Raw genomic sequence first — 144179 nt, 5'->3', positions numbered from 1 at the left:
GAGCAACGGCCTCTACCAGAAGTAATGAATATTAATGAACAGTAATTATTCTTATGAAACACAAACACATATGATTCGCTTTTTAAACAGTCGCTAATGCTCTTTATAACTCTAAATGAAGAAATTTGGAGGAATCCCAACATGCGTGAGGTAAGTTTTACTTGCAGAACTGAGCGAAGATCTACTGTACTCTAGGTACCCCATAAGTGCTGGGTTAATAACATGACCCTTCCTGGCGCTAACTCTGAGAAAGAAACGCCTTCCTGGCGTTTTTCGTTGTGAACTTTTGAAACTTGCTCCTGCTGTTTAACACGAAACTGAAAGGGAGAAGCCCGGGTTGTGCTCATTTACCAAGCAGCTAGCTAGCGCTTGCCAAGCCAACCGTTCCTTAACAGTTTTGAATGGAGTGCTTCCTCGAATGCTTAAACTACTTGGCGATCTCTCCACAAGAAACTTGGTAAATGAACACACACCCAATGTTCTTGAGATCCGTCCATAGATCGACTGTAATCTATATATCCCAAAGAGGAATGACCCCTCCTGCCACTCCCGGAGTCTGCGGGTGTACTATAGTAACTTAAATGCAGGAAGCCACTAGGCCTGTAAATGCTTGTACTATTATTACCACCCTATGGCTATTTGTCCGTGCTCTATTCTTTTTAATAGCTGAAAGTCAGGTAAGAAAGCAGCACCTACCCCATTTTAAAGTCTTCTGGTATGATTCGGCCGGGGTTCGTTCCGCAGACCTCCCAGACTGAAAGCGGACGCTCAGGCCATGACACCACCCAGTTTGGTTTTGACAGCAAAACCTATGAAGTTTTGTTAATATGTTTGCAATTGTGTTGCTTTTAAGCTTTTTGAATTAACCAAGTATGTTCTAACCATATTTGACGAACCTCCAACTTTACCTTTTGTACAGCTTCCATTTTGTCCAAGAAGCTTTCGGAAAGACTATCAGCATTGGTTCTGGATGTGAAATATGGAAAAGCTGCATTTTGCAAGACATTAAAAATTGCTCAAGAACTTACAGAGATGTTGGTAAGAACCTGATGCACTGCTTGGTCAATCCAGTTAATCAGACTCTAGGGAGACCTCACATCTCACCCGTACTGTTTCAGGTGAGGACCGGGGCCGATTTGGGACTTAAAATTGTTGCTGTGCTCAGTCAAATGGATCATCCCATTGGCCTTCGTATTGGAAATGCATTGGAGGTCATGGAGACAGTGGAATGTTTACATGGAAAGGGTCCAGAAGATCTCAATGAGCTTGTTGTTACCTTAGGTAAGGAGTATATCAGAGCGGGTTAGAAAACTTACACATTCCGCTCCCTTCGATTTCCCCGTAATGCATCGTATTTTAAAAATATAAAAACTTGTTAATTTTTATCCCAAATTGTAACCTGATTTTGTCCTTCTCACCTGATAGTTAATGAGATTTTGCTACTCAACTGAATCCTACCCTTTACTCCCAGATGTGGTGAACTCTCAGGACCTGAACATCACAGTTCCTACCACATAATATTAGTAGTCTCATGGTCTTCTCCTGTCCCTCGTCTGTTGTCACAACTCTACCTCCCTGCAATCCTATTATGGGTCAAACACTCATAGATTACCCAATTCCCGATGCTAAGTTTGAGATGACTCTTAATTTCCAAGTAATTATTTTCCTTTTATGTCTATGGGATTATGTGAAGCCAACACTCCATCTCTGCTTATTACAGCTTTAGATTTAAGATTTGTACCTTATAAGTCTTTAGCAATTTGCTCATTGACACTCAAAACACAGAAGTAAAATGAAGGCCTCATACTATGAAACGTCTCGGTAACATACTGATGGAATATACCTTGAAAAGCATGACAATAACTATTTCATGTAGCGGCTCCAATAATGGCTGCTACTGTACTGGCTTTAACATAACAGTGACATATTGTGCTGTGTTGGTAACATCATTCATCAATTTTAGGTGGGCTTCTCCTGCACAATGTCGGCAAGGCTGGCTCGGCCAAAGAAGGCAGCGAAATTATACAGAAGAGCTTGAAGGATGGTTCGGCACTTGCACGCTTCCAGGCGATGTTAGTGGCCCAGGGTGTTGAGCTTGATGTGGCCCATCGTCTTTGCCAAGATAAAGACTTTTCTGGTACCCTGGGACAGGCCCCTGCCCACACAGACATTCGGGCTGATGCTGGAGGTAGGTGTAATGAAACAAAATTGCACTTCCGGTGGTGGTTTGTTCGCTCATATCTGTGGTGTCACTGACTTCCTTCTTCTTCCTCATTGCGTGTGACATCACTGTCTTCCTTCTTCTTCTTCTTCTTCTTCATTATTATGCAGCACTAGGCTGTGAGGTAGCATCATTGGATGAGAGCATGGCTGTGCCGCTCATGCAATGCCCTCTGCTGGTCAAGGCAGGAACTTCGTGAAGAACACGTGGGATCTTTAACGTCCACCAACTAATGCTGGCAGACGAGACGTCCAGCTTAACGTCTATTCAAGGGACGGGACACACATTGATGAATCACCTGGCCTATGAAACCCCAGGATGGCAGTTTGTATCTGTGTCGGGATTCAAACTGAGGCTAGGCAGATTAGAAGCGGGTGTGTGTACCAAGTTAACCATAATTGGTGCTTATTTAATAAAAACATGAAGTTGCTCCCTCGTTAAATGTAACTTGATTCCTTTGATTTCAAATCAAAACTGGACTATTTTCTGCTGGAAGAACAGTCTCTGCAGCACTTCACAAATCTAGGCTTTATGGGAGAGTGGCCAGACAGAAACCACTCCTGAGAAAAAGGCACATGACAGCATGACTGGAGTTTGCAAATAGGCACGTGAAAGACTGAGAGCATGAGGCAAAAGATGCAGTGGTTTGATGAGATGAAAATTGAACTCTTGCCTGAATGCAAAGTGCTTCGTCTGGCAGAAACCGAGCACAGCTCATCATCCATCTAACACCATCCCTACCATGAATCATGGTGGTGGCAGCATCATGCTATGGGGATGCTTTTCAGTGGCAGGGACTGGGAAACTTGTAAGGATAGAGGGAACAATGAATGGAGCCAAATACAGGCAAATCCTTAGGGAGAACCTGCTTCAGAGTGCAAGGGACCTTAGACTGCGGGGGAAGATTTTCATTCCAACAGGATAATGACCCCAAATATACAGCCAAAGCAACACTGGAATGGCTTCAGAACAAGAACGTGAAAGTCTTTGAGTGGCCCAGCCAAAGCCCTGAGTTGAATCCCATTGAGAATCTGTGGAAAGACTTTAAGATTGCTGTTCACGAATGCTCCCCATCCAAATTTACAGAGGTTGAGCAAATCTGCAAGGAAGAATGGGAGAAACTCCCCAAATCCAGATGTGCAAAGCTGAATACTTATGTAAATGAGATGTTTCTGTATTATCATTTTTAGTTATTTTGTAGAAATTAAAGAAATTCCACTTTGACATGATTGGGTATAATGTGTAGATAAGTGCCAAACAAATCTTGATTTAATCCATTTTAAATTCAGGCTGTAACACAACAAAATGTGAAAAGGTTATGGTGTGTGAATACTTTCTGAAGGCACTGTATCTGGCCGGTATGCCGTGCATATTGTCATGAGCACTGTGCAAATGCATGCTTGGTAGGCTTGGTGCAAGACATCGATGCTATGGCCCTCGCTCAACTCCTGCTCGAAATGGGGGCAGGGAGAACAGCTACTGGAGGTGTGATTGATCACAAAGTCGGGGTTCAAATTCTCGTCCCAGTCGGACAGCCTGTAAACAAGGGTATGTACATCATTGTTGCCTCTACAACACCTTCTTTAAATACTACTTTTTAAAAAGCTCTTTCTTGGTGATAAAATGTTTTTCCTTTACTTGTTTACAACAGCATTAAAATAATTTTGAAGCTTGGCGCGTTCAAAAGGTTATACGAACAACATTAATTGCCATAGGTCTCAGACACAACAAAGTATTGTCACGTCTGAGGTTCTGTTAAGACAGTATACCTCAGCACTGGTTTTTCATCCCGAGAGATACCCAAACGTTTTTAAAATTGCACTGCATTCAATAAATTCTACAACTTCACCGTTCCCAAGGATCATTCAATGAGGCCGAAATTTACGGCAAACATACACAAAAAGAAGAGGGCTCGAACACATTTTCTTACCTTTTAAATTATTTATTTATAAGAAAAGTACAGGGGGGAAGGTACACAAGACGCTATAAACAAAAACAGAATGAACCAGGTGAATCAATAGGACACAACGAGGTAAATGGGAATATTCAAACTTATGAACAATGATTGGAAATAAAGCAATACCTCTCCCACTATAGGCGCCACAGATCACACTTATACAACAAGGTTAGAATGCAGGTGAGGACTTCCCTTTTCTCTATGATGTGCAGGGGGGACACAGAGTTCAATGCAACCCGCTTCGGAGGCCATGTGCTAGATGAGAGCCAGTGACGAGTAGCTCCCAAGATGCCGAAAGCCAAACAGCGCGCGATGAAGATCAGTCACAAGAAAGGGCAGTGACGATCAGCCTCCACCAGTTCTCATGGGCCCCCTTTGTCCTTTTTAAACGGAGCCCTCCTTGTTTGCCCTACTCCCTCTTTCTCCTCTTCCAAAAACACAGGGTGATCCCAGCTCAGGTTGATTCCTTTGAGATAAAGCCATAATCAATGTATACTACTCCTCCGTGAACCACTTGTTTGTGCTCCTTTCACACGAAACTTTGTGATCTCTCCAAAGACGCGCACACACACACACACACACACACACACACACACACACACACACACACACACACACACACACACACACACACACACGAGGCCCCTTCTTCCTCCTCCTCTGCAGATCTCACTCGAGTTCCCTCCTTCCTCCTACAAGCAAGGCCTCTCTCTCGTTCCTCTTCCTCCGAGGCAGAGTTCTAATCTGACCATCCTGCAGCGACAATAAAAATAAATGCACATTGATACTTTTGGTGGAATATTGTTCCTCAATCATAAAATGACGTTTGTAGGCAGACAGATTATTTTTTTTGTATACAAGATCGAGGCTCATGTAAGAGCTAACATTAATTTAAAAAAACAAACGGACACATAAAACATATAATAAAGGGAGCAGGAGACAAGATGGGGAGAGAGAGGGAAGCACACAAGTAAAACATTTGAGAGCAGGGACATCGGGAGATCTGTGGGAGGGAGAGGGCTTGGGAAGGGGGTGAGAGGGTGGGAGAGGTATAAAACACGTGGACACTGCTAGGACTTCCAGGAAAGAAGTTGGTATTTTAAAAAAAAGGATCTGGGGTGAATTAACGGGGGTAGAAAAGATCAAGGTTTTGGATGAGGGAAGATGAGAGATGGTGGTGAACAGCTGTTTTAAAGACCTGGAGGGAGGAGTGGGATTGAGGAGAGTGAGGGAGTTTTTTCCAGAGGTGGGAGAAAAGAGGAATGAAAGAGTGAAGGTGAGCAGAGAGTCTTGATTTTGGCAGTTTCACCAGAAGAGGGTTGCAAGCAAATCTTGTGTGACCTGTAGGAATATTTGCAGGACAGAGCACAGGCAGAGCTGGGGGAGCAAGGCCGGTGAGGAGTCGGTAGAAGACAGAAAGACCACAAACCTGCCTGCAGTGGGTGAGTGAAAGGCCCTCACAATCGGCTTCATCGCGGGAATTCCAATGATTCTGAAAGCTTTGGTTTCAACAGCATGAAGCCGAGCTAAGTATGAGGCAGGAGCACCAGCCCAGAGGGGAGAGCAGTATTCCATTGAGCTGTGGATGAAAGCTTTGTATGTGATGTGGAGCTCAGGTGTGCCAAGGAAGGACTTCGCACGACGGAGGATGCCCAGTCAGCAACTGGCTTTGGAGGCCAGCTTGGAAATGTGGTTTTCCCAGGAAGGATCATGGCAGATAGTGAGACCAAAAGCTTGAGTGACAGAACTTCTTGGAGAGGATTGTTGAGAAAGTAGATTGGAGGGTTGTCCAGTCGGTCTTTTCTGAGAGACAAAGTGAGAGTGTGAGATTAGTCAGGATTGAAAGACATGTTCCACTTGTTTGACCAGTCTGTGATTTTGTCCAGGTCTGCAGAGAGTGAGGAGGCTGCAGACTGCCGATCTGAGGGATGAGGTATGGAGCGGCAGAGAGTGGAGTCATCAGCAAAGAGATAGACCAAAGATGGACGGACATGAACCAATTGTTTAATGCAGCTTTTCACTTGCACTGATCTGTATTGAACACGGTGAGGAGATTGAAGTGGTTAAGTCCAAGATTTAGAGTATTACAAGTCAGCTCGGAAGTTTCCAGCCATAGCACAAAGCTCAGGCACAGCTAAAGCAATGGGACACAAAGCCATATATCTTCACCATTGGTCAGAAGTTCTGTAACTAGCCTCAAAATGGGTGGGCTGAATTTCCATGACATGGCAATATTCAGCAGGATATCACCGGTATGCAGAAATGTTCTATGTTACGGATCATTGTTTGTGACCAAAGTTAAGTCAAGGTGCTTGTAACATCAGAGTAAACTGGCTCAGACAGAGAGGTCCCCTGTTGGAAAGTAATATGAATAATCCATTTTCAAGTCAAGATTCCAATAATTACACCAGCGGGACCTTTGCAAGAGCGAGCAAAGAGCATAACTCTGTGGAAAATTGATGAAACGCCACAAAACTTGAACTTGTTCTATATCTTAACATAATAAAGCCATGTACGAAGTTTCATTTGAATATGTTAAAGGGTATGGGAAAATAGTCCGAAAAAACACAGGTGGGACGGATGGATGGATGGATGGACGGACAGACCGACAGACAGACGGACGGAGAGTAATCCTATAGTCCCCTCTGGTGAATCCGGTAGAGGACTAATAAATGAGAGCAGCAAAACAAAGTGAGAGCTATTGGTCAGGGCTGCCATCTTAGTTTATAGACTTGATTGACATTGAGTTTCCAAATACCAGCTGTTTCTGAATATTCATTTGCAGTAAACATCCGAGTGTGACATTATAAACATTGTATGCAGAAATATAAACCTTCCTAGAACACCAAATGGGATTATCTCTGTTGAACACAGTATGAAGATTGAACTTAAGTCCAAGATTCAGTAGGATATCAACGGTATGCAGACATTACATGTCCTACATGTCCTATGTCCTATGTCATTAGTCATTACATGTCCTATACTAGGTATGCAGATCCATGTTGGTAACCAAAGTTAAGCTAGCATTGAGCTGGTACTGGAGCGAATGGCCTCATGCCTCTAATTTAGATCAACAACTGTAAAAGTGAACAACCAAAGGAATGTTTTCAATAACCAATTTTTTATCATTTGTTTGAATATACATTGTTGGTGAACAACTTTTTTTAAATCATGAATACAATAAAGGTTTGCACTTTTTGCCTCAACAGGGCAGCCATGGATTCGTGTTTTTCACAACCACTCTCAGCTCACAGATGAACAGATGTCAGCTGCTCATGCTTCTGTGACTATTGCGTCATCAAAGGTCCAAACTTCCAAACGCATCACTCACATTATTCGTCCAGAAGACCTGAACCTCATTGAAGCTGAGAAACACTTGACCGCCTCAATGCAATAACATGCGCAACACTCTACTTTTGCTTCTCGGTACTTCAATATAGCAATTTATTTGGAGATAATCAATCAAAAGGTAATTTCAATTCTATACTACACAATGAAGGTTTTGCTCAACCTTTTTTTTCACATTAAAAAAAAAAAAAAAAAAACCTTTAAAAAAAAAAACCTTTTCCTTTTTCATGCCTCCGCCCCCAAAGGTGGCCGGAGGCATTATGTTTTCGGATTGTCTGACCGTACCTACGTACGTACGTCCGTCTGTCCGTACGGGCTAAACCTCGTTTTTCTCAGCAACCACATGGCTGATTGAGACAAAACTTTCAGGGTAGGAGTGACACCTATGCAGAATGTTTTTTATGATAATTGTGACGTTATAGGTCACATTGTATGGCAGCCACCTTGGATTAAACGCAAATAATAAAAAAAATGATTTATCCGAAACCACTGAATGGAAAAATTTGAAACTTGGCACATTGTCAAGTACTCCCAATGGGGGAACAAAAGCATGAAATGATGACATCATAGGTGAAGTGGTATTCTCGCTAAAAATGTTTTAATCGAATTCCTTATCCTAAAAATCTGAAATTGCATGCACAATCTATGACCCATTTGTATTCAAATATTAAATTTATGACATCATATGTCACATGCTTTGGCAGCCATATTGGATGTAACCTAAAACCTTAAAAAAACTTCTCCCAAACCACCAAATTGATTGACTCGAAACTTTACATGTGTCACTGACGCGGCATGGTGATTTGGTCACAGTGATGGCGATAGCTCGCATACTCTTCGCGAAGGACACCGTGGGATATTTTACATCCACCAAGCAATTAAATTAGGAATCGATTTTTTTCCTTTTTTCCTTGTGAATTACCAAGGAATTGTTTTTCGGATTAATTGATTAAAATTAAAATACTTTAGTGCAAATCTTCCAAGCTGAAAACTTCTAAATGATGATGAAAAATGTATTTTTTTTTTTAATGGCACATATACATTTTCCTCTCAATTGTGTATCTGAAAGATCATTAAAACTGTTCCATAAAACTTATCTTGCCATCATAATTTTATTTTGCCTCTTGATTTTTTTTAAAGCGATAAACGATTGATAGTCACATCATCACACCACATCTTTTGCATGAGATTAACAGTGTGAAGGGCACAAATCCAAGACTTGAAGACCAGTACCATTCAAGTTTATAATTTCCTGGACATTGGCTCAGAACTTCACGTATGTTGTTAAAAATCAGAATGGGACTGATGCTCTAAGACTCCAGATCATGAGATTTGTAGCTCAAAGGAGTGACTTGGTAGATTATAGTATATTAATACGTATTATGAAAAGTTTATTTATATGAGGTGCATTTCCAAAGGAAGAGTCTGTTAAAGTCTTGGCTGAGCCATTTGTCACAGAGTCAATGTTCAAGTCTTAGGTCGGTTATCGTGAGTCAATGTTCAAGTCTTAGGTAGGTTATCGTGAGTCAATGTTCAAGTCTTAGGTAGGTTATCGTGAGTCAATGTTCAAGTCTTAGGTAGGTTATCATTAGTCAATGTTCAGACCGCTAAACATGACCCATTGCAAAGGAACTGCTTCGGCAGATCCAATGCTCTCTAAGACTTGGACAGAGTATGGTACGTGGGATCCAAAATGTGTATGTTGTAGCGCCACCTGGTGGAAGCCTGCATTACAAATCATAAAAGTGGGGGAATTAACGGACGGGTTCTTGGCTCGTAGTTTGAATTACAATTTTAAAGAACATCAAGAAACGTCAGTTGTTTAAATGAAAGAGGTCGATTCCTCATTTCCAACTTTATTTTCTGTAACTTTTCTTAACAGTGCAACTGTTCGTTTCTTGAATCGGTTGCATTTCATATTCATAAAGGATTTGTCGAGTCAATTATGTCCGATGCCACGAGTTTCTTCAGTTAATTGTTCTTATTTCCTCTCTGGAGTCAATTGTATTAAATTGTTGTTGCAGGTTTTCCACCTGTTGCATTTCTCTTTGATCATGTAAATTGTGCACATTTCAAGTTATCTTTTATTGCATCATTTTTGAAGTGATTTCATTTTATCCTTGGTGAATTGTTCATATATTTACCTCCGCCACGGAAGGTGGTTGGAGGTTATGTATACCTCTGACCACATTCGTTTTCACCCCTGTCTGTTTGTTACTTGCAAAAATTGAAGATTTTTCAAGTATATTGGTTGGTCTTGTGTGTTATTCTGTCTGTTTGTCTGTCTGTCTGTCTGTCTGTCAATCACCTACAGGTCACAATTTTAAACCAATCTTCACGAAACTTCACCAAATGGTAGAGTTGGTCATATGCAAGAAGCCTATTGACTTTGAGGCCAAAGGTCACCAACTTTGTCAAATTTCTAAAATCCTTAATTTTCATCCTATTGACTTGAAATTTGAAGAGGATTTGCATATCTGGTCACTGAATTCAACCCCCAATTATATTTTAGGTCAACATAGGCCAAAAGGTCAAAATGTGCCAAAGGTCAACAACTTGAGGTGGAATTTCAAAAATCCTCAATTTTCATTGATTGACTTGAAATTTGAAGAGGATGTGCATATCACTGCACTGAATTCAGCCACCAATTCTTTTTGAGGTCAACATAAGCTAAAAGGTCAACAACTTATTTTAGAGATTTCACAAGTATTTTGCTATGCACGACATATTTCTTGTTTGTTTGTTTGTTTGTCTGTGATAAGGATATCTCAAAAAGGTGTGGACAGATTCAGACGGAATTTGATAAGTAGGTTAGGCTTTTATATGTGTGACGAGAATGAATTGACTCGATTTTTGGTGAGGATCTGGATATGAGAATTTTTTTAAACGATTCTTCACCATTAAGAGATACTGCAAGAACCACCTTTAGAGGACATTTTTCCCAGCAGAGTAGGGGTTGGCCTTTTTCGGGCACCGTGGTCCCCTTTCTGAAGCAATATTTTACAGCCGGATGCCCTTCCTGCCGCCAACCCTGTTAGTCGCCTTTTGCGACACATTGGGAATTACCAGTGAACTGGTACTCAATTTGCCGACCTTGGAAGGATGACAGGCTGAGTTCATCCCCCTGGTGTTAATTCAGCGATCGCCTGGGATTCGAACCCACGATCCTAGGATCCCAAGCCGGCACCCTATCCGCTAAGCCAACACTAGGCAAAAATAATATTATATAACAATATCTCAAAAAGTTATGGACAGATTCAGACGAACTTTGGTGGACAGGTTGGGTGTGTGATGAGGACAAATTGACTCGATTTTGGTAAGATCAGGATACGATAATTTTTTTAAGTGATTCTTTGCCATTGACATCAGATAGGGCCAAAAACGATATATATATATATATATATATATATATATATATATATATATATATATATATACTGAAACGCAAAAGAAACTTACCACCTTTGAAACCTTTAAATATCAACAATAACACTGCGTGTAGTAAATGTGTGAACTTATTTGCGGACAATAGTGTCCTCACTGTCAGACAAAACGGTCACAGATGGTCACTTGAACCTTCAATGGTCACTTCATAGCAAAGCTGTTGAACAGCCGTTTTGACTGTCAGTGATTAGCCAAGGGGTACGGGATGATTTTAATGAGCTGCACGTGATGTCTTGATATTGGCTTTAAAAAGGCCAGTGCAAAATGGGCATTTTGACCGAAACATTTGACCATTTTGACCAACTTCAAAAAGACCGAAAACGCAAAAGAAACTTACCACCTTTGAAACCTTTAAATATCAACAATAACACTGCGTGTAGTAAATGTGTGAACTTATTTTTGGACAATAGTGTCCTCACTGTCAGACAAAACGGTCACGGATGGTCACTTGAACCTTCAATGGTCACTTCATAGCACAGCTGTTGAACAGCCGTTTTGACTGTCAGTGATTAGCCAAGGGGTATGGGATGATTTTAATGAGCTGCACGTGATGTCTTGATATTGGCTTTAAAAAGGCCAGTGCAAAATGGGCATTTTGACCGAAAAATTTGACCATTTTGACCATTTTGACCAACTTCAAAAAGACCGAAAACGCAAAAGAAACTTACCACTTGTTTGAAATGTAATAAAATTGTAACAGTTCAAAATAAAACAAACCAACAATTGCTAATTGAAACATTGGCATTTTATTGATGACACGTCAAGTTTTTGACCAAGATACACCATCTCATCAGTTTGTTCTACAGTACAGAACAGCACAGGGTGCAATGTCAGTCCCCTTTCAATAGCGTGTGTGTCCACCATTGTTTTGGATACAAGCAGTGCATCATCGGCGTATACTGCCTACCAGTTTTAGGATGGATTGCTGCTGGATTCTGTCCCACTCAGTCCTCAATGTCTGAAGCAGCTCTGCCCGTGTCCTGGCCCTGCCAACTACGCGTCTCCCAAGCTCATCCCACTGGTGCTCTATGGGATTCAGGTCAGGGGAGAGCGCAGGCCACTGCATGGTGTTGATGTTCTCACCTTGGAGAAATGCAGTGGTAAAGCGAGCAGCATGGGGACGAGCGTTGTCATGCTGAAAGGTTCTCAGTTCTGGGTGGTCTAGCAGGAATGGCAGCAGATGATGTCGCAAGATGTTATCCACATACCGCTGGGCGTTAAGATTCCCATCCACAACCACCAGTGGCGTCCTGTACCGGCCTGATATGGCGGCCCACACCATCACACTTGGGCCACCCCACCTGTTGGCTTGACGCACGCAACAATCGGCATATCGCTCGCCAGTTCTTCTCCAGACACGCTCACGCCCATCAGGACTGTCCACACAGAACCTTGACTCATCGCTGAAAGCGACCTCGTTCCACTGCGCCAAGGTCCACCGCTGATGCTGCTGGCACCATCTCTGTCGGTTGCGGCGATGGGCAGCCGTCATCACGGGGCCTCTGTATGGTATTCTGGCAGTCAGGCCATAGTCATGCAGTCGTCTTCATGCAGTATCATTGGAGATCCGTGGGTTTGCACGCCCCGGAGTTTCTGCCGCAGTGCGGGATGCTGGACGGAATCGATCCCGCAGGTGACTTCGGACCATCTGCCTGTCCTGCCTTGCAGTGGTGACTCTTGGCCTCCCTGATCGAGGTCTGTCATCTGCAGAGTTGTGGAGGGTGTCTCTGTCCACCAGGGCCGATATCGTCTGGTGTGAACAGCCAAGGCGACGTGCCACCTCACGGTAGCTCAGTCCGCCTTGCAGCATGCCCAGGGCACGCTGCCGTTGATCCCTTGACAATCGTGGCATGTTGATTGAAATGCCCATTTTGCACTGGCCTTTTTAAAGCCAATATCAAGACATCGCGTGCAGCTCATTAAAATCATCCCGTACCCCTTGGCTAATCACTGACAGTCAAAACGGCTGTTCAACAGCTGTGCTATGAAGTGACCATTGAAGGTTCAAGTGACCATCCGTGACCGTTTTGTCTGACAGTAAGGACACTATTGTCCACAAATAAATTCACACATTTACTAGACGCAGTGTTATTGTTGATATTTAAAGGTTTCAAAGGTGGTAAGTTTCTTTTGCGTTTTCGGTCTTTTTGAAGTTGGTCAAAATGGTCAAATTTTTCGTTCAAAATGCCCATTTTGCACTGGCCTTTTTAAAGCCAATGTCAAGACATCACGTGCAGCTCATTAAAATTATCCCGTACCCCTTGGCTAATCACTGACAGTCAAAACGGCTGTTCAACAGCTGTGCTTTGAAGTGACCATTGAAGGTTCAAGTGACCATCCGTGACCGTTTTGTCTGACAGTGAGGACACTATTGTCCACAAATAAGTTCACACATTTACTACACGCAGTGTTATTGTTGATATTTAAAGGTTTCAAAGGTGGTAAGTTTCTTTTGCGTTTCAGTATATATATATATATATATATATATATATATATATATATATATATATATATATATATATATATATATATATATATATATATATATATATATATTGTTGTGGTCTTGAGAACCCACATTTGTAAATATGACATTATTTAAAAGGTTAAAGGTTGCACCCCATAGTTAGGCCACAAGCAACACGTCGGTCACCATCGGACTTCAGTTATTTCATTAATATGTGTATAGTTAAGGCCATGTTTCCAATAGTTGAATCTGCGTTGTGTCAATCAAATAAGGAGTAGGTCCCCATTCGTCCATTTTGAAAGCCTCCCTCTCCAAGCGACGCCATTACGCGCCCTCCAGTCTGCCCCATGGCCCTCCCAAATTGTTACGCACCTCGGCCAGTGCAGCAGCCTTAGCTGTTCGCCACCTCGCTGGGCTTCTGCCCAAACACCGCCATAAACCACGAGGTGAGGCCCGAGAAAGGGGGCGGAGCGCCAGGAAGAAGGTGTGGCCACGTCAACCCACCATCAGGGCGTGGCCGGTAAGCGATAACCAGCCAACCAGGGCTGAAGTGACATCGCCGACAGGCGTGGCTTTGGGGCTCGCGGAGCGATCGCTTGGTTGAGTTATAAAAGCGAGCGCAAAGCCCTTTCACAGGACTTGCCAGCGAGGACTTACAGCGGCAGCGTGTATTAAGTGATCTGGTTGGAAACGCACTTTGCAACAGGACTGCGCGTAGAGGACTGTCGTGATTGCAAGAGAACTGGTTGGGAGAGCGCTCATAAGGGAGGACTGTGAGGACTGTAAGGAAGCGCGCTTATTAAGAGGACATTGGAGAGGGGGCGTTTGGCATGAATAGTATGCATATTACGTACGCAGGACACCAGCCTTCCCCCCGCTATTTAAATTGTCCATTCGCGTTCCACTATACGCGAAGCTGCCTGTCGGGTTTTGTCCGTTGGACCGGAGCCTGGATCGGAGCCTGGACCGGAGCTGGGCTGGAGCCTGGACGCGTTGGTGACCATCAACCATCTACAATCCCCATGTGAGTGTCTGAGACGGGCCCGTTTGTCCTGGGGTATTAAGAATAAGACTGGTTAAGGCTGCCCTGTGTGCTTCTTCTTCCTCTTCCTATCCTGCACATTTCTTTCGTTTCCTCTTCTCCTTCTTGTACATTGTTAATAAATTGCCCTGTTCTTTCTTGGTTTCCTCTTATCCGATCGCATCCGTCTTTTCCCTCATTGGGTAAACGTGGCATGATCGGAACCACCATAATCGGGTTTAGTCCTTGCTAACGGTCCGAATCGCGGCTCGCTTCGCTCGGCGTGTCCACTAACGCCGTGGTTCTGGCAGGAGTTATTTCCCTGCTTCACGGTCGGTGTTAGTAATTAGCTATTCAGACTAAGTCGACCGATAACCCTACCTAATACCGACCGGAAGGGGCGTATAACTTCCAGGACTCGGCGTCGGCCAGATAAAAGGACAGGGGGATTAACCGCACCCCCCCCCCCCTTGATCAGGGGAGAGCTGACGTCCGAGATCCGTAAGAATTGGTGTCAGGAGTGCGATTTGGACCTGAACCGGGGACTAAATTTTTTTAGACAATTTTGGACACCAATTGTGCTAATGGCCGCAACAATTGGTGTCCGGGAGTGGGATTTGGACCCAAACCAAAAATGTTTATCTTTTGAAAAAATTTGGTCAAAATTACGAGCGGCCGAAATTTTATTTAACACCTACATTTTGAATCATGCCATGGATAGCCAAGGCGATCGGATGCCGGTGGGGGTAAATGAGGAGGTAGAAGAGGAGTTAGAGGCAACACAGGACCCCCGGGAAGAAGTGGAACAATTGGGAGAGATGGAGGAGGAAAGGAATGAAGGTGAGGCAGTGGGGGTTGCAGGCACACAAAATGGCAGCGCCTCGCACATGGCGACGAGGGCCCCGCCCGCTGCGCAGATGGGAGGGATGAATATGCAGGACCTCATTGCGCAGCTGCAGGCAGCCATACAAATGGGGTTTGGAAACCAAATTGAGGGATGGAAAAATGATATGGGCAACCAAATTGGGGGATTAGATAGAAAAATTGGGGGATTGAGTAAGGAGATGGGAGAAATGAGAGCCAATAGTGAGCAAGTGGGAAACCAAATTGGGGGATTGAGAGACGGGTTGAGTAATTTGGGAAATAGAATGGGAAGTCAAATTGGGGGGATTCGGAAGCAAATTAGGGGGCCAGTTGGAGGACGTGGGTGGCCAGGCCCGAGAAATAAACGAGGGGTTGGCGAGGGAGAAAGCCAGGTATGAGATAAAACAGATGGGGAAGGACAGAGACCGCAGATCGAGTGGAAAGGTTGCGGGGGTACGCGACGAGGTAGCGCGGCTTGAGGAACGTGGGAAAAGCGAGTTGGAGCAAAGCGCAGTCAAGTTGTCCGGAATAGAAATCGCGACTCGGGGGATAGAGAAGCCGACGACCGCTGAATTACAGAATTTTATTTTATTAGCACCAGCGGCCATCGAGCTTAACAAGGAAAAATAAATTAAAGAAAAAGAAATAGTGGAAATTGGGATTAAGAAGACGGCAGAGTTAGTACATGAATGGAAGGAAAAGATGGAATATGTGCAAAGTCCGTGTTCACATCATGATGCCGTACTTTCTAATCCCAATAAAGATTTGCAGGTGCGTGTGGAGAAGAGGATCCCGAAGGTAAGCCGGGCTGTATATGGCGCGAAAAGGTTTGGCGCGAAAGGATTTTTCGCGCGCTTGGGATCCAGACGTCACCGGGCGCTTGGGGAAGGTCCGTGGAGAGGTGTATGAAAGGGAATGGCACGCGTGTGCGGACGCCGCCGGAGCACGAGTGTATTACAGAGTGTGAGGAAGGATGCACAACAGAGTGTGAAAGTGAGGGTGAATGCACAATGGAGTGTATGTGTGAGAGTGAGTGTGATACAGAGAGTGAGATGGATGGAGAGAGTGTGCGAGGATGCACAGTGCACACCTAAGTTGGCTGAGGAGCGTGTGCGGGGATGCACACTGGAGCGCATGATTGGGTGTGCAGCAGGAGATGGCACACCCATGGGTAGGTGTGCACTGAGTGGGTGGATGCAAGAGTGCAAACCCGGGGTGGTTACGGAGTACGTACCGGAGGAGAGTGCGCAAGAAGGTGCGCGAGAGGAGTGCGTAATGGAGTGTGTGGAAGGAATGAGTGCACATGAGTGGTGTGCACCTGAGTGTGGAGCGAAAGAGAATGCACGAGCAAGTGCAATGACGGAGTGTATGGGATGTACGAGAGGTGCTGGAGCGCCGCGTTGTGTGAGTAAAGAAAGGGTCGCGAGGTGTGGATGTGAGAATGCGATCCGAGCATCGATGCTGACCGGGGCAGTGGTTAGGCTGACGTATAACCGACGCGAGCTCTCCGGGCGTGGTGTTCTTTGTGTGCTGCGGGAGCCGGCGTGGATCGTTGCCGCAGCGCTCCTGCAAGGAGCGCCATGCACGATTCGGGCCGAGCTCTGCCCTGTTTGGTCGGTGCCGCATCGTAACGGCGACCGGCACGATTCCGGGGGAGGTCGGCCAGGTTGGACCTTCGCCCCCTGGCGGGGGCAGTGTTCCGACCGGGCGAGGTTGGGTCATCGGGCCGGAGACCGAAGGGCTCTGCACCGAGATGGACCTTGGAACCTCGGCCCGAGTATGCCTCCTCCCCAGAATCGAAAATGCCGGACGGACCCAACCTACAGGAGACTGACCATCATATGCATTGCTCGGCTTTTCGAAGTCGAGCTGCGAAAATGTATTTCCGCACCGAGAGGCTTGAGTATAGTGGACAACTGATAGTAATGGCGATAGTGATGTCGAGGGATGGTAGCTCTACCATCCCTCACATCCCTTTGGGGCAAAGGAGCTATAGATTTATGGGGTTTGGTGGTGCGAACTAGCCAGGGAGGGCTTGGATAATCTTAGGATCTAGAGATGACCATAGGTGACCGAGATTTAAGTAGTGACATTGTACATTTAGTGGGGACGTAGAGTAGAGTCGTTGGATGATAACGACGGGGGATGTGCGTAGTATAAGGGATGACAGGGAAAGCACCAGTATTAGGGGAAATAGTTAGATTAAATGATGCTGTGTGTATGAGCTTGAAGTTTAGGATGAAATGAGGAAATGAATGAGAGTCTTGCTGGTGAGCATGTTGAAATGAGGAATGGAGCGTGGGAAAATCTGAGCGAATGAGGCAATGGTTTGGAGAAGTGATGTATTGTAGGGGGCATTGTGGATGAGTGCAATGGTGTTGAGTGAATGACTTGCATAGGATGCAAGTGGAGATTTGGGGTGTATGGAAACATGTGTGTGGAATAAATGGTGTGGAGTGAGTAGTGTGGAATACGTGGCGTGGAGTGTATGGTGCGAAGGAGTGAATGGGGGAAGGATGGACCCCTTCACGAATACCCGGGGAGGGTAGTTTAAAAGAGTAGGTAGAGGGAGTAGGTAAATTGGTTGGATATTGACATCTGTGGTGCAGGTAGTTGCAAGGTAGTGTTTTGTTGGGTGCATAAATGTATGGAATGGCTGGGCGTGTGAGCCTGTTGGTAAGTGTGGTTATTATTGAGCACTCCGCCACTGGTAGTCTGTCGGCCAGGTGAGGCCTCAGGTAGGCTCTGTGAGCCAGTTAGAGTCCAGTTCAGTAGTATTCAGCAGGGCCCGAGGATCCGAAGGAGAGGACCCGGGTAGCTCAATGCCATGGAGGGCAGTAGCAGGGTGAGAGAGCCAGGAGGGCCTTCCCCAAGGTAGGTTAGGGTGAGGAGCTAGGCAAGCTCGGGTGGCGACGTTCAGTGGCGGAGGTGCGCAGGTAAGTAGGACCTGCTAGGAGAGCCACACAACCCAGCCCCGAAATTGTGCGAGGGCACAGATGGAAAAATGGGGGGAGTGAGACCCAAAATTGGTGAGTACCACAGGGATGGTCAATGTGAATTGGTTTTTAGAACCGCATAGCGTAATGATGGCCAATGGATTTGCAGGGCAAGACCCCGGGTAGTTTAACGAGTTAATATCATTTAGAAGTATAGCTAGGATGAAAATCTCTTCGCACCATCCACATCCACTCACCGAGGTGATAGAACTCCACACCAGTTTTTGCAAATGTTTGGAATGTAAGACGCATCTTGACGTGGGTGAGACATTGTGGGTATTCCATCTCTTCCTCCTTCGGAGGGATTGATGACGAATTTGGTTTAGGGGAAATATGGGAGACAAGACGATAGAGACGAATTGGTAAAGGTGTAGATTGTGTAAATACGGGGTAGGGGCAAGGGTAGAGTAGGTGACATGGGGGGTGACGAACGCTAGGGATGAGCTTTCTCAGCTCGCTCTCCCATGCCCTTCATGTCGCATTGTCTTGTTTTGATGTGTACCCTTGCGTCCTTTCCCCCCGCTAACCTCTGCTTTGTCTTTCCTCCCCACTCATGGACCATGGTCTTTTGTCTGAGGGGAGTGTGCAGGTGCCCTGAATTGTGCGCCGCACTCTTGCTGCCTGCATGCCTGCCTGCACCGGTACACCCTATGGACCACACGTTCTGTGGCCTGGCACTTATGGACCACACGTTCTGTGGCCTGGCACTTATAGACCACACGTTCTGTGGCCTGGCATCTCTGCTGGGACAGACCTTTGCTGCCAGCAGTATCTGGCTTGCGGACCACTGTGTTTTAAAGTGGCGTCAATGCCCAGCAGTCGGACCACCTGAGTTGGCCCTGCTGGCCATAAATAAAAAGCGGACGCGGTGTGTGCCCTTTTTATTAATTAGAAAACATCAAGCAAGAAGATCAAGCCAAGATACATCGGCCCAGCAGAGAAGCAGATGACATCATTCATAACTTTGAAATGGTTGTTTTGTGCATTTTTGATGCTTTTTGGTGCATTTTTTTTATTATGGTGCATTGTGTTGGGACATATGGGTATGGTGTATCGGTGCAGTGCATTGCAGTGGCATTTCCTCTTTTCAAATTCTCTCTGCTTTTTCCCACAAAAGACAGGTCCTGGGTTGTAGTGTAAATAATAGTAGTCTTGTAAATAATGCTCCCCACCGGCTCTATAATAATAATAATAATAATAATAAAGGAGTCTTATATAGTCCCATCAAGCAGAGTAAACTACCCTCCTGGTGCTTTACATTATCATGCAAACGCACACACACCGCACACACACACAAACATACACACACACAGACACACCTTCACTCTTGCCCTATTCCTCTCCCCCCCCATTCAAAACCCACAGATGTGTACTCCTCCTCCCCTCCCTCCCCCGCACATGTACACAGACATACTCTCGATCTCTGTCCCACCTCAAACCAAAGGGAAAACAGGACTTAGACTTTGAAAGACTTGTGAAACAGATCGGTTTTGAGGGAGGTTTTAAAGGCAGGAAGAGAGTCAACATGTCGAACAGAGGAAGGCAAGTCATTCCAGAGCAGAGGTGCAGCAAACGAAAAGGATTTCTCGCCAAACAACTTGGTGCTGGTGCGCGGCGGCTCTAAGGTCATAGAGTCGTCGCTTGAACGAAGCCATCGCCGAGGTTCATAGAGAGTGAGCAAATCAGAGAGATAGTGAGGTCCCGTTCCACACAATGATTTATAACATAGTGTGCAAATTTTGTATTGCACACGAGCAGAGACAGGCAGCCAATGTAAATATTCAAGAAGCGGAGTAACATGGTCAGACTTCTTCGCCTTACAGACAAGACGAGCGGCAGAGTTTTGAACCTTTTGTAACTTATCCAAGAGAAACTGAGGGCAGCCAGCATACAAAGAATTACAATAGTCTAGCCTTGAGAGGACAAGGGCACAGACCAGAGTTAGAGCAGCTTGAGGAGTAAGAAAGTGGCGAATGGATGAGATCTTTCGCAGCTGAAAGTATGCTGATTTCCAAGTTTGAAGTACTTGCTTGGAAAATGTCATGCTACAGTCGAAAACCACACCAAGGTTCTTGGCCGACGAAACAAAGTTTACATCGGTTTCACCAACATGAATAGTGGTAGGAAGTGAACATTGTAGAGGACATCTGTGCGATCTTACAATCATAGACTCTGTTTTAGCATCGTTCAGCTGAAGTTTGTTTTGGGTCATCCACGCCTTCACGTCGGCAATACAGCCTTCTAACACTTCAACAGTGGGCACGATTTGTTGAATCGTGTTTCCTTTGTACAGCTGATTGTCATCCGCAAAGGCGTGGTGATCAACTGAATGTCTGGCAACAAGATCAAATAGAGGCTGAGTGTACAAAAGAAAGAGGATAGGTCCCAGGACTGAGCCCTGGGGAACGCCAAAGGAAAGCGGAGAAGGGGCTGATTTCTGGCCATTGACAACAACTGTTTGCACTCTATCAGTAAGATAGGACATCAGCCAAGAAAGTGGATTACCAGTTATACCAAATGTGATTTCAAGATGACGAATTAAGACACTATGGTCAATCGTGTCAAAGGCGGCAGACAAGTCCAAAAGAGCAAGAACGGAAACCTTACCACAGTCAAGAGAGGTCAGAAGATCATTGGTTATTCTTAGGAGAGCGTCCTCGGTGCTATGGCCTGGTCGATATGTAGTTTGAGTGTGTAGTTTGAGTAGTTTGAGTTTGAGAACTATGTGTAGTTTGAGAACCATTCTGTAATTCGGTTAATTGTCGGCGTGAGTCAGTTAGGTAGGATGCAACGCAGCAGGGGGGACATATCTTGTGTTAAAACTGTCGCACTCAGGGTAGTAGGTTAAACGTAGAGGGTAACCACACCTAAGTGTCACACTAATTAAAAGATAGTCCTATTGTTTCGGGTCGGGAAGAGCCTAGGAAAAGGGGGGGGTGCAGTGTTGCGGTTTTGAGAACCCACATTTGTAAATATGACATTATTAAAAGGTTAAAGGTTGCACCCCATAGTTAGGCCACAAGCATCACGTAGGTCACCATATGACTTCAGTTATTTCATTAATATGTGTATAGGTAAGGCCATGTTTCCAATAGTTGAATGTGCGTTGTGTCAATCAAATAAGGAGTAGGTCCCCATTCGTCCATTTTGAAAGCCTCCCTCTCCAAGCGACGCCATTACGCGCCCTCCAGTCTGCCCCATGGCCCTCCCAAATTGTTACGCGCCTCGGCCAGCAGCAGCAGCCTTAGCTGCTCGCAATCTCACTGGGCTTCCGCCCAACTGCCGCCATAAGCCACGAGGTGAGGCCCGAGAAAGGGGGCGGAGCGCCAGGAAGAAGGTGTGGCCACGTCAACCCACCATCAGGGCGTGGCCGGTAAGCTAAAACCAGCCAACCAGGGCTGAAGTGACATCGCCGACAGGCGTGGCTTTGGGGCTCGCAGAGCGATCGCTTGATTGAGTTATAAAAGCGAGCGCAAAGCCCTTTCACAGGACTTGCCAGCGAGGACTTACAGCGGCAGCGTGTATTAAGAGATCTGGTTGCAAACGCCCTTTGCAACAGGACTGCGCGTAGAGGACTGTCGTGATTGCAAGAGAACTGGTTGGGAGAGCGCTCATAAGGGAGGACTGTGAGGACTGCAAGGAAGCGCGCTGATTAAGAGGACATTGGAGAGGGGGCGTTTGGCGCGAATAGTACGCATATTACGTATGCAGGACACCAGCCTTCCCCCCGCTATATAAATTGTCCGTTCACGTTCCACTATACGCGAAACTGCCTGCCGGGTTTCGTCCGTTGGACCGGAGCCTGGATCGGAGCCTGGACCGGAGCCGGGCTGGAGCCTGGACGCGTTGGTGACCATCAACCATCTACAATCCCCGTGTGAGTGTCTGAGACGGGCCCGTTTGTCCTGGGGTATTAAGAATAAGACTGTTGAAGGCTGCCCTGTGTGCTTCTTCCTCCTCTTCCTATCCTGTACATTTCTTTCGTTTCCTCTTCTCCTTCTTGTACATTGTTAATAAATTGCCCTGTTCTTTCTTGGTTTCCTCTTATCCGATCGCAGCCGTCTTTTCCCTCATTGGGTAAACGTGGCACGATCGGAATCGCCATAATCGGGTTTAGCCCTTGCTAACGGCCCGAATCGCGGCTCGCTTCGCTCGGCGTGTCCACTAACGCCGTGGTTCGGGTGGGAGTTATTTCCCTGCTTCACGGTCGGTATTAGTAATTTGGTATTCGGACTAAGTCGACCAATAACCCTACCTAATACCGACCGGAAGGAGCGTATAACTTCCAGGACTCGGCGTCGGCCAGATAAAAGGACAAGGGGATTAACCCCCCCCCCCCCCCTTGATAAGGGGAGAGCCGACGTCGGAGATCTGCCACAATATACATACAGACTTGGCATTTAATATGGAATATTTTTTTTGTGGGGGTGAACTTACTTTTCAAGATGTCTTAGAACCAAAAGTTCATTGGAATTATGTTGAAATTATTCTAGATTTTGTTAATGTGACCTTTAAAAGAAACAAAAACCACATTTGACATTTCGAAACAAATAAATTGATCCTTGAAAGTGATGTAAACTGATATCAAACTCAATTCATGGACAGTGCTGTGTTAAACTTCTGTACGTTTTCCAGAAGTATCTCTTTATTTTGCACAATAGCCAAATTTTTTTTTAACAAAAACAAAAGTTAAATTACGACTGGGATTACGGACAGTAAAATTACAGTTCAGTACTTCGTGTAACCCCCACGAGCATTCAGGAGAGCACGTACACGTTGAGGCATGCAGTTCACGAGATTTGCCAAGGTTTGGACAGGAATCGCTTGCCATGCAGTGACAATAGCCTGCTGCAATTCACGCACAGAGGTCGGCTGCTGGTCCAAGTGGTCGATTTGACACGCTAATTCTGCCCACAAGTTCTCTATCGGATTCATATCCGGGGACATGGCAGGCCACTCCATATGCCCGACCCCACTGTCAGCAAGAAAGTGTTGGATCATGCGAGCATGATGAGGCCGTGCATTGTCATCTTGGAAGACAAAGTTTTCTCGAATGGCTGCACGAGCAAATGGAAGCAATGTTTCTTCCAGAATGGCCCTGTACTTGAACTGGTTCAGGTTTCCATTCAGAACAACCAGGTCAGTTTTGCCCCCTGCATGAAAAGCAGCCCAAACGGTCACCCCACCACCTCCAGCTTGGACTCTTGGCACTATACAATCTTTGTTGTAGGCTTCATGCACTTGTCTGCGCACTGGGACGCGGCCATCTTGACGATAGACCAGAAATCTAGACTCGTCACTGAAGATCACGTGATTCCAGTGTCCTGGCTGCCATTTATGGTGCTCTCTGGCCCACTGCAATCGGCGCTGGGGGTGTTGTCTGGTCAGGCGTGGCTTTCTCAGGGTACGCCTGGCATGATAGCCTGCTTTAACCAGTCGTTGGTTGACTAGCCTTCTGGATACAGGCACATTTGTCAGTTGCTGCCACTCAGCGCTAAGCCAATTAGCTGACTTGGTACGGCCATTGCGGACTAACCAGTGCAGCTGGCGATCATCCCTCCTTGTGGTTCTGCGGGGACGTCCTGGCCTCGGTATTGGAGTAGGGACACCCCTCTGAGCATTTCGTTTCAGGATCTTTGACACCTGACCTTGAGTGATGCCATACTGCCGAGCAATAGCACGCTGTTTCATGCCGTAATTTCGTAAAGCCACCACTCCATGACAAACAGCATTGTCGAGTTGACGGACCATCTCCAGAGGAAGCGGCAATAACTTTTGGAGACATGCAGCAGTTGTTTTCCACGAATACAGAACGCAACAACCCTTGTATACCCGACTGTGATGCCAATCATCAAATGCACCTGTCCATACATTTTGCCACGCCACCTGTGATATAATCCTGTTGTTGACTTTTTTTTTTTTTTTTTTTTTTTTTGTATACAAGGTCGAGGCTCGTGAAAGAGCGAACATTAATCACACAGAAAGACAAACCGACACATAAAACATATAACATAGGGAGCGGTAGACAAGATGGGGAGAGAGGGGGAAGGACACAAACACAACATTTGAGAGCAGGGACCGAGAGACATGGAGACATCGACGTCAAACAACGTCAAACACAATCCTGACTTCTTGCTGCGACAGACAATCAGTGACATGGTTCTTTTAACAAACAAATCACCAAAGTGTAAAAGAAACTCACCAGATTGATATACTGAGCTAAGAAAGTAAACCCAAGGCAAGAAAAAAAAAATATTCCATATTAAATGCCAAGTCTGTATATCGATATATCGCGATATCTAAAAAAGTTGTGGACGGATTATGACAAATGTTGGTGAGTTGGGATGGTGACAAAAAAAGCTGATTAGATTTTGTTTCAGGTCCGGATACAAATCTGGCCTATCTGTGAGATACAAAATGTAAATTAATCAGCCTGGTGGAGGTATGTTCTCTACAGAGTGCCGCCCTATTTTTAAGTGATTCTTCATCATTGAGAGATCGGGCCAAAAACGATATAAAGCATGATATCTCAAGCAGTTATGGCCGGATTCGGCCAAAGTTTCATGGATGAGTTGAGTTGGTGACCGATTAGATTTAGGTTAAGGTACGGATGCAGATTTGGCCTCTGACTCATGGCTTTGATATTTGACTCATGTCTTTGATACCCAGTGGTTGACTTTGCTCCATACATACTTGCTTGCCATGGATCTGCAACATGCGGTCAACATGCGGAAATGTGCTTTGCTCATACTGTCTGGGAACAGGGGGTTAACACATAATCCTGATGCTAGGCCCTGTCCTCACCAACGCTGAAGCCACCACCATGCTTGTTATACATTTCGGAACCACTCAGAGCATCCTCATTTGACGGTTCTAATTCCGAGAATGGGGTCAGCGGCCTGGTGAGTCAATACTCCAATACGTGTCTAAATTTAGAGAATTAGCATTTCCTTGTAAATTTGGTACACTTCACGATGAGATTATTAGATATCAATTGATTGAGAAGGCATCTCATATGCAAGTGGGAGAGAGTGAGAGAGACAATGGCCCGCATCTGGGCATATGGACGCTGTCATCTGTACCTGTATGGCCGGGCCTTTAAGCTCAGAATAAATCACCAGAACTAATGGATTTGATGTCCTCTTCAGGTACAGGATACAAGCCACTCTGCTTGTATAGATGGTCAGACCGACCGGCTCCCACAGACAGCCTATATCACCTCCATTGCAGACAGTTACCTGGCCATCTCACCCATGTGAACACATGCAACTGGACATTTGTAAAGAAATTAATGGTCTTCCTCACTATAAATGCAATTTTGTGGTCGCATATGATTTATACTCCAAGCGGTCTGAGGTTGTTCATGTGGGATCAGTCACCTTCCGGACCATCATCCACATACTGAACACTGATAGCTCATTGGGGGGAGTGTTGGAGGTGGAGGTACCACAGGCCATTACCACGGAAAATGCCCCACAATTCATTTCAGCTGAATTCACCACTTATCTCAGCGTCAATGGGATTAGGTATATCTGCAAGGCAGAATACCATCCACAGGCCAATGGAGGGTGCAAATATACAACCAACCCCTCAATAATGGCATTCAAGCACATCCAGATCAAGGCTGGATGTTCCAAACAGCCCTAATGCAGACCCTCATGCTCGACAGGGCAACACAGCACACTATCATAAATAGGGGCCTCACCAGCAACATTAATGACAGGATGTGAGCTACTACTGCCAATGTACAGGTTTTGACGCACAGGAACTTGCTCTTCATCACTAGCTGCCCGCATTTCCGTACAACTGAGCCAGCAGGGCAGGAAGCAATGGTTCAACAAAGCGTACAGATCAATGCCACTGACAAAACAGGTCCAGGACTGAGTCCGAGTTAAGCATCCTCATCAAAAAACAAGATGCAATCTTTTTGGTCCTGACTCCTACTTCACGTTAGCCGACGGCTTGGATCAGTGACCTTTCAGCATCAGGACAGGTCTTGGACTCTTGGTAGTACGCCGCAGACCTTGGAATGTGGTGGCCCCTTCAACCTGGCTTTGGAATACATCTACCCAGTTGGGAATCTGTGTATATACGACCAATGCAGGCATAATGGCTGATGGAGAAGGAGAGCTTCATGATGATTGATATTAGAGGAAGTGGGATGGTGACGTGTGGAGAGATGCCATCTTGTTAGTCAGAGAGGCACCAACAGGCGTGAGTGTTACATGCTGCATTTCCAGTGTACTTGTGCCTTGTAATTACCTCTACCTGTAATACACTCTACCCTCCAGGTCTTTAAAACAGCTGTTCACCACCATCTCTTATCCTCCCCCATCCAAAACCTTGATCTTTTCTACCCCCGCTAATTTCGGTCCCCATGTGTTTTATACCTCTCCCCCCCCCCCCCCCCCTCCCCTTCCCACGCCTCCTGCCCCCAAGCCCTCTCCCTCCCACACTTCTCCCTGCTCTCAAATGTTGTGGTTGTGTGCTTCCCCTTCTCTCCCCATCTTGGCTTCCGCTCCCTCTTTTGTATATTTTGTTTGTCTGGTTGATTTGTTTGTGAAATAAATGTTAGCTCTTTCACGAGCCTCGATTCAGTATACAAAAAAAAAAAAAAAAAAAAAAGCCACGAAACACATAATTCAAAATTCAGAAGACTGCACAATGACGGAAGAGCTGCTTGACATTGTGCCGTTAAAAGATAGGACCCGCGGCATCGACCTGAAAGAGACACTCACGACTGTTGTTGAGAAGGCAAATTTGCAATTAACAAAACTAACAGCAATAGCCACAGATGGTGCACCAGCTATGTTGGGATCTGGAAATGGCCTTGTTGGGCTGTGTAAAGCTGACAACGGTTTCCCTGATTTTTGGACATTTCATTGCATCATCCATCAAGAGAACCTAGTGTCGAAGAAGCTGAACTTGGACCATGTCATGAAACCTGTGCTAGAAATTGTGAATTTTATTCGCACTCATGCTCTCAAGCACAGACAGTTCAAAAACCTCACAGCTGAACTGGACGGAGACCTTCCCAATGATCTGCTTGTCCACTGCACTGTGAGATGGCTTTCAAGAGGTAACATGCCTTCCCGTTTTTTTGAACTTTTGGACCCAGTGAAGCTGTTTCTGGTGGAGAAACATAAGGACTATCCTGAGCTACATGACCCACAGTGGATGTCAGATTTGGGGTTTCTGGTCGACATGCTGCATCATCTGAACAAACTGAATCTAGATCTGCAAGGGAAGTTAAAAATGCTGCCTGACCTGGTGCAAAGTGTTTTCAGATTTGTGAGCAAACTCAAGCTCTTCCAGACCCATCTTCAAAAGGGAGAGCTCACACATTTTCCCTCCTTGTTGAAGGCAAATGGAGAAGCAGCTGAGGTCACAAAAAGGAGCATTGCACGCTATGCAACACTGGTTGAAAATCTGCAGCAGAGTTTTGAGGACAGATTCTGCAACCTAAAAAAACAACGGCCACAGATCACATTCCTCATCAACCCTTTCACTGCTGAATCGGATTGTTTAAAAGCCCCCTTAGTGGCAGATGAAGCAGCATCCCAGTTGGAGATGATTGAACTTTCTGAGGGAGGACAGACTTAAATGTGTCTTGAGAGAAGGAACCACAGGCACAGAGTTTTGGAAAATGGTGCCCACAGACAGATACCCCAGTGTCAAACAGGCTGCACTCAAGCTAATGTCAATGTTTGGATCAACCTACGTCTGTGAATCAGTTTTTTCTGCACTGAAACAAGTGAAGTCAAGACATCGCTCTGTTCAAACGGGCACACATGTGAAAGAGTTGCTCCGAGTGACCACAACTGAGTACAAGCCAAACCTGAAAATGACTGTGGAAAACAAAGACTGCCAGGTGTCCCACTGAGGTAATAAACGACCTATGAAAACTGTTAAGCTATGTATTATGATAATTATTACATAACCATAATACATATAATTATTAATTATGTCATTAGGCCTATAAGTTGCTGTTGTAGTGTGAGCATGCAGGTGTTGTGCGGCTCTTTGCAATGGTGGGAGTTTTTTTTTTGGCTCTTTATGCAGGACTGGTTAGCCACCCCTGGGCTAGTTTATTATATATTTAAAGTTTATATTTCATTGAATTTATTACAATTTATTATTATTATTTATTACGAGTCCCATACCCCCAGATTTTGGTCCCCATATCCCCAAAGGGTATGGATACCCCAGGATAAGAACCCCAACTCTAAGGTGTTGACACAGGCATTGACGTCGACACAGGTGTATCGATCTAAGGCACTGGTTCTTAACCTTTTTAAAGGCGCCAAACCCTAACGAAACCCACTGAACACTCGCGGAACCCCTCAAATTTTACCAAAAAATTAAGAAGAATTGCATCTTAATGCGTTTTCTGTTCTTCTTTTTGGGAGGTGATCTGGGAAATGCGTGGTTTTGTTTTAAGAAGGGCCACCCTCAAATCATTTGCGCATACAAGTCTGCTCCTTTTCTTTGTTTTAATGTCCTCCAGTTTCGAAAATGCATGCTCGCAGAGATATGTTGTCATGAACGGCGTGAGGATCTCAAGGGCAATTTTAGCGATGTGAGGATACCCTTCCATTTGGCGGCACCAAAACATTGAGAGCATTGTTGTGCCGAAGAGTTGTTGTTGAGTCTGGCTCTGCTGAAGTTCAATGAGGTCGTCGAGGTATTGGTCGTTGACATCTGCCGTTGCAACGTCGAAAGTAAACGGCTGCCACACCCATGCTGGGTATTGCTCTTGGTCAGGGAAGTAGCTGTCGAATGACTTTCCCAGCTCATCCAAGTGCGTGGCAATCGCTTGCTTCAGCTCCCCCAGTACAGCAGTGCCTCCAACTTCAGACTCATCTTCGATCCCGCTCACGCACTCGTCCAGCAGCGAAAAGTTCGTGAAGTTGTCGTTCTCTGTTCGCCGCCTCCACAACGGTAACTTTTTTCGGAAAGCGCTCAGCTTTTCTTCAGATTCGATGACATTCACTCCACCGCCCTGCATCTGGCAATTGAGATGATTGAGGGTGTCGAAGATGTCAGCCACGTACGCCAAAGTGAGGATGAACTCTGACTCTTGGAAGTGCATAGCATGGCAATGCTGGTGTTCTCACAAAAACAGGGCTAATTCTACACGCAAGGCAAAAACACGGCTCACTACCTTCCCTCATGATAACCATCGAACGTTAGAGTGGTAGAGAAGGACTTCAAATTCAGAGCCGATTTCATTGCACAGCTCTTTGAAGATGCGATGATTCAGAGCACGGCTTCGCACGTAATTCACAGTTTCAACGACGATTTTCAGAACATTGGCCAGTTTTGGAGGCAGGGTTTTTTATGCCAGCGCGTGTCTGTGCAGGACACAGTGCGTGACGATGATGTGTGGTGCATCGGCCTTCACCAGCGCTCCAAAACCAGAGTTGCATCCCACCATGGCTGGAGCTCAGTCCGAGCAAACTGCAGACACCATGTTCCACGAGAGGCCATTGCTTCAGAAGAAGTCGTCCACAAGCTTCTTCATGTCAGCTGCCTTCATCGTTGTTGTGAGAGGCTTGCAGAACAGAAAGTCTTCCTTGATCTCGTCTCCTTTGACATAACGCACAAATAAGATGAGCTGGCTCAAATTCGAAACGTCGGTGGTCTCGTCTAGTTGAAGCCTGAATTTCGTTGGACTCGCGTCTAAATCTGCAACTACCTGGTCGAGGATGTCGTCGCTCATGTCGTCGATTCTGCATCTGATGGTGTCATTTAAGAGTGGAACGAGAGACGACTTGTTTTCAGCAGCTTTTCCCAGCATGATGTTGGCCATCTTCAACGCGGCCGGTTTGATGAGTGTCTCGCCAACGGTGTGGGGTTTGCCCTGCTTTGCGATCAGGTACGCAACTTCATACGACGCGGTGAGGATCGGTTTGTCAATTGGAACGAAGCCGAGAGTGGGCAAGGTAGCACTTGCGTCGAATCGGACTCTCTTCAATTTGAATTCATCCAGTGTTGCGTCTTTGTACTGCCCCTCGCCGTGCAGTTTTTTGAAGTGTTCCCGTAGTTTTGCTGGTGCTAGGCTGGAGTTGCTCAACTTGACATTGCAAAGCATGCATTGAGGACGCTGACTTCCGTCCCGTTCCGTCAAGCACGTGAACCCGTACCGCACGTAATCCTCCGACCACTTCCTTTTTTTGCTCGACATACTGCAAAAAAAAAAAAAAAGTAACAAACTGATCTTAATTGAGTTTGGGCAAATAATTATATGAAAAAAATTAAAAAAGGAACATGCTTAAATATAATCAGTACCCCTCTGAAAACTGAGAAATTTTAATGGAGAAAACATAACTTATAGTTACGATGACGGGATTTATTATCTACTCAACTCTATGTCACCTCAAATCCCATTATAATATTACATAGAAAACTGTGAATTGTTAGTTTTGAATTACGACCAAAGGAGTTATATCACCTCCACCTAATTTTCTGAGTAATTCAATCATATTTTATAATCACCATCCACTTTTGACTTTAAAATAACTCTGAACCCGCTCTGCATATCCACAAACATTTCCAACTTACTTTTCAATTAATCAGTAACTCCAAAGTAAGGTGCGACCAATGATGCACGGCACACAGCAAGCTAATCGAGTTGCTCATTGCTCATTGATCGAGAGCAAGTTGCTCATTGATTCAACTTATTACAGTCAGTGTGAAACAACTTATCTTAAACACAGACCAGAGAAACCATGAATGGGATCAGAATACAATTACAAATAACATTTCCATTCGTTCGTAACATACATAGCAAAATAATAATAATCTATCTATAATTCCAGTAATCTCTGTGTGTCTGTGTGTCTGTGTGTCTGTGTGTCTGTGTGTCTGTGACCGCTGTTTCTCGACAACCACGGGTCCGATATACTTTTAACTTGCCAGGTATATTGCTGGGGACCCGAGGATGTGCCTTTTCAAGGTTTCATATTAATCGGACAATTACTTACCGAGCTATGTCCAAAAAACGATTCAACCAATCAGAGAGCAGCGAGCTATCACGTGTGCCGAACGTGGCGATCAGACTCTGCCTCGGACGGCACATTTGACAGCGTATTCATTTATTTCACGTTGGAAAACTATGTTGCCGTTAAACTATGTTTTAAAACGAATTCAAACTGCGATTAAATTAAAACGATTCATCGTAACTGCGATTTGCGAACTTCCGGACAGTGAAGACTGTCCGGCAGCACGCTTTCCGGCAGCCAATCACAGAACGCTTTGTTGCGTAGGCGTGGCCGATGTGAGACGAGCGGAGCTGAGCGCGTTACGAGCTGACCGCCATTACGGTACGTAATTCGATTTCTTATGCGCATTATTTCTCCCAATTCAGTCAGAGCGAAGGGCGGAAGCGAAGAGCGTTGTTTTTTTTGTTTACGGGCGTACGGGCGGGGTAGAGCGTACGGGTAGCGTTTTTTTTTTTTTTTGGCAAGGAACGGGCACCCACGTACGGGCAATGCCCTAGTATTAATAATAAGCGTAATTACACATACAGTCATGTGAAAAAGTAAGTACACCCTTGGCTCTAATAGGTGGTATTGCCCCCTTTGGCAGAAACAACCTCAAGTAGGCATTTCTTATAACTGTCTACCAGTTTCTGACATCGACTGGGAGAAATTTTTGCCCACTCCTCCATGCAGAATTCTTTCAGCTGTGCAATGTTTGAGGGGTTTCTTGCATGCACAGCTCGTTTCAAATCCCCCCACAACATCTCGATGGGGTTTAGATCCGGGCTTTGATTTGGCCATTCCAGAACCCTCCATTTCTTTCTTTTCAGCCATTCCTTGGTGGATTTACTGGTATGTTTAGGGTCATTGTCATGTTGCAAGGTCCACCTTCGGTTGAGCTTCAACTCTCCGACAGATGGCCTCACATTATCCTCAAGCACCCTCTGGTACAATGAAGAATTCATAGTGGATTCTATGATGGTGAGCTGCCCAGGCCCTGATGCAGCAAAGCTGCCCCAAACCATAATATTTCCACCACCATGCTTTACAGTTGGTATCAGGTTCTTGTGGTCAAATGCTGTCTTTAGTTTTCACCAAACATGTCTTCTGGTACTGTGGCCAAATAACTCTACCTCTGACTCATCTGTCCAGAGCACATTGTTCCAGAAGTGCTGGTCTTTGCCTTGGTGTTCATTGGCAAACTTTAGTCTTGCCCTTATGTTCTTTCTGGACAGCAAAGGTTTCCTCCTAGCACACCTCCCATGTAGATCAAATTAGTGCAGCCTCTTTCTAATGGTAGACTCATGCACTTTGACATCAACAGTGGCAAGAGCTACCTGTAGGTCCCGTGATGACATTCTGGGGTTCTTAGAGACTTCTTTCAGCATCTTGCGGTCTGCTCTCGGGCTGAACTTGCTGGGGCAGCCTGGCCTGTACAAGTTGGCAGTTGTTTGGAATCTTCTCCACTTGTAGATGATCTTCCGGACAGTTGAAAGATTGATTTCAAATTGTTTGGAGATCTTTTTAAATCCCTTCCCAGACTCGTAGGCATCTATAACCTTCTTTCTGAAGGCCTCAGAGAGCTCTTTTGATCTAAGCATGTTGACGCCGCACACTTCAACAACAAAGAGCAAACCAAACTAAATGTCTGAGGTTTAAATATGACAGGTTCCTCCAAGATCCTCTCTAACGATGTTCTAATCATTTGCACCTGAGCTGGTGCACATGATTCTAATTTTAGGTATTTGAAGTAGTGATAAATGTAGGGGTTTACTTACTTTTTCCACATGCGAAATTTGCATTTTTTTTTTTTTTTTGGTATACAGAGTCGAGGCTCGTGAAAGAGCTAACATTTATCAAAGAAACAAATCAAACAAACAAGCAAACAAAGTATATAAAAAGGGGAGTGGTCGACAAGATGGGGAGAGAAGGGGAGGAAGCACACAAACACAACATTTGAGAGCAGGGACATCGGGAGATGTGTGGGAGGGAGAGGGCCTGGGGGGAGGCAGGATGGGTATAAAACGCAAGGACACCAAGGACTTCTAGGAAAGAAGACAAAAGTCACCTCAAAAAAGTGGGTTTGGGGTGAAATTAGTGGGGGTAGAAAAGATCAAGGTTTTGGATTGGGGAAGATAAGAGATGGTGGTGAACAGCCGTTTTAAAGACCTGGAGGGAGGAGTGGGATTGAAGAGAGTGAGGGAGTTTGTTCCATAGGTGGGAGAAAAGAGGAATGAAGGAGTGAAGGTGAGCAGAGAGTCTTGATTTTGGCAGTTTAACCATAAGAGGGTTGCAGGCAGATATTATGCGACCTGTAGGAATATTTGGGGGACAGAGCCCAGAGAGAGCTGGGGGAGCAAGGCCGGAGAGGAGTCGGTTATGTTTATTTAAATGTTTAAATTTAAATGTATGTTTTATTTATGTTTATTTAAATTATACAATGGACTACAAAATGTAAATGTTTCATGATATTTGTTATATTATATTGAAGGAGCTGGGGCTCCCACGTCGATCGGAAGAATGGACGCGACAAAAAGCTGGAATTCATCCGAGTTGCTTTAATCAAACCAAACACTCAGGCACTCTGAAAAGCCCGTTTATCGGGCAGCAATATATATACATATTATCCCGGAGCGTTTGCCCAGGAAAGGCGAGAGGGGGCGTGGCCCAGCGTCCTGGCTGCGGCCTGGCAAGTTGAGGGCGAGCCTGCCCGGGCATGCCCGGGCATGCCCGGGCGTCCCGACCGAGGCTTGGCAAGTTGAGCGCGGGCCTGCCCGGGCGTCCTGGACGAGCCCGGCATGGTGATCGCTCTGCGTCCTTGATAGGTGCAAGGCGATTGTGAAAACCCAGCGGTAGCCGCTACAATATCACCTTTATCTATCAATATTGTTGAAACTAGGGCATGCCCGTACTATATATATCTCTAAAAGTATATCCCCCCCCCCCTCTATTTACATGCAATGGTTTGGTCCAAAGCGAACGGCTTGCGAGTACGACATGAAATGGTTTGGTCCAAAGCGAACGGCTTGCGAGTACGGTGACAATCCCCCCCCCCTCTATTTACATGAAATGGTTTGGTCCAAAGCGAACGGCTTGCGAGTACGGTGACAATCCCCCCCCTCTATTTACATGAAATGGTTTGGTCCAAAGCTAACGGCTTGCGGAGTTTGGTGAAGAAATCGCCATCGCGTGCACAAATGCGCAGGAAAGCGAATGAATCGCAAATTAGTTTTAAAATACCCGCTATAAGTACCCGTACATGTAGTAGTGCATATAAGTACCCGTACGTGGGTGCCCGTTCCTTGCCAAAAAAAAAAAAAAAACGCTACCCGTACGCTCTACCCCGCCCGAACGCCCGTAAACAAAAAAAACAACGCTCTTCGCTTCCGCCCTTCGCTCTGACTGAATTGGGAGAAATAATGCGCATAAGAAATCGAATTACGTACCGTAATGGCGGTCAGCTCGTAACGCGCTCAGCTCCGCTCGTCTCACATCGGCCACGCCTACGCAACAAAGCGTTCTGTGATTGGCTGCCGGAAGTGAAGTCGTCACTGTCCGGAAGTTCGCAAATCGCAGTTACGATGAATCGTTTTAATTTAATCGCAGTTTGAATTCGTTTTAAAACATAGTTTAACGGCAACATAGTTTTCCAACGTGAAATAAATGAATACGCTGTCAAATGTGCCGTCCGAGGCAGAGTCTGATCGCCACGTTCGGCACACGTGATAGCTCGCTGCTCTCTGATTGGTTGAAGCGTTTTTTGGACATAGCTCGGTAAGTACTTGTCCGATTAATTTAAAACCTTGAAAAGGCACATCCTCGGGTCCCCAGCAATATACCTGGCAAGTTTAAAGTATATCGGACCCGTGGTTGTCGAGAAACAGCGGTCACAGACACACAGACACACAGACACACAGACACACAGACACACAGAGATTACTGGAATTATAGATAGATGAAGATCAAATAGCTGCATGTTGAAATATGTTGAAAAAGTCAAAACTTTACATGGGGTGTACTTACTTTTTCACGCGACTGTAGATTCAAAATTGATACAAAACTAAAAAAAACAAAAAAACAAATTGCAGTGCGTTTCGGAGGACCTCCGCCAAACCCCTGAGACTGGCTCACTGAACCACAGGGGGTTCGGTCGAACCCAGGTTAAGAACCACGGATCTAAGGCGTGACTGAAAATACGACCAGCAAAATATGAATTTAAAATAAACACAGTAAAACATAATGTATCTCATCCGGGGAACTTAAGCCTGTTTAAACTGGAAGAAACGGCTAGTGTGAGGACATCCATGTGCTGCGAACCCGGAATCATGGAAGTCGAACTTTTAGACCCCTTGAACCTTTAGACCCATTTCGAGTACGGTGACACTTTCCCTTTAGAACTCTTTAGATATTGTAGACCCCTTAAGGCCTTTGCACCATTTAGACGCCTTAATTAAATGGACCCTTCCCTTGGACTTATGGTCTGTTAGACCCCTTTAAACTGAACCCACCCACCCAGAGGGTACTTACTATAGGTACTCGATCTGCTCGTATTATTGAAACGTGCATTTCATACTTGATTGTTATTCCTACTTTTCATCCAAATTCTTCAAGATCGACAAACATGGAAAATTCTCTAAAAAATGCATAGTGGTAGGTGTATCGATGAGCTCGGTAGGGGGCTCCTCCTTCTGACTCCCGATTTATTTCTCCTTCTTTCCCTCTTCCTCGTACTCTGTAGCCGCTGCGAACACAATAAATTCCGTTTGGGGAGTAAAACTGAAAACGACGCCCCGGACAGCATTTGCTCGAGTCCCACGATATCGTTATTTACTTAGAGACCGCCATCTTGTTAAGCGGTACCGAGGGTAACCGAGCGCTCCATTCCGTTTGAGTGCTTGCTTCATTGCTTTGAACCTACCGGTTTGGCATTCACAAGGCCCTGAGAGTGAAAGACGTGCTTCTCTGAAGTCCAGAGCCCTCCCCACCCCCCGGAAAGGCGACCGAGTACTTACCTGTACCTGAGTGACCCTTATCGATGAGTTTTATTATTGATGACGTTCCATCGCTGCTCCTTCAATTCCCAGATCCAAGACCCCGAATATCCTTGCACGTCAATGAAGACCGATAATGAAAATTACCCGATACGAGATTCTGGTCGCAACCAAGATAACTACCGTGCGATGTTCTAAACAAGAATGTATCAATTGAATGCAGGTTTATTAGCAACAACGATGAACAATCAATCTGCAAGACAAAGAAAGCGATGGTAGATATTAGAATAAGATAATAGATACAGAATATGCAAATAACAATGCGCAGTATTACACAAGATGAGAACGCAATAGAGAACAGCACCATACAAGAGTTGTCTATCTCCCTTTCCCAAAAACGTTCAATTGTGACACAGAATAGAACGAAACTGGAGACCGAGAAAAAGGATCACATGAGTTTATAATTGATATTCTTCTGAATTGAATCGGGCTGGTGGTTTGATAATTCGCTTCGGGCGGCCCGTCGCCACCCGATCAATCGTCGGAGTCCTCTGAGGGCAGTTCGTAATTTCCTGGTCCATTGTGGGAGTCTCCGGTGGGTGGTTCACTATCGCCCTGTCCGACGCCGGAGTCCCCTCCAGCTGGTCCATCATCACCCGAACCGTCAAGGGGGCAGAAATAGGCAGTGACCGTGGAGGTGTGGCGGTGGTCTGCACATGTGGTTGGTTAGCGACTCTCGCGGGTGGTGTCATCGCGGTGGTGGAGCGGAGTGTCTGTGATGGTAAGCCCGGCGCAATGACATGTTGGGGTTCACCCTTCTGGGGAGTGGTAACAGGATTGAGACAGACTCTTGGAGCGGCGATGGGTTGGGTACCAGACATTAAGTATTTCGGTACGATTGGCATAACACTTGGCATAACGGTTGGCAGCATGCCACTTTTGCCAGTTGTAGTGGGAGTTGTCATGCTGAAAGGCGTAAAACGTCGCAGGAACTTACGATTCCGGAGAGTGATTCTTCCGGAGCCATCCACCTTGACAACGTATTGATCGAATTGTTTTACCTCAATCACGGTTCCGGTCCGGTCCCATTTTCGTGGTTCCAGGCCGGTCTGGTTCTGGATCCGGACATGGTCCCCGACGGCCAGTGGAGGTAGTTTTGTCGTGTGTTCAGAGAGTCTTTCGATCTCCCTGGCATGCCGAATGCGCAAAGCTTCCTCACGATTGTTGCGTGTTTCCCGCCAGGTGTCTGATGGCAAGTATCTGCCTGGGATGATGGGTATGAAGTCCTTGACTGGCCTCTTGAAGATGATCATGGCTGGAGACAACCTAGTGTCCTGACCCGGTGCATTCCGGTACTGGAGTATTGCACGTTGGAACCGATCAGTGTCTAGTTCACCATTGGAACCAGTGTTATCGGTGATCATTCTTTTCGATGTTTTGACTGCGATCTCGGCACGACAGTTGCTGTGTGGGAAGGCAGTGGATGACAACCGATGGTTAACGCCCCACCGACGCAAGAAGTCTTGGGTGTCATGTGCCGTGAATTCTGGCCCACAGTCAGATGCCAATTCGTCGGGGATACCATAAGTGGCGAAGTTCGACCGCAGACATTTCACTAGGCCTTGTGCCCCGCCAGTTGTTAGCTGAATGATTGGCCAATTAGAGTAACGATCAACGGTGACCAAATAACTCCGACCCTTGTGATGAAAGTAATCTGAACAAACGTACTGGAAAGGGTAGGCAGGTTCAGCTGAGGCTGTAGGTGGAGCGCTTGGTTGCGATGGGGCCATCCGATTGCAGTGTGAGCAGCGATTGCGCATCTCATGAATCTGGGGAGTGATTCCAGGCCAAAAGATCGAGCTGCTGGCCCGGGTGGTCATAGCCGTGACTCCTTGGTGAGCAGCATGAAGATTCTCAAGGACGAGCTTCCGTAGCTTCGGTGGGATGATAATCCTCCCCTTGTAGACCACTATGCCATCAATAGTGTAGAGGTGTTCACGGAAGGGAAAGTATTCCAAAATGGACACAGGGAAATCGTCCCGACTGGCAGGTAGACCCTGCTCAATAGAATTGAGTAACTGCAGCATCTGAGTGTCACTTGCTGTTTCGTCCCGAACATCGTCCCAAGTGACGGACCGCACAGAATCGAGTGTCTTGATGGCTGCCATAGAAATAGCCATTTCCATGCCAGTGTCGTCATCTGTGGTCCACAGCCCAGTCAAGGTGTGCTGTCTTAGTGTAGTCGATGTGGCCACATCCATAATGGAGGAAATGTCATCCACCAGTGGCAGTCGTTCCGATGGTCTGGCACCCGACGGATGTCGTGAAATCGCATCTGGTACGCAGTGACGTTTTCCCGGGATGTGGATAATTCGGAAACGATATGCTAGGGTCCTTTCTTTCAAGTTGGCAAGCCGCGTGTTATGGATGTCCTCTAATCGTCTGTCACCAAGAAGCTTGATTAAGGGCTTGTGATCGACGGCAATAATCAGGTTCTTGCATCCCAACACAAAATACTTTACTTTTTCCAGGCTGTCCGCCACTGCTAGAGCTTCACCCTCTATCGGAGCATAGCGCGACTCCGCTGCATGGGTGAAGCGGCCTCCAGCAAGGGTGATTTTCCAGATATCGGGGCAGCACTGTGGGGTTTCACCAGGGCATCTGCAGTGTTTTTGGAGGAGCCAGAAGCCAATCCCATCCTTCGACCAGTCAGTTGCGAGACATGTTGTCCGTTCCTTGTCAAAGATCCGGACCCCATTTGCGACTTCAGATATGATGAGTCGTTTTGATTCTTCGAATAGGGATTGTAGTGTTGCATCCCAGTAGAAGGGGGTGCATGGTTTTAGGAGGTCCCGAAAAGGTCGCATCCTCTCGGTCATGCTGAAGCAGTATGTTACCTGATTGACTAGCCCAAACCAGGAGCGAATGTCAGTAATTGTTTTTGGTGTGGGGAAGTCCTGTATCGCTTGGAGATACCTTTGGCATGGTCGTACACTGTCCATGGTGATCTCGAATCCAGCGAATTCGACCGTGTCCTGACCAAAATGGAATTTCGTCGGATTTTGCGTAATCCCATTACGGCCGCACAGGTCGAGCCAGTTGCATGTCTGAAAAAAGCTCTCTTCCAATGTGTCGCTCCACATGATGGTATCATCAATACATTTGGACTTGTTTTTGAAGTCCGATACAATTTCGTCAAATCGTCTGGAGTATCCATCACCTGAAGCGATGTAACCTTGGGGAGTGGTGCAGTAACGGTATCGGCCCCATGGTGTGATGAACGTTGTCAGATGGCGGTCACATTCTCTGATTGGAACGCTGTGATAGCCATTCCAGGCGTCTGTTACCGTCTTTTTGGTGTTATGTGGCACCGCCATTGCTTGATGGAAGGGTGACTGGGTGTGGTGGGTCTCACGTGTGCAGTGCGCATTCAGTGGTTGCAGATCAACTGTCCTCCGTGGGGTCCCATCCTTCTTTGGACAGACGACCATTCTGCTGCACCATGTCACTGGTTCACCAATTGGCACCGGTTCCAGAACCCCTAACCTGATGTCGCGATCGATACCAGCCTTGACTTCTGCCTGCCAGTGTAAGGGGACAGGCACTGGGGTGTGCACCGCTTTTGGTGTTGCCTCGGGGTCAACCATCAGTGTGAGAGGCGGACCTTCCATGTGGGGTAGTGGCTGGTGTTCGCAGACATTGAATGTGCTGCTTTTGTAGTACTCCAGTAGCCATTTCTCCAGCCTCTCTCGGTTCTCGTCAGTGGCCGGAAATGGGATAGATGTAGGCAGTGTAGGGGGAAGCGATCTTTCCGGGCAGTTACAATTTGCATCGATAACTGCTGCCACTGTAGCACCAACTGTGTTGGATTCGCCAATGGTTGGGAAGCTACTAGACACGAGGCCTAGATCGACGCATGCTTCACGACTGAGATACATGTTCCGTGTGTCAGGTGAGATGTAGCAGATTTGTCGGGTTTCAATAATGTCGCCATTGGCTGTGCGACCAGACAGGTGTAGGAGCATGGCGCCGATAATCCGGACCCTTCCACTGTTAACAGCATTCATCTTCAGGTTGACAGGTAACAGGTCTTCATTACGCAGCCCGAGTTTGTGGAAAATATTAAGTCCTGTGAGGCAGCTTTGACAGCCAGTGTCGGCCATGGCCTGGAGCCTGGCCGATTTTGGTCGGGATGACAGTGGCTGGCCGAAATGGTCATAAGATTCCTTATCGATCCGTGCTATGAGTTTTATGTACGGCTGTGGTTGAGACTTCTTCTTGGTCCAGCCAGAGAGGTGGTCAAATATATGGTGGTCGAGGTGTAGTGGAGTTGACAAGGTGGCCATGGCCCTTTTAATTTACGGCTTCCAAATGGCCGTTTCTCGTTCCGTGACAGAGCAGAGGAGATCGTGGACCTGGCTGCTTTCTTCCACATCATGAGCATCCATTGATTTGTCCGTAGGTTTGTTGTCCGCCTTTTTCGTGCCTCCCCGGAAGACATGTGCAAAATGGCCGCGAGTGGCGCATTTACTGCATGTTTTCCCGTAGGCATTGCAGAATTGACGCCTTTGGTCGATGTTCGGCTGTTTGCCATGACCAGTTTTGCCGCAATAACTACAAATGGCCGCCTGCTTGTCGGTAGTGATCAGGGCTCTTTTGTTCTTCCAGTTTTTGTATTGGCTTGCGCCATGAGCGCCTTCACTATCGAGCAAGGCATTCTGGGAACGTTTCCCTGCTTCCTTGGCCTCGACGAAAATGAGAACTTCCTCCAAGCTCATGTTCTGATTTTGATCGCCGAGAATGTCCTGTTGTATATCTTGATCGGCGAGTCCCCGACATAGGACATCGCGAACCATGTCCTTGGTGTAGTTGACATCAGTAGAGGGATTGCATGAGCATACAACAGAAAACTTGCAGATCTCAGCTTGACCAGCCAGACGGGCTGCGTAGGTACGAATTGGTTCTTCTCGGTCCTGTCGCATGTTGTGGTGGTTTACGCGGGACACCATGGTATTCTCCTCTCGGACAGCAAGGGACCGAATGGCTTGTAGTATAGCTGCCTCGTCCTTGATTTCAATGCGTGGGTTGCTGCGGTGGAGGTCACGTCGTAGGTTATCATCACAACATTCAAGGAGTTGAACGCGAACATCATTGCCGATTATCTGGGTCGCTGCCTTGTACCCATCCCATCTTCTGGTGAAATATTGCCAATCTTCGCTGGTACCGCCGGTTTGGATACGAGGACGGCTGACTTTGTCCGGTTTGGCTGGTGCAATGGACGTGTGAGTCATGGCGTGGATGGAGAGCTGGATAGCAGCAACGGCATTGTCAGTGCTGTCAGTAACGTAGACACAGCTCGGGAAGGGGCAGACTGCAGCAGGCATCTTCAGATGAGTTGATTGTTCATAAACAAGAATGTATCAATTGAATGCAGGTTTATTAGCAACAACGATGAACAATCAATCTGCAAGACAAAGAAAGCGATGGTAGATATTAGAATAAGATAATAGATACAGAATATGCAAATAACAATGCGCAGTATTACACAAGATGAGAACGCAATAGAGAACAGCACCATACAAGAGTTGTCTATGTTCCAATAAAAGGAGCAAACCCAAAGGAGGGAGCTGAATCAAGTTGCATGATGGAAACTCGGTGCATCTCTGGCACCAGTGTCCCAAGCGGCTTGGAGTGACGTCACTGCGACGCTCATGACGCATTACCGCTGGATGATAGTTGGTCCCGTCTTTAATAGCCTGCACGTACGTTGGATATGGTTACGTTGAACAAATAACAATGCACGGATCATACAAATACTACATACTAAATATATAAATACCAATTTATTCACGGAATGCAGCGCACAAATATATACCGGCTTAATAATAAGCAACTTTCGCGTCAAATATATACCGGCTTAATTACGGTTTTCCAGGGGCATGAGTGAATATCGACGAGTGCAATAATTGATATCAACGAATAAACCTCAAATATGTTCCGATTTAAATATATGCAACTTACCCGTCAAATATATACCGGCTTAATAACGGTTTCCGGCGGAATTGAGTGAATTTCAACGAGTGCAATAATTATTATGCTTTTTGGCGATTATACGGGGCAAATATATACCGGTTTAATAACGGTTTTCCAGCGGAATTGAGTGAATATCAACGAGTGCAATAATTTATATCTACGAATAAACCTCAAATATGTTCCGATTTGAATATATGCAACTTACCCGTCAAATATATACCGGCTTAATAACGGTTTCCGGCGGAATTGAGTGAATATCAACGAGTGCAATAATTATACTTTTTTGTTAATTATACGGGGCAAACGAAAAAAATTGAAGGATTTAAAAGGAGCCGAGTCCGATACCAGCACTTCAACTTTAATTCATGGTCTTTGTATATTTATTACAAGTTAAAACGGAGTTTAGAATTAATAATAATAATGTTAAGGTATGACGTGACGTGATTTGATACGTTGCATCGAGCTCGCCGGTTGGCTTGTTTTGCGGGTTGGCTCGCCAGAGCAGCCAATGGGAGGGCGATGCGCATCTGCCAGTGCTATATGAAGTGCATGCGGAGGGCGTGTGCCGCGGTGAGTGTGAGAGGGCGTGGTTGTGCGTAGATTGCGGGGCCAGGTGTGGCCGTTAGCGTGCAAACTGGCTGCGGCTGTCGGAGGTAACACTCGGCACGGTCCATCGCTCCCCCCGGCTCCAATTCACCTGCTTGGCTGTTTGATACATAAAACCCTGTCCGCCATGATCGCCAAAAACGGGGAGGACGTGCTCGATGACTCGAGAGCTGAAGAACACAAGAAAGGTCTGCACACTCTTGCCGACGCGTACGAGGATTATGTGAACAACGTGCTCCAGTTCCTAAAGAACAAGATTAGGAACCTGGAGAAGAAAAAGGTAACGGTGCATTGCCGAGTGGTGCCGGGCGGGCAATTTAACCCTTGCGCAACCCGATAAATATATCGTGGCTTGTCGGAGGGTAGGTAGTGCCGGCAGGGTGGCTCCTTCACTAATTGCTCGTCTAGTCTGTGGTTCAATCCCCAGCTGAACGCTAGGTTAATGGCCTAAACCAAAATAAACCTCAGGTGGGTTACCTGCAGAGGGGGGTCTTGCATCATGTGAGCAATCTAAATGGCTTCCTGTGTGTTTCCTTCAAAATAACGCGTTCTTTGATTCCAATGACGTGTTTAAGGCAAAAAAAGTATTTCATAATTGTAAATGGTTGTACAGTACTTTTGCAGTGTACATTGAGTGGTGAATGAGGATCAGCTGTGGAGGTCTGGCGAGTCCAAGTGTGTGGGGCTGGAGGTCAACATAGTGTGTATGTAATACTTGGAGGAGAACTAAACTCTTATGCAGTCGATGGGATTTAAAACTTAGATACTATATGTCTATATGATGAGCCTTGGGTTTCGAAATGCAAAACAGACCAAACCAAGCCATGTTTGGTTCTTGTGCCCCAACCAGGTAGGCCGGAGGCTTAAACCCCATCCGGAGCCGAATCGTGTGCTTTGTGATACACGTATGAAAATTTGGCACACAGCTACTATGGCCCATTGCCCATAGAAGTCTTTTTCAAACCAGGGCCCCAACCGGATTTGACCTGTGGTGGCTGTGGCAGCCTTTTTTTCAAAATGGCCGACATGCAAATTTTCCATGTCTTGTATATCGGCTAATACCATAGATAGGAACTTCATTTTGGTGTCTATACCAATGTTTTCAGGGCCAAAGTATCCAAATGTGACTTTTCAAATTATCTTGTCTGCCATTTTGTTTTCCAATATGGCCACCATTCTACGATAAAATTTAGTTTTCTTGGTCATCATTTTGAGTCGATAATTTTCGTGTCTTTACCAATGTTTTCATTGCCAAATAATCCAATAATAATATTTAATAACGAATTTAATATACATGTATTATAATTACACGAGTATAAAGCCCGTCAAAAATGACGGGTTGGTACAGTTTTTGATGGTACAGTGGCGGAAGCATGCCGAAGTCAGCCTAGTGTCAGGAGGCTTATAGTTATATCATTTTTATTTAATAGATATCCTATAGACGTAAATGAACACGTTTTACTCTGCGCACTTTGCACGTCACGTTCAGCAAATGTCACCTCCCTGTGCTTTGTATTTATTGTGAAAAAAAAAATAAAACACCGCTTCCATACACTGACCTTGAGGTTCGGTTTGCAACCCACCGTCTTCAATTCCAATTTACGAGACATAATTGCTCTTATTTTGGGTCTTGAGTCATCGGTCTTTTGGGTCCTCTGGTTCATTTGGGACTTTTGGGTGTTAAAGCTCTTTTGCATCCTTGGGATATTTTGGATATTTTGTCCTCTGGGTCATTTTGGTCCTCGGTCTTTTGGGTTATTTGAGTCTTTCGGGTCCTCGGGTCCTTTCGGTCATCTTGGCCTTTGGGGAATCTTGGGTCTTTGGAGGTAATTTGGGTCTTTGGGGTCTACTGCACACTTGGGGTCTTTAAGGGTATTTTTGGTGTTTTGGATTGACATCCTACAGACGTAAATGAACACTCGGTTTACTCTGTGCAATTTGCACATCACGTTCAGAGAATTTCACCTCTTTATGCCGTGTATTTATTGTAATAATAAAAACCGCATCCGTACACCGACCTTGAGGCTCGGTTTGCAAGCCACTGTCTACAATTCCAATACAAGACATAATTGCTCTTCTTTTGGGTATTTTGGGTCCTCTGGTTAATTTGGGTCTTTTGGGTGCTCACGCTCTTTTGCATCTTTGGGATCTTCTGATTCATTTGAGTCTTCGTGGTCTTTTAGGTCATTTGGGTCCTTTGGGTCGTCTCTCTTTGGGGTCCTTTCAGTTATCTAGGTATTTTGGGTCTTTGGGTTCCACTGGGTCCTCAGGGTCTTTTTGGTGTTTTGGATTGTTTGGTTCTGTGTGGTTGTTAAGGGTCTTTGGGGTAGTTTGGCTTTTCAGGGACTTTGTGGTCTTCTGGAGGTTTTTGATTTTTTGGGGGTCTGGGTTATTTTGGGTCTTTTTGGGCTTCCGGGTCTCCAAGGGTCATATTTTGGGTCCTTGAGGTATTTAATGTTTTTCTGGGTCTTTTGGATCTTTGGGGTATTTTTAGCTTTCATGGTCTTTTGGGTCTTCTGGGTATTTAAGGGTCTTTGGGTCTTTATATCTTCAGGTTTTTTGGGGTTTTTGGGTCTTGGTGGTATTTGGGGTATTTAAGGGTCTTGGTCTTTTCAGTTTTTTTGGTCTTTGGGGCATTTTGGGTCTTTGGGGTATTTTGGTTTTTGGGGTATTTTGGTTTTTTGGGGTATTTTGTTTTTTTGGGGTATTTTGGGTCTTTGGGGTATTTTGGGTCTTTGGGGTATTTTGGGTCTTTGGGGTATTTGGGTCTTCAGGGTATTTGGGTCTTCAGGGTATTTGGGTCTTTGGGTCGCCTGGGTCTTTGGGTCTTCATGGTCGTTGGGTCTTCATGGTCTTCATGGTCTTTGTGTCTTTGGGGTCTTTGGGTCTTCGGGGTCTTTGGGTCTTTGGGTTTTCGGGGTCTTTGGGTTTTCTGGGTCGTCGGGGTCTTTGGGTCGTCGGGGTCTTTGGGTCGTCGGGTTCTTTGGGTCGTCGGGGTCTTTGGGTCGTCGGGGTCGTCGGGGTCTTTGGGTCGTTGGGGTCTTTGGGTCGTCGGGGTCTTCAGGGTCTTTGGGTCTTCAGGGTATTTTGGGTCTTTTCAGTCTTTGGGATCCTTTGGGTCTTCAGGGTCTTTTCAGTCTTTGGGATCCTTTGGGTCTTCAGGGTCTTTTCAGTCTTTGGGATCCTTTGGGTCTTCAGGGTCTTTTCAGTCTTGGGGATCCTTTGGGTCTTCAGGGTCTTTTCAGTCTTTGGATGCTTTGGATTTTCAGGGTCTTTTCAGTCTTTGGTTTCCTTTGGGTCTTCAGGGTCTTTTCACTATTTGGGATCCTTTTGGTTTTCAGGGTCTTTTCAGTCTTTGGGATCCTTTGGGTCTTCAGGGTCTTTGGGATCTTCTGGGTCTTCTAGGTCTTCATTATATTTTGGCTTTAACAGTCTCCAGGGTATTTGGGGTCTATTGGGTCTTTGGGGTCCTCTGGATCCCTGAGGTCTTACCAAAATCTTGGGTCTTTGGGGTTCATTGGGTCTTTTTGGTCTTTGGGGTATTTTGGATATTGAGTATTTGGGGTTCTGAGTCCTTGGGGTCTTTTGTGTCCTTTGTTGTTTGGGTCTTTGGAGTCTTCATGGTCTTTGGGGTCTTCACGGTCCTTGGGGTCTTCACGGTCCTTGGGGTCTTCACGGTCCTTGGGGTCTTCACGGTCCTTGGGGTCTTCACGGTCCTTGGTCTTCACGGCCCTGGGTCTTCACGGTCCTTGGGGTCTTCACGGTCCTTGGGGTCTTCACGGTCCTTGGGGTCTTCACGGTCCTTGGGGTCTTCACGGTCCTTGGGGTCTTCACGGTCCTTGGGGTCTTCACGGTCCTTGGGGTCTTCACGGTCCTTGGGGTCTTCACGGTCCTTGGGGTCTTCACTGTCCTTGGGGTCTTCACGGTCCCTGGGGTCGTCACGGTCCCTGGGGTCTTCAACGGTCCCTGGGGTCTTCGCGGTCCCTGGGGTCTTCGCGGTCCCTGGGGTCTTCGCGGTCCCTGGGGTCTTCGCGGTCCCTGGGGTTTTCGCGGTCCTTGGGGGGTCTTCGCGGTCCTTGGGGGTCTTCACGGTCCTTGGGGTCTTCGCGCTCCTTAAGTTGTGGACAGATTTGGACAAAACTTGTTGGACAGGTTGTGTGTGATAAGGAAGAATATATTCGATTTTGGTGAACATCTGAATATTGATTCGGATATGAGAATTATTTAATTTTGTAAGTGATTCTTCACAATTGGGATAGGGCCAAAAACGATACATAGCTTGATGTCTCAGTTATGAATGGATTTGGACAAAACTTGTTTGGCAGGTTGTGTGTGTGACGAGGAAGAATCAATTCAATTTTGGTGCATCTGGATCCCGATCCAGCTAGTAGAATTTTTAGTGATTCTTCACCATTGAGTGATATGGCCAACCAGGCGGAGGTATGCTCTCTACTGAGTGCCGTTCTAGCTTGTATCTATTAATCGATTACTCCTGAATGCATCAGTGCAGGATCATGCACTTCATGCTATTTAAACAAGTTTTGATCTTGCAGCTTGTTTACATGCCCTTCATACTAATAGAAAAAATTGTCAAAACCACTTCTGTGATGCATTCACATTCTTTCCACTGAATTGAAACCTGTTTCATTCCTTGACCCAAGTTTGAGATTTATTACTTGGGAAAATTTTTGTACCAAAGTTTGTTCATGGCATTAAAAAAATATGCCCCTTCAGGGGTGTATTGTGGGGGGGTGGTGGGGGGTTGCCCCCCAAAATTGGTGTTTTCTTTCTTCTCAAATGACACGTGCAATTGCGATGAAACTCTCCGTTCTCAAGACCGAACTCTCTTATCTGTCTCCCTCTTCCAAATCCTGGTGGCGTCTGGTCAAATCTGTTTCTGGTGTTTGTTCCCCCTCCATCCCCTCCCTCACCTCAAACGGCTACACAGCTGACTCCGCACATGAAAAAGCTGAATGCCTCAACTCTGTGTTTGCCTCTAAATCTTGTCCCAAACCCATCCCTCTCTGTACCCACCGTACCCAGTCGTACCCAGCTGCTCTTGGACTCTGTCCTTTCCTCCTGACAAGGTGGAAAAGTTTCTGTCAACCCTCGACTCTGATTCTGCAACTTGACCTGACGGCATCAGCCCACAGGTCCTAAAATCCTGTTCTTCCGCTCTTTCACTCCCTCCCTCTGTTCTCTTCACCCTCTCTTTTGCTCAAGGTCATCTGCCATCTGCTTGGAAATCGGCCAACATCACCGCGTTACACAAAAAGGTGCAAAAACAGATCCTAGCAACTACAGACCAATCAGCCTTCTCCCAATTATCAGTAAAGTCATGGAATCCATCATTGCTTCAGATATGAAATCTTTCCTCTTCTCCAATGGCTTGATCTCTGATCATCAATTTGGTTTCAGACCAGGTCACTCTACTCTGGACATGCTGCTTCTGCTGTCTCAACAATGGATGGAGGGCCTCAATGCCAAACAGGAAATTAGAGCTGTCTCCCTCGACATATCACGTGCCTTCGATACGGTCTGGCACCCCGCTCTGCTCACCAAACTCTCCCCCTTTGGTATCAATGGAAATCTCCATGCATGGCTGGTGGACCTCCTCTCTAGTCGTAGTCAATGTGTGGCTCTGAATGGGTTTCTCTCATCTCCTCTTCCTGTTCAGGCTGGAGTTCCCCAAGGCAGTGTTCTGGGCCCTGTGCTTTTTCTGGTCTTAATCAATGATCTCTCCGACTCTTGAAAATCCTCTATCTCTTTGCTGATGACTCCACTCTCTGCCGCTCCATTCCTCATCCCTCAGATCGGCAGTCTGCAGCCTCCTCACTCTCTGCAGACCTGGACAAAATCACTGACTGGGCAAACAAGTGGAACATGTCTTTCAATCCTGACAAATCTCACACTCTTACGATGTCTCTCCGAAAAGACTGACTGGACAACCCTCACATCCACTTTCTGAATTATCATCTCCAAGAAGTTCTGTCACTCAAGCTTTTGGTTCTCACTATCTGCCCTGATCTTTCCTGGGAAAACCACATTTGAATTCTGGCCTCCAAAGCCAGTCGCCGAATGGGCATCCTCTGTTGTGCGAAGTCCTTCCTTGGCACACCTGAGCTCCTCACCACATACAAGGCTTTCAGCTGCAGCTCAATGGAATACTGCCCTCCCCTCTGGGCTGGTGCTCCTGCCTCACACCTAGCTCGTCTTCACGCTGTTGAAACCAAAGCGTTCAGAATCATTGGAATCTCCCGTGATGAAGCTACCTCCAAGGGCCTTTCACTTAATCACCGCAGGCAGGTTGGTGGTCTTTGTCTTCTACCGACTCCTCTCCGGCCTTGCTCCTCCAGCTCTCTCTGGGCTCTGTCCCACAAATATTCCTACAGGTCGCACAAGATCTGCCTGCAACCCTCTTATGGTTAAACTGCCAAAATCAAGACTCTCTGCTCACCTTCACTCCTTCATTTCTCTTTTCTCCCGCCTGGAACAAACTCCCTCACTCTCTTCAATCCCACTCCTCCCTCCAGGTCTTTAAAACAGCTGTTCACCACCGTCTTATATTCCCCCATCCAAAACCTTGATCTTTTCTACCCCCGCTAATTTCACCCCAAATCCACTTTTTTGAAATATCAACTTCTTTCCTGGAAGTCCTTGGTGTCCTTGCGCTTATACTTCTCCCGCCTCCCCCCCCCCCTTCCCACGCCGCCTCCCCTCAAGCCCTCTCCCTCCCACACATTCCCGATGTCCCTGCTCTCAAATGTTGTTTATGTGCTTCCCCTTCCCTCCCCATCTTGTCTACCGCTCCCCTTTTTATATACTTTGCTTGTTTGTCTGTTTGATTTGTTTGTGTGATAAATGTTGGCTCTTTCACGAGCCTAGATTATGTATACAAAAAAAAACAAAAAAACGTAACCACAACCTTCATCACCCATGTTGTACGGAAGTTTGTTCCTGGCATTTAAAAAATTGGAGTCTGATGAGGTATATGGGGTTGGGGGAGGTTTGCCACCCCCCCAATAAAAGTTTTGTTTGCAGTCTTCTGATGTAGGCCAAGAATTATAATTTAAACATGGAAAAAAATTTATAACAAGCTGAAAATTTCAGGAAAGGTCCAGAAAAATGAGTTTAAAAAACATACCAAAAGTCCCTGAAAATCCTCCTCGTGCTTTTCAAGATGGCCGCCAAAATGGCCGTCATTTTGTTTTTTTATCATATCTTAACAAGTAGACATGGTAGAAATGCAAACAAAGTGTCGAATCGTAGGTTTTCAAACACAAGCAATCATATAAAATCATTAATTACGTGACAAACACTCAAAATATCCAAAACCAAGATGGCGACCAGTATGATGCCAAATATGGCCACCGTTCTCTATTTTATCATATCTTAGCAACCACATATGATAGAAATGCAAACAGTGTCTAAGTGCTTCCAATTTTTGTGAAGGTATCCAACAAGTCATAGTCCTCTTTTTTGTGCACAATGTTGAAAGCTTTACGCTTGCCCTGACGATAGATTGCAGACATTGTCACAACCTGTCACAGCATGTAGAAACATCAAGTGATTGCTGGTGTCTCCTATGGCATGCTGAATATCATGAATGTTGTAGACCGTTACAGGATTGCTGCGGCATAACATGTACATACCTGTAGTAGCGGTTGCTCGAGCCACCAACATGACAAGTAAGTCGGTGTCTGTACCAACGACAACAACTGGCAGCTCTTCTGACTCTGCAACGGCTAGCGCTGTTGAAACAGTGTGTCTGCGTCTGCTTCAGCCTGCTTGACACGTATGCCAGCCATAAGCATCTTTTCACGTAGAGTTTGTATTAGTCTCTTCTTATTGTTACTGTTAGCTAAGAATGCTGCTTGTGTTGTGGTGGTTGGCATATTATCCTCAAATATGATATCACTGGATGTAGACTTCTGGGCTCTCCGTCTCTGCTCAGCTACCTTTGTTGAAGTTGTTGTACCATATCCATCAAACACCACGGTTGATTGAGCTCCATAATGCTTCAGGATGTATGAAATATGATTGATATACACCAGCATAGGTGGACGGTTGTGGCCAAACAACTGATTGAAGTAGGTGGCCACCATCTAAGATGAAGGCAATTCTCTGGCAGGTTGGATTGCTGGGTGAATGATTTCAACAGGAGACCCAGGGAACTCTGTTGGCTTCTGCATCACACCGCCTTGGAAAAGGGAAGGTGGCTGAGGAGCGAGTTCGTAAGCCAAGAATGATCCCATCTCAGAACTGTTATTCAGGACACATGTGATTCTGTTGAATAAGAGACTTGGATTGACTTCTGTGTTTTGTCCTCTGACTTTGACTGTCTTACTCTTGGCACCAATTGTCTTCACCTTGTCATTGCGGCGTAGCGTGATGTCTGAACTTCTTACCAGCCATTTCTGATGCTGCTGCTCGACCAATTTCTACAGCATCATCACAGTTTACAGATGTATCCAACAATGCCAGTTGACAGGGACTCCAGGCGATCTGGTTCATATCCAGCAAATGGTGGATGTGCCTGCAGCCATTCAACAAAGATGCAATGATCCCTGTTATCCCTTGACTGGGTACTTTGCTGCATGTCTATGTTGCTCTGAGGTACCAGTGTGCACTCCTGTGAACTGCTCCAGTGCATCACAGATAGGAACACAGCGAGGTAGTGCATGGACCCACTTTGTTAATGTACTGTCTGTGATACCCCGACCATGTGTCATTCCTCCAGAGGTTTAGATATTTTTAACTGTTTTAGTCATATACTTAATGATTTAAATGGATTGCCTGTTTGAAAACCTATATTTAGACACTTTATTTGCATTTTTACCATATCTGGTTGCTAAGATATTGTTGCAGATTTGAGAACCCACACTTGTAAATATCACATCATTAAAGGTTAAAGGTAGCACCCCATAGATAGGCCACAAGCAACACGTAGGTCACCATAGGACTTCAGTTATTTCATTAGTATGTGTATAGATAAGGCCATGTTTCCAATAGTTGAATCTGCGTTGTCAATCAAATAAGGAGTAGGCCCCATTCCGTCCATTTTGACAGCCTCCCTCTCCAAGCGACACCATTAAGTGCGCCCTCCTGTCTGTGCCACATGGCCCTCCCAATTTGGTACGCTCCTCGGCCAGCAGCAGCAGCCTTCGCTGCCCGTGAGCTTGCTCAACGCCACCATAAGCCACGAGGTGAGGCCTGGAAAAAGGGGGCGGAGCACCAGGAAGAAGGTGTGGCCACGTCACCCAACCATCAGGGTGGGGCCGGTAAGCTTTTACCAGCCAACCAGGGCTGAAGTAACATCGCCTGATCGGCGTGGCTTTTGGGCTGGCAGAGCAATCGCTGGTTCACTTATAAAAGCGCGAGCACAAAGCCCTTTTACAGTGACTGTTTGGAAACGCGCTTTGCAAGAGGACTTACCAGGGGACTTATGCAGCGGCGCTCATTAAAGAGGACTTGTGGGTACATGCGCTTGGCAACAGGACTGATGAGAAGAGCTCGCCTTGAGAGGACTCGTTGAAAGATTGGTGTTGACAGGGAGTATTGGGAGAGCGCACATTACAATGAACTCGTGGGTACATGCGCTTGATCAGAGGGCTCGTTGGCATCGGGAGCTCAAAGCAGGACCTTGGAGAGGGGGCGTTTGGATCGAGTGTGCAACTATTACGTACGCCGCCAGGACACCAGCCTTCTCCCCCTCTCCCCGTCATTATAACAGTCCGTTCGCATCACGCTACAAGCCACGTAGCTGCCTGCCGGGTTTCGTCTGCTGGACCGGAGCCTGGACCGGAACCGGATTGGAGCCTGGACTCGCTGGTGACCATCAACCTGTTCCACCCTACCATCTACAATCCCCGTGTGAGTGAGACGGGCCCGTTTGTCCAGGGAATAAGATAAGACTGTTTAAGGCTGCCCTGTGTATCTACTTCTTCCTCTTCCTTGTGCATTCCCTTCTTTCGTTTCCTCTTTACTTTGTACATAATTAATAAACCCATCTGTTCTTCCTATTCTCCTGGTTTCCTCTCCATCCGATCGCATCAGTCTTTTCTCCAATTGGGTAAGCGTGGCACGATCGCAACCGCTATAATCGGGTCTAGTCACCTGTTAACAGCTCGGATCGCGGATTGCTATCCGCTCGGCATATTCCATCATATCCGTGTTTCGAGCGGGAGTTATTCCCTCGTTTCCGGTCGGCGTTAGTAATTAGGTAGTAGTGAACCCCTAGGCCTAACAAACCCTACCTAACACCATGCCGGGAAGGACGTTGTAACTTCCAGGACTCGCATCGGCAAGATAAAAGGACAAGGGGATTAACCCCCCCCCCTTGATAAGGGGAGAGCCGACGTTTGAGATCCGTAACAATTGGTGTCAGGAGTGGGATTACGTTGGGACACTGAGTGATACTCGTTGATATGTCTCCTGTACTCAGCTTGGTTTTCATGAGTTTTCTTGCCTGTGGAACAGTAACTATTGTCAAGTGCTTCCCAATAGGGAAGTTGCATGTGACGTCATCGTCTTAGTCACTGACCGCTTGGGTGGAAAAACTGCTTCTGCCACCATACGTAATGGCCAAGGCAGGCGGTCCCCGAACCCCTTCGAAGACTACAGTGGGTCCATGACCTCCGGGACGAGCCCCGAGACCATTGTGAACTCCGTGCGAGACATCGCTGGGTGCATTTTGGTGCAAACCTCAGTGCGTTGTGTGTTACACGTTCTGCGTTCGTCACTAACAACCATTAAATGGTTCATGTTAACGATTCACCACGTTGTTGAACCTCGCAAGCCACCTCGTCCACACCTTGTATATTTTCAGCCACATAGAGTAGACTCGTTAGTCATATCTGAACCTGAAAATGTACCTTTCCCACCAGAAACTCGCTCCCCTGCTCCCGAAGGTAACCTGCCCTCCCCCTACCTCGCCCCAGATAAAGCTAACCTCTCTCAGGCCCAATGAGACTGACTTCAATGGCGAGGATAACCTCCCTTCACGATTAGGCTAACCTCGTTCACCCAATAAAGCTAACCCTCCTGCTCCTCCCCTCCCTCAAGGCTAACCTCCTTCACCTGATAAAGCCAAACCTCCTGCTCCTCCCCTACCTCACAAGGCTAACCACCTTCACCCAATAAAGCTAACCCTACTGCGCCTCCCCAACCTCAAGGCTAACCACCTTCACCCGATAAAGCTAACCCTCCTGTGCTGCCCCTCCCTCACAAGGCTAACCTCCTTCACCTGATAAAGCTAACCCTCCTGTGCTGCCCCTCCCTCACAAGGCTAACCTCCTTCACCCCGATAAAGATGACAGTTAGTTTCTCGCAATACCGCAAACGCCTCAACGGGCAAGCTGTGGGTGTAAACTGACAGGTCCGTCTGATCAAACGACAGCTTTCCCGCCATGTTGTTTATGCCACCCAAGATGGCGGCCGGAACCGGTTGCCATGGACGACGCTGACGTGATGCAAGGCCTCTATATACCATTACACTGTTGCCCACTTCTGAGATTGCTATAATCTGCTGATGTCATATTCCACACTGTCTCCTGTACTTGCACTCATTTTGTAATTCCTCCTACTGGGTGCTGAAATGGAGAAGGAAGCCTTCATGGTTCTCAAAAGATCCATAGCCTTTTTATCAAGAACACTTTTGTGAATTTTTTTTTTTTTTTTTTTTTTTTTTTTTTTGTATACAAGATCGAGGCTCGTGAAAGAGCTAACATTAATCACACAAAAAGACAAACCGACACACAAAACACAAAAAGCAAGGGGAGCGGCAGACAAGATGGGGAGAGGGGGAAGGACACAAAAGAGATGGGGGAAGAGGGGGAAGGACACAAACACAACATTTGAGAGCAGGGACATCGGGAGGACTTGGGGGGAGGTGGGAGAGGAATAAAACATATGAACACTGCAAGGACTCTGGGGTGAATTACCGGGGGTAGAAAAGATCAAGGTTTTCGATGGGGGAAGATAAGAGATGGTGGTGAACAGCTGTTTTAAAGACCTGGAGGGAGGAGTGGGATTGAAGGGAGTGGGGGAGTTTGTTCCAGAGGCGGGAGAAAAGGGGAATGAAAGAGTGAAGGTGAGCAGAGAGCCTAGACTTTGGCAGTTTAACCATAAGAGGGTTGCAGGCAGATCTTGTGCGACCTGAAGGAATATTGGGGGGACAGAGCACAGAGCTGGGGGAGCAAGGCCGGAGAGGAGTCAGTAGAAGACAGAAAGACCACCAATCTGCCTGCAGTGAGTGAGTGAAAGGCCCTCGGTGTTGACTACATTGCAGGAGATTCCAATGATTCTGAAAGCTTTGGCCTCAACAGCGTGAAGCCGAGCAAGGTGTGAGGCAGGAGCACCAGCCCAGAGGGGGGAACAGTATTCCATTGAGCTGCGGATGAAAGCCTTGTATGTGGTGAGGAGCTCAGGTGTGCCAAGGAAGGACTTCGCACGACGGAGGATGCCCAGTCGGCGACTGGCTTTGGAGGCCAGCTTGGAAATGTGGTTTTCCCAAGAAAGATCATGGCAGATAGTGAGACCCAAAAGCTTGAGCGACAGAACTTCTTGGAGAGGATTGTTGAGAAAGTAGATGGGAGGGTTGTTCAGTCGGTCCTTTCGGAGAGACATTGCAAGTGTGAGATTTGTCAGGATTCAAAGACATGTTCCACTTGTTTGACCAGTCTGATTTTGTCCAGGTCTGCAGAGTGAGGAGGCTGCAGACTGCCGATCTGAGGGATGAGGAATGGAGCGACAGAGTAGAGTCGTCAGCAAAGAGATAGAGGATTTTCAAGAGTCAGATCATTGATGAAGACCAGAAAAAGCACATGTTTTGACAGCTTTGCACTGGAGCACTATCTATTCCCATCGCTCAGTTCCAAGGGGTTTATTTGAGGGTTATCACCGAACCTTGCCTTGCACCCTCTGCTCTTGCTTGACTCCCACCACCAGGTGGTGCATGGTGCACATGGTCTGCCAGTAACCATATTCTTTTCAAATTCCCAAAATCTATGCTCACTGTGCATCTCCACTCATTTCCACTTTTCTCTCACCTGTGGAACCAACTTCCCCAGTATAACAACCCCTTTCTTCCCTCCAGGGCTTCACAAATTGTGCTGTTCAACACTACTTCAGATTATCCCTCATGGCAGTTTGGGCCAGGTAACCCATGCAATTGCATGAGTCTCATTTAGCAACAAGGGCCTGCCCCCCCCCCCCTCCACACTTGCCCGATCGTGAGACAAATTCCTTTCAAGACTAGACCCTCGAGGGCCTCACTTTGCCAAGGAATCAACTTAAGAGCTGACAGGATGGCCTAGAGGTACTCACACTCTCTTTTAAGCTGTCTAGCCTGGGTTTAATCCCAACCCAGCTAAAAATCCAGTGATTCACTGTTTGGGTGATTTATCAATGTCTGTTCCGTCCCTCAGATGGACATTAAACTGGGCTTCCCATCTGCTGGCATTAATTGGTGGATGTTAAAGATCCCAGGGTGTTCTTCACAAAGAGTAGGCGAGCTATCGCTGGCACACTGAACAATTTCCAAATTCCTACCCGAACCTAAAGAACTTATTGCATCAGCGGTGCAGCCAAGCTCAGCCAATGGTGCTGCGCCTCTGCAGCCTTGTGCTGCATATGGACGAAGAACTTGAGCTCTATTTCAAAGGGTATGAATTGTTTAACAAATCAATACTACAATTCATTGTACGATAAAAAAAAAAAACCGACCCCCTCATTCGGTCATTGGTGAATCAACTAACCCATGGCAGAGTGTTGTGCTTTTGAAATCCAGAGATGCCATCATATATGAAAATGAATGAATGAATGAATGATCGTTTTAAGGCCATTTTCCCCGCTAGAGCAGGGGTTAGCCTTGCGGGCCCATGACGATCATGGTTCCCTGTTTTTTTTATGGCCGGATGCCCTTCCTGACGCCAACCCTTAGTCGCCTCTTACGATGTGCAGGGATACGGTGTACCTATTCTAAACCGGGGTACACACCGGGAAACGGGGTACACACCGGGAACCGGGGTTAGTACCATCATACTAATAGAAAACCAATTTGAAATTTAGTTGGTGGCAGGGGCCCTACTAGTCCACTAAATTCAGTTCTGCGTGGGGCCTCCAAATGACTAACGCGCAACTGGTCACCCCCACTGCCCCCTCCATACTTGTATCTCTGATCACAAAAATGACCCCATTCCCAAGAACTTCCTTTTGCTGGGAACTGACAACCAGACATGTCCTTTTGCTGTGGTGCATCACTTTTCTCTTTGTTCCATTTTTTGTTGTTGCTCCTTTGCTCCATGTTCAGCTCTTCTGTGAGTCTCAATACCTGTAGAAAGAAAATCCTTTCAATTGTGCAACTTTATTTTTGACACCTCACCCTTGATCCACTTCCTTTGATCTGTGATCTGCACCCAGAACTTTGTATTCCTCTCAACCATGTTATCTCTTTGCTGTCGTGTTGTGTTAAGCTACATCATCGTCCTCGACCGATTCATAATGTCGCTTCATTATTCTCAACGTCTGAGAGCACTTTATTGTGAACGGACTTTGGATTCCATCAGATCAGATGCTCATCAACCCCCCATCCTTGTTCTTGGTGCTCATGATTATTAGATATAATAGGCCATTATGCCATTGTGTAATTCCTACAGAATGGGCTGCCATATATTATAATAATAATAATAATTCATTTATTTTGTATAGCGCTTTTCATGAAGCCCAAAGGTGCTTTGACAGAGTGCAAAACATAATGCATAACAAAACATGGAAACAACAATTGCAAAAAGACAAGAATCAATAGGGAAATATTTAAAGCAAAAGGAGGGAGAAGAAGTGATAGTCAGGGGTTAAATGCTGTGGGTTGAATGTTGAATGCAGTGCTGAACAGAGGTGGGTCTTGAGTGATGTTTTGAATGTGGTGAGTGAGGAGGAGTCTCTGATGGTGTGAGGTAGTGAGTTCCAGAGGGTGGGAGCAGCGATGGAGAAGGCCCTGTCCCCCCAGGATCTGAATTTGGTCCGGATGGGGGGGGGGGGGGGGTCAGGAAGTTGGTACCAGCAGAGCGGAGGTTGCGGGTGGGAGTGTCTGGAGAGGTGGTCAGCCAGGTAGGATGGGGCCAGGTTATGGAGGGCTTTGTAGGTCAAGAGGAGGATTTTGTACTGGATTCTCTGGGAGATGGGGAGCCAGTGAAGCTTGTAAAGGACGGGGGTGATGTGGTCACGGGTCCGGGAATGGGTGAGTAGACGGGCAGCGGAGTTCTGAATGTATTGGAGTTTATTGGTGATTGTTGAGGGTGAACCATAGAGGAGGCTATTGCAGTAGTCCAGACGGGAGGTGATGAAGGCGTGGATGAGGGTTTCTGCAGCCGTGGAGGAGAGGGATGAGCGGAGACGGGCGATGTTTTTCAGGTGAAAGAAGGCTGTCTTTGTGATCTGTTTAGTGTACATTATGCAATGTACATTGTACATTACAATGTACAATGTACATTACAGTGTACATTACATTATGCAATGTAATGGGAAATTATGGTCTCACCCTCTCCATAATGCTGTAACATCATGCTCTCTCCATAATGCTCTCCACCCCACAGACTTCATGCCACCACCTTTATTTTTATTTTTTCCTTGCGGCAGGATGACATGAGAAAATTCAAGTTTGTGAATATTCACATTTTATAAAGCCACATGGATTAGAGTGGTGAACAAATAGTTGTTTATTGGGGGGATGCATGATCTTATTGTTGATTGTTGAAAATCTTCCAGCCTGTTTGTTTCTCGGTCCGAGGCTGCACGAAAAAAATTATTTCCGGAAACACTGTTGACATGACTTTTATTCACAAATGGAAGGACAGGCTTTATTGGTGAAGCAAGAATCAAATTCCTTCACACTCAGCTCATACCCTGCGTTATGTAAAACTAGAACGCCACTCAGAGCGCATACTCCCGCCGTGGGTTTAATTGGAATAATACGTTTTGTTTAACATCCCCTCTCCCCAAAACAATAAATGAAAAATAAAGTAAGCCCTAACTGTCAGAGAATTTATTTTGATATATCTCGGAATTAGAGGAGAAAAACATCATTTAAGAATAAAAGCTTTAATGCAGTAAAACAGAAAAATTCTTTCCCCAAAAAAAATCCTGGATCCAGAATAATATCCTGAGCTTCACCAAAAACGAATCGATTCTTCCTTATCCCAAGGGCAATCATCCCACCAACTTCATCCAAATCCGTTCAGAACTTTTCCAGATATCTTGTTCACAAACACACGAGCACATGAACATACACACACACGGACGGACGGACACGATCGAATGCATTACTCCCTGGCTGGAGTAATAAACCTGAAAATCGCAGAGCCAGAATTATTTATTTGGTCTGGGAAGCCCATGCGAGGTTTCTTCTTCTTCAGCCTCAACCCTGGGTGAATATGCGATCTTTTTTTAAAAAGTTGGAATTTTGCCAAATTTGTTTTATTCGTTTGTTAATATACCTCAGCCATTGACAAATCTGGAATTATAATTTTATTTGAGGTTCAAATTAACCCGGGAGATTGTGTCAAACGATGCCTGCAAGTCTGTACATGTGATAAATAATTAATCGTCCACAGTCGAAGACTTCTTCTTCACGCAATAACTTCTAGCTTCCAGACAGTGCATCCAATGATCTTAATTTTGCACACTTGTTACTCCATGACTACTACAGTATGAAGTTTCACGGCGATCAATGAAGTGGTTCAAGAGATATAAATGTTTTTATTTGCATTTAATTAACGATGTCTGCCAAACCACGTGACCTATCGCAAATTCCAAAAGGACATTTTAGTAGACTGATATGCTGAATAGATCTGTGAAGTTTCCCCTCGATTGGATCACAAATGAGGGAGGAGCTAGGTTTTAAATGTTTGTGCTTAAAAACATCATAACTCTGAAACCATGTGATGCATGATGTCATGCTCACTGACTTTTTTGTTCGTCATGGGTATGCTACTCTGCCTGAAAAGTTTGGCCTTGATCTGTTCAGGCGTTTTGGAGAAAATTGGATTTTAGTGTTTTTCACTCAAAACAATATGGCGGCCGAACCATGTGACCTGTGACATAATTGCCATAAAAATATTCTACAGACCGAGTCCCTCCTATGGTGAAAATTTGCTCAATCGCTCCAATTATTGCAGAGAAAACGGTTTTTAAAGGAAAACAGAAAAAAAAATTCCCGAAAAAATTCCTGGATCCAGAATAATATCCTGAACTTAACCAAAAACGAATCGATTCTTCCTTATCCCAAGGGCAATCATCCCACCAACTTTCATCCAAATCCGTTCAGAACTTTTCCAGATCACACACACACACACACACACACACACACACACACACACACACACACACACACACACACACACACACACACACACACACACACACACACACACACACACACACACACACACACACCCTGGCGGGAGTAACTAGCAGGAGCTACCTGGCACTTCCTGGGGGAGGGGCATGATCACTGCCTGGGTGGGTGAGCTTTTTCCTGACAGTGGTTTTGGGACATGTTGGACATTGAAGAGCTATTAGTTGGTCTCCTGGTGGTTACCTTTTGCCTGCAGGCCAGCGGCAGCACAGCACATCCCAATGTACATACGCTATGTGGCCTTTGGCCTCTTAACAGACGTCAAGGCCAACATATGGTAGCTTAAAACCTTACCCAGAAAGTACAGTATTTACACCAACATTTGGGGCTTCGAGGTGCTCCAGTTTGGCCGTGAAAGAAAAACAAACACTTGAAAATGTGTATAGATATGTACACAGGCCTTAATGGATTCATAAATGCAGGATTTAATGTTCAGCACCTTGCACAATGTCAGTGGAAAAGAGGACTTTTTCTTTTTCTTTTTCTTCTTCTTCCCCTTCGGCTTCTTCTTCTTCTTCTTCTGGAGTTGCTGGCATGGTCACTTGGAGAATAGCGACGCAACCCTTACACCATGTAACTTCAATGCAGGAGGCAGCCGTTCAGCCCATCAAGCCTGTGAAATGGTTTTCAACATAAATTGTACCCATGCGCTCTCCTTTGTAAATGATGGCAAGGAATCACCATTCACCATTTTTTGGCTGTCGTGGCTCTTCCAAGGTCGGATTTCACCCTGTTGCCCACCCCGACCCTGTTGCCCCCCCCCCCCCCCCCCGGACTCATCATTATGGCACTGAGTCTGGTCGATTATGGGATCCCTTAATAGGAAGTTAAATGCAGGAGGTCATAAACCTATCAACCCTATCAGTCTGTGGGAAAGGGGGGAGGGGGGGGGGAGGGGGTAGGTTCAAAAATGAGTGGTCAAAATGACCCCTCCTACGTCTTCCCCCCACCTCTCCCTCCCCACCCGCCCCCCCCCTTCCCTGTAGAAATGTCAATTTCTCCATTGGCGAACTGTAAATTGCCCAATAGTCATGACTTTTTTCTTTTGAGATACAATTTATTCTAAATGTTAGTAGGATGATCTCACCTTAAGTAAACCCCGATTGTATGTTAGTGGTGATGCAATAAAGACGATGCAAACGTATTCATATGATCCCCTATTTATGTGCTTGATTTAATATCAATGGGGCACTATCCTTGAGGTTTGTGCAAAACGTCTGATGCTGAGATGAGGGGCACGGCCAAATCTCAGCACTCTTCGGCTGTTTCCTCTGACATATAGTGCTAGATGGGATGTGAAGCCCAGTCCACAATAATATGTACGCCATTCGACTTGTCACACATGCAAAGTTAGTGATTAGCACATGAGTCGAGACTCTAGAGGATATTTTTCTCCCTTTTGGGACTAGCTTTGAAATTTAGTCAGTCATTGGTCATGGCTGATGAATAACTTTAACTCCAGAAACGAGTTAATTTTGTCTAAAATTTGATAAAAGCATCCTGTGAGGACATTATCTTTGTCCTAGAATGGTTGGTTGTGCTCCACTTGCCTGGATTGAAGGACATGTTCTATGTCGACGAAGTCATGATCTTCTGAAGGTCGTGAGACCGATTTGGCTGCTGCCTTCCTGGTTCAAGAATAAGAAGCTAAACAGCACAGTGGAATCCTCAATGATAGAGGATGTTTCAACAAGATAGGTAATTGATGTAAATGAAGAGTATTGGGCCGAGAACTCTATCTCCACAAAAGGAAACGTGTTTGATATTAAAATGTGCAAAGCAACATGCTGCTTGTTATACATGGATGAAGTCTATCACATGTTAAACAAAGAGCAATCAGATTGCAGACCCTCGCCAGGAGGTGTTTTCATTCATTTTTTTAAGGCTTTTGTGTTAAAACAAATATGGTGGCCGAACCACATGACCGATGACCATTATTTTTTTCTCCACCAATTTATGCCAACATGACGCTCAAATTTCATCTTGATTGGATGAAGTTTTCTGCTTGTTGAATTATGACGTCATCATGGTCATAAACCTATCAACTATGACTTGACATCATTAATATATTTTATTCCCGATGGAGAGTTCTTTTCAAAGTAATTAAAAAAATTATATTCAGTGCTTTTGGAGATATAGAGGTGCAAAGTTTTTCAGTTTTTCCACCATGGCGGCAGAACCACGTGACTTATGACGTCATAGTTATTAAAAATTCTACAGGTGGAGTTGCAACTATGGTGAAAATTTCCTGTAAATCGGACCAACGGTTGCAGAGAAAAATCATATTTATTCTGTGGACAAACAAAAAAACGGACTCAAATGCAATACTCTCCTCAGGTGAGGGTAAAAATTTGCTTCTGATGCCGAAGTTTAAAAGCTTTGCAAGCAGAGCAGGATGCTGAACTGTCAAACCCATGAGAAACCCAGTAATTGTTGACTACCTGCTTGAGGTTGAGAGCTTCCATCTTTCATTAGTTTGGGTGAAGTAGTATGTCCTCCTGGGTTAAATGTCTTTACTTAAAACAAAACTGGTAATTTGTGATGCATGTATTGAAGATTGGCATCTGTCGGAAGTTTGCATTTTTTTTTTTTTTTTCCCGCTTACTATGCGAATGACTTGCTGATCTGGAGTTCAGAAATAGATTAAAGTAACATTAGTTGTCATTCATGTTAATGGAGAAGCCGTTTCAGTTGAGTGTTTTGAAGATGGCAATTAGGTGAGGGTAGTCAGGAGCCTCCAACATGCTGGGGGAAGGTGTTTTTTTTTTGTTTTTTTTGGTAGGTACTGTTTGTTGGGTGAGGGTAGGATGAGTGCTGTGATGGTTGAAGTTTTGGTTGTGATGTATTTAGGACATGAGGTTTGGAGATTCAAAAAAAAGATCGGCGCTCTCACCTCGAGTTGGCAGTGGTGGTTTGCACAAGTCCTTAAATGGAAGGGATGATGTTGGAGATGGACAGATTCCATGAACTGCCACAAGGACGGTAATATATGTGAAGAAGGCCATGGATTTTGCATCTAGATTTATCGGGCTCCCAAAGCGGTTTCCTAGGCTGGTGGGCATAATCGTGCACAGGTCGCCACTGAAGGATACTCATTGCTTTCTTTCCACTAAGCTGGTACTCATTTTGCCACTCTTGGAAGGATGATTGGCTGAGTCAATCCAGCTGGTGTTCAATAGATTGCCAGGGGCTTGAACTCAAGACCCTAAGATCTTAAGCCAACACCAGACTTTACATGTGGACAACATGTCTTGCAATTGATAACTGGCAACATCCTCATTGCTTGCAAAAAAGAATGGTTGGGCCCTTTTAAGGAAAGAGTGCTGGCTAGAACAGCCTGGTGGAATGAGCATCTATGCTTGACAGGTGGGCTGAATGGCCTCTGCAACAAATTTCCTTATCTGTTTTGAGTTGTCATCTGAACCCCTGGTTCTTGGCTATAGGGAACTTAGGTTCATATCACACATTGTAGGTTTTCCATTGTCCATCAATCATTTCCAATCGTGAAAGAAGTCGTGTCATCTGACGTCTACATCCTGCTTGTCATTTATTTTCAAGTTATTGGATCGATGCGAAAAATATTTTGGGATATGCCTTGCAGGTAGCCAGTAAAATGGAAACGCACCTGCCTAACCAAGTCTGAGAAGGTGGTTGGGCAGGTTAGTGTATTAAGAATGACGGCCAATCTTAAAAATTTGTTGAAAATTGTAATCTTTCTGCCTCTGTTGTACTGAAATTAAGCTTTTGAATTATCCTAACTATTACTGCCATTTGTACAGTAACGGGTTTTCTTTCCTCTGGAGGTGCATATCAAATCAACTCCATGAGCCATGTAGTCTGTGTTGGTGCTCTTGAAAGCAGCAGCTCACATCCACACAATGGCCATTTGTACTTTTGTCATCTATGGGAGGTCACCTTGAACATATCTGTATGCCAAACCTCAGTCATCGATGATGCTGGTGTCGCAATACCTTGATGGTAACTGCATTCTTGCTTCACATACCCGTATTCAAACTAACGCCAAGGCATTTTCTAAAATGCCATCATGAAAGGATTGACTGGTTGTGATCCAATGAATTCCCAACCTCTAAATCCACTTAGTATAATAGTTATTGGGGTGGAGGGGAAATATTGAATTTTGATCCAAAAATATGCGGTTATGCATGTTTATATGAATTGGGGTGCGATCAAGACTCTAAAATTGTCACTTTAGTTCCCCACCTGTTGGGGGACTATAGGTTTGCTCTGTCCATCTGTCAGCCTCACCTGTGGTTTTCTGCATTTTTTTTGCCAACACCATCAATTCATCACATACTGCACCCTCCGGCGTCCGTTGTCTGTCTTAACTTTTTGACGTTAACACTCCAGCGTCCACAAATATCAACCGATTCTGATCAAACTTGACATGCAGCATCCTTACCCAAGGACCAGGTTGGTATTACATTTCAGCCCGATCCGTTGAAAAATGGCGGACTTAGGCGACAATTTTGTTTTTGGTCATGAAAACGACGTTAACACTCTAGCGTCCACAAATATTAACAGATTTTGATCAAACTTAGAATGTTTAACCCTTACCACACAAGGTAGGTTGCTTTTGCATTCCAACCCCATCCGTCACAAAATGGCCGCCATAGGCCGCCATATTGTTTTCAGCTCAAACAACGTTAAGCCTTTAACGTCCACAAATATTTATGGATTTTGATCAAACTTGGTGTGTGAGACAAGGTAGTTTGGAATTACACACATTTCCTTTTATCTACAAAACTATTTCTGCACCATTGTTGCAAAGTGTAACATTGTATCAATTGTAAAACAATGACAAGTATAAGGATACAAGGACCTTAAAATTATTATACAAGGTTGTTGGCTTTTCATTTAAGTCAAATCTTGTACAGACAACTGACCTACTTTAAAGTTGTCCAGTCAGTTCAGTGGAGTTCTGCTTCCCTGGAAGCTCTAGTTTCCATACCCTTTGACCTATTCAAATGAAACTAATATGCTTGGTCGTAGGCTTTATTGTGATAATTTTGGGGAGTTTCAACAATGTCATGGAATTATGCCCTTTTTTTTGCTTGGAACATTCATTGGGACCAGTAGGGGACAGGTATTTCAAATCGATTCTCCCTCTTGTTGAAGAATGCACACAACCTCATGGTACAGCTCCTTGTGTGATGAATGGTTTGCTTTGAACCAAATTGTGTGCTGCTGGTGCTACTTTTGTAGCTGGTAGTACAACATAGTTACGGTTGTCCTGCTCTGTTTTTGGTGTCGCCTCTCAGATAACTCTGTGGACATTGTCTAATAGACCCCGGATGTGGTTTGCAACCAACTCTGGCTGGATGCTCCTGCCCAAAGTCGGTTTACTGTACCAGTGACATAAGCAAAGCAAATGGGAACCGTCCTGGGGGTTGCGTGACAGACCCCTCGTTGGTCTGCCGAGCGAAACCAACATCACGTAACCACACCTGAGATCGAACTTTGATACCAAATCAGAGCTGGCCCATTGCCTCAGCAGTTCGTCTATCAAAATGGACAGAACAAGTCAAGACAGTTTCTTGAAGAATTTCTTGGATTCTCTCAATGCCTCAAATCACTTTTACGCAGCTCCCTGTCTGAATTTCCCGTTTGCTTCATCCTACCCCCCCAGGAGGTTGGGGGTGGTAAAGTGAAAGTTGAGATTGAGGTGGAAAAGGAAAGATTGTGTGGATCATAACTTTTAAAGTAAATGTAATTAAATTGCTCCTTAAATTGTAATTATTTTTGAGGGAGGGTACACTGCATAATTTTACGAGCTGGCTTTTTGATAAGTCAGTTTAATGTTTGACTATTATTAGCCCCCGTTGGACTTGGTCAAACGAGGGCTTTTGGATTTGGTCGCATCCGTGTGTCCGCAACCATATAAATCGGATGTATGGAACTATTTTTTTCAAATTTGGCACAAAGACACAACATGATGGCATACATATACACCATTTTGTTTTGCGATGCGATCAGACTGCCGACTGGCGGCCATTTTAGTTGTTGGAAAAAAACAACAACAAAAACCCACCAATGTTGAACATATCCAACCATTTCTTGGACATGCATTTACCGATGTTCAACATTGCCACACCAAATTTCAAACGACCGCTCAAATGATGGGATATATACGCACGTCATTTTATGAGATCAGATCCAAGATGATCGACTGGCAGCCATTTTGTTAAACGTTTCCATTTCTCGGATGTGCATGGACCAATTTTCTTCAAACTTGGCACACAATAAATGAGTATACATATGCAGAAGATTTTTATTATTATTATTTAATCTGACCAAATATGGCAGACTGACAGCCTTTAACTTGCAAAACAACATGCATTTTAAGTTCATTTTCCCTGCTGGAGTGGGGGTTAGCCTTGCGGTCCCCATGACAATCTTTGCCATTTTGCCCTATTTTCTGCATCTCCCCTTGTTAACCCCCTTGCCCGCATTTCTTCTTCCACCATCTTGAGCCAAGTCTTTCTCGGTCTTCCCCATCCTCTACTTCATTCTACATTCATTTCCATCACTCTTCTCAACCAGTCACTTTCATCCTTCCTCAACACATGACCAAACCATCTCAACCTGTTTCTCTTCACAGCATCAATCACAGGCTCTATTCCCATCATCTTTCGCAATTCATCATTTGTCTTCCTCTCTCTCAATGATACTCCACACATCCACCGAACCATTCACATTTCTACCCTTTCCAGCCTTCGTTGCTGCTCTACGTTCATTACCCATGTCTCGCTCCCATAAATCATAACACTTTTCACACATGCAGCATACACCTTTCCCTTCAGCTTCAACGACACTCCCCTCCTCATCAGCATGCCACTCAGTTCCTGAAACTTCTTCCATGCACATCTCACTCTCACAATCGTTGCCGGGTCTGATCCACCTTCTCCATTCAGCACGTCTCCGAGGTAGCAAAATGTTTTGACACCTTCCAGCTTCATGCTGTCTCCAAGATCAAACTCAACAACTGCAGCTCCCTCTGTGCACACCTTACATTTGAATGTAGCTGCTACACTGGTTAATGACCCTCAGACCACTACATTTTTGATGAACCCACTCAGCGCACATTGTACATTCAATGTAGTTCACTCCGACACCCTTCCTGCACACAGCACACGGCCACTTCCCAGTTCTTTCCACCTCACCACATGCTTTACCACTTGCCATCACCTTCATCTTTCTGATATTGACCTTCAGACCTTTTGCCTCCATACATTCCTTCCACTTGTTCATGTTTTCCTTCAGTCCCTCCATACTTTCCGCAATCAACACCAGATCATCTGCACACAACAACTCCCACGGTAAACCCTCCTTTACATTCTGAGCCAGCTCCTCCATCACAGCTACAAATAGTAGTGGACTTAGTACCGACCCCTGATGTACTCCCACCTACACCTCAAACTCACCACTGTTCCTGTCCTTCGTCCTTACTGAGTCCTGAGTGCGTGCTCTTTTGTACATTACCATCACTGCTCTGATCAACCATTCCTCCACTCCTAACTTCCTCAATGCCCATGTCACTACTTTATGTGGAACCCTAAAGAATGCTTTCTCCAGATCAACAAACCCAAGAAACAACTTCTTCCTCTTCTCCATTACTTCTCCTGCAACTGCCTTACAATAAAAAGCGCGTTTGTCGTTCCTCTCCTGGCATAAATCCAAACTGCATTTCATCAATCTTCACTTTCTTCCTTATCCTCCTCTCCAACACCCTTTCCAATACCTTCATTCCATGCTCCAATAACTTTATCGCTCGATACGAGCCACAGTCCAGAGGGTCACCTTTCCCATTGTATAGAGGGACGAGGGTTCTCAGTTCCCAATCCACTGGAATGCAGCCTTCTTTCACCACCAGATTACAGATCTGTCATTCTTTTCACACCCCCAACTTCCTGCTGCCTTCAACATATCTCTCACAACTCCCATCGGCCCTCCCACCTTTCTACCCTTTGCTTTTATCGCTTCCTTAACTTCCTTCTCAGTTATCTTCTCTGCCGGTCCTAAAACTGGGTTACTCTCTATGTTGCCATCCCATTCATTCTCTGCATTCAACAGTATTTCCATATATCTCTTCCATCTTCCTTTAATTCCATCTGGGTCCACAACGATTTGTCCCACTTTATCCTTCAATCAACTCACCCCCATCACATCACACCTCTTTCGCTATCTGCTTTGCAATCCTGAATACCGCTCTCTGACCCTCTTCCGAATCCAAGCGTTCTCCAAACATTTTCCTACATGCCTCCTGTGCCTTTGCTACCTCTTTCTTTGCAGCCTTCTTGGCTGCCTTATAACTTTCATGCTCTGCTTTTTCTGCCCCCGTACCATTCGCCTTCTGCCACTCCTTGAACTTCTTCCTCTTCTCGTCAATCCTCTTTCCAACTTCATCATCCCACCACCATGTTTCCGAGTGCCTGAATGAAAAAAACTCATTCCCTCATAGTTTGACCTCATTAGTGACCTCATTTGCATATAACACATCATTGTAAAGTGTCCCAGGACAAACATTTTGAGGGGTCATATGCAACCATAGGATGATGAGGTAAAAAGGTTATGGCCATTTGAATTTCGCCTACCCCTAATTTTCGGAAATCAGACACGGGGGGGGGGGGGGGGGGGAACATCAAAATATGCGTGGGAGGTACCTTGGGAATGAGTTTTTTTTTCTGTTAACATGTTTTTTCCTAACCCCTAGGGTGGGGGGTACATGGACATACCCGGGAAGTTAAGTTGTGGGCTGGGTGCATGTAAACCCTACTCAGCCCACAGACTATTCGGGCATCAGACGTTTCCTCATGAATGGAGTGATTTCCACCCTTGCTTTGATCGGGTTCGCCACCTTGAGTTTTGACGAGAGGGAGAGTGGGGTCTCCCACGGGGTACTTCGGGCTGTTCCCTGCCCATATGTCATTGTAATTGTCATGGTTCTTTTTGAGGCAATGTTTTTCTGGCCGCATGCCCTTCCTGACGCTAACCCTTTGTCGCCTCTTAAGACGCGCAGGGATACGGTGTACCTATTCTAAACTGGGGTACACACCGGGTACAGACCTTTAACTTGCTACAGCAAAATTGTTAAACTATGGCGGGGGCTATGACATTTTATTCATTTTCTTGAGTTTTTTTTAAAATAAACATTGATTTATTTGTCCGAAGAGAAGGTTTAAGTTCTTATTGAAGTAGAATAGATGCACGTGTGTCGTGTGGTTTGCTTGGTGGTAGGTTCCATAAGGCTATAGTCTGGTCAAGTTATTGTGGACGGTTGGTGGGCCAGCAATGATGGTCAGATTTTTATGAAAGCCGTTTAATTGTTGAGAGCTTTAGCAAATTTTTCGAGTTTTTTTGCATTTCAACAATGCATTGACTCGCTTCACTATTGCATGGTAATGGAGGAAGGTTGTGATGGAAATTTGTGCATTTATCGGGTTGAAATGCTGCTGTGATTTGATCCTCAAAAAATAATGATTGCATTAGAAGTCGCAGGAAAAATCTCCATCATCCATTTCATGCAAGTTTTTCTGTGCTGCAGGTCAAATTTTCCACTTATGAGCAGAAGGCTTTGGCTGGAGAGCATCTGGATTCGGGTCAGCTCGTGAGTGTTATAATCCAAGATGTTATTTTGGTAATATTGTTTGGTTTGCATTGCTTGTCATTTGAGTGTCTTGTTTTGGCAGAGCTGTTTAAACAATGCTCAGGAAATGCAGAACAACCTGGCATTTGCTCAAGATTTGCAGAAGTCGTTCATTTTGATGAACACCGAAGTGAGCGAATTTCCTGCTTCCTAGTTTTCCTTGGGGGGACCTAAATGAATTGAACAATTGTGCTTAGTTTCTCATCCAAGGTATGTTCCACAGTTCCAAAAGGCCCAGCACAAAGCTTTGCAGCGCGATACCATCCAGAATAAAGAATACGACCGGAAGCGTTTGAAACATGTAATTGAGCTGCAATACGTTTTGGAGCACTTGGGCCACAAGTGCATCCGACAAGATTTTACGACTGGCTGCAATGGAGCCGTTCTGCTTTCTGCTGAAGAGTTTGCTTATATGGATGAGCTATACCAGCTGGTCCACCCCTTCCGTGACAGGGACATGAGGCAAGTGTCTTGTACTCCTGCTGTGCTGTTTTCATTAGGCTGTTTGTTCTGGCTGCTCCATGTCAAGGGAAGGGTGTTAGTGTTTTTTTCCCTTCATGCGCTCTGTCTTATCCCATGTCTGTAGTTTTGATGAACAAATTGACCGAGCTTCTTGCTGCCTTTATGAGTACCTGAGTAGATCTGAGAAGACGGTTGCAGGAAGCACATGTGAGTTGAAGATTCTAAACCAACACGAAAATAGATATACGTTTTGTTTTGTACAATTATCAGGCTTTAAAAAAAATGCTATTCTCATATCTGGAATTTTTTTATTTTTTGAAATGTTATTTTATGATTTGAAGGGATGGTGTTTATTTCTATTGACGACCTTTATCTTGCTTAATTTTGACTTATTATGATTATTATTTTTAACCCTGTGCAGGCTTAAAGCGAAAAGCAGGGTTCGACATTCGGTTGCATACATACGTGTGGCGTACGTGTCTGCATATTTAAAATTCATTTTGTTGGCAACCGTTGGTCCGATTGCCATGAAGTTTTGCCATAGGAGTGCCTCCGCCTGTCGAATTTATTTTTATTCATATTTATGACGTCATGTGGTATGGACGCCATATTTGAAAAAAAGTTACACCCATCTCCGAAACCGTTGAATGAGAAAAAAAAAATGAAACGTGTCTCATTGTCAAGTACTCCCCATGGGGAATAAGATATGTTAATTGCCTTCGTTGTGACATCATTTGACAAGTACACGACAAGTACAACGCTTCATCTGATCTGAAAAAAAATAAATTCTGTGCAACTTTTGGTCTGATGAACACAATTTTCACCATAAGAGTGCCTTCTATGGAATATTTTAATGATTGTCATATGTCATGTGGTACAGGTGCCATCTACAAAAAAATCGAAGAACGTTGCACCTGTCTCCAAAACTGCTCCATGGGAAAAATTGAAATGTGCCTCATTTTGATGAACTCTGCATGGGAAGTGTTAGTCATTGGTGCCTCAATTATGACATCATAATTCGACGGACAATGCTTGGTGTGATCAGTTTGAAGTTTCTTGAGCATGATTTCCGCATTTATATTGGAGCTCACATGATGTATGATGTAATCGCTCACATGGTCTGGCAGCCATATTTGATCAAATAATAAATCCCTTCAAAAACAGAGTTGGCTCACACCAAGTTGACTGTACAGGGTACGTATTCTATGAATAGCATCTAGTTTTTTTGCTTCTCTTGCTGGTGTTTGCACTCTAGAGTCGAGAGCATACATATACCGGGGTTGGAAGACTTTTCTCTTTCAGATTGATTTTAATATGGGGGAGATTGAGGAGACTGGGTGCAAATTGAATATCCAATTTGAGAACCAGCACTGCATGGAAAATGTGAATGTATGATGACGATTGCAAATAACAAAGCTTTATTGGTCAATCTTCAATGTATTGTGAATTGAGATGATTACTTGAAAGTTGCCTGTGCCCGCACGGCAAAAAATGCAATGGCGTCTTCTGTCACAGAGCTGGCAATGCTGGGAGCAACAATTCACGTTTATTGCCACTTCTGATGCAATTTCAATGCTCTAATGGTGGTGTGCTCAATTTGAAACTAATATTTGTAGCTGATGATTTTGTATTTGCACCTTTGATTTGATGCCTCTGGTCCAGGTGTTCTTAACCTGTGGTCCATGGACCCCTTTGCGGTCCGTGGATTGGCTTCAGGGGGTCCGTGAACCAGGCGCATAAAATTATTTAAAATTTGTAGTATCTTTAGATCCATTATTTATTTTTTTTCCTATATAATTATACTGCATATTCAATTATCCATCAATATAATTTTTCCATCTACGTGTCATGCACTGGCTCTGATTTTCCTTCCTGCTTGCCATGTTTTTATCTGCATTTATTTTCTACATTACAATATATTGTATATCTTTTATCCATATTTTACAACAACAACAACATGCATTTTAAGGCCATTTTCCCTGCTAGAGCGTGCGTTAGCCTTGCGGTCCCCATGACGATCTTCTCCATTTTGCCCTATTTTCTGCATCTCTCCTTGTTAACCCCCTTGCCCGCATTTCTTCTTCCACCATATTTAGCCAAGTCTTTCTCGGTCTTCCCCGTCCTCTATTTCCTGCTACATTCATTTCCATCACTCTTCTCAACCAGTCACTTTCATCCTTCCTCAACACATGACCAAACCATCTCAACCTGTTCCTCTTCACAGCATCACAGGCTCTATTCCCATCATCTTTCACAATTCATCATTTGTCTTCCTCTCTCTCTCTCAACGATACTCCACACATCCACCGAACCATTCGCATTTCCACCCTTTCCAGCCTTCGTTGCTGCTCTACGTTCATTACCCATGTCTCGCTCCCATAAATCATAACACTTCTCACACATGCAGCATACACCTTTCCCTTCAGCTTCAACGACACTCCCCTCCTCATCAGCACGCCACTCAGTTCCCGAAACTTCTTCCATGCACATCTCACTCCAGCAACTGTTGCCGAGTCTGATCCACCTTCTCCATTCAGCATGTCTCCGACGTAGCAAAATGTTTTCATACCTTCCAGCTTCATGCCGTCTCCAAGATCCAACTCAACATTTCCTCCATATGCAGCTCCCTCTGTGCATACCTTACATTTGAATGTAGCTGCCACACTGGTTAATGACCCTCTGAGACCACTGCATTTTTGATGAACCCTCTTAGAGCACATTGTACATTGAATGGAGTTCACTCAGACATCCTTCCTGCACACAGCACATGGCCACCTCCCAGTTCTTTCCACCTCACCACATGCTTTACCACTTGCCATCACCTTAGTCTTTCCGATATTCACCTTCAGAGCTTTTGTCTCCATACATTCCTTCCACTTGTTCATCTTTTCCTTCAGTCCATTCGTACTTTTCACAATCGACACCAGATCATCTGCATGCATCAACTCCCACGGTAAACCCTCCTTTATGTTCTGAACCAGCACCTCCATCACAGCTACAAATAGTAGTGGACTTAGTACCGACCCCTGATGCACTCCCACCTTCACCTCAAACTCACCACTGTTCCCGTCCTTCGTCCTTACAGCTGTGCGCGCTCTTTTGTACATTGCCATCACTACTCTGATCAACCATTCCTCCACTCCTAACTTCCTCAATGCCCCTGTCCATACTTCGTGTGGAACCCTATCGAATGCTTTCTCCAGATCAACAAACCCAAGAAACAACTTCTTCGTCTTCATGTGAAGAGTTCAGATGCAAAAACAGATATATCCATTTTTGCTGAAATGAGAAAATCAAGATTTTTCTGCTGTGCATTCCAGGTGAAACCCATAAAAATGACATGGGCTGTATCTTAAAATATGTGGACGCGATCGGGTTTTGGGAGAAAATGATTTGCCTACTGAAACGGAGGTATTGAAACATATACTTCGGTAAACATAGTTCAGTTTCATCAAAAATGGCGTTTATCGGTTTTTGCGCCTGAACTCTTCATGTACTTCTCCTGCAACTGCCTCACAATAAAGAGCGCATCTGTCGTTCCTCTTCCTGGCATAAATCCAAACTGTATTTTGTCGATCTTCACCTTCTTCCTTATCCTCTCCAACACCCTTTCCAATACCTTCATTCCATGCTCCAATAACTTTATCGCTCGGTACGAGCCACACTCCAGAGGGTCACCTTTCCCCTTGTGTAGAGGGACAAGGGTACTCAGTTCCCAATCCACTGGAATGCGGCCTTCTTTCACCACCAGATTACAGATCTGTCATTCTCTTAACACCCCAACTTCCTGCTGCCTTCAACATATCTCCCTCAACTCCCGTCGGCCCGCCCGCTTTTCTACTCTTCATTGCTTTTATCGCTTCCTCAACTTCCTTCTCGGTTATCTTCTCTGCCGGTCATAAAACTGGGTTACTCTCTATGTTGCCATCCCATTCATTATCTGTATTCAACAGCATTTCCATATATCTTTTCCATCTTCCTTTAATTCCATCTGGGTCCACAACGATTTGTCCCACTTCATCCTTCAAGCAACTCACCCCCATCACATCACACCTCTTTCGCTATCTGCTTTGCAATCCTGAATACCGCTCTCTGACCCTCTTCCGAATCCAAGCGTTCTCCGAACATTTTCCTACATGCCTCCTGCGCCTTTGCTACCTCTTTCTTTGCAGCCTTCTTGGTTGCCTTATAACGTTCATGCTCTGCTTTTTCTGCTCCTGTACCCTTCGCCTTCTGCCACTCCTTGAACTTCTTCCTCTTCTCGTCAATCCTCTTTCCCACTTCATCACACCACCACCATGTTTCCGAGTGCCTTGGTGGTCCTTTTGCCCATCCACATACATACCTCACCAACGGCTCCCAACAGACTAGCTTTCATAGACATCCAACCACTTTCAAGCTCAACCACATCATCCTCTACCCTACTCAGCCTCTCTTTTAATGCCTCCCTTACTGTCACCTCTTTCAATCTCCACACCTTCATTCTCGGTTGGTACTTCACCCGCCGAGCTCTCCTCACACCTTTCACCCTTATGTCGCAGACAACCAAGTGGTGCTGTGAAACAGCCTCGTCCCCCGGGATCACCTTTGTGTCCCGGAGGTGCCCCCTATCTCGCCTACGCACCATCAGGTAGTCAACGGTTGTTGTCGACCCACCTGACGTGTATGTAACAAGCTTATTATCCTCTTTCTGGAACTGAATATTACAAATCAACAAATCAGATCCATCAGCAAACTCCAAAATCCTTTCACCTTCTCCATTTCTCACACCATATCCATAACCCCCATGAACTCCCTCAAAACCATCCATACTCCTTCCCACATGTCCATTTAGGTCTCCTACCACAACAACTTCGTCTTTCACGTTTTCCATCAGCTTCTCTATCGTACACCAGAACTTGTCCTTTTCTTCATCACTTCGACCAACCTGCGGAGCATATCCCGAGATGACGTTCAAGAGCTTTCCAATCATTTTCACCATCATGAACCTATCACTCACTCTCGTCACACTCTCCACACTGTCTTCAAACTCCTCAGAAAACATGACACCAACACCATTCACGCCCTCCGGGCACCCTTGCCACACAAACTTGTATTTCTGTCCCTGCCTACCCTTCACCATTCTCACACCACTTCCCCTCCATCTCGTCTCTTGCACACAACCTATGTCCACTGTTCTTCTGATCAATACTTCCTCCACTTCTCCTGATCTCCATCATTGTCCCTACATTTCATGTCCCAAACCTCAGAAACCGATCTCCACTTCAGGCTGTACCCTGCCCATATGTAGTTGTAATTGTCATGGTTTTCTTTTTGAGGCAATGTTTTGCCGGATGCGCTTCCTGATGCCCTTCCTGACGCCAACCCTCTTAGTCGCCTCTTATGACACGCAGGGATACGTTGTACCTATTCTATACCAGGGTACACACATTTCCATATTTTAATAGATAAATAATGCAGAAACTATGAATATAAATATTGGGGTACCATGTTTTTCTCCATTTCCTTCCATTTGTTTTTTTTTTTACTTTCGAGCAGAATTGAAGTTTATTTTTTGTTTAATTTGCACAATTTGGATATGTCATTGATTTTTGCATGAAAAAAGTGAGATATATTTGTAAAGATATTTTTTAAAATTATTATTCTGATTATGATGGTATGTGAAGGAAATTTTACTATGCAATAAAATGTATTCATTGTATGCAAAATTTTGTGTTTATGTGCTTATGTGCCTTCTTCTGGGGAGGGTTCGTAGCTTTCACCAGATTCTCAAAGGGATCATGGTTCAAAAAAGGTGAAGAACCCCTGCTCTGGTCTAATAAATTGGATTTGTGTCCAAGCCATTGACCAATTGCAAATTTATTTGAAGGGTTAATTTGTTTATTAGGATGTAAGGCTTGTAGTAGAGTTGCCAACCCTCTCAAACATGGACATAGACGAATACATGAGACACAACACAGGACTGCTCGTGAGACAACACAACCAGAGTTTGGGGGAATTGCCCTTGTTTCCTGGGGGCACTCTGGGTACCAGTGATATGCCACAATGGCACCGCCTTTTTCACTGCACTCGGCAGGGAATTTCCTCAAGTTTTCTCTTCTCCATGGATACCAACCTATGCCAATTGTCAGTGCTATATGCTTGTTGTCCCCCGTCGCACCGCGGAGCGAAAGGGGGACTATGGTTTTCCCCTCCGTCCGTGTGTCCGTCCGTGTCCGTCCGTCCGGGCGTGCATGCGTACGTGCGTGCGTAAGCGAAGGACCACATTCGAATTTGGTGTGTGGGTGCAACCTACGTCAAAATCCAAGATGGCCGCCGCTATGTATGTCTGAACCTTGAGCGGAATATCTTGAAAAATAAGCGAAGTACCAACTTCTAATCTGGTGTGTGGGTGTATCTACGCATAAGGGAGAACCCTATTGAAAATTGGGTTGCCACGTCAAAATCCAAGATGGCCACCGCCATGTATGTCTGAACCTTGAGCGGAACATCTTGAAAAATAAGCGAAGTACCAACTTCTAATCTGGTGTGTGGGTGTATCTACGCTTAAGGGAGAACGCTATTGAAAATTGGGTCGCCAGGTCAAAATCCAAGATGGCCGCCTTGCGTCTTCCACTTTGTCAACTCACATCGCTTCAACAACGGGGGACCTAGGCGTAACGCTTGTTTTTACATTGTATTTGTGTTCATGCATCATACCTTGAATTCTGACATTGAGATATGTATAATTGTAGCTGCAGGAAATGTTCATGTCTGACTTTTTTTCTTTAAAAATTAATTAAATATTTAATTGACATATGTTGGAAAATTACATGCCCAGACCAGGAATTGAACCCAGGTACCAGTGTTCTGCCATCTGAGCTATCTGGGTGACCCTGACCAAATCATGCAATTTTCCCACATATAATTGCCACTTTCCGTCTGCTTCTGGTTTTGAATTTTCAATATGTGATCGTTGGTAATGAAATTTGTTTTTTTTAGTAATGTTTACTGACTTTGTATTTGAAATTTTAATGGTTTTGAATTTTTTCTCTGGTATCCTTATGTTTTGCAGATAAGAAATTGCATAAAGTAGTTCAAAAAGTGATTGATAGTGGGTACTTTGAGACATTGCCAAACTACAGCAGTTCTGATGAGGAAGATCAAATACCAAACTGCAAAGTGGTGCTTCTGGGAAAGTCTCTGCAGAACCCTTCCCATACTTCCCATACTTCACATGATCTTACATCAAAACCTACAGGTTGGTTGTTACTCATGGCGTTTTATTTATTTATTTTAAAATGCTTTTGGTACAAACTTGGCATTGCCTACCCATTGCTTTTCTGACTGGTCTAATCCAAATACAGCATGTTGTATGGTATAAATGTATATTGCTTGACTCTGTGAATCAGGAAGTAAAATGAAACTCTTAAAAAATGGATCTTTTATAACTACATGCAGTAGCTGTGGTGGCTTTGTTTTGTGTTCTTTGGTGTACTTTTATGTGCATTTGTTACTTGCAAAATCGAAGATTTTTTTTCCCAGGTATATTAGTTTGTCTTGTGCGTTATTCTGTCTATTTCTGTCAATCACCTATAGGTCACAATTCTAAACCGATCGTCACAAACTTCACCTGGTTGTAGAGGTCACAAATGAGAAGCCTATTGATTTTAAGGTCAACGGTCATAAAGTCAGATTTATAAAACTAGTAAGTGGGTACTTTGTAGTAAACAAACAAACTTTGTAAAACAGCTTGCGCATTTCAACCTGCCCTACGGGCGGGGCTTCAATTGCGTAGCCGAAACGAAAAGGCAAAATACCAGAAATTGAAGGCAGAATTTTTTTTATTTTAAACGATTTATACAAACATCCGTCAAATCATATCACATGTAAATCATCAAAATCAAAACAGTAGCTTTAGAATTTCAATAAAAGCCACATCACTGTTCATATCGGTAAATATTATTCCATCGTGTTTCAAATTGTGATAGCAACTGTACGCTTTTCTTTAGGGAAAAGAATTGAATGATTTTGTACCTCTTCTTCAGCTTAGAACTTCAGGAGAGACGATATTGCCGAGAAAAGTTCCTTTTCTCGAATTGCACGAATATGTGAATTGTGATTGTGTTTCATTGTGATGTTTGTGCGGCGACGGGTGGGGTGTACAAAGGGCAGGGACTTAATCAACGTGAGCTGATGACTCGTGTTTACTGGGAATTCCTCGTTCGTGGGACATTGTCTCAAGCCCCAGTCCCCATCACGGATGGGGCTCAGCGGTTTACCTGAGCCTGACGGCGAAGGGCAAGGTACACGCTGGCCCGTCCAGTGTAGCTCGCGTGCGGCCCAGGACATCGAAGGGCATTAAACGTTCATTAAAGGATTACGAAACGAAAAACATTCCGAAATTACGTTCACACTGTCGCGTCAAACACTACCGTGAACACATACATCGTCACAATGAGAACATCGTCGCAATGAACGTTATGCGAACACAAATATTATACGGGAGTCCAAACCTGAGAATGCTGGAGACCAAAGCTGAAATTGGGAAAACTAAATAGCCTATTGTACTCCCGGGGGTCCCAGGATTACCCACCAAAAATATCTTTGCGATCGGTTCAGCAGTTTTTACGGTACCTTCGAGAACAGAGACAGACATTTGGTGAATTATAGTAAGATTGTCACTTTTCATCCTATTAACTTAAATTGAACAGCATTTACATAGTGCTTCACTGAATTGGAAAACCAACTATTTTAAGGTCAAAGGTCCACTCAAGGTCAAACTTTTAATATCAATTTTCATATATGAAAAATCAATTTTAATATGTTTGTCCTGAGCTTTGATTAAGGTTGTCGATTTTAATCTTGATGAAATGGGCAATTTGATGAATCCATGGCAACTTTTTATTTTGGGGAGTGCTGGATTTTGCAAGTATCATGCTCTGCATGGTCTTGTTTTTCTGAGTCGTTGATATATATATATATATATATATATATATATATATATATAGATATATATAGATATAGATATGTATATATAGATATATATATATATAGATATAGATATGTATATATAGATATATATATATATATATATAGATATATATATAGATATATATATAGATATATATATATATATATATAGATATATATATATATATATATAATATATACTAGCAGAAGTACCCGGCATTGCCGAGGGGGGAGGGGAACGGGGGAGGAGGGGGGAGGGTGAGGGGGGAAGGTAGGGGGGAAGGGTAGGGGAGGATGAAAGGGGAGGGGAGGTAACATTACATTACACACACACAAACTGTTTTATGTTCAATGGTCTGGCGGTGGGGATGGAACATCACGTGATTGCCTAGCGAATCAGTGCGCTGCTCTGCCACCGGCTCAGATTCCGTGTATAATATTCCTCGCTGAAAAAAAATCTGTGAAACATGCTACTATCTATGCTAAATCATGCTAAATGCTAATCATGCTAAAATCTATGCTACTTGCTGTGAGTTTATGGTGGCAAGGAACATCACGTGATCGCTCTGAGCGAATCAGCGCGCTGCTCTGCCACCGCCTCAGATTCCGTGTATAATATTCCTCGCTGAAAAAAAAAAATGGATCTAAAGATGGAAGAAAAAAAAAAACCTAGGTGGTGTGAATGGCAATGTTCCTCGCTGAAATGTGAAAAAACGCAATCGCTTTTCGCTCTGAATTACGTATGTGAAACATGCTACTATCTATGCTAAATCATGCTTAATCATGCTAAAATCTATGCTACTTGCTGTGAGTTTATGGTGGCAAGGAACATCACATGATCGCTCTGAGCAAATCGGTGTGCTGCTCTGCCACCGCCTCAGATTCCGTGTATAATATTCCTCGCTGAAAAAAAATCTATATATATAAAACACAGTTTGTGTGTAAAAACCTATGTGGTGTGAATGGCAATGTTCCTCGCTGAAATGTGAAAAAACGCAATCGCTTTTCGCTCTGAATTACGTGCGAACGCGTAACTGCGAGTTTATGGTGGCAAGGAACATCACGTGATCGCTCTGAGCGAATCAGCGCGCTGCTCTGCCACAGCCTCAGATTCCGTGCATAATATTCCTCGCTGAAATGCGCTGAGATAAAAATATGGTAAAAAAATATGAAATAATTTTTTTTAGGTCGGCCATGTTCTTCCCAGGCTCAATGGCCATGTCTATGCCAAATATCAAGCACGTGAGCCTCTCGATTTAGGAGTCTATTGGTAACATTACACACACACACTGTTTATATATATATATATATATATATATATATATATATATAGGATTATAGGTATATAGGTATATATATATATATATATATATATATATATATATATATATATATATATATATATATATATATATATATATATACACACTGTTTCCTGTCCATAAAGGTTCCACATGTTGTCGAATAATAAATATTACCATTGGAACTGCTGCTTGAAGCTTCCATTCCCTTTTCCTCAATCGTGGAAAGAGTTGCTTTTAAAATGGGTAATCTTGTGATTAAATGGGTGAAATTTTTTGTCCCCCGTCGCACGGCGGAGCGAAAGGGGGACTATGGTTTTCCCCTCCGTCCGTGTGTCCGTCCGTGTGTCCGTCCGTGTGTCCGTCCGTGCGGGTGGGCGTGCGTGCATAAGCGAAGGACCGCATTCGAATTTGGTGTGCGGGTGCAACCCACGTCAAAATCCAAGATGGCCGCCGCCATGTATGTCTGAACCTTGTGAGCGGAATATCTTGAAAAATAAGCGAAGTACCAACTTCTAATCTGGTGTGTGGGTGTATCTAGGCATAAGGAAGGAGGCTATTGAAAATTGGGTCGCCACGTCAAAATCCAAGATGGCCGCCTTGCTTTTTCCACTTTGTCAACATCATCTCACCGACGGGGGACCTAGGCGTAACGCTTGTTATTTACTGCCATGGCTTCCATAGTCAACTTAGAGTAATGGGGACAAAGCCTGGGATGAAGCTATGATAGCAAAATTGCTGTACGTATGTGTACAAGGAATGTCCAAGAAGACACCTGCTGCAGCATTGTTTACATTTCTTATGTCACATTTATCAGCCCTTGCCTCCTCTGCTCTTAGGTTTAGGAGCTTAATGTTAAAAAAATGAAAATTTGTCAGCAGTAAGGGCAATTCCTTTATTGTGAAGCCACTTTATTGCTAAGTCTGTTTTGATATTAATCTGGAAAAAGCTTTAATGTACTTTCCTTGCTAATTGACATTATGCTTTTTGTATTGGTGCTGTGATATCATTCATGATCTCATTCCTGCAATAACCCATTGGTGGCCAACAGTGTATATGGTTTTGTGATCTTTCTCTAATATTTCTTAAAATGAAATATTAAAAGCAAAATTTCAGGGAAAATTAAGTGTTTTTCTACTCAGACTTCAAATGGCTGGGTTCAATGTATTGTGCTTGGAATCTTGGTCCTGATTTTTCAATCCCAGAAAGAGTAGCTTTTGAAACGGACATCCTTGAGGTTAAATGGACACGTTTTTGTTCCCAGTAAATCTATTTGCTTTCCAATCAAGTAAATCGATTATTAGCTTTCCAACAGTACAATTTTTAAACTTATGATGGAAGGACCCTTCTGGAATGAGGTGTGACATATGCACATATGCTGCTTGTTTTAGCAATAGAAGGTGATTAGTGCATGTTTTCCACCTGCCAACCCCCCCCCCCCCCTCCTCTTCCAGAATCGTTGGGAATGGCAAATTCTCATTCGAGCATTGTACTTGCAAAAGAGGTATGCCTTGCTTTTTTTGCAATTTGGTAAGATTTCTGTTTTTTCTCCAACTGCACAATTGTTGAATTTGCCTTTGTATTGTATGAATTGATTATTCACTGTGCTCATAATGGATAAAAATGCTTTTTTTTATTTGCACAATCTTGTAAGAAGCCATTTGTAATTGTTGCAAGAAGTTGTGGAGCAGTGGTTTGAAAGGGCAGGTTGAATAAAAATTGTAAATATGATTTTATTGAAGGTTCGGGTTGTGTGGTAAAGGTGAGACATGGCATGACATTACAGGAAGATAAGTTTTGATTAATTTTTGTAGATGTCCTGAATGATGGATACAACTTTATCATTTCTTTGCCTTTGTAAAGGTTTGTAGGCTTCTTCCCTTCCCTACCCAATATTGATCCTGGCTCATGACAAAAGGATAATGTTAGCGTTTTAAGGAGTCTTCCATAGCGGTTGCAGTTCTCAGATCTTTTGTTATGGTGTAGATGAATATGAACAATGAATTTTACAGATTGTGTAACATTCTTGATAAATTATTATTTGAGTCATGTTGAGGCTATGATTCTGATGAACCATGACCCAGCCAGATATTGGTTATACAAATGAAATAACTTTGTTACTTGCAAAATCGAAGATTTGTATTTGCAAGTATTGTGCTCTGCCTGACGTCTTTATTTATTTACTTATTTTAACCCATTATTGAAACTTGACCCTCTTCCTCCCCCATCCCACAGTTTGTCAATCGGAATTATGTGACTGCAGTTGAATCCCAGAAGCCAAATGAGGGGCAGAAATTGCAAGTGACACCTCTTGAGGTGTGTTTATCCGCGCTTGAGTCGTATTCGGGGAGGAACGTCAAAAATAAGATTTGCAATTGGGAATTTTGAAAATAACTTTAATTAGAAATTTTGGTTGTATTTGAAACTATAAACGGAGTCCTACAAAGGCCTAAATGAGCTCAGGTCCTACACCTCTCAAATCATCAGTTGGTGGGACAAATTTTGTAAGAATTGAATATGGCAAATAGTTGACTTCTATATTTGCTGTTCCAGTTATTTTGGGTGAAAGACTAGATTAGACCTCCAAGTCTGCCAAGTTTTCCATAAATGAAAGTTTGATTGTGCTGCAATACATATACAACTAGAAAGAACAATCAGATTGCAGAGCCTTGCCAGGCCTTGTTTTGTGTGGAAAATAAATGGACGGGTGTACGAAAGGGTCATTGATTGCAAATGAAAGGTCGAAATTGTCTAGTTGTCGAGATCGAAGGTCTAAAGGTTGAAAGATCTGAATGTGGCTAAAGGGTCTAAACAGGTCGAAGGGATCTGAAGGGTGTAATTTAAGGTCCAAACGGTTGGAATTGTCTGAAAGGGTCTAAAGGGTTTCTCAAGGTCAGAGGTGTAAAGGGTATTAAAAAGTTGGAAAGGTGTAAAAGGTTTATAGTGTATATAGTGGTTTAAAAGGTTTAACAGGAACTAAGGATGTTCTTGGGTTCTAAGGGGTCTTGTGGTTCTACAGTGTATAAAGGTTCCAATGGTTATTGAAGGGTCTGGGGGGGTCTAAAGGGTCTCAAGGGGTCTAACTATATAGGGATCAAATGTAATACACCTACTCGTGTTGGATCGACCAAAATGCAATGCCCTCTCCTCTGGCCAGGGTAATAATCTGAGTTTCACACCTTGAGAGTAGTGGCCATGGGGGAAAGTAAAATTATTTTGTTTTGGTGAGTTCATTGTGAAATTGCTTGAATGTGCTATTAATACCACAATGCCAGGTGCTGTTAAAAAGGTAAGTTTTGGCATAAAAATGTGCCATGTGCTTTGATTTGGTTTGATGCTGCTTCTCCTTGGATGAGCCTCATCTGTGTTTCTGACCTCGTGTTCCTGTGATTCAAGTTGCAAATTCCAGTGCATGTAAATGTATGTTGATGCTATTGTCCTTGTCATGCATATATTGCATGTGTAAGCACCTTCTGTTGGAAAATAAGGTAGGTTTAACTTGCAGAACGTCTGTTTTCATTGCATACTTGAGGCAATGTTGCTGCCAGTGTTGGTCCTTTATTGTGGGGGGAGGGGTGGGATACCCGAGATAGATAATAAATGTTTGGACTTTAGTAAGGAATGTGATCAAGTTGCTTCTATTTCGATTTACTAGAATGTCACATTGCTTTACTGAAGGGAATATCGATCTTCGTGTAATTGCAAAAAAAGATTTTCTGATGGGGGGGGGGGGGGGGGGGGATTAGGCCGGGTATAGTTACCAACCTAGCTATACATTTATGGAGTGATGAGATTGTTAATAGAATATTCATTGCAGCCTTTTTGGATGCTGAATTGCACATGCATACCAAAACATGAATGGGTAGATTGAATTAAAAATAATTTCTCACCCACCCCTCTCCTTTCTTTTGATCAAACTGTCTGGGGTGCAAATTAGGCATGAGCCATGGCAGGAAACAAGCAGAAGTCTCCTTATCTCTGCCTTTACATAAATGCAAAAAAAAAAAAACAGCTTTTTTTCCTCGCCAAAGCAGTGATGGCTAATCCATGGAGTAAGAAAAAAAAAACTCGAACTGTCAGGTAATTTGTATTGTAAAACTTGCATCGAGGAGGCGGCAATTATAAAACTTTAAAGTAGAATAGGGTAATAAGTAAAACTTCCTGTAATGAGCAAGGGTAGGTGGAAGACTTCTGTCCAAAAACGGCAGCAGGAAAGCACTACACACTACACATGGAATGATGGTCATGAACTTTGGCAAAGTAAGCTCTTGAGCCCTGGCTGAAGGTGAAAGAGGGGCTGCCCGACAAAGCCTCCGCTGGGTATGTGGGTGGCCTCCTGCAAACCTCACGTGGGGGCCATTTATATTGGAAGGCTAATAATATGGTGACGGATCTTCAGGCGAAGAATCGATTCATACCTCGGTTCAGAGGGGGTTAGCGTAGTATTAGAATGACAAGTTCTGTCTGCCTCTGCATGTATCGGTCTTTGCACACAATCATGGCTGATGTTTTGTCATATCTCATCTATGCCTGTACCAATTGTAACCAAACTTGATAGGATAGTAGTATGGGTTAACCTGAGTGTGATATGTGGCCAACAATGAAAAAAGTCAAATCAAAGTAATGAAAGGGTGAAAATCACATTTCTAGCAATAACTCTGGAATGAATAATCTGAGAAAGAAGTGGGGTTTTGCAGTAAATCGTATCAAATATATGAATTAAGGCGCATCAAATCTGACTTCGGAATTGACTCAGGTTCCATTGGGATACAAAAATAAAAATTTGACCTTAAAAATCAATGACCAAAAATACAAACATTTAAAAAATCTATCTCGGAAACAGCTGCAGAAATCCTTCAAAATTAGTTTGTGGAACCCTCTTAAAAACCCCAATCGCTAAAATAAAATGATGAGAAATTCCAACAGGAAAAATGACGATGTCTATTTGAATTTCATGATGGAAAGAGCAAATGCAGATCTGAATGTATCCATACGCATATACCTGTCAATGATGACCCGATCTGCCGATCACCAACAAACTGGGCACATATGTAGTACAGACTGATCAGTCAAAAATGACGAATTCCAGCTTTTTAAAGATCATTGTCACTTAAATCTTCCACGGCTGCAATGTTGAATAGAAAGTTGAATGGCTGTAGGATGCAGTGCACCACTTTTTTTTCTTTTTTAAAATTGTATACAGAATCGAGGCTCGTGAAAGAGCGAACATTTATCTCACAAAAAATCAAAACGGATACACAAGTATATAATAAGGGGAGCGGTAGACAAGATGGGGAGAGAAGGGGAAGCACACAAACAACATTTGAGAGCAGGGACATCGGGAGATCTGTGGGAGGGAGAGGGCTTCGGGGGAGGAGGCGTGGGAAGGGGGTGGGGGTGAGGTATAAAACGCAAGGATACTACAAGGACTTCCAGGAAAAAAGTTGGTATTTCAAAAAAGTGGATCTAGGGTGAAATTAGCGGTGGTAGAAAAGATCAAGGTTTTGGATGGGGGAAGATAAGAGATGGTGGTGAACAGCTGTTTAAAGACCTGGAGGGAGGAATGGGATTGAAGAGAGTGAGGGAGTTTGTTCCAGAGGTTGGAGAAAAGAGGAGTGAAGGTGAGCAGAGTCTTGATTTTCTCAGTTTAACCATAAGAGGATTGCAGGCAGATCTTGTGCGACCTGTGGGAATATTTGGGGGACAGAGCCGAGAGAGCTAGGGGAGCATGGCCAGAGAGGAATCTATAGAAGACAAAGACCACCAACCTGCCTGCGGTGAGTAAGTGAGAGGCCCTCGGAGTTAGCTTCATCGCGGGAGATTCCAATGATTCTGAAAGCTTTGGTTTCAACAGCGTGAAGCCGAGCTAGGTGTGAGGCAGGAGCACCGGCCCAGAGGGGAGAACAGTATTCCATTGAGCTGCGGTCGAAAGCCTTGTATGTGGTGAGGAGCTCAGGTGTGCCGAGGAAGGACTTCGCACGACGGAGGATGCCCAGTCGGCGACTGGCTTTGGAGGCCAGATTTGAAATGTGGTTTTCCAGGAAAGATCATGGCAGATAGTGAGACCCAAAAGCTTGAGTGACAGAACTTCTTGGAGAGGATTGTTCAGAAAGTGGATGGGAGGGTTGTCCAGTCGGTCTTTTCGGAGAGACATAGTAAGTGAGATTGGTCAGGATTGAAAGTCATGTTCCACTTGTTTGACCAGTCTGATTTTGTCCAGGTGTGCAGAGTGAGGAGGCTGCAGACTGCTGATATGAGGAATGGAGCGGCAGAGGGTGGAGTCATCAAAGAGATAGAGAGAATTTTCAAGAGAGTCAAAGATCATTGATGAAGACCAGAAAAAGTACAGGGCCCAGAACACTGCCATGGGGAACTCCAGCCTGAACAGGAAGGGGAGATGAGAGAAACCCATTCAGGGCCACATGTTCATTACGACTAGAGAGGAAGTCCACTGGAGAGGAAGTCCTGCTCAAATATACTGTCAAGTTCAGTTAGACAAACATCAATAACCCTGTAGAACAATTCAACTTTGAACTTTGTCTGTGGGTCTGACACTGGTTCATCTGCAGACTCATAACGTATATTGCTCAGCTTGTGTCACAAAACGTTGTTTCTGCCACCACTGACAGCACAAGGCACTTGGCAGTATCCATGGTCTGATCATATCCAGAATCACAATAGCTCAGTAAGTGAGCATGACATACCTGGATTCGGTCTAATACAACTGCATGTCCTTTGACTGCAATACCTTGCTGTCTCGGTTGATCTGGACGAGTATATTGTACCAGATGACCAGACGTTTGAGAAGTCTGAAAGTCCCCACTTCCTTCACTAGGCCTTTGCCTTGCTGTAACATTTAGCATCCTTTCCTTTTACAGTCAGCCAAATGCAGAGCAGCCTTTACTTTCTGCAGCTGATAAGTGCACAACCTTCACAGCCTCAGTTTTACATCCCCATCGCGTTTCAGAAAGTGCTTTCATGGAAATGGAGGTGTGTTCCCTCAGATTGTCCCATCTTTGTGTTGAAGACGCAAAAAGCATGTAGAGACGACTGAGCATTAAGCAGCATCTGAAACCACAAGGTTGAGACTGAGCACTGCAGGGGGACGTCAAATGCCGGAAGGTTCATCTGCAGAACCTGAGCCTGAACGCCAGAACGTTTCCCTTTCATGTTGCTGCCGTTGTCATACGGCAGATAGATCCTCTGCCTCTGCAGTCAGACAAAGGCAGACCAAAGCCGTCTAATATTTCCAATAACTTCTCGGTTCGTTTTATGCCGGTCGTCTTTCACAACAAAAAATGAGGAAATGTTCGCATATTTCAGCAGCCTCTCCATTAGGGTGATTCTATAATATATGGGAACATTTTATTCAAACAAGCTGGCAACGCAGAACTCATTATTTTATGTGGTAATTAAAAAAAGTAACACTAGCAAAATTTCAACTGAGTTGAGTGTTTTTGGGGTTGCTCAAATCTACAAAAGTTTTACTGTCAACAAACATTTGCCATCATGAAAAAAATATAATGCTGCTTGCCCAAAACCTTTTCATCATTTACTGATGTGCAGAATCGGTACATTGCACAAAGACATGGATTACTTCTGCAGAGCAGCTTTTGAGGCCTTTGGGAATGCCTTTCTGTGCACCTCAACTACCTGTTGCAACATGCGCGAGCAACCTCTCAATATAAAATTCTCTCAAAAATTTGCACGAGTTACTTTTTCATTAAATGTCCCAAAATGGTGGGTTCTGAAAATTTGAATTCTGAAGTTTTTTAAATTTTTTTATTTTTATTTTTTAAATAAATATAAACATCAGACTCTCCATCTTGCACATGAACGAAGCGGATGATGACGGAAAGTTGCTCTTGGTGGCCGATATCTGGGGTGCAATCAAGCAACACTGAGTCGGACTTGTAAGTTGAAACATGTGCAAGTATTTCACTTCTGATTTTGTTGGCTAATAATCTGAGGAGCTCGTTCTGAATTTCGGCACTCAGATAGTTATCACGTACTTCCCCAGTTGATCTTCGAATGTGCTCCTGCATGATTGGATCAACTCCAACTGCCCAAGAAAATTACCATTGTTAGGCTTGTAGAGGCCTTTCGATGACCCAAGGAATGCCAGATTTCTCAGGTAATAAAAATGAACGATCACAAACAAACGCTCAAGGACGTTTCTCCAATGTTTTTTTTTTCTCCAGATCTATCAAACTGAAGCTTATCGAGAGTCTTTCCGGCTTGTAACCTTGCATCCAATTCCTTCCACTTCTGCATGCAAGCTGTGTTGTGGTCAGGTTTCATGTCGGGACTGTTTTTGACAAATCTTTCCAGGCTGAAAGACAATCACAGGTGAGATGCAGGGCGACATTTCCAAAAAGCTCAACAGAAACGGTGCACAGCGTCGGCCACTATAGAATATATCAGCCATGTGCGCTTGATTCGTTCACCATTTTTGAGCTTTCTGTAATGATTTTCAGCTGAGAATCTCCTATTTGCATCGTTTCTTGGAAAATCGTGCACTTTCACATGCTTTGGACCAAACTTGACAATGGCAGTCACCTGGTCCAGCACTTGAGGCCACTCTGAAGGGTCAGCAAAATTTTCGACAAAATCCACAGACTGCTCACCTCCAACTGATTGTTTATCTGCCTGTCCAGGCATCTGCTCTTCCATTGAAAGTGTTGTCTTTATCCATGTCCCCAGAATTCCTATCTTGCTCCTGGTGCTGGAGCTGTCATGTTGAGTCAAATGTACTGTGCTCTGGGTGGTTTCATCAGAAATTTCTCAAGTCAAGACATCCTCTGAATTTGTTTCTTCAACCTTCGACACCTCTTGCTTTTATTCTTTTTGCTGCTCCAGACTCGTAATGCCTCGGACCTCGGTTTCTGTGCCTATCACTGTTCATTTTTTGCCAGGATAGCTGATGAGCCTAATGCCAAGTGTTAAAAGATGAAGCTGATGACTTGCGTCCTAAAGGTACTTCCTCAAGATGGAGGAAATTACGTAAAATAGTCAATAATTCAAAGTAGATTTCATTCGATTTACTTTGAGGTCGTTTGAAAGCTATTGAGCAAGTGTTTAAAACATGTTTAAAATTTTAAAAGGATGTAGGGATGTTACTGGAAAAAGTTTGGAAACTAGAAGAAACTAGAACAGCACTCAGAGAGCATACCTCTGCCTGGTTGGTCATATCACTCAATGGTGAAGAATCGCTTAAAAATTCTCCTCGCTGGATCCGGGTCCGGATCTTCACAAAAATTGAATCGATTCTTGTCTCACACACACAACCTGTCCAAGTTTCGTCCAAATCTGTCCATAACTTTTGGAGATATCCTGCCATGCATCGTTTGCAATGAAGAGGTGGCCCTGATAGTTGTCGAGACAGTTGAATATCTTTCCTTCTACGACTTTGAGCAAGCGGTACACAATAATACCATGCTATCCTGCATCTACACCCTTATTTTCTCCAGCCTTTAACCCCACCAAATCCCCAACCTTCTTACTTGCAGGCAAGTCTCTTCATACTACCTCTTCCTGTTCATTCTTTCCCTTGTCCGCCGATGCATAAATGTTAGGTGTCTTAGGTCAAAGTTTGCATTTAAAGTGATGACCAAACGACCCCATCTGACATTTTATTATGGATTCCAAAATGTTGAATGAAATTATTGGGAAACCACAACTTGAACCTTTTATCTGTTACATGAGCCTCGATCTTGCATACAAAAAAAAACACCAAAAAAAAAACAGCCTCATGGCTGCCAACATGTATGGCAGATGTATGGAAAGCCATTGTGCTAAAACTGACATGTTGACTATGCTTTCTTGTGATGGCAACTGACTGTAAGCATGCAACTTTTCTGGCATTGTTCTTTGATTTTGCTGATGTGTCTTAGTCATGTCGACTTGAAAGACTTTGTCGTACATATAATTCTGATTATGGGAACACATGTTTGCATATTATGTAGTTTTGTAATGAAAAATGGAGAAGGTATATATGAAAGTGAAAAAGTGGTAAGTGCAAAAGTATGGAAAGAGGGAAGCCTTGATTGGTGTAGGCGTCTCTGTAAACATGGGTGGACTGGAATGTCATTCGCCTCACTTTGTGCCACATGAAAAACTCACTTCGGACTATTTCTGCAATTTGACACGCAGCAGTACGATTCATAGTTTGTCTCGTCATCACCCGCATTGTTCCTGGTGATTACATAGGCTAACTGGTCTCAATGCAGACACTGCTTAGGAATCATGTCCAATAGGATCCCTTCCTTAACATTATCCAGTTTCTCATGGAATCCAAGACTGAAGCGGTGCAATTTGCGTTACTGATATTTATTATTATTCATGTATACAATAAATATATTTGTGAAGGAACTGATTGACAAAGGTGATGAGGTTCATGGCCAACAGGAAAAGGAGAACCGATGTCATAAGTGGCCGAAAGGAAAGAGGTTGGGATGGGTATGGAATATAACGCATGAAGCGAGAATGTGCAGCACTCCTAATGACTTTGTGGAGTGGTAAAAGATAAGTGTCTGCTCCACAGATGAGGGGATAAGGGGTTGAACCAATGGAGGTGTTTAGTTTAGTCTTAGAACATTGCCATAGAAGGAGAGTTGGTGGTGGATGGTATAGAGCTGAAGAATACTTCTTCATGATGAGTGCCAATGCTATTGGGACAAGTTTCAGAGGTATAGTCAAGATTGGGGAAATGAGGTTGAGAATGTTTGACCTTTTCAGCATGGAGTATATTCTGGTTTATTATTTTTTTCCCTGAGCAGTCAAACATTAACTCCTTTGGAAGTAAGTGAGAATGTCTATTTGAAACAGACTTGACCAGCTGCCATGCTTTGAAGAATTGAGGCTTGTGAGTGAGCTTCATGTTAGGCCCTGGCTTATCAAAGGGCTGATGCACACTGGCTGTGTTCTCTCTGGGGATTTTGTTTCTATCGGTTTGGTTTACCTTTCAGGTGGAGAATGCGAATTGGCGATTGCCGTGCCACATTCTCGTTCTTGGTGTACCAAGGTTGTGATGTTAAATTGGATAATTGGAAGCATGATGGGATGAGCTTGTGAAGGAGAGAACGTATTGACTCGCAGCTCTTGAGCTGGTCCTTCCTCTCCCGAGGTGTATGGTGGTAATTGAAGGATCTGCTGATTTTGTTGGGAGGATAGAATATAATCCATTTGTGTGAAATAGCGTATTGTGCAGTTGTGAAAGTTCAGCGATGGTCAACCACACACACATACAATCAAAGGGTTATTGTGTAGAGACAGGAAGCCAGATATATGGTACTCTGACAAGGTGGGGCTGTGAGAAGGGTTTGAGGAAGTGAGCTGGAATAATTTACTGCAACACCACCACCAGGATGTGATGTGGGTCAGTCTGAGCATAGGAGGGAGTATCCTGGGAAAGACGAGTGACGGATGGCAGGAAAGGGGAGGGTTGGTGTGGGGAAAAGATCTTAATTTGGACGGGCCGCATGAAGGAGTGGTTATGGCTGTGGGGTGGAAGACTTGATTCCATCTGGTGTTCCTTGATATTGAATAAAATATAAGTTGTACTCTCGTCTGCAATCCTTTCCTTCGTCTTTCTTGTGCTGGTGCGTTTGACGATGCATACACCCTTCGCCCATTCTGTGCGACTATCCTCTTTTAAAAGTTATAATTGCTTCCTTGTTCTTTTGCATGAAAGTGAATGCAACATTACCCACAGCCTTAACTAAAATTTCTTCTTTTAGAAACGCTCACCAAAAGATCGAAAGTGGCACGAATTGCAGGTAAGAATATCTGCCAATTATTTGGCATACTTTCTACTTCTTTCCAACTTGTTGCATTACTACGATTGTGTTTGACATGCTTTTCCACTTGGGTTGATTTAATCGGCTTGCTGTGGGTACAAGGATTGATGATTGGTTTAAAATGCTTAATGAGCACTTTGATCAAACAAACTTTATCTAATTGTTCTATTTCATTCAATGCTTGGTGTAGGTCTCCTGAGGTGTTTGGTAGACTGTTCATTTTTAAAAGGTGCTTTAGTGGAGGTCTCTACTTGCAATGAAAAATTAAGCATTTTGTCTTGAAAATTTGTACTTTGTCTGCAGGTAAGCATGGCTTCGACTCCACAGGAAGTTGTATCCCAACAGTCTTTGCATCCACCTCAGAGCGAGACTTCGATGTCAGAAGTGAGATGTTTGACTCGACAGGACTCTGCTCATCAGAAATTGCAAAACCTGATAAAGCAGATACAAGGCACCTACAGCTTCTTGCAGGTTTCTATGACTTGCCTTTCTATATTTGAAATGCCAGTGCAGCTTGAAGTTGGGGTATTGGGATAAATAGTGGGGTAAAAATGAGCCATCGTTTTTTATGCTGGGCATGTTCTGCATAATTGAGTACACGTGAGGTGCAAGTCCCTGTCCGCATCTGTTGTGCAGCTGTTTTATTCAGTAGTTCCACATCCTCGCATGGCATGATCACGTGGTCAAATATCCTTTGATTGGTGCATGTGCCATGGCATTTAAATGAACTTTCAGTTGGTGATATTTTTGTGGCTGCAAAGATTATTTGTATGAGAACCTTTGTCGTTTTGATAATCTGAGCTTTTTGGGAAAATGTGATTTAAGAGGGGAAAGGGAGGGGTGGAATATTTCAAGGTGCGATTCTGCAAGTCTTTCATGGTTTTAAGATTACGTGTTGTGTAGGATTCTGTACTTGATGAAGATGGACCCACCAAAGATAAATCGCCTTTCACTGCCCCAAGCAGCACAAATGGTAATTGTGAGCATTACAATTTTACAAACTATACTTGAACTTTTGCTTTTAGTTCTATTGCTCATCTGTACTATCACATTTGGATTCTAATGAACTGTTTATTCCTTCCCTTTCCAAACCTTGTCTTGCGTACTGTCACATGTGACTAGTCTACAAGAGCTCCATGTGAGCGTTCTTGTTGTGGTTCTTGTTGGGGGTCGATTTTTGTAATGTGCCACATAAGTCGAACAGCGCCCCACCCAAATTTTGTCGCTCGAACCCCACCCACCATGCCACCCAGACAAAAAAAATATGGCTGACATTGGTTTTCTGGTGGGTGTAAGACATCACAGGCCTGTGCAGGCCTCTGCTGATTGTACCCTGCCTGAGGTTGTTGCATCAGATTTCCATCGACTTTGTTTGGCCAAGTAATGCTCGAGAAAAGTTCATAAAGAGGGGGTGCCCTACATCTGGCAAATAAAATTCATTTACTACTTCATGCAGGTGTATGAATCAAATTGGCGCCCCTTTATATTAACTTTTATAGAGCATTACTTGGTTCCTCTTAACACGAGGGTAGTACAGCATGCACATGAGATTTTTTTGGAATGTCCCCTTTCTATTGGTTGACATTTTATATAAGCTATGGAATGTCCCTCTTTTTCTCTACTTTGCCACATGGCACATACCCTTATATAATGGGGACTTTTCTATGCCCTGGCATTTTACACAAGATTTTCAATATCTGTGTATGCTGCTGTCTGTTATTGCACTGATGTGTACGCTTCCTTACAGGACTGGAGAATGCACGGAGGACGATTTTGCAGCCTGTGCTGGTACAGTATTTGTGGCCTATATGAAACATGAATTGTATGTAGATTTGGCAGAACCAAATAATCTTTCCAATTTAGTTAATGCTTCAGATATCCTGTCTTTACTGGGGTTTTATTGATGACTTCTGATACAAAAGGGCTTTATGTCAATCAGGCTTGGCTGATCTTCTTTTTTTTTTATTGAGGATATGGCACAGCCCTCATCAATAATGGATTGTAGGTAATCCTGGAGATCTATGCTGTTGAGATGAGTTATGGTTTTTTGGTTACTCCCTTTTGCATTGTGGTTGGAATATTTCTTGTAAAATAGTAATTTTGTTACCAATGCCTTGAAATCGTATTTAACAGCCAACATGTGCGCACAGGTTTTGTTTTTGTGACGACCTTCGTTCCAAATTGGTCATTGCCGACCTGACTAAATGTGCATGTGTAATTGCTTTTAGAATTGCACTTTGTATGCTTGTTACATTTCCTTGTATTGTGGCCTTTGTACAGGGTGTCCTAAAAGACACTCTACTCTCACCAACTCTCCCCACAGTAAACCATTTGTTAAATCCAGGTTTTATTCTGCAGAACTTACCATAATTAGTCATTGTATCTGCATGTGCTCATCATTCTCCTGAGTCGGTGTTGCCACACTCTTGTGGGAGGGAAGTGTGTGGTCAAAGAACGACCCACATTCTCCTTTGCTTGCTCCATGTTAAAGTTTAAGGCTTGTGTTCCAAATCTTTCAAAAGTTAAAACTACACAGATGGCTCAATGAGGTACTGCTCTATGGCCTGGTGCCACATTATCCCATCTGTCCATCCTGGATTCTGTGGAATCTGAAATGCTCAACATTGTTGGAATCTCTTGTGACGAGGCTGGAGCACAGGGTCCGATTCTCTCGCATCAGACAGGTTGGTGGTCCATTTCCTTTTTTTTTTCTATCCATCTATTCTCCAACATTGCTCCCTGTGCTCTGACCTCTTACTCTCCCCCAACAACTTCTAAAGGCATGAGTTTTTCCATTGCCTCCCTCCTGGTTAAACTTCTAAAATGCAGGCTGTGACTGCACCTCAAGCCTGTCAATGGAACCAACTTCCAAAGGCTGGTCTGTCTCAATCTGGCCTCCAGGGCCTCAATCAAGCAGTGCACCACTTTCTCTTGGCATCTCCAATTCTGACCCATGATCTTTATCACCCTGATTAACCTTTCTTAACCTAACCACTTTCCTGTTAATATCACTTTATTCCCTCTTCACTGTCTGTTAATTCCCTTGATGTTTGTCTCATTACTAGTTCTACCTTGCTCTTCCAGGACCCTCTCCTGTAAATAAAGGCTGTTTTGCATTTGATGATGGAAGCTTTATGCAAACATTTTTCCATGCCGTGCTAAACTGGAATATATTTTTTGTGGCAGGAGGAATGTCACGACATGTCTTCATCTTCCTCGACGTTGTCTTCAAGTCCAACACTATTACAGCCTTCTGTTTCTGCAATTGAACTTTATGGTGAAACGTCTCCCAAGTTTGTAGATGTGTCAGGAATGTCTGCCACTCCTACTGCTTGCAATTCTTCCCAGACTGTGAGTGAAACACGTCTCGTATTTGTTAAGGCCACAGACATTGTCAAGGCCACAAAGAACGCTTTAAAGGAAGTTCCTGGAATGTTACTGCTTGTGGAATGCTTTCATATTTGCTTCAACGTTTTGTCATTCCTGATTATCTGCCGTTATATTTTACTCTAGATTTTGAGCTGTCCCTCTTTGGAGTATGATGACATTTCACAATTGAATGGTTTCTGTGATGCTTCTACTACTACTACTGCTATTACTTCTACTACAACTGCTAGTACTGCACAAGTATCTACCTCGTCACTTTTCTCCCATTCTTTGAGATTGGGTGGTGTTGACCAAAGCTTCAATAGTACAGGCCAAGTGCGTGGTGAGTTAGCTTTGTTATTTGTATGTGCGTGCAGACTGGAGTAGGTTTTGCTTTTTATTCTGGGTTTTTCTGCAGTGACATGAGGCTCATGACGAAGCTTGATGTATTACATGGAATATTAAACATTAGCAGATCAAGATAACATGAGATTTAAACTTAAAAACCTGAGAGGTACTTTGATGGCAATACATGTCCTATTTTAATAGTTGAGAAAAACTCTTCCATCATTGAATTGGGCTGGTTAAGATTGGGCAATAATCTATGCACTGCTAACTTGGACATGGATCATGTGCTGTGAATGTGATAGTGCATCTTTTCTGACCCTTTTGGTATTTCTGGGCCACAGCCACAAGGCAGGCGGACCAACCATCAAACTTGATGGCACAACCAGTGTTGCCTCCGTTCGTTCCAGCTGCTGCTGCTGTTCAGCCTGCCAATGTGGTTCCAACGCAAGGCTTCCATTTTACCCGAGGAGTGAGGGGGCGTGGCCCCAGGTTTTCGGTTGAAGGCTATAGACCTGCAAATATGTATCGCAGTATGTTGAGCTGACAATGGTTCCCTGTTTGTGGATTTGTATGCATTTTGACAGGAATCCATTTTAATATTTCCTTTTTCTTTTCTTTTTTATAGCAAGCTTTGAGAACTACCATCCATTGTACCAGCCATTGCAGAATGCGATCTACATGCAACCAAGCATCCCAATCCATGACATGTCTGGAATGGCATTGCAGAGGGTAAATACCCCTATTTTAACCTAATTTGTTCCAATCCAGCAGTTTTCATTCTACCAGATTTTATGCAAAATGTAATGTGGAAATTTTAAAATTAATTTGGCTTTTCCCTGTTTTGAATAATCTTTGGAATGTATCCTTTCAAATCAAAAGTTGACTGTTCTCTCTCCCACTTCATCAACACATGATGCAGCTTTCCAATATGGATGCTTTATTCACCCCAATGTGATATTCGTATTGTCCTGTGAATGAATATGAATGAATGAATGTGAATGGATGAATGAATAAATGAATGATCGTTTTAAGGCCATTTTCCCTGCTAGAGCGGGGGTTAGCCCTGCAGGCCCCATGACGATCATGGTTCCCTGTTTGAGGCAATGTTTTTATGGCCGGATGCCCTTCCTGACGCCAACCCTAAGGTCGCAGGGATACGGTGTACCTATTCTAAACCAGGGTACACACCGGTTCCAACGGGATCACTCATCCCAGCAAGCTGGTACTCAATTTGCCGACCTCGGAAGGATGACAGGCTGAGTCAACCCCCCTGGCGTTAATTCAGCGATCGACCGGGATTCGAACCCAGGATCCTAGGATCCCAAGCCGGCACCTTAACCGCTAAGCCAACACCAGGTCCTGTATTACCCAAAAATGGAAGAACAGGTATATCCATTTTTGTTGAATTTCAGCTTGCATTAAATCATATCTGCAGTATCTCATCTCTTCACACAAGTCTTAGCTCTTGGAGAACCCTAGTTCAAAGCAGCAGCGGCGGCTAAATACTGAAACGAAACTTTTGATTTTCTCAAACATCATGAAATTGGACATGGTGTTCCATTTTTAGGCAGTGCAACTGTTTTTGTTTTTTTTGTTTGTTTTTGTATTGTAAGTCCTGTTGTAGTTATGCTATATAGTGGGAATTTATTTTCTTCAACTAACTTGGTAAAAAAAACCAATTTTGAGGATGTGAATGCATGGAATTTTTTTTTTTTTTTTTTAAGGTGCAGCTTTTTTTTTTTTTTACATTCTTGACATTAGACATGATTGTCTTGTAATTTGAAATATCAGTTTGCCTTCAAATTAGTAATTTAACTGATTTGTTGAATTTGAAAAGAAAAGTTCAGGTTGTTGCTCTTTTGCTGCGTCTGCTCAGGGGGTTGTAGAACAGGCAGGTATAGCACAGAGCGTGTTAAGTAGAAAACTTGCTTGTAATAGTTGGACTTGGGTCTGGAAGAGTAAACAGAGGCTAGTTAAACCAAGCATGGTGTTGGCTTGACGAAGGGTGCTGAGCTTGGGATCCTAGGATCCTGAGTTTGAATACCGGTAGATCGTTGAATTAACGCCAGGTGGGTTGACTCGGCCTGTCATCCTTCCGAGGTCGGCAAATTGAGTACCAGCTCACTGGTAAATGGAGCACCATCGGCGGCACAAACGCGCTCCCAGAGAAATGATGCAACCAGCAGCCACAGGCTGCATAAGAAAACAGTTAAGAAACTAACTCGACAAGCCAAAATCGATTGAGGGATAGTGAGTGAGGCCATTGACAACATGGAAATTGGTTTGTGATGAAAGTGAGATGACAGACTTATTGAAGATATTTTGCTTCAATGTTTATACAACTTGAAAATTGTCAGATATTACTAGTAGCTGAGAGAATCTATTTAGGAGGTGAGGAAGAGATTTTGGAATAGTTTTAGGTAAGAGTGGGGGAGGTAAAGAAACGGAAATGAAAGCCAAGATGATATAAAGCTCCAGGGCAGGATAATATGCATCAGAGTGTGTTTAGAGAGGTGGTGGAGTTAAGTGTGGTGTCGGCGGATGTCTTTAACAGCTCGGAGTTGGGACAGTTACTGGAGGATTGGAGAATAACAAATGTAACACCGTTGGATTTGGGGAAAAAGGATGCAAACGATTTGGGGAAATAGAGCTGTTTAACTTCTTGTGGGGAAGTTATGGATGTGGATGTGTTGGGGATTGGACAGGGAACCATTTAAATTCAAGCTAATTAAAGGGAGGTCATGTTTCACAAAGTTGAGTTTTGTAAAGCAGTTTCTCCTGATTGGATGAGGAAATTGCAGTGAATGTCATATTTCGACTTTCAGAAGGCATATTGAGTAGAGCATAGTGCCAAGCAACTATAGGTAAAGCTAACAAGGTTTTTGGTTGTATTCCTGGGGGGGGGGGGGGGGGGGGGGGGGGTGGTAAATTGTATCAAGATGCAGTGTTAACACTATAGGAATTTAGTGAGGCCTCATCTAGAATATTATGTACAGTTTGTCACCACATCTGAGGAAGGATATAGCTGCATAAGAGGGTTCAGTGAAAGGCTACAATATTTTTCCATGGCTAGTTGGACTAAGCTATCAGGTGTGTTTGAAGGAGACCAGACCTTATGCATTAATAAATAACCACAAGAGGGCGAACAGTCATCTCGAGGGTGAAATTGGGGGGAACCCCCTTGGAGGAGCCCCTCTGATCCGAAATCGAAAATATAACATTGAGTGATCCTGTGGACCATCAAGCAGAAGGGCTGCATCGGGTTGCAGAGCAACCAGTTAGTAAATAAGGGATTAGTCGGGATCCAAAGTTTCAGGGACTTGAGCCCCCATGATCCGAAATCGAAGTCTGAGTGATTGTGTGGACCACTGTCTTGTATTCATGCATCTATCTATAATTCCAGTAATCTCTGTGTCTGTGTTTTTGTTTGTCTGTGACCGCTGTTTCTCGACAACCACGGGTCCGATATACTTGAAACTTGCCAGGTATATTGCTGGGGACCCGAGGATGTGCCTTTTCAAGGTTTCATATTAATCGGACAAGTAGTTACCGAGCTATGTCCAAAAAACGATTCAACCAATCAGAGAGCAGCGAGCTATCACGTGTGCCGAACGTGGCGAACAGACTCTGCCTCGGACGGCACATTTGAGAGCGTATTCATTTATTTCACGTTGGCAAACTATGTTGGCGCTATGTTGGCGTTAAACTATGTTTTAAAACTAATTAAAACTAATTTGCGATTCATCGTAACTGCGATATGCGACCTTCCGGACAGTCAAATGAGGACGTCACTTCCGGACTTACGGATAGTCATAGTGACGACGTGAACGTGGCGAGCAGACGCTGTAAGGTACGATCGATTGTAGTACACGTTTATAATAACTCTGCCGATACAGGCCCGATTAACTGCAGCGCCATCCGAGCTGCGGCGTCGGGACGATACATTCATTGTACGGTCACATCACGCACTTACGGGCACGCCCATGGGCCCATGGGCACGCCCATGCATGCATGGGCGAAGACATTTTTTTTTTTTATTTGGCAAGGAAGGGGCACCCACGGGCATGGGCACGTCCTAGTAAAGTTTCATAATCAACCGAGTGGTAATGGAGGAGTAGCAAAAATAAAGTTAATGGATGACCTGATGGATGAGCATCCGGACATCACGACCCATTTTATAAGGTCATCACCGAGATCGAATGACCTAAAAGGAGATCATTAATTATGAGGGAATTTGATTGAGATGTCTTTACCTTGTATATATTAATTTATACAATTACCTTGTATAAATTGAATTAGGTTTTTCAGCAGGATAGACATTCGTAGGACAAGAGGCTCTAACCTGAGAGTAAAGAGGAGAGTTAATTATGACGGTAATAAGGCAGGGTCTTTCTTTAGATTAATCCATCCATGGAATGGGTGGGGAATAGGTGTAAATTCGAATTTGATAGACATGTCAAAGCATTGGAGATGGAGTGGCACAGGGATATTGGCAGGACTTGTAGTTGGCTTATGAATCGGTGATGGTATACATAGTTGTCTGTGTGAGTCATCCAAGTGTGATGGGTGTCTCTTGTATTTCCCACCCAACAGTTCCTTTCACCCCTCCACCCCCTGGCCCCCAATTAAAAAAATTGTATAGTAATGACAATTCTCAGTTACATGTTACACCATCTGGAATGTACACTACATGACCAAAAGTATGTGGACACCTGAACATCACAAATCTCATTCCAAATTAATGGGCATTAATATGGAGTTGGTCCCCCTCTTTGCTGCTATACCAGTCTCCACTCTTCTGGGAAGGCTTTCCAATAGATGTTAGAACATTGCTGCAGGGATTTACTTCCATTCAGCCACAAGAGAATTAGTGAGGTCTGGCACTAATGGGCAATTAGGCCTGGCTCGCTGTTGGTGTTCCAATTCATCCCAAAGGTGTTTGATGGGGTTGAGGTCAGGGCTATGTGCAGGCCAGTCAAGTTCTTCCACACTGACCTTGACAAACCATTTCTGAATGGTCCTCCCTTTGCTGCTATAACAGCCTCCACCCTTCTGGGAAGGCTTTCCACTAGATGGTGAAGCATTGCTGTGGGGATTTGCTTCCATTCAGCCACAAGAACATTAGTGAGGTCTGGCACTGATGTTGGGCGATTAGGCCTGGCTCGCAGTCGGTGTTCCAATTCATCCCAAAGGTGTTCGATGGGGTTGAGGCCAGGGCTCTGCAGGCCAGTCAAGTTCTTCAACACTGACCTGACAAGCCATTTCTGAATGGACCTCACTTTGTGCATGGGGGCATTGCCATGCTGAAACAGGGAAGGGCCTTCCACAAACTGTTGCCACAAAGTTGGAACCACACAATCGTCTAGAATGTCATTGTATGCTGTAGCGTTAAGATTTCCCTTCACTGGACCTAAGAGCCCTAGCCTGAACCATGAAAAACAGCCCCAGACCATTATTCCTCCTCCACAAAACTTTACAGTTGGCACTGCATTCAGGCAGTTGCATTCTCCTGGCATCCGCCAAACCCAGATTCGTCCATTGGACTGAGATGGTGAAGTGTGATTCATCACTCCAGAGAATGCGTTTCCACTGCTCCAGAGTCCAATGGTGGTGAGCTTTACACCACTCCAGCCAATGCTTGGCATTGTGCATCGTGATCTTAGGCTTGTGGTGTGGCTGCTCAGCCATGGAAACCCATTTCATGAAGCTCGCGACTAATTGCTGTGCTGACGTTGCTTCCAGAGGCAGTTTGGAACTCGGTAGTGATTGCAACCGAGGACAGGCTATTTTTACTTGCTTGAGCACTCTGCAATCCCGTTCTGTGAGCTTGTGTGGCCTACCACTTCGCGACTGAGCTGTTTTTGCTCAAACGTTTCCACTTCACAATAACAGCACTTACAGTTGACCGGGGCAGCTCAAGCAGGGCAGAAATTTGACGAACTGACTTGTTGGAAAGTTGGCATCCTGTGACGGTGCCACGTTGAAAGTCACCGAGCTCTTCAGTACAGCCCATTCTATTGCCAATGTTTGTCTATGGAGATTGCATGGCTGTGTACTTTATTATATATACCTGTCAGCAATGGGTGTGGCTGAAATAGCTGAATGTACTAATTAAAAAGGGTGTCCACATACTTTTGGTCATGTAGTATATATGTAGTGGGTTTCAATCCCTTTCCCCGGAATGAGCACCTTGTCTAACTCGGATGGTGAACGAGGTTTATTATAGATAAGAATACATGCATGGAAGATGTTGATGGGGCGTATAAGCTAGTAACACCATATGTAACATCAGTGACATCATGGTCCTCCACAGCCGGCCATGACCCATAGTCTGCTTAATATACTTTCCTCAAGGACCAAGGAACTCAAAACAACATCCTTTGTTCAGCCATTTCCAAAGACAGATTGCTGCCCCAAAGAGAAACTATACAAAGTTTACAGGTCAGGATAAGCCTCATTCGGAAATAATGTTTCGCCAAGGCCAAGCATGGGATATTGTCAACAGTTTTTCAAAGTCTGACAACCAGCCGCCAGGGAAATAGGTCACAGTGTCTTTAGCCTGGAACACTGCCCCCATCAGGATCGGGACTTGATGAAATCCCCTACATATATTGGAGATGAAAAATTGGATACGATAATTATGAGACAGGGTGAAGTTGTACACATTCACACCTGGTCCATGCAACACCTGTGCCATTCTTTGTGGTGGACATTGAAACGACTAAAGACCTCAATCTCAGCAGATGAATGTGAGAACAGTTATATTGGATACAGAATCTAGAGCAGAGCAGTTTGTTTGTTTGAAGATGGAGTTTTGTAAACAAAATACGGATATGCTGTGGAATGCAAAAGTGCAAAGCAAAACCATGAACCCATGATTGATCTTCAAGAGTGACTTCCCAGGAAATGGAAGTGACATTTGTATAGACGACAAGACCATGAGATGGAGAGTCAAGTCAATGTGTAATATAACAAGGCATTGCAAAGAAGTCTGATAATATTGTTACGGACCGCGGATAAGGATGTTGGTTTGCCGAGCGGATGGCACCGCGGCCGTTCAGTTACCCCGACTAACCCGATTCCTGAACGTTGGCCGGATCGCGCCACAGATATTCAATACGGAAAAGACAAAAGCGACATGGATGTGAAGAAGAAGAAGAAGAAAACCAAAAGGTTGGAAATACTACTAAATATATTCCTATTATTTACATGCTCAAAATAACCAAGGAAGAAGGAAAGATAAGAAAATAATTTACAGAAGATATTAGAGACAGTGCAACGCTAGCTTATACAACTTAATTAACCCAAGGACAGAACAAACAAAACAAACTCACGTACACAAGAAGGATGGAAAGGCAGGAGGTGGATGGCTGGAGGGAAAGGAAGGTCCAAGGATGCTGCAGCACGATCGGCGCGTTTGGCAGCCGCCGTTCCTTCGCGGCCCCGCTCAAAACTGCCGTCCAGGCCCCAAGCTGCGGTTACTGAAGCTGCTGTTGAAGCTGCTGTGTTGCTGCGTGGACGTTGCGTGCTTTCTCCAGGCTTCTTGCTGTTAACTCCTTTTTTTGGTCCAACTTTGGCGAGCAAGGCGACGAATAGCAGGCTTTGTGCTTCCCTGGATATCCTCTTTGCAGTACCTTGCGCGTGCGCTTTTATAACGCCTCCGGCGATCAAGCCGCCGGCCTTTAGGACACGCCCATCGGGCAGCTCGCCTCGGCCCTGATTGGCCGGCACGGCCCTCTGGCTCCGCCCTTGATGACCATGGGCGGGCACGCCCTTCTTCCCCGAGCTGAGCACATGTTCAATGGTGGTTTTGGAGGGGATGTAATTGGCAATCGAGGCTTGGCAATGACTAAAGGGGAAATGGAGGTTTTGGGAATGAAGAATGAAGGGAATCTATCTTATTTCACTTGGTGCAATGGAGTGTCATCTTAATGGAAGACAAGGCCTTACCCTAATACACATAATAAAGATATAACTATTGAACAGGGGTATCTATGATTGGCTGACGTGATTGTTTATGACCTAATTATGGGACGCCCTTTGACCTTTTTACATAATCGGAGTAAGGAGGGTCCAGAATAAAGCACTAATAATAATAACACAATAAAAAAACACAATCCTCATCCATAACACTGCACCCTCCTCCTCTTAGGCAAGTCCCGAGCCTATAACTTTAACTCTTAGTGTGGCACGTAGGTGTAGTTCCCTCTACATTTAACCTGACCCTGAGTGCGACAGTTTTAAAACATAAATAAATATGTCCCGCTGCTCCATTGCACCCTACCTAACAGATTCACGCCCACAGCTAACCGAATTGCGGAATGGTCTTCAAACTATACATTTACGGTGGGGATCATTATTTACAATGGCTTTACTTTATTTACAAAACGTAACCCAGGACCTGTGATTGTTCTTTCTGGGGGGAGACAGTCTGCTCTGCATCAATGCACCCTGAAAGCACCCAAAACGCACCAACACACCCTCAAGCACCAATCGGTGCACAGTCACCATTGTTCATGAATATAAAAACAACAACCCCTAACCCTGCAGGTGGTCTCTTGCTCTTCGGCTCCCTCTGCTGGCTATTTGCTTTCTTCCAGATGTTATTTCCTTTCATTTTCTTACTGGCGGCCTATTTGAACATAAAATGAAATGCACCCAACGTGTCAATTTTTATTTATTTATGGCCCACAGGGGCCGACTAGTGTGGGGCATCGGTGCCCTGTGGCCAAGGTCCGCCAGCAAGATCTCAGGCCTTCATGGCCGGTTCCAGCAGAGGGGCCATGCCCCAACCCATGGGGTCCATAAGTGGTGCTCGGCCACAGACGTGTGGTCCATAATGTGGTGCATCGATGCAGACAGCTGTGGTTGCGAGAGGTTCGGGCGCACAATGGCCGACTCACGCACGCTCCCCTCGGCGCCCAGTGGCGCACAGGTCCTCATGTGGGAGACAAAGGGGGGGAAAGACAGATGAGCGAGGGGTAAGGTCACAAGGGTACACATCAAACGAGGCAATGCAAGGTGAAGTGCGTACGGAGAGCGAAGTGAGAAAGCTCGTCCCTACCGTACGTCACCCCCCCTGTCACCTACTCTTCCCTTGCCCTTACCCCATATGTACAACAATCTACACATTTACAAATCCGTCGCTACCGTCACATCTTCCCCCTATACCAAATTAGTCTTCACTCCCTCTACTTCAAAATTTGCCATCACCCAATTCATCATCAATCATCAATCATCAATCCTCATAAGGAGGAAGAGATGGAACAACAAGCACAATGTCACACCCACGTCATGATGCGTCTCACAATCCAAAACATTTGCATCATAAAAATAACAAAAACCACCTGGCATGGTGTGGAGGTACGTCATCTCAGGTGAGTGGATGCAGATGGTGCGAGGAGACTTCAAGCCTAACTATCCTCTAAATGACTTTAACACACTTTACACTACCCGGGGTCTTTCCCTGCCAAACCATTGGCAATCTTGCTCTATGTGGTTTTAAAAACCAAATTCCCATTGACCAAACTGTGGTGCTTCTCAATTTGGGGTCTCACTCCCCCGATTCAACTCCCTGTGCCCTTGCACAATTTCAGGGCTGGGTCGTGCAGCTCTCCCAGCAGGTCTACCCACCTGCACACCTCCACCACTGTAGTTGCCTCCGAGCTTACCTGCTCCTTACCTAACCTATCTAACTGGGGAAGGCCCCTCCTGGCTCTGTCACCCCTCGGTGCCCTCTGGCACTAGGCTACCCGGGTCCGTCCTCCGGATCCTCGGGCCCCATCCACAACAACTCTACCGGCTCCCAGAGCCCACCTGCGGCCTCACCTGGCCGACATCCTCACAGTGGTGGAGTGCCCAAACCAACTACACACACTAACAGGCTACACGCCCAGCCATTTCCACAACACTAATGCACCCATCCAAACATCATTCTTTCACCTCGCACCACAGATGCCAATATCCAACCACAATTTACCTGTACCCTCTACCTAACACTTACACTACCCTCCCAGGGTATTTGTGATGGGGGTCCATCCTTCCCCCATTCACACCTTCGCACCATCTACTCCACTCCACAGTTTCCATCATACTCACTCTACGACCATCCATTCCAATACTCCATATATTCCACACTCCAGGTATTCCACACTCCACGTGTTTCACACAACCCTTCTCCATACACCTGTTGTTGCACACCTGTGCAATCACACCTGGTTGCACCTGCACCCTCCTTCCTTCCTGGACCATTTGGTCAACACAACACACAACACACATCACCATCACTCACTCATACACTGCTCCATACACCTGTCCAGTTGCACACCTGTGCAATCACACTACAACTCACAATCATTAACTCATACCCTGCTCAATACACTTGAATACACCTCCAACACTCACGGCATCATCTGAACTACCTGTTGCCCTGCTAACTTAGTGCTCCCCGTCTTCCCTTTAAACTAAGCACATACCACGTCATTATCATCCACACTAATCTACCTGCGTCCCCACTACAGGTATCATTGTCACTACCTAATCTTACCGTTACCTAAGGTCATCTTCTAGGTCCCTATCATTATATCCTAACCCTCCCGGGCTAGTTTTCACTGCCATAAACCCCATAAGACTAGTGCTCCTTTGCCCCCGTGGTGAGATGGCAAAGTTGCCATCCCATCACATCGGGTATCTCTCACTATAAATTTTGCTCACCAAATTCAACAAATCAAAAATTTGCCAATCACTACCAATCATCTGCCAATCACTGTACCATTACCAATCACTCTGCCAATCCTTTGCCAATCCTCAAATTTTGTTTTTCTAATTTCGGGTCCGAAACACTATCCGCATCATCACCCGTCTACTCACTAGATCCTCTCGGTGCGCCAATTCACTTATACAGCACGGCTGAGCAATGAATGCGGGTTGCTTGGTGCCGGCGGTTGGATGCGTCCGGCACTCGGTGCAGGGAAGGAGGTTTACCCGGGCCGAGATCCCACGCACCACCTCGGCACGGAGCCATCCAATGGCCCGATCTCGACCTGCCGGAACGCCTCAACAAAAAGGGGTCGCCATGACGACCCTTCCTATCGGGCTGCCCGCTCCGCCTAGAGCACGGACGTGGCCGTTCAAAGCGCGGGCCGGCGTGGATCCTGCACGGCGGTTTTCGAAACCGCCGTGGTTCGGATCCCCGCTGGTCCTCGCGGCACGCGAAGCCCGCCACGCACCGAGGGCCCGTTACGGCTAAACGTCGCTCTAACCGCTAACCCGGTTACCGTCGATGCTTCACCTGCATGCTCACACGCATACGCTACCCCTTTCACCCTCACCGAGCTCGGTGCTCCAACGCCGCCCGTACACCCCGCGTGCTTTGTTATTGCACTCGTTCTTTCGCTCACAGACTTGGTCACACACCTGACCACCGCACACCTTGGCACACACTCGTCGTTCGCACACCTCACCAACACACCTTCGCGCCCCCTTCTCGGTCACCTCTGTGACAACCACAGGTGTGCTCTCACTTGCACACCCAACCACGTGCCTCACTACTAACTCAAGTGTGCATTCCCACACGCGCTCTACCATTCCAGGTGTGCATCCTTCCATTCCAGGTGTACATCCTCTCACCTGCCACAACCAACTCAAGCTCCGTGTCACTCTTACTACTCTCACCTCCACTCTCGGTCGCGCATTCACCCTTACTCTTGACAGCGCACTCTTTCCCCATGCACCCGTCCGTTACACACCTTTCTCGTGCATCCTCTTGTGCACACTCCCGTTACTTCCTCCGTAACACTCACCACAGGTGTACACTCTCGTTACAGGCTCTGTAACACTCCCCACTCCGCGCTTCCATGTGCCCCCTCGCACACGCGCTACGACCAACTCACTCTCGACAGCACACTCACTCCTCGTCGCGCACGTTTTCCTCACACACCCCAGAGTCGGACATTCTCGCACACCTCTTTCGCACACCGTACCTGTCGCACACTTCACCAACGGCCTCTCACGAACACCCAGATCCAAATCAACCCCCAAGCCGACTGAAGCTCCCCTCATCATATGCATTTCCGAATATATCGCCACTCACCTTGGCACCTCGTCTCCGCACCTCCTTCGCCACCTGCAAACTCTTTATTTGGTTAGCGAGCACATCACGATTTGAGCACCGACCTTGTACATATTCCATCACCTCCTCCTGTATTTCTCTCTTAGTTTCTGTCCGTCTCTTCTTAATTTCACTCACCTCCTCTTCCACTTCCTCTAATTTTTCCTTTACCTCCTTCATTTCCCGGTGCGTCTCCTCTATCTCTTCCTCTAACGCTACCTTGACCGTCTCTATGTGCGTCCTCACCTCCCGGTCCTTCGTCTCCATTACTTCTGTCACCTCGTCCAACCTCGTTGTCAGTCCCTCACGTACCATCTGACATTGCCTCTTCATCGCTATCAAGTCGTCCTTAGTCTTTGTGTCGCTTTTAACCCCCGATTATTGCAGTGTTCTTTTCCACTTGGTCTACGAGTTCCTTTTGTCCCACTGTCAGCTGTTCTACTCCCCTCGTCAGACCCTCTATGCCCCCCTGTAACCTAGCCGTATTATTCCTCACCTCTTTCTCCATACGCTTCTCACCTCGCTTTACCTCCTCGCGTACCCCCGAGACCTCGCTTACACTTCGTCGTATCGCCTCTTTCATCTCCTCCATCTCTTTTGTAGATGCCACCCTCATCTGTCCCAATTCATCCCTCTGAGCATCCAATTTACTTTCTAACCCGATTTTCACCTCCTCTATCTGGTTCCCCATCCGTTTGATTTCCCGGGCGGATTGCTCCCCTACTTCCCGCAATTTGTCGTCCATTGTGTGTTCTAACCCCCTTAACCCATTTTTCACCCCCTCTATCTGATTCTCCTGGGCTGCCATTCTATTTTCCACCCCCGTTAACCCATGTTTCACCCCTTCTATCCCGTTGTCTAACCCCTCAAATTTCTTGTCTAACCCCTCAAATTTCTTGTCTAACCCCTCAAATTTCTTGTCTATCCGTTCACCGGTACCCCTCGCTTCGTCCCTCATTGCCCCCATTTGGCCCTCCAATCGCTCACCCATTTTGTCCATAAGGGCCCCCATTTGTATCATAAAAAGGTTCAAATCCACCGGTGCTGCTACGGTCACGGGCGCCACTAAATTTGGTGCCGCTGTTACCGCGTGCGCAAAGGCGCCATTTTGCGCGCCCGTAACCTCGTGCGCGAGAGCGCCATTTTGCGCGCCTGATACCTCCTCAACCACCTCCTCATTGTTCTCCTCCACCATTTCTTCCCTCCGGTCCTGAGTTACCCCTAACCCCTCTTCTAGCTCACCCACCTGCATCCGATCGCCTTGACTATCCATGGCGCGATTTCAAAATTCGGGTTTTTTAAAACAAAACAAATTTCAGCAGCTTGTAATTTTGAGCGCGTTAAGCGCGCTTCGGGTCCGACCCCGCTCCCGACACCAATTGTTACGGACCGCGGATGAGGATGTTGGTTTGCCGAGTGGATGGCACCGCGGCCGTACAGTTACCCCGACTAACCCGATTCCTGAACGTTGGCCGGATCGCGCCACAGATATTCAATATGGAAAAGACAAAAGCGACACTGATGTGAAGAAGAAGAAGAAAACCAAAAGGTTGGAAATACTACTAAATTTATTCCTATTATTTACATGCTCAAAGTAACCAAGGAAGAAGGAAAGATAAGAAAATAATTTACAGAAGATATTAGGGACACAGTGCAACGCTAGCTTATACAACTCAATTAACCCAAGGACAGAACAAACAAAACAAACTCACGTACACAAGAAGGATGGAAAGGCAGGAGGTGGATGGCTGGAGGGAAAGGAAGGTCCAAGGATGCTGCAGCACGATCGGCGCGTTTGGCAGCCGCCGTTCCTTTGCGGCCCCGCTCAAAACTGCCGTCCAGGCCCCAAGCTGCGGTTGTTGAAGCTGCTGTTGTTGAAGCTGCTGTGTTGCTGCGTGGACGTCGCGTGCTTTCTCCAGGCTTCTTGCTGTTAACTCCTTTTTTTGGTCCAACTTTGGCGAGCAAGGTGACGAATAGCAGGCTTTGTGCTTCCCTGGATATCCTCTTTGCAGTACCTTGCGCGCGCGCTTTTATAACGCCTCCGGCGATCAAGCTGCCGGCCTTTAGGACACGCCCATAGGTCAGCTCGCCTCGGCCCTGATTGGCCGGCACGGCCCTCTGGCTCCGCCCTTGATGACCATGGGCGGGCACGCCCTTCTTCCCCGAGCTGAGCACATGTTCAATGGTGGTTTTGGAGGGGACGTAATTGGCAATCGACCCCCGTAATTGGCAATCGAGGCTTGGCAATGACGAAAGGGGAAATGGAGGTTTTGGGAATGGGAATGAAGAATGAAGGGAATCTATCTTATTTCACTTGGTGCAATGGAGTGTCATCTTAATGGAAGACAAGGCCTTACCCTAATACACATAATAAAGATATAACTATTGAACAGGGGTATCTATGATTGGCTGACGTGATTGTTTATGACCTAATTATGGGACGCCCTTTGACCTTTTTACATAACTGGAGTAAGGAGGGTCCAGAATAAAGCACTAATAATAATAACACAATAAAAAAACACAATCCTCATAATAGCCATAACTTGATGAAATCCCCTACATATATTGGAGATGAAAAATTGGATATGATAATGAGACAGGGTGAAGTTGTACACATTCACACCTGGGCCATGCAACACCTGTGCCATTCTTTGTGGTGGACATTGAAACGACTAAAGACCTCAATCTCAGCAGATGAATGTGAGAACAGTTATATTGGATACAGAATCTCGAGCAGAGCAGAGCAGTTTGTTTGTTTGAAGATGGAGTTTTGTAAACAAAATACGGATATGCTGTGGAATGCAAAAGTGCAAAGCAAAACCATGAACCCATGATTGATCTTCAAGTGACTTCCCAGGAAATGGAAGTGACATTTGTATAGACAACAAGACCATGAGATGGAGAGTCAAGTCAATGTGTAATATAACAAGGCATTGCAAAGAAGTCTGATAATATACAGTCGTGGCCAAAAATATTGGCACCCTTACACTTTTTTTTCAAATAATGCACCAATTCTTCCAGATAATTATTGAAATTAAAAAAATATTTTGGTATCCACAAATGTATATTTCTTTGGTTTGCAGTGGAACAAAACAAAAAAAGCTGAGAAAATTACAAAATATTGGCTTATTCCACACAGAATTCCTAAAATGGCCCATACAATATTATGGGCACCTTTTAAAAGTTGTTAGAAATTCGATTTCACACAGGTGATTCTCCTTTACTTTGGAATTGAACTCACTTGTGGTATGTTACAGGTGCCTGCAATATAAAATCACTCATTCAACCAGTTTGAATGGAGTAAAGAAGTCATTCTGCTGTTTTGTCCACTGTACCGTAATGCGCATGGAGAAAAAGAAAAAACCAGAGAATTGTCTGAGCTCGTCACACACAAGATTGTAGCCAAGCATGGACAATCTCAAGGCTAAAGGTCCATCTACAAAGACCTTGATGTACCTGTGTCCACCGTACGCAATGTTATCAGGAAGTTTAAGGCCCATGGCACTAACAACCTCCCTGGATGTGGCCGCAAGAGAAAACTTGATTGAAGGATTGTTCGAATGGTGGCGAAAGCACCTCCAACTGCCAAACAGGTTCAAGCTGACCTTCACAAACAAGGTACAACAGTTTCAACTCGCACCATCCATCACCAACTTGATGAAAGAGGGTTCTATGGAGGACCCCACTGCTGAGACATAAAGCCTGACTGGAGTTTGCCAAAACACACCTGAACAAGTCAAAATCCTTGTGGGAGAATATCCTGTGGACAGATGAGACCACACTGGAGCTTTTTGCTAAAGCACATCTCTGTTTACAGAAAACAAAAGGAAGCCTTCAAAGAAAAGAACACCTTCCCCACAGTCAAACATCGAGGAGGTTCAGTGATGTTTTGGGGTTGCTGTGCTGCCTCTGACACTGGGTGCCTTGAATGTGTGCATTACATCATGAAATCAGGAGACTACAAAGGCATTTTGGAGCTCAATGTCCAACCCAGTGTCAAAGCTGGGTGTCTGTCGAAGGTCATGGGTCTTGCAGCAGGACAATGACCCCAAACACTTCAAAAAGCACCCACGAATCTTTCAAGACAAAACGCTGGACTGTTCTGAAGTGGCCAGCAATGAGTCCAGATCTAAATCACATTGAACACCTGTGGGGAGATCTGGAAACAGCAATTGGGAGAAGGCAACCTTCAAATCTGGGAGAACAGGAGCAGTTTGCACAAGAAGAGTAGGCCAAGCTGCCAGTAGAGAGTTGTCAGAAGCTCATTCATGGCTATAGGAAGTGCTTGACTGCAGTTATTTTGTCCAAAGACTGTGCGACCAAATATCAAGTCGACGGTGTTAATAATTTTGTCAATGCCATTTCTTTTTATTTTCTGATTTAAAAGGATATATTAAGTTCTGAATCAAAAACAAAGGTTCTGTAATATTAACAGTGAAATAAAGAATTGTGGAGAACAAATACTTTTGTCAATTTCAACTTATTTTTGGAGAAAAGTGTGTTATTTGAAAAAGGTGCAAGGGTGCAAATATTTTTGGCCATGACAAGCAGGATGCTGATAAGACATGTCAGGTGAATTCTGCTGAATGAAGGATTGTAACAGTAATAAAATGACCTGTGAGCCCTCTGTTAAAATAACATTAAAATAAGAGATATTGAATTGCTCTGAGTAATTACCCGGTGTGTACCCCGGTTTAGAGTAGGTACACCGTATCCCCGCGTGTCGTAAGAGGCGACTAAAAGGGTTGGCTTCAGGAAGGGCATCCGGCCATAAAAAACAACATTGCCTCAAAAAGAGAACCACGACAATTACGACTACATATGGGCAGGGTACAGCCCGAAGTACCCCGTGGGGGACACCACTCCCTTTCGTCAAAACTCAAGGTGGGGAACCCGATCGAAGCAAGGGTGGAAATCATTCCATTTATGACGACGAAACGTATGATGCCCGACGTGGAGATTGGTTTCTGAGATTTGGGACATGGAATGCAGGGACAATGACAGGGAGATCAGGAGAAGTGGTGGAAGTATTGGTCAGAAGAAGAGTGGACATATGTTGTGTGCAGGAGACGAGATGGAAGGGAAATGGTGTGAGAATGGTGAAGGGTAGGCAGGGACAGAAATACAAGATTGTGTGGCAAGGGTGCCAAGAGGGCGTGAATGGTGTTGGTGTCCTGTTTTCTGAGGAGTTTGGATACAGTGTGGTGAGTGTGACTAGAGTGAGTGAAAGGTTGATGATGGTGAAAATGATGATTGGAAAGCTCTTGGTGAACATCATCTCGGGATATGCTCCGCAGGTTGGTCGGAGCGATGAAGAGAAGGACAAGTTCTGGTGTGCTATAGAGAAGCTGATGGAAAACGTGAAAGATGAGGAAGTTGTTGTGGTAGGAGGAGACCTAAATGGCCATGTGGGAAGGAGTATGGACGGTTTTGAGGGAGTTCATGGGGGTTACGGATATAGTGTGAGAAATGGAGGTGAAAGGATTTTGGAGTTTGCTGATGGAGCTGATTTGTTGATTTGTAATACTCAGTTCCAGAAAGAGTATAATAAGCTTGTTACATACACGTCAGGTGGGTCGACGACAACCGTTGATTACCTGCTGGTGCGTAGGCGAGATAGGGGGCACCTCTGGGACACAAAGGTGATCCCGGGGGAGGAGGCTGTTTCACAGCACCACTTGGTTGTCTGCGACATAAGGGTGAAAGGTGCGAGGAGAGCTCGGCGGGTGAAGTACCACCCGAGAATGAAGGTGTGGAGGTTGAAAGAGGTGACAGTGAGGGAGGCATAAAAAGAGAGGCTAAGTATGGTGGAGGATGATGTGGTTGAGCTTGAAAGTGGTTGGATGTCAATGAAAGATAGTCTGTTGGGAGCCGTCGGTGAGGTATGTGGATGGACAAAAGGACCACCGAGGCACTCGGAAACGTGGTGCTGGGATGATGAATTTGGAAAGAAGATTGACGAGAAAAGGAAGAAGTTCAAGGAGTGGCAGAAGGCGAAGGGTATGGGGGCAGAAAAGGCAGACATGAAAGTTATAAGGCTGCCAAGAAAGAGGTAGCAAAGGCACAGGAGGCATGCAGGAAAATGTTCGGAGAACGCTTGGATTCGGAAGAGGGTCAGAGAGCGGTATTCACGATTGCAAAGCAGATAGCGAAAGAGAGGTGTGATGTGATGGGGGAGAGTTGCTTGAAGGATGAAGTGGGACAAATCGTTGTGGACCCAGATGGAATTAAAGGAAGATGGAAGAGATATATGGAAATACTGTTGAATGCAGAGAATGAATGGGATGGCAACATAGAGAGTAACCCAGTTTTAGGACCGGCAGAGAAGATAACCGAGAAGGAAGTTGAGGAAGCGATAAAAGCAATGAAGAGTAGAAAAGCGGGAGGGCCGACAGGAGTTGTGGGAGATATGTTGAAGGCAGCGGGAAATTGGAGTGTGAAGACAATGACAGAGATCTGCAATCTGGTGGTGAAAGAAGGCCGCATTCCAGTGGATTGGGAACTGAGTACCCTCGTCCCTCTATACAAGGGGAAAGGTGACCATCTGGACTGTGGCTCGTATCGAGCGATAAAGTTATTGGAGCATGGAATGAAGGTATTGGAAAGGGTGTTGGAGAGGATAAGGAAGAAAGTGAAGATTGATGAAATGCAGTTTGGATTTATGCCAGGAAGAGGAATGACAGATGCGCTTTTTATTGTGAGGCAGTTGCAGGAGAAGTATATGGAGAAGAGGAAGAAGTTGTTTCTTGGGTTTGTTGATCTGGAGAAAGCATTCAATAGGGTTCCATGTGAAGTAGTGACACGGTCATTGAGGAAGTTAGGAGTGGAGGAATGGTTGATCAGAGTAGTGATGGCAATGTACAAAAGAGCGCACACAGCTGTTAGGACGGGAACAGTGGTGAGTTTGAGGTGAAGTTGGGAGTGCTAAGTCCACTACTATTTGTAGCTGTGATGGAGGTGCTGGCTCAGAATGTAAAGGAGGGTTTACCATGGGAGTTGTTGTATGCAGATGATCTGGTGTTGATTGCAGAAAGTATGGATGGACTGAAGGAGAGGATGAACAAGTGGAAGGAATGTATGGAGACAAAAGGTCTGAAGTTGAATATCGGAAAAACGAAGGTGATGGCAAGTGGTAAAGCATGTGGTGAGGTGGAAAGAACTGGGAAGTGGCCGTGTGCTGTGTGCAGGAAGGGTGTCAGAGTGAATTCCATTCAATGTACAATGTGCGCTGAGTGGGTTCATCAAAAATATAGTGGTTTGAGAGGGTCATTAACCAGTGTGGCAGCTACATTCAAGTGTAAGGTGTGCACAGAGGGAGCTGCAGATGGAGGAAATGTTGAGTTGGATCTTGGAGATGGCGTGAAGCTGGAAGGAGTGAAAACATTTTGTTACCTTGGAGACATGCTGAATGGAGAAGGTGGATCAGACTCGGCAACGGTTGCTTGAGTGAGATGTGCATGGAAGATGTTTCGGGAACTGAGTGGCGTGCTGACGAGGAGGGGAGTGTCATTGAAGCTGAAGGGAAAGGTGTATGCTGCATGTGTGATAAGTGTTATGATTTATGGGAGTGAGACATGGGTAATGAACGTAGAGCAGCAACGAAGGCTGGAAAGGGTGGAACTGCGAATGGTTCGGTGGATGTGTGGAGTATCGTTGAGAGAGAGGAAGACAAATGATGAATTGCGAAAGATGATGGGAATAGAGCCTGTGATGGATGCTGTGAAGAGAAACAGGTTGAGATGGTTTGGTCATGTGTTGAGGAAGGATGAAAGTGACTGGTTGTAAAATGATGGAAATGAATATAGAAGGAAGTAGAGGATGGGGAAGACCGAGAAAGACTTGGCTAAAGATGGTCGAAGAAGAAATGCGGGCAAGGGGGTTAACAAGGGGAGATGCAGAAAATCGGGCAAAATGGAGAACATTGTCATGGGGACCGCAAGGCTAACCCCCGCTCTTGCAGGGAAAATGGCCTTAAAATTCCTTGTTGTTGTTGTTGTTGTTGTTGTTGAATTGCTCTGAGCCCCACAGTGGCTTGTTTGTTGGAGCAAGTTGATGGTATTCTGTGGATATTGTCAGTGATCTGTAATAGAGGGGTGAGGTGGAGGAGGAGATGGGGGAAGGAACCTAGTTGATCTCTAGATCATGTATCGAACAACTGGGACATCCAGAGCCCAGTTGAACTCAGAACCATCGTTGTGGCACTCATGGCTTTAGAAAAGCAACCAGAGATTGATTTATGTCCACCATCCATGCATGTGCATGGCAGTAAAACTACCCTGGAATTTTTGCAACCACCGATGGATCGGGCTCTCGGTACATTACCACTGAGTTTGGGATCCCGTACTATCAGTCGGATGTGGCCTGCAACACATTATTCTACACTTTGGGCAATAAGGCATAGTAGTTATCTTGAGGTTCGTATGTACAATAGTGCAGAAATAAACGGGAGCCCCTGACCATCACCGGCCTTTTACCCTGAAAAAAGATCAGAACTACTGGTCTCCACGGGGTAAATAGCTTGAGGGTAAATTCTGGTTGTCGTCAATTAATTTGTGTTTCTACCCTTATTGTTGGTTGCCAACCAAGTACTAGTGAAGTTGCAATAGTACTTGGTAACTGCACTAGTACTTTGTAACTGCGCTAGTTAATGAGCAGACTAGTGCAGTAAAAGTACACCATGTGGTATGCCACCTAAAATCTTGTAGAAGGATTGGAGTGATCGCTCCAGGACTGCTGACTTGACTACGAGCCTTCGATTGTTTGCTCATTGCCATTGGAAGACTCGGCTTCTCTTCCACCTGGAAGTGCCGGCGAACTCTCGCTGAGGAAATTATGTGATCCAAAGAAGGGGATGAATGAAACCTGTCAGAACACAAACCCAGCACCCAAACTGCATTATGGGAATATGCTGTTCCTGTCACTGACCTATCCAGGGATTGTCTATAACCCTACCTCTGGTGAGTGTACAGCTAACTAGTGGGCAAAGTGCTTGAAATTAGGAGGGAGAAGGGAAAAGAAATATTTAAAAATTATGACAGACAGCTGAAGAGGTAGAGGGTGCTCATCCCCCTCACTCTGGTTTCGACCAACCTCTCGCCATGAGCCTTCCTTGATGGTTCCAATGGTGCATCTGTTTGTTCTTGTCCACATTTCCGGATGAATGTTCTCTAAACGTTTACTTTTGGTCGAATCCAGCACAAGAACACAAATAGGGCCTGGAATCTGCATCTTTGACAGTGTTTTGGTTGTTTTAGCCGAATCTTGCATCATCGATCTCTTGAAGCTCAAACATACACAGGAAAGCATTCTGTTTAAATTTTAATTTTGTAACTAGTTTTGAACAAATTTCCATTTTCAGGCCTTAAGCGCACGTCCATTAAAGGGGGAGGGGGGGGGGGGGGGGAATCCACAAATTGGTATCGGTAAACTTTGACCACTCAAGCATATCACCATTCTAATGAACACCTGCAGGTGTGGAAACTAGCATGGTCCATGACGTATTCTCATGCGTAATACAGCGATTAAATTGCTGACTATTAATATGCCATATGTCCTTGTAGAATCGGCGATGAGGATGTAATGAGTGCACTCACACAACACCTTGGTTACATTTTGTTTGCAGGTGCCATATACAGTAACGTGAAAAAGTAAGTACACCCCATGTAAAGTTTTGACTTTTTCAACATATTTCAACATACAGCTATTTGATCTTCATTTCAACAATATTGATAGATAAAGGTGATATAATATAACAAATATCATGAAACATTTACATTTTGTAGTCCACATTCATTTCCATCACTCTTCTCAACCAGTCACTTTCATCCTTCCTCAACACATGACCAAACCATCTCAACCTGTTCCTCTTCACAGCATCAATCACAGGCTCTATTCCCATCATCTTTTGATGAATTGCGAAAGATGATGGGAATGGAGCCTGTGATTGATGCTGTGAAGAGGAACAGGTTGAGATGGTTTGGTCATGTGTTGAGGAAGGATGAAAGTGACTGGTTGAGAAGAGTGATGGAAATGAATGTAGAAGGAAGTAGAGGACGGGGAAGACCGAGAAAGACTTGGCTAAAGACAGTGGAAGAAGACATGCGGGCCAAGGGGGTTAACAAGGAGAGATGCAGAAAATAGGGCAAAATGGAGAAGATTGTCATGGGGACCGCAAGGCTAACCCCCGCTCTAGCAGGGAAAATGGCCTTAAAATGCCTGTTGTGTTGTTGTATTTACATTTTGTAGTCCATTGTATAATTTAAATGAACATAAATGCAAATTTCGCATGTGGAAAAAGTAAGTACACCCTTGGCTCTAATAGGTGGTATTGCCCCCTTTGGCAGAAACAACCTCAAGTAGGCGTTTCTTATAACTGTCTACCAGTCTCTGACATCGACTGGGAGAAATTTTTGCCCACTTATCCATGCAGAATTCATTCAGGTGTGCGATGTTTGAGGGGTTTCTTGCATGCACAGCTCGTTTCAAATCCCCCCACAACATCTCTATGGGATTTAGATCCGGGCTTTGATTTGGCCATTCCAGAACCCTCCATTTCTTTCTTTTCAGCCATTCCTTGGTGGATTTACTGGTATGTTTAGGGTCATTGTCATGTTGCAAGGTCCACCTTCGGTTGTGCTTCAACTTTCCGACAGATGGCCTCACATTATCCTCAAGCACCCTCTGGTGCAATGAAGAATTCATCGTGGATTCTATGATGGTGAGCTGCCCAGGCCCTGATGCAGCAAAGCTGCCCCAAACCATAATATTTCCACCACCATGCTTTACAGTTGGTATCAGGTTATTGTGGTCAAATGCTGTCTTTGGTTTTCGCCAAACATGTCTTCTGGTACTGTGGCCAAATAGCTCTACCTTTGACTCATCTGTCCAGAGCACATTGTTCCAGAAGTGCTGGTCTTTGCCTCGGTGTTCAATGGCAAACTTTAGTCTTGCCCTGATGTTCTTTCTGGACAGCAAAGGTTTCCTCCTGGCACACCTCCCATGTAGATCAAATTTGTGCAGCCTCTTTCTAATGGTAGACTCATGCACTTTGCCATCAACAGTGGCAAGAGCTACCTGTCGGTCCCGTGATGACATTCTGGGGTTCTTGGAGACTTTTTTCAGCATCTTGCGGTCTACTCTCGGGCTGAACTTGCTGGGGCAGCCTGGCCTGAACAAGTTGGCAGTTGTTTGGAATCTTCTCCACTTGTAGATGATTTTCCGGACAGTCGAATGATTGATTTCAAATTGTTTGGAGATCTTTTTAAATCTCTTCCCAGACTCGTAGGCATCTATAACGTTCTTTCTGAAGGCCACGGAGAGTTCTTTTGATCTATGCATGGTGATGCCGGACACTTCAACAACAAAGAGCAAACCAAACAATCTTTGAGGTTTAAATAAGACAGGTTCCTCCAAGATCCTCTCTAACGATGTTCTAATCCTTTGCACCTGAGCTGGTGCACCTGATTCTAATTTTAGGTATTTGAAGTAGTGATAAATGTAGGGGTGTACTTACTTTTTCCACATGTGAAATTTGCATTCATGTTTATTTAAATTATACAATGGATTACAAAATGTAAATGTTTCATGATATTTGTTATATTATATCACTTTTATCTATCAATATTGTTGAAATGAAGATCAAATAGCTGTATGTTGAAATATGTTGAAAAAGTCAAAACTTTACATGGGGTGTACTTACTTTTTCACATGACTGTACATGTACAAAACCATTTAGGGGTTGGCAGATCAGGTTGGTGCGATTGTGGGATTTGAGAATTTTTGTCTGTTTGGTTTTCACCGAGTGAACCACTGGACTCTTTGCACAGGCTGTTTATAATCTGGCTAAAGGTGGCAGTATTAAAGGAACGGAAGGTTAGTTTACCAATGTCATTGGATTTATGCTTTCCATAATGTTACTTGTGCAGACTAATTGCATTTTTGTGCTTCTTTGTGGGAAACGTTTTTCATTCCAAAGCATTTCAAGTCTTTAAATTACCAACTACGCATGGTAAAAACCCAACTGACTCAATGGTAATATTCTGGGCTGGGAGGGGAATGGTCTGCCTGCTACCTTTTCTTCTTTTTTTTTTAGCAGCATGTCAGTTCACACCAACTTGAAACATTCATGGGTACCTGGGATGGGTTTCAAAATTGCACCGATGAAAAGGTATCATGCACAGTCTGAGTCGACTTGTGTCCATTATCTCTGCCTCTGTAGCATGGAACTTGTCACAATCATGTGATTACCACATTCAAAAGCCTTCCTCCTGAAATGTTCACAGCATGGTGGATTTACCTTTGTTGCTTGATGTAAGTTTGACTTGAGTGGTGACTCCTTTGGTTTGAACGGTGAAGCACAACCTTTGTCTAAACCAGGTCTTCGATTTTGTTTTTGAGCTGTTTTGAAGCGTTGGCCACTTTGTGCATACGACAGTGGGTTATACCATGTGGGTTCCAACACCAGCTTTTGACCATATAAGGAATTTATGTGGAGGGAGTGATGTGTGATGACAACTTCTTTGCTCATCACATTTCGAGCATTCATTCTTCAAGTTGTAAGGATCTGTAGTGTTATTTATCATACTTTTTCCAGCTTTCAGCTCTACAAAGATTTGCTCATTTGGCCAGGTACCCTGCTTCCCAAGGGCTGTTCAAGTGCCTTGGAATCTTTTGCAATAGATCTGCTGTTGCTGACTTCAATCGATTTTAGTTCTCTAATTCCTGTCTCTCAATTCCAGCGGACATCTTTTGGCCTCCAATGCCGTAAACCATGCCAACTGTAGGACATTGACCCTTGCATGGTGTTTCTAGTACTGCGTGAAAGATGACGTTCTCTGCTTGCTTTCCAACCTTTTTGGGATTTTCCATGATGGGAAAGTACAGGTTAGCTTTGTCACCAAGTACTGTTTTGATTTGGAATGCAATTACTAAAAAAATTCCAGGAGTACTTGCAGTTTGTTTTGGAGCAATAATTATTTTTTTATAGTTAAACATATTTTTCAGTAAAGGGAGGTTTTGAGATACTTTTGGCACATTCCAGAGTCTGCGTACTTGGAATTGGTTGTCTTGGGTTGGTGAATAGGACACAGGCTATGGAGGAAAAGTTGCCTTTTCCTGTTTCCTGTTTCCCATCTTCCCATCTTTGCGGTGAGAAGCAGCCCATAAGTCGGAAACTGGATGAACAATTTTTATTGATATGAATCTAATAACTTGTGGAGTTGATGCCTCTTGGATTTAATTTTTTGTGGCGGGTAAGTCATTTTTTATATGGCTGCTCGGTCTTTGGGGAGGATATCTGAAAATGTGGTGGCTGTGTTTTTTTGTTTTTTTCCTATCATGGAAAATGACAGCTCAGATGTGGCAGGCATTCTATCCTGTTCTGATTGGCATGGACCAGAAACTTTAGAATTGGCAGCTGTTGTACAGATAATGTGGATTGTCAAAGGAAAAGACTGGATATGAATAAGTGTTGGGGGTGGTGAGAAGGAATTCTGGATGTGGCGTCTTGTATCGAGTTCCTTGTAATTTACAAATGAAAAATCCTGGGATAAGAACAGGAGCAATTTTTTTAAGTTTACTTTTTGTGAGACTGAACTCAAACTTGAGACGTTTGATATTTCTACATTAAAGTTACAAGGCTTCTTCCATCCTCTGCCTCATGGATACTTCGCTCAAAATGTGGTGGAATGTCAACTCGGTGTCTGCTTCCAAATAACATGTACCCACTCTGTCCCAATCTTATCCCTTCATAGTACCCACAATCTACTGGGCATTGTCTTCACCTGAGAAGGTAGAGACTTCATTCTGGCTTTGACTATGCTTTGCTTTGTTAATGGGCACAGGTGACATCGGTGCTCATGTTTGTAAAACCTGCTCTGCTACTCTTTATTTTGCCTTTTGCCATCTCCCATTTGCCTGAAAGTCAGCAAACATTTTGTCCAAGTCTGCTCTTATTTTGCCCCTCAGCCCTTCCTTCTCTTGGTGTTTCCCTCTTTTTGCTGTTCCTTTTGTTCTATCATGTCAATTGCGTTATATTTCCTCCACGAACCTTGACTGTGTATACAAAAAAAAAATCACTCCGATCCACAGGAACAGAGCAAAAATGGATCTCTTAATTACAGGCCATAAGCTTGCTTCCAATTAAATGCAAAAGTTCTGGATTATAATCATTGCTGCTGATTTATTCATTCCTCTTTAAACAGCCTGATCTCTGATTATCAGTTTGGATTTTGGTCACTCAACTGTGCACATGTTGCTGCTCTTTGCAATGGTTGGAAGCCTTAAATCTCAAACAAGAAAACACGACCATCTCAACATCTCCAGGAGTGCTTGCGGTTGGTGTTTGACCGCTTGCTACTTGTGGAATAAAAGGCCACGTTCATAAATGACTGACAATTTGTGCAGTCAACATGTTGATGTCGGTTGTCCCTCCTCTGCTCCTCACTCGCATAGCACAGAGCAGAAAGAGTAGTCAAGAGTTCCCCCAACAATGTTTTGGGCCTCATTTTGGTCCTCATCTACCAGCTCTAACTCGTGCTCTTCTTTTCTTTCTTTCTTTTTTGCAGATTGAGCCGGTTTTGGGATATGACCAGTTTGTACCCAATCCCACAGTCATCTACATTAGCTATATCACACCGATTTGGAATTACTTGGATGCTTGTCTGATAAAGGGAACATTTCCTTAACAATCCTGGAAAAATCTCACTTTTTCACTTGTTGCTCCAGAAGGATTGCCAAACAAATACACCTATTTCTGTTGTCTGCCATTGAAAGAGGTCATCTTTTGAATGTCTTGGCCTCGCTGTCAGCCATGACATCTCCTGGGACAACGACCTAGCAAAGCCAGCTGCAGACTTGGCATTCTTGATCTATCCAAGTTTTGTAACATCAGAGCTACTCGGTCTGCAAGGCCTTTGGCTATGGCTGAATGGAGTACTGCTCTCTATTTTAGCCTGGTGACACCCCATCATTGCATCTTTCGCCTGCATTTTATGGAATGTAAAATTTGCTACATTTCCACAAGGACGTTGGCTCACATTACAGGTGGCCGTTTTTTAAATTAAACCCCATCCCTTGTGATATGTTGTCTAAAAGTCTTCCTAGAAACTGGGGTGTTCAAGTATCCCCCTCTGGGTTAAACTATTACAATGCAGACTTTCTGCACGCTGCAACCTTTTCTTGCATTCCCTGTTTGTGGAACTACCTTCCTAAAGCTAAAATCTGCTCATCCCTCTGTGGCTTTGAAAACACTTTGCACTTCCATCCCATGTCATCCCCCATTCCAATGTTTTTAAACCACAATAACCTGATGTAACCTAACCCAGCCTTGTTACTTGCAGGTTACTGTTGCCTCCAATTCCTCTCCCTCTCCTCTTTTTTCCTGTTCATTCATTCCCTTGTGGCCAACTTTTCCCAATGCCCCACTTTAACTCTTTTGTATTTTAAACGAACATTGATCCCTCCCCCAGTAGACTCCTTTAATGAGCGCTAATTTTGATGCGATCGATACACCCTCGTTAGGCATCAGATATGCAGCTTGTGGCCAAGTTTCATCAAAATTGTTTGGTTCAAGTGAAAACGACTGAAGTGTTTACTGACTGACCTGCAGACATTGCTCAATTGCATAAGCTCACAGGACTAAAGTCCAGTTGAGCTAAAAATGTCAGAGTTGAAGAAAAATATATGAGCAAGAGGAGGAGAGAATGCGATTGAAAAGAGAATGTGGAAGTAGTTTCGGTTCCATGGGTGGGCAAAATAAATAAATGGAGGTGATTAGTGATCCTGGATTTGGCGAGTTTCCCCAAGAAGGGAGTTGCTAGTTCACAATGCAGAAGCCTAGGAGAGGGGGGGGTGGTGGTGGTGGGAGTGGGGGGCTGGTGGTGAGGGGGAGGGGAGAGAGCACGGAGGGCAGAGGGTGGAAGACCAGAAAGGGTGTGGAAAAATAGACCACTGACCTGTCTGTGATGGTAAAATGATCGGCCAGTAGACTCGGCTTTATTGAGTGGAGAGGGAAAGGGAAGGTTAATTTGGGGAATCATCCATTGCCAATTCCGCAGGAAGATGAAGCCTAGCATTGACCCTTTTTAATACAAATATATGTTTCAATATTAAGCTTTAAATGTTTTTTGAGTAGTTTTAAATGGGTGAAAAATGTCAAACATTTGAAATCATTTTGACAGGAACAATGTTTCTCAGTGTTTTCCTTAAATTTGTACAAGCTATCAGATGATGTAATGATGTGAAACATTTTCTCCTGGCTAATTGATAATTTGACGTCGGAAGGGTTAATATTTCAGGTTAGTTCTCTTTGATGGGGGGGGGGGGGGGGGGTGGGAGGGGGGGGGGTTGGTTCCTCAATTAAGCAATTTAGTAGGTTTATTTATTTATTTATTTTTGAACTTGCAAAATCGAAGATTTTTCAAGGACATTTGTCGGTTGTTTGTTATTCTGTCTGTCACCGGCCTCCAGGGTAATTCGAAACCGATCTTCACGAAACTTCACCAAGTTGTGGAGGTCGTCACAATTGAGAAGCCTATTGATTTTGAGGTCAAAGGTCATCTGGAGGTCATCTATCTATAATTCCAGTAATCTCTGTCTGTACGTTTGTACGTTTGTACATCTGTTTGTCTGTGACCGCTGTTTCTCGACAACCACGGGTCCGATATACTTTTAACTTGCCAGGTATATTGCTGGGGACCCGAGGATGTGCCTTTTCAAGGTTTCATATTAATCGGACAATTACTTACCGAGCTATGTCCAAAAAACGATTCAACCAATCAGAGAGCAGCGAACTATCGCGTGTGCCGAACGTGGCGGACACACTCTGCCTCGGATGGCACATTTGAGAGCGTATTCATTTATTTCACGTTTGCAAACTATGTTGGCGTTAAACTATGTTTTAAAACTAATAACAACGAATTTGCGATTCATTCGCTTTCCTGCGCGTTTGTGCACGCGATGGCGATTTCTTTACCAAACTCCGGAAGCCGTTCGCTTTGGACCAAACCATTTCATGTAAATAGAGGGGGGGGATTGTCAACGTACTCGCAAGCCGTTCGCTTTGGACCAAACCATTTCATGTAAATAGAGGGGGGGGGATATAATTTTAGATATAGATATAGTACGGGCAATGCCCTAGTATTTCTAAAATTGCCATTTTAAATCCGATTGACTTGAAAATTAAACAGCATTTGTATATAGTCACTAAATTGGGAAACTATCTTTGAGGTCGAAAGGTCAAAGGTCAGCTCGAGGTTAAACTTCCAAAATCATCAATTTTAATCTGAAATACCATCAATTTTCATCCCATTCACTTGGAAAGTGAACAGCGTTTGCACATTGTCAGTAAATTGGGAAACAAAACTAAGGTCAAAGGACAACTCGGTCAAACTTCCACAAACGATTTTCATCTGAAAAATTGTCGCTTTGCATCCTATTAACTTGAGCTTTGATCAAGATTGTCAATGTTTATCTTTATGAACTGGACAGTTTGCTGGATAAATTGCAACCTTTTTTTTTTTTTGAGGTGTGGGTGGGGGCTGGGGGGGGGGGGGGAATTTGCAAGTGTCGTGCTCTGTCTGATGTCTTGTTTGTTTTTTTTGTGGGTTTTTGCAGCCAGAGAACTTCCATCAACAGAACTACGTCAGGAATGCTTACTTGGGAATGCGTGGTGCAATGAGAAGTGAGCGTTGCCTTTCCATTTTTTTTTAAATCAGAATCTGTTTTTGCTGTCATGTATTTAGAGAATTTATGAAGGAAGTCTACATTTTGGATGGCGAAGTTTGTCAAGCTTCATGGCTTTGATTTTTAAACTTTATATGTATATATATGTATATATATAATTATTTTTATTTTTATTTTAGGTTGGAGTGACTCGTCACACCAGGCCAGTCCAGAGCAAGATGAGACGTTTAACAGCGGCGACTCTGGACAAGGGGAAACGCGAAGCATCACACCAATAGACGTGGCAATGGGTGGGCAAGGTGGCCCTGCAATACTTCCTGTGGGACTATGCCCCATGCCTCAGCAAGTACGTGTTGCGTTTTCTGCATCACGCACGTACAACTTTTTCCCTGGGATCCTTGATCAACCCATCTCCTTCGATACGCTCACCACCGTACTTGGAGAATGTTTTGACACTATGACCGGTCGTTTTCACTGTCCCATTAATGGCACTTACATATTCTTCTTCCACATCCTCAAACTTGCTGTCAATGTTCCTTTGTATGTGAATCTGATGAAAAACAACGAAGTTTTGGTGTCTGCTTATGCCAACGACGGTGCGCCAGACCACGAGACCGCGAGCAACCATGTTCTGATTCGTCTTTTGCAAGGGGATCAAGTGTGGCTCCGTCTCCACCGTGGCACCATCTACGGCAGCAGCTGGAAGTACTCTACCTTCTCAGGTTACCTAATCTACTTGGACTGACTCACCCATTCACTGCCTTATTCTTGATGTGAACTCTCGTTTTGAATATTGGATGAATGTGAAGCCATTTGTTTTGTTGTTGTAATTTGAGTCTTTTGTGTTGTAAACATTTACTTTTCTTGCAGAAATTGCATGCCATCTTCCTTTTTGGTGTTTTCGCACATTGTCATTTCATGAGACCAGATATTTATGCTTAAAAATGTTTTATTTGCCTTCAAAAGCGTTTCAAATTTGCACTTGAAAGCCTTCATTTTGTCTTTGCTGCTGCCTTCCCATGCATTGTATTGTGCAGCAGACTTGATTTAACCTCATGTTGATGCAGGTGTTTTGTGTTATTTGCACTACAATTTGCCTTGCAAATCCGACTGGTGCCTAATATGTGCAGCTGGGGGACAAAAACGATTAAAACTACTGAAGCACTTGTGGAAAATCTCATTTTCGCCTGTGGTTTTAAACTGGGGAAGTGAAATGATTATTTGCTTGTGCATCTTATTCTGGTGTTCTGCACAAAGGCAGGTCCAGTACTGCAGAAGCGGATTCCTGGCAGTGATTATTGGCATGGTTTGGCGTTACTTTCCCAGGTTGTGTATCTACTGAACCCTTGCGTTCAATCTGTGAACCATGCAAGTTTGTCAAATTCCTTACTATAGGCTGTCGGCCAGATCGGCTGGACATTGCAGTTCCTGGCATGTCCTGTTGTTCCCAGTTGAGATTGTCTTGAAATGAAAGATGTGGATCAAGGTAGTGTTTTGCAGCATTTTCATTTTTTTCAGTTTGTTGCATCGGATTTCCATTGGTGTTGTTTGGCTTGTGTTACTCCCGATGAGATTCCCTGAAACATCGAATCTGTGGAGAATGATCATAATTTGTAAGATTTAACCAATTCGTAATGTCAGCGCGTAACATATGCAACTCCCAAAAAATAGCGTTACGTAATTCTTATTATTTTTTTACGATTGGTATTGAACAATCTGCCGCCGTGTGACGAATCGGCTTGTTTTGAGACGAGTTCAAAAAATTTTAAATAAATTAAATGTTTCTCAATCCACCCTTTACCGGATTGTGTCGCAGGTTGTGACCACAGTGCAGTCATTCTAGTTTTTATTATCGTTCCAAAGTTATAAACGAGCTCTTTGAAGCAAGTGTCAGATCTGAACCCAAAGAGTATTACCCAAATAATTTAAATAAAAAATTGTTGCATCCTTATCCAGTCTGTGTTCGTGCACTTCCATGAGCCTTAACTTTGTATTAAAAAAAAAAAAGTATTGCACACTTAATGTCTTGAGGCAAATTTGTTTTTATTTCCAGTGCTTTGAAATCCCCACATTTTATGCTTTTGCGTCTCGTTTTCCTTTCTGCAACTTGCAGTGATTGATTTTAAGAACTGAGTGTTCTCTCCCAACCCTCTCCCCCCCTAAACCTGTGCCCAGTACTTTTATGTTCGTTTTGTTTCAGTTTCAATGTTTTAAAATATCGCTACATCTATCCCTATTTCATTGATAACTTTCTAACAATACACATGGAATTTGGACATAGGAGAGGCCATTTGACCCATTGAGCCTTAATATATATATATATATATATATATATATATATATATATATATATATACTAGACGACCCATGACCCGTTGGGTCAATGTTATTATATATAATTAAGGGGTTACCATGGTTACAGTGGGGGTCAAAGGTCAACCTATGGCGAAGATATATAATTTTCTCACTTTCTAATAGAGAGGCAAAATGCCATATAAAACTAAATTTACTGATTCTAATTGCTTTTATTTATCAATCCTCACATAGAAGAGCAGTTTTTAGTAATGAGCAGTGAGGAGAAGACCCCTCAACCAATGATGTCGCCCCTCAGCCAATGATGTCGCCCCTCAGCCAATGATGTCGCCCCTCAGCCAATGATGTCGCCCCTCAGCCAATGATGCCGCCCCGCAGCCAATGATGCCGCCCCTCAGCCAATGATGCCGCCCCTCAGCCAATGATGTCGCCCCTCAGCCAATGATGTCGCCCCTCAGCCAATGATGCCACCCCGCATCCAATGATGCCGCCCCGCATCCAATGATGCCGCCCCTCGGCCAATGATGCCGCCCCTCAGCCAATGATGCCGCCCCTCAGCCAATGATGCCGCCCCTCAGCCAATGATGCCGCCCCTCAGCCAATGATGCCGCCCCTCAGCCAATGATGTCGCCCCTCAGCCAATGATGTCGCCCCTCAGCCAATGATGCCGCCCCTCAGCCAATGATGCCGCCCCTCAGCCAATGATGCCGCCCCTCAGCCAATGATGCCGCCCCTCAGCCAATGATGCCGCCCCTCAGCCAATGATGCCGCCCCTCAGCCAATGATGCCGCCCCTCAGCCAATGATGTCGCCCCTCAGCCAATGATGTCGCCCCTCAGCCAATGATGCTACACCTCAGCCAATGATGCTACCCCTCAGCCAATGATGCTACCCCTCAGCCAATGATGCTACCCCTCAGCCAATGATGCTACCCCTCAGCCAATGATGCTACCCCTCAGCCAATGATGCTACCCCTCAGCCAATGATGTGACCCCTCAGCCAATGATGCTACCCCTCAGCCAATGATGCTACCCCTCAGCCAATGATGATGATGATGCTACCCCTAGACGGCCCATGACCTGTTGGGTCAATGTCAGTTTGAATAGATATGAGAATAGAACTAAAGCGAACGCTGGACATCATCAGGGAGATTATTTGGGCCAGCAAGCCATAAGGCTCACCTCTCCAGCGTTCTAAATCACTTACCTGTGACACGTGATTTCGGCCCTTATCTCCGATCACGTTGACGGAAATCACCACAGCATATCGTCAAGATCCCTCCGAAAGGCTCGTCTTTGTCACATACATCACGCAACGTGCGATCCACAGCCTCGAAACTCTCTCTTCTGATCATAGGACACTCATCCCACACGATGAGTTTTGTACTTCGAAAGAGGTCTGCGATAGTGGAATTTTTATCGATGTTGCATACGCCATCTTCCCTCGGTGTCAGAGGGATTTGGAACCTTGAGTGCGCTGTTCTTCCACCAGGCATGAGGGTAGCAGCTATGCCAGATGAGGCCACCGCAGGGGGCAACTTCTCCACTCGCTCTCACTTTAGAGAGAATCAGGTTAATAAGAAACGTCTTCCCTGTGCCTCCAGGCGCATCAATGAAAATCATTGATGACTGATTCGTGCGGATGTTGCTATTCGCGTCCATAGACGTGAGGTGTGATTTGTTGTCAGCGTCCGTAGCGCCGTCGGAGGGTTGATACGACATTCTTCCTGCAAATAGTATTGTGTTTGTGCTATCGTTTTGCCGATCATCAAATGACAAATAAATTACATTGTGAAAATTAAAGATTTCAAATAAACCTATTTAAAGTGTATGTGCATATAAATAATTAAAAAAATCGAAGAAATATCTCTCGGTAATTTCCTGAAACATATTTTACTTCCGGGTAATAATGTTGAATGAAATGACGAAGATATATACTGTATGCCTGTTATTTTAGGCGGTGTATTTTCGTATATCAACGTGGCGCGATTTTTTAAATATATCTCTGCAATTTCCCGTGTGTGCGTGAATGTTCTCAATTATTTCTTTTACCGAGTCTAAAACCATCGATAAAAATGAAATCAGATGGCGACTTAGATTGAAGATAAAGGCGTGAAACAGACTCAATGGCCTTGAAGATACAAGTCTTTCAGAATTCATTTCGTTCTATAAACGGAAACTTTCATCGGATTTTCTTCCCCTTTTTTTTCAACTGAGTCTAAAACTATGTTAGTGACTGTGAAAAATGAAATGATATATCGAATTTGATTTGAAATAAAACTGAGAGAGAGAGCAAGACACCACGGGCCTACAAAACAGGCCTCAAAGCTATGCGAGTTAATAAAATGGTGGATATTACTACTCTCTCAAAGGGGTAAGCCACGCCCCTGCACCGATCGAATGTTACATACAAACACGCAAGATTTCAATTTTATATATATATATATATATATATATAGTAAAGGGTAGGATAGCTAAACTTCTGGCTGCACAAAGACGACAATGAAGATCTTGCTCTGCATTATAGCCTCCTTCAGGGTAGGTCATACTCTGTGTATTGGGCACTAGGGAGTCCCTATCCTGGGAAAAGCTAGCAAAAGCATCTCCCCCCCCCCCCCCCCCCTGTGTATCCCTCCTCCTCTCCCCTCTTTCCTCCCTCTCTCTCTCTCTCTCTCTCTCTCTCCCCCACTCTCCTGTCCCTCTCCACTTGCTTGTCCCCCCCCTCTCTCTTCACCTTTCCTCTTCACCCTCCCTTTCTCCCCCACACTCTCCTCTCCACACGTCAGTGTATAGTTTTTAAATGGCTTTAATTTCCTTTTCATATATATTGTTTTAAATTTTTTTTTTTTTTTTTTTTGCTTTTGCTTTTGCTATTCAGTTTTTATTTGATATCTGCTGTGCCATACTCGTTAGAGTGCCTGTGCCGCCAAAGCAGCTTCCAGAACAATAGTTATACTGGGTGGTTTGTCATTGCCTTCCCAGCAGTAGTTCGGGCAGAAATTTGCAATTTGTTCAGGGTGCAGGCGATAGCTCGCCCACTCTTCGTGAAGGACACCGTGGGGATCTTTAACATCCACCAACTAATGTCGGAAGAAGGGACGCCCAGTTTAACGTCCATCGGAGGAATGGCGCACACAGATTCAGTCTGTGAAACACCTCGATGATGGTTTATAGCTAGGTCAGGATTCTAACCCAGGCTCGACAGCAGAGGTGTGTGAGTACCTTGGAGGTCATCCCGTCAGCCCAGGTCATCCTTTAACGCCCTGTTAATAAACAAACTGTGATACGATGTTGTACCGGTATGTATTACTTACTATCTTGCTATAATTCACCAAATGTCTGTCTCCGTTTGAAGGTACCGCAAAAACGGCTGAACCGATCGCAACGATATTTTGGGTGGGTATTCCTGAGACCCCTTGGAGTAAAATAGGCCAAATTGTTTTTCCAATTTTTCCCAATTTTCTAGTTTTTCCAAACGATGGAATAATATTTGCTGATATGAACAGTGATGTGGCTTTTGTTGAAATTATATGTACCGGGAGAGAGTATATAGACTCCTGACGAACTCTTCCGATATAAACGTGCAGCTCCGAAGTAACATGGCAGCGTGTGCAAAGCAACTGAGAAACAGGTGTAGCATCCGCTTCCTTGTTACAGATTCGGCGCGCACTCCTCACACAAACGTGCAACTGAGAAAGACGTGTGGCGGCCGCTTCCGTTTTGTAGAATTCAATCTTTTTTTCAAAATGGGTGCCATGTACTGTTTAGATGTTGATGATTTGTGTGTGATGTGATTCAACAGATGTTTATATGAATCGTTTAAAATAAAAGAGCCTTCAATTTCTGATATTTTACCTTTTCATTTGAGCCTCCTAATTGAAGCCCCGCCTGGAGGGTGGATACCGTTGCCAGCAAGTATAATGTACCAAAGACAACTATGCACTGTCAGTAATCTGCTTTGTGTTCCAGTATTGGCAAATCATTCAGCAGTATTCAAAGCATCGTGATTAATTACAATATGTGCAAAAACCGTGTCAGCTTTACAGAATGGAATAATAACCTTCCCAAGAATTCACGTACGTGAAGAAGAAGACGGCCGATTCTGTGATAAAACAATTTATGCATTAAACATTACTTTGGAAAACCATTTAATGCTTCTTTGTGTCTATCTCTGATTACTACGTAATATAACAAGATATGCATCACTTACCGTTTTATAGACCTCGATACATTGAATAAATCACCCGTCGAACCGTGTAAAGCCGCCATCTTGAACACTGGAAATGACGTACTCGACGAAATTGTTTGGAGTTACCTCACTGTAGCCATGCCCCAGTAATTAAGTGTATTTAACATAACTACGTTCAAAATATTTAAAATAAAAAGTTTGACCATATCAATTACTATGATTACTTCAACTTATGGATACGTTAATGTATAATAAAAGTACAATCCGAATTGAGAAAGAACACGACCGATATTCCTGGGCGTTGTAAATAAAATCAGATGTACAATCATTACCTTGGAGAAAAAAATGAATTTTGCCTCACGTCTGGTGGAGCCTATTTAATTTTTTTCCTAATTTTGTTCTGATTTCAACATAATTATTTAGTTTCCGATCATCACGAATTCCGAATATCAGCTTTTAATAAACCCATAGGATACATTCATTATTCAATCTTGCCAGGAGGCAATTACATGGCACTTAGCTTCACACCAGCCAATCAGCATGCCAGGGAATGCACAGCCATCCTTGTTTTATATCGATACGAGCAAAAGTACCCAGCAATCGCTTCATGACGGTAATATAAGCGCAATCTGGGTCCATCATCTAGAGCGAATTTTAAAAATAGATCGCAGGTGCAGTGGACTCTGATGCAGTGGAGTGACACCCTATCCCATGGAAGTTACTCACAAACGGCTTACGAAGTACCAGGCTATGCTTCTGCAATTTAATAAACCATTCGTGTAACAGTGACATTATTTTGCCCCTTCAGCTGATAGTTTAGTTCAGTTTCAATAACACACACACACACACACACACACACACACACACACACACACACACACACACACGCACATAGTAAAACACATGCACATAGTAACACACTAACAGTGTTTGAAGCCTTGCCGATGGAAAGTCACTCCTGCCTTTGTCACGATTTGTACATCCGTCGGCAGCACACGACAGCATTTTGCCTTAAAGTACAGTCACACACGCACACACAATGCTAATAGTTGGAAATGGAAATGTTGGAAAATGAAATCTATTGGAAATGAAAACTGAAATGGAAATGAAAACTATTGGAAATGCCAATAGTTCTCGACGAGGTAGCTGTGATTTCCAACTTCAGCTATGCCCATCTTCACACTTTAATCACGAAAGGCATCACATGACAAAACAGCTAGTCTCAAGCCAGACCACGGGAGCGATGACATCATAAATTTACATTCTCTAATATAATTGTTGCATAGATCACATCAATACATTTCAAACTGATCAGACTAAGTGTTGTCCCTATCGAATTATGACATCGTAATTAAGGCACCAATGACATCGTTAACCACACTTATTCCCCATGCGGAGTACTTGACAATGAGCCATGTTTCAATTGTATCCATGGAGAGGTTTCAGAGATATTGAGGTGCAATTTCTTTCGGTTTTTCCAAGATGGCGCCTGTACCATGTGACGTATGACGTCATAATTATCACTAAATTATTCTACAGGAGGAGGTGAAAATTGGTGAAATGGTGAAAATTTTCGTGTCAATCGGACCAACGGTTGCCGAGAAAATGAATTTTTTAAATGAAGACATGCACGTACGTACGCCAAACGTATGCATGCAAGCGATCGCTTAGCCCTGCTTTTCGAATCGCGAGCGCAGGGTAATGACACCTGAATGATGATCATAATGATTTTCCAGTATGACATGTGCTTTGAAATCTGGTGTCTTATCCTCGACCCAGCCAGGCCACATTGCTGCACTTGTATTAAACTCGCCTTTTTTTTTTTTTTTTTTGTACACAAGATCGAGGCTTGTAAAAGACAACATTAATTGCACAAAAAGTCAACCGACACATAAAACACAAAATAAGGGGAGCGGAACACAAGATGGGGAGAGGGGGAAGGACACAAACACAATATTTGAGAGCAAGGGCATTGAGAGAAATGTGGGAGGGGGAAAGCTTGGGGGGAGGTGGGAGAGGTATAAAACATATCAACACTGCAAGGACTTCCAGGAAAGAAGTTGAAATTTCAAAAAAGGTGTATCTGGAGTGAATTAGCGGGGGTAGAAAAGATCAAGGTTTTGGATGGGGGAAGATAAGAGATGGTGGTGAACAACTGTTTTAAAGACCTGGAGGGAGGAGTGGGATTGAACGGAGTGGGGGAGTTTGTTCTTAAGGTGGGAGAAAAGGGGAATGAAAGAGTGAAGGTGAGCAGAGAGCCTAGATTTTGGCAGTTTAACCATAAGAGGGTTGCTGGCAGATCTTGTGCGACCTGCAGGAATATTAGGGGGACAGAGCACGGAGAGAGCTGGGGGAGCAAGGCCGCAGAGGAGTCTGTAGAAGACAGAAAGACCACCAACCTGCCTGCGGTGAGTGAGTGAAAGGCCCTCGGAGTTAGCTTCATCGCAGGAGATTCCAATGATTCTGAAAGCTTTGGTTTCAACAGCGTGAAGCCGAGCTAGGTGTGAGGCAGGAGCACCGGCCCAGAGGGGGGAACAGTATTCCATTGAGCTGCGGTTGAAAGCCTTGTATATGGAAAGGAGCTGAGGTGTGCCAAGGAAGGACTTCGCACGACGGAGGATGCCCAGTCGGCGACTGGCTTTGGCGGTCAGCTTGGAAATGTGGTTTTCCAAAGAAAGATCATGGCAGATAGTGAGACCAAAAATCCTTAGCGACAGAACTTCTTGGAGAAGATTGTTGAGAAAGTAGATGGGAGGGTTTTCCAGTCGGTCTTTTCGGAGAGACATAGTAAGAGTGTGGGATTTGTCAGGATTGAAAGACATGTTCCACTTGTTTGACCAGTCTGTGATTTTGTCCAGGTCTGCAGAGAGTGAGGAGGCTGCAGACTGCCGATCTGAGGGATGAGGAATGGAGCGGCAGATAGTGGAGTCATCAGCAAAGAGATAGAGAGGATTTTCCAGAGAGTCGGAGAGATCATTGATGAAGACCAGAAATAGCACAAGGCCCAGCACACTACCTTGGGGAACTCCAGCCAGAACAGGAAGGGGAGATGAGTGAAATCCATTCAGGGCTACACGTTGCCTATGACCAGAGAGGAAGTCCGCAAGTCATGAGTGGAGATTTCCATGGATACCATAGGAGGAGAGTTTGGTGAGCAGAGCTGGGTGCCAGACCGTATCGAAGGCACGTGATATGTCAAGGGAGACAGCTCTGATTTCCTGTTTGGCATTGAGGTCCTCCATCCATTGTTGAGAAAGTAGAAGCAGCATGTCCAGAGTAGAATGACCTGGTCTGAATCCAAATTGATGATCAGAGATCAAGGCATTGGAGAAGAGGAAGGATTTGATATCCGAAGCAATGATGGATTCCATGACTTTGCTGATAATTGGGAGCAGGCTGATTGGTTTGTAGTTGCAAGGATCTGTTTTTGCACATTTTTTGTGTAAAGCGGTAATGTTTGCTGATTTCCAAGATGCTGGCAGATGACCTTGAGCAAAAGAGAGGGTGAAAAGAACAGAGAGAGGGTGAGATAGAGCGGCAGAGCAGGATTTTAGGACCTGTGGGCTGATGCCATCTCGTCCAGTTGCAGAATCAGAGTCGAGGTTTGACAAAAAACTTCTCCACCTTGTCAGGAGAGAAGGACACAGAGTCCAGGAGCAGTTCGGTTCGACTGGGAAAGGTGGGAACACAGAGAGATGGGTTTGGGACACAATATTTTGAGGCTAACACAGCGTTGAGGCATTCGGCTTTGTCACGTGCGGTGTCAACTGTGTAGCCATTTGAGGTAAGGGAGGGGATGGAGGGGGAACAAACACCAGAAACGGATTTGACCAGACGCCACCAGGATTTGGAGGAAGGAGACAGGTTTGAGAGTTCATTCTTGAGTGTGGAGAGATAGTGCTTCCTGGCACTCCTGAGGGTAGACACACACTTGTTCCGAGCTTGGTGGAAGGAACCGAGATTGCCTTCAGTTGGATTTGCCTTCCAAGAGGCAAAGGCAAGTTGTTTCAGGGCAACTGCCTCACCACAAGATTCAGTGTACCATGGATGGGAGGAAGGGTAAGACAACTGAAGACGAGATGGGATGAATCTGTGCATGAGAGAGAGAGCAGTTTGCTTTGGAAGAATTCCTAGGAAGAATTGATGTCAGAGGCAGTAGAGATGGGAGACAAGTCCAGATGATTGATGGCTGCTTGCAGACCGTGCCAGTCAGCCTGAGTGAAATGCCAGACTTGGCGGTGCTGAGGAGGCTCTCTGAGAATGGCCAGAGAGATGTCCACTTTAACAAGCACATGATCAAAAGAACCGATTGGAGCAGAAGAAGAGCAGCAGACATTTGCAGGGAAGTTTGTCTTAATCAAGTCTAGAAGAAAATACCTTGTTCTTTTCTGGACCTTGAAAAGAAAAGAAAAGACCTCGAAGACCTTGTTCATAAATATGAGAGTACTAAACATGTACAAGGACTAACCTATTCGCTTTATAAGAACTAACATCAGAACTTTATGCATCATATAACGGAGTATGCACTGTTAATGTGAAAATACACAAGTGCAATTTTGAGAATACAAAATCATGGTTTTGAAAAGTTGAAATAATTTCTAAAAAACATCCCAAATTATTTTGTATATTTTTTATTCTCGATATTAAGTAAAACTAGAAAGCATCTGTAAATGCAAAGCCCATCCATCCGCGTCCGTTTGTATTCAGACGTCTTCTTCGTCTTCCGTATGCTCAAAATACCGAAAAGTTTTTTTCAAATACAAAATGAAATTTGATGATTTTATGCAGCCTTGATCTTTGAGGTTTACAGCTAAAAAAAAAAAAAATCAGATTCTAGGTTTTAATTGGTGAACCAATTCAGTGACCCAATTTGCAAATTCTTAAATTTCAGGTCAATCGGTTGAAAATTTACGATTTTATGCAACCTTGACTTTTCTTTGAATAAAAAACCGAATATTTTGCTAGATTTAAATTGGTGAACGAATTTGGTTACCCAATTTGCATATTATTGAAATTTCAGGTCAATCGGTTGAAAATTTACGATTTTGTGCAACCTTGAACTTTTGTTCGAATAAAAAAACCGAATCTGTTGCTAGATTTAAATTGGTGAACGAATTTGGTGGCCCAATTTGCATGTTATTAAAATTTCAGGTCAATCGGTGGAAAATTTACGATTTTGTGCAACCTTGAACTTTTGTTCGAATAAAAAAACCGAATCTGTTGCTAGATTTAAATTGGTGAACGAATTTGGTCACCCAATTTGCATGTTATTAAAATTTCAGGTCAATCGGTGGAAAATTTACGATTTTGTGCAATCTTGAACTTTTGTTCTAATAAAAAACCGAATCTGTTGCTAGATTTAAATTGGTGAACGAATTTGGTGACCCAATTAGCATATTATTAATATTTCATATTTTGACTTTTTGAATAAATTATTAATTTGCCTTCTACATATTCTCTTAGTAAAGCTTTGTTGAAAATTTGATGACAAAACTCAAATGGTAAATTGAAATTTCATGTCAATTGGATGAAAATTGATAATTTTATGTGATGCTAATCTTTGACATTTTGATCTTTTGACAAAATTATGAATTTTCCTTCTCTGTATCTTACTATAATTCACCAAATGTCCGTCTGTCCGTTCGAAGGTACCGCAAAAGGGCTCACCTGATCGCATTTTCCCATGTTTTCCAATTTTCCAGTTTTTCCAAACACGATGGAATAATATTTACCGATATAAAGAGTGATGTGGCTTTTCTTGAAATTCTACAAATACTGTTTATTCTACGTACCAGGAGAGTATTCTACATACCAGGAGAGTATTCTACGTACCAGGAGAGTATTCTACGTACCAGGAGAGTACGTACGTTTATTCTACGTACATTCTACGTCTCAGTAGATCGACTCTTGACAAACTCTTCCTATATAAATGTGCGGCTCCGAAGTAACATGGCAGCGTGTGCAAAGCGACTGAGAAACAGGTGTAGCGGCCGCTTCCGTGTTACAGATTCGGCGCGCACTCTTCACACATTAAAACGTGCGACTGAGAAAGAAGTGTAGCGGCCGCTTCCGTTTTGCAGAATTCAATCTTTTTTCAAAATGGGCGCCATGTACTGTTTAGATTTTGATGATTTGCATGTGATATGATTCAACGCATGTTTATATGAATCGTTTAAAATAAAAAAAGCCTTCAATTTCTGATATTTTGCCTTTTCATTTGGGCTTCCCAATTGAAGCCCCGCCCATAGGGCGGGTCCCGTTGCTGGTTATCATAATAAAGCTTTGATGATATTTGATGACAAAACTCAAATGGTAAAAAGTTACAGCACGAACAGACACACACACACACAGATACACACACACAGACACACACACACACACACACACACACATACACACACAGAAGTGATTGCAAAACCCTGTCCCCTGTGCTAATAAGTGAAATTGTGTCGTTTGAAAAGCAAAAATTCAAGTAATTATGAGTTTTTAGTGAAATATCTTATATTTGACCTTTGACCATTGGGTGTGACCTTTGACACTTGACATTTGACCCAAATTTGTTTTTTGTTTCTTTTAAAATAAACGAAATACATTCTATTGACATCTATCTATGATATAGGACAGTTTTAAGCCTAGTTATGTGCTTATATCTGCACCAATAGGCTACTACTTCAAAAATAAGCCCCCTGTCATACTCCAAGGGACATTTTAAGCATGGATGTCGGCCATTAACAAAAAATGCCATAAAAAAAAATTTGGCCCTTGGCAGGCAGACTAATATTCTAGTTGAGGCTTCAGTAAATTTCTGTACAGCGTTAACATTATACGTGTTTTGATTTTTAATTTATCCCACTATGAATACAACCGAAGACCCTATATTCGCTCAAGACCTACAGCTGCCTGTCACTGTGCGGTCGACTTACTCCCTTCATGCTAGATCCTTCTCCTCTCCGAGATCCTTAAACAGATCCTTCTGCTCCCATCTCCATATTTCTCCTCATTTTCCCCCTTACTGAATTTCCATTTAATGATTACTCCATTTATCTCCCCTTTGTGGTCCAATGGATCATGGACACCAGAAAACGATGACAACAACACTGCTGAACTGGCAAGGAAGGTGAATATGGATCCTTGAAGTTACGTACAGTGATGTATTGGCATAAAAACTACTTCAAGTACATCTTTAAATGTTGTCATATTTCCTTTTGGGCCTAATATGACCATGTCAATTTATAAGACATAGATGCACAAAGCATACTTATCGCAGGACAGATTGTTTCTCCGAAAGCCATTAATGGGTTAAAAAAAAACCTCATTCTCTTCTCTCTTAGACATGATATCTCATTCCATGCTATCAAGGTGAACACATACTTGCAGACAATAATCAACTCCTTCTGAGATCAAACAATGATTACCAAACAGCAAATTGGCCTTCCAGCAAGTGGTCTGCTAGTCGGACTTTGGATGAATTCATTAGCTGCAGGAAATGGGCGGCAACTCTGGAAGCTCAGGATATGCACTGAAATCAGTAAAATTTAGCATTAATTTCTTCCTTGCAGACAATAAAGAAACTGTTTTGAGACAGGAGACAATCCCATGAATATGTGCATATGTGAAGAGGAGAGAGAGGTATGAAGTAAATGGCTGCTGCTTACAAAATATAAGAAGAGAGAGGGTGAAAATGGCTTGAGCTGGCCAGAAAAGGACCACAAATGGAAACAATCAGCCATACATGTCTGGAACTCGAACTCCGCCCCTCCTTCCTGTTCCTCTGGGAACACAAGGCCCCTCCCAAGTCCAACCCTCACTTCTCCCCCCTCCCCTCCCTCCCTCCTTGATCTCTTCAACCTCCCCCCAACTCCAGATGTGGAGTTTCCGGAGAAAGCGAGAGACAGGGAGAAAGCGGCAGAGATCTTCCAGCCGAACAAGAACCACCACCAAAGAGAGAGAGAGAGAGAGAGAGTGAGCGCATCAGAAAAAGGGAGAAGAAAAAGGATGTATCGATAGAAAAAACTGCTGGTGAGTATTCATGTCTGATTTCGATTTTGTTGCCGATTTAGAACTACCATAACCAAGTCCAAATCTGCCTACTCCTTACATTTGGCTCATTCAACTCTGGCGATTTCGTTTTGCTCTTTAACGTTGTCCAAGTACTGCGTGAACTAGAACAGTTTATGTGCCACATCAGTTGGTTAACTGTGCACTGTTACAATCACATTTACATTATTGTTACAACAAGGCTGGGACGTTTGAAGTTTAAAATGCAAAAGAGTTTGTTCAGGTCGATTGTCCACAGATTGTTGATTGTGTATGCATGTATGAATTTTATATATATATATTTGATGGCCTACTAGAGGTACGCACACTCACCTCCAAGCAGTCTAGCCTGGCTTTGAATCACGGCCCAGCTATAACCTGTCATTCCGGTGTTCCGCAGACTGGGTGAATCACCAATGTGTCCACCGTCACTCAGATAGACTAAACTTCGTCCTGTCTACTGACTTAAGTTGGTGGACATTAAAGATCCCACGGTGTCCTTCGCGAAGCGCAGCCGAGATTACACATTTCTACCCAATCTACTGCTTTCGGCAGCACCAGCGAGAGTATGGTACATCATTCAAAAGCAGTCACTGCCTCGCCAATAAGCGAATAATTCCTTCCGGTGGCTGAGGATGTGCGTAGTATTGGGATTATCGGGTCTGTACTATGTGTGAATGTTTACAGCTGCAGAGAAACTTGGGTAGAGTTTGAAACGGCAAAGTGTTTACCTTCGGGTAGCTTTTCATGGTTGCCTTATGCAACTTATTTGTATATTGGGAGGAGTCAATTTCTTATAAATGAAGAACATGGGAGGAGTCAATTTCCTATAAATGAAGAACATGGGAGGAGTTAATTTATCTATAAATGAAGAACATGGAAGGAGTCAATTTCCTATAAATGAAGAACGTAGGAGGAGTCAATTTCCTATAAATGAAGAACATGGGAGGAGTTAATTTATCTATAAATGAAGAACATGGGAGCAGTCAATTTATCTATAAATGAAGAACATGGGAGGAGTCAATTTATCTATAAATGAAGAACATGGGAGGAGTCAATTTATCTGTAAATGAATAATATGGGAGGAGTCAATTTCCTATAAATGAAGAACATGGGAGGAGTCAATTTCCTATAAATGAGGAACATGGGAGGAGTCAATTTATCTGTAAATGAAGAACATGGGAGGAGTCAATTTATCTATAAATGAAGAACATGGGAGGAGTCAATTTATCTATAAATGAAGAACATGGGAGGAGTCAATTTATCTATAAATGAAAAGCATGGGAGGAGTCAATTGATATATAAATGAAGAACATGGGAGGAGTCAATTTATCTATAAATGAAGAACATTGGAGGAGTCAATTTATCAGTAAATGAAGAACATGGGAGGAGTCAATTTATCTATAAATGAAGAACATGGGAGGAGTCAATTTCCTATAAATGAAGAACACGGGAGGAGTCAATTTCCTATAAATGAAGAACATGGGAGGAGCCAATTTCCTATAAATGAAGAACATGGAAGGAGTCAATTTCCCATAAATGAAGAACATGGGAGGAGTCAATTTATCAGTAAATGAAGAACATGGGAGGAGACAATTTCCTATAAATGAAGAACACGGGAGGAGTCAATTTCCTATAAATGAAGAACATGGAAGGAGTCAATTTATCTATAAATGAAGAACATGGGAGGAGTCAATTTATCTATTAATGAAGAACATTGGAGGAGTCAATTTATCTATAAATGAAGAACTTGGGAGGAGTCAATTTTTCTGTAAATGAATAACATGGGAGGACTCAATTCCCTATAAATGAAGAACATGGGAGGAGTCAATATATCTATAAACGAAGAACATGGGAGGAGTCAATTTATCTATAAATGAAGAGCATGGGAGGAGTCAATTTATCTATAAATGAAGAACATGGGAGGAGTCAATTTATCTATAAATGAAGAACATGGGAGGAGTCAATTTATCTATTAATGAAGAACATTGGAGGAGTCAATTCCCGATAAATGAAGAACATGGGAGGAGTCAATTTATCTATAAATGAAGAACATGGGAGGAGTCAATTCCCTATAAATGATGAACATGGGAGGAGTCAATTTATCTATAAATGAAGAACATGGGAGGAGTCAATTTCCTATAAATGAAGAACATGGGAGGAGTCAATTTATCTATAAATGAAGAACATGGGAGGAGTCAATTTATCTATAAATGAAGAACATTGGAGGAGTCAATTTATCTATAAATGAAGAACATGGGAGGAGTCAATTTATCTATAAATGAAGAACATGGGAGGAGTCAATTTATCTATTAATGAAGAACATTGGAGGAGTCAATTTATCTATAAATGAAGAACATGGGAGGAGTCAATTTATCTATAAATGAAGAACATTGGAGGAGTCAATTTATCTATAAATGAAGAACATGGGAGGAGTCAATTTATCTACAAATGAAGAACATGGGAGGAGTCAATTTATCTAGAAATGAAGAACATGGGAGGAGTCAATTTATCTATAAATGAAGAACATTGGAGGAGTCAATTTATCTATAAATGAAGAACATGGGAGGAGTCAATTTATCTAGAAATGAAGAACATGGGACGAGTCAATTTATTTATAAATGAAGAACATGGGAGGAGTCAATTTATCTAAAAATGAAGAACATGGGAGGAGTCAATTTATCTATAAATGAAGAACGTGGGAGGAGTCAATTTATCTGTAAATGAAGAACATGGGAGGAGTCAATTTATCTGTAAATGAAGAACATGGGAGGAGTCAATTTATCGATAAATGAAGAACATGGCAGGAGTCAATTTATATATGAATGAAGAACATGGGAGGAGTCAATTTATCTGTAAATGAATAACATGGCAGGAGTCAATTTATCTTTAAATGAAGAACATGGTAGGCTTCAATTTATCTGTAAATGAAGAACATGGGAGGAGTTAATTTATCAGTAAATGAAGAACATGGGAGGAGTAAATTTATCAGTAAATGAAGAACATGGGAGTAGTCAATTTATCTATTAATGAAGCACATTGGAGGAGTCAATTCCCTATAAATGAAGAACATGGGAGGAGTCAATTTATCTATAAATGAAGAACATGGGAGGAGCCAATTTATCTTTAAATGAAGAACATGGGAGGAGTCAATATGTATAAATGAAGAACATGGGAGGAGTCAATTTATCTATAAATGAAGAACATTGGAGGAGTCAATTTATCTATAAATGAACAACATGGGAGGAGTCAATTTATCTATAAATGAACAACATGGGAGGAGTCAATTTATCTATAAATGAAGAACATGGAAGGTGTCAATTTATCTGTAAATGAGGAACATGGGAGGAGTCCATTTATCTATAAATGAAGAACATGGGAGGAGTCAATTTATCTATAAATCAAGAACATGGGAGGAGTCAATTTATCGATAAATGAAGAACATGGGACAAGTTAATTTATCTATAAATGAAAAACATGGGAGGAGTTCATTTATCTATAAATGAAAAACATGGGAGGAGTCAATTTATCTAAAAATGAAGAACATGGGAGGAGTCAATTTATCTATAAATGAAGAACATGGGAGGAGTCAATTTATCTGCAAATAAAGAACATG

General features: G+C 44.2%; 3 protein-coding genes across 14 annotated transcripts in view; all 3 read left to right on the top strand.

Moving 5' to 3' along the window:
• TYMP (thymidine phosphorylase) overlaps positions 1–8622 on the top strand; it is a 92112-nt gene extending 83490 nt beyond the window's left edge. For all 6 annotated transcript variants that reach the window (XM_068097668.2, XM_068097644.2, XM_068097685.2 and 3 more), the window contains 5 exons: positions 920–1038; positions 1119–1281; positions 1964–2188; positions 3629–3769; positions 7388–8622. In XM_068097668.2, the coding sequence (XP_067953769.2) occupies positions 920–1038; positions 1119–1281; positions 1964–2188; positions 3629–3769; positions 7388–7575 (836 nt within the window). In that variant the 3' untranslated portion in view covers positions 7576–8622. The remainder of the gene's footprint in view (positions 1–919; positions 1039–1118; positions 1282–1963; positions 2189–3628; positions 3770–7387) is intronic.
• Positions 8623–42828: 34206 nt separating this feature from the next.
• CAPRIN2 (caprin family member 2) lies at positions 42829–127190 on the top strand. Of its 5 annotated transcripts, none has more exons than XM_068097602.2 (19): positions 42829–43211; positions 69907–69969; positions 70052–70138; positions 70232–70470; positions 70595–70677; positions 77525–77710; positions 82178–82227; positions 82959–83039; positions 92462–92500; positions 92825–92992; positions 93425–93494; positions 94269–94309; positions 95708–95872; positions 96035–96230; positions 96577–96765; positions 96861–96964; positions 125958–126024; positions 126206–126372; positions 126596–127190. In XM_068097602.2, exons 1-19 carry the CDS (start codon positions 43059–43061, stop codon positions 126659–126661), a joined length of 2214 nt encoding a protein of 737 aa, XP_067953703.2. In that variant the 5' UTR covers positions 42829–43058; the 3' UTR covers positions 126662–127190. The 5 variants fall into 5 exon arrangements, with proteins under 5 accessions (XP_067953703.2, XP_067953679.2, XP_078625915.1 ...); XM_078769789.1 differs by having other exon boundaries at positions 42833–43211; positions 92927–92992; XM_068097578.2 differs by having other exon boundaries at positions 126206–127190.
• A 13217-nt stretch (positions 127191–140407) lies between these two features.
• The window catches only part of LOC137412292 (protocadherin 18), a 108297-nt gene continuing 104525 nt past the window's right edge, over positions 140408–144179 (top strand). For 2 of the 3 annotated variants that reach the window (XM_078769785.1, XM_068097559.2), the window contains exon 1: positions 140408–140545. The gene's annotated coding sequence lies outside the window, so the exon portion shown is untranslated. Of the gene's footprint in view, positions 140546–140963; positions 141135–144179 lie in introns of all 3 variants that reach the window. The other variant, XM_068097565.2, reaches the window with a different exon arrangement.

Source organism: Myxine glutinosa, chromosome 1 (genome assembly GCF_964187855.1).
Source record: "Myxine glutinosa chromosome 1, kmMyxGlut1.1, whole genome shotgun sequence".
Classification (NCBI taxonomy): domain Eukaryota; kingdom Metazoa; phylum Chordata; class Myxini; order Myxiniformes; family Myxinidae; genus Myxine; species Myxine glutinosa.
This window is presented reverse-complemented; position numbering and strand designations above follow the sequence as displayed.

Bases quoted from the DNA above. Each gene is read 5' to 3' on its own strand.
- CAPRIN2 (XM_068097578.2), top strand. From the start codon at position 43,059: ATGATCGCCAAAAACGGGGAGGACGTGCTCGATGACTCGAGAGCTGAA. The intron at 94,310-95,707 runs GTACAGTATTTG...TTTTTGTGGCAG, and splicing joins CGATTTTGCAGCCTGTGCTG to GAGGAATGTCACGACATGTC. The intron at 96,231-96,576 runs GTGAGTTAGCTT...TCTGGGCCACAG, and splicing joins TAGTACAGGCCAAGTGCGTG to CCACAAGGCAGGCGGACCAA.